We start from the raw sequence: 144,179 nt of genomic DNA, 5'->3' as shown, positions 1-144,179 counted from the left end.
TTATCAAAGATATTTCAAAATTCAGGCTGGTAAATAGAGTAGAATACTAAGTACAGATACTATAATTATTTTTAGGTTATCAAAATTGGTAATCAACAAACTTATGGGGTTTAAAAATATTTTTAGATCAAAATATTTTATTTATGTAAAGAATTTGTAGAAAATAAAGCTGTGTTTTCTGGTATACTAGCACTTTGCCACATGTGTCTACTTAAATTTAAACAAATTAAAATGAAATAAAATTAATAATTCAGTTCTCTGGTTGCAGTAGCCACATTTCAAGTGCCTGATAGTCACATGTTGCTAGTGGCTACAATGCAATATAATACTACAATACACAAATATAAAATATTTCCATCACCACAGAAAGTTCTGTTGGTGAGTGTTGGTGTAAAGTTCTAAATATGTCACAATCTAAGTTTAACCAATTTGTTGAGCACTGAATATGTGTTAGATATTGTGTTAGGCACTTTTCACTGTTCCCATGTGTTGTTTTACTTAATACTCAAAAAGGCTGTGGGAACGACATTGTTATATCTACATTGCAGATTTAAAAAAAAGAAAAGTGGTGGCTCATGGAGGTGAAATGATTTGATTAAAAGCATAAGCAAGGCTGGGCACGGCGGCTCACGCCTGTAATCCCAGCACTTTGGGAGGATGAGGTGGACGGACCACGAGGTCAGGAGTTTCAGACCAGCCTGACTAACATGGTGAAACCCCTATCTCTACTAAAAATACAAAAATGACCTGGGTGTGGTGGCATGTGCCTGTAATCCCAGCTACTCAGGAGGATGAGGCAGGAGAATTGCTTGAACCTAGGAGGCAGAGGTTGCAGTGAGCTGAGATCTCGCCATTGCACTCCAGCCTGGACGACAGTGAGACTCCATCTAAAAAAAAAAAAAAAAAAAAAAAAAATGTGTAAGCAATTAGCTATATCCTGTCCAAGCTCCTAGTAGCTTTACCTCTGGGTACTTGAGGCACTTGTTCTCATAGTGCATAGGCTGATGATTTCTGCTGTGAGAGCCTAAGGAAACCCAACCCCTTGCATTCCATACTGGGAATCAGATATGGAAAGCAACAGCTCTGTCTACTAGGTTCTTCATGGCCGTATCTTCTTAATTGATTTGACCTCTTGGAATGTGGCCCTCAGCTGCCCACCTGAAGCTTTAATATAAAGTCTCGGCTTTTCAACATTGCTCACAAAGCCCATCACACCCTTGCCTGAACCTAACTCTCCTGCATCATTTTTTCCCATTCTCTACTTCCCAATGTGTATGTCAGTCATGTCAGGTTATAATTCCCAAAAGAGACATTATGTTGCTCCCTACCTTCACATATGTTGCTCACTTGACCTGAAAGCCTTTTTTACTCTTTTCAGTCTATTAAACTTCTGATGATTTTTCATAGCTCAGGTCCTGCTTCCCCCAGGATGCTTTAATTTAACCATAGAGAGAATGATTAGAAGTCCCCCAGCATGTCCTTACAGTGTCCTGTTCTCATGTGCTCCGTAAAACATGCTTATCACGGAGTCATCATTGATTAGCTCATGTTTCTTCATGTTTTTTCTTGAGAGCTGGACCCATATCTTAATCTTGAATAATACCAAATACAGATATAAATGTTCTCATCAGTGGAGCACCTTTATTTTCCAGATAGGAGGTATCATATTACCTGAAGATTAGAAAGTAGAAGGAGAGAGAATCCTTTCTCAGGAAAAATAGACCTCAAAAGATCAGAGAATGTCCACCTTTTTTCCACATTCCATTTGTTCCTTTTCCCCAAAAACAGATGAGGACAGGCACCCATCTTTGATGGTCCTGACACTAAAATGATCTCTAGGAATACCTTGGCTTCCTGCTTCAGAACATGGAGAAAAAAGGGAAAAGCCCCACATAGAAGTGCCTGTAGCAACTTGAGAAGGTGGTGACAGAAGGTTTCTCTGATAATCTTGCTCCCCTCCAAGTCTACAGATGGACCCTGTTCCATGTGCTTGAGAGGAAGGCCTCTGTTTCTCTTGCATCCCAGCTCCCAGCCAGGCTTCCTGAATCTTTCAAGATGTTCTCCTATCCCTTCATTAACTCTCTTCTGTGCCAGAGGGAGCTGCTTGCAGTGACGCCTGCCATAGTATGTCACTAGCTGACATGCAGTCGCTTCGTGGAGGATACTGCTTGGTCACAGGACTCACATAAGACTGACACACTGCCTCTCCTTGATGGGAAAGAACAATTCTTCTACACTCTTAGGTAGAAAAAAATTGGTATAAAATGCTAAACTCCTGTAGCAATGTGATGTGAATAGGGACATTATAAATACAGGAATTGTTGTAACTGTCATTCACCTTTCTAGCCTTGGGATGCATGGCACATGGTTATGATAATAACTTGCCCTCGTCTCAAGCATATTGATTCATTTATCCATTTACTTATTCATTTATATATTCAGAAAATGTTGGGGGCAAAATCCAGGCACTTTCAGGAAGTGCTAAGGCACTGAGAGGTCAACAAAATATAGTCTCTGCCATTAATAACATCTAATTCAAGCAGGAGACACAGGCACATAACCATGATTATAATGCAGTGAGACAAGGGCCTGAAAGAGAGTCAGGCACAAAGCACTCTCAGGTGAACAGAATGGAAAGTGCCATTCATGATGCCTGAGGGAATCGGGGAAGGTTTCATGGGGAAATGAAATAGGAGCTGATATTTGCAGGACAATGGCATTTTCCTGGTCTGGGTAGGGAAGCAGTCAGTCTGGCAGGGGCAATAGCAGGTGCACAGAAGGTAAGTGTAAAGGATCATGGATTGCAGTGCTCTGGGTCTGGAGGTGAGATAAACAGGTAAGGGTCATAAGAGTTGGCACTGGACAGCACAGCAGGGAACACATTGTATGAGGCCATAAAAGCCCTAATAAGGAGTTTGAACTTTCTCATGTTGACATGGAAGGGTCATCAGTTATTTAGGTAGGATTGAGCATAATCAGTGATTTTAAGATGAATGCTCCCCAACTTAATGGAGTCAGAAGCAATAATATACTTTTGCACTTCTGTCTCTTCTCCTTGCTTATTTGTATCTTTCCCTGTTTTTAAAAAGGGTTAAAATCTCTTGAAACACACACACAAAAGGCCTGGTGGTTTATGCTTGTAGGTAGTGTGAAAAGAGGAGAGCTTGGCAGACTGACTCTTACTCTATTGGGTGCAGCAGGCCCTAGAAGTGTACTAGACAAAAAAAGGAAATCTGAGAATCTCGGGGTTTGTAGAGTGAGGAAAACAAGGGGCTCAAGGGGACCAGTATGGGACAGAGAAGGGTCAAGGGGCCTTGGAGCCTCACTGCCTGATCCCCTGTTGTAGTGAAGGCTGATCTGATGCCAAAAGATATGCAGGGGAAGGGTCTAGAGGACTCTCACACATATAAGGTAAAAGCCATGGATGAGATTAGAGAGACATGGGAACACTGCAAATGGCAGACTCATCAGTGCAGATAAAGGCCAATGCTTTGCTGATTGTGTATTTGCTTGGGCAAGGTATGTCCATTAAAATTTGTGTGTGTAGCTAGAGGCCCATGAGACGATATCAATAATAAAATGGCCACGTGGGTCTTTTTTTTTTAATGCCCTAAAGGAGATGATTAACCCTAAAACACTGTGATATTGTCTGAGATTATGCCAGGTAGCATGTGTGTTGGGTTTAGTCAGACCTAAGTTTGAATCCCAGTTCTACTGTTCACTATTTCTGTAATCCCTGGCAAATTGCTTACAGTCACCAACTCTCTGTCTCCTCCTTTATAAAACAGGCATGAAAATACTTACCTCTCAGCATAATTGAGAGGACTAACTGAAATAATGTGTGTAAAATGCTCAGCCTATTGCCAGGCATTCAAAGAATGGTAATTATTATCTTACATAGTTTGCATATTTTGTATGTAGCACAGTGTTGGGCATTCAAGAAACTTAGAAATACTCTTTGGTGTGACTTCTCCTGGCTTTCAAGTACACTCTGAGTTTAGATTAATCTTTTGCAAGTATAAGACACATTAAGAGTTATCACCAGTTGGTATTGAAGGAGATAGTCATTTGTCAGTAATATTGACCCAAGGAAAACCAGTCAGGTGTAAAAGGCATCATTTTGAAATGATGTGATAAATGAAGCTCCATCATTTGTATGAGGAGATAGAAATAGGGTCAGATCTTATGGGCCTGCTCTGTCATAGTTAAATAGTTGTTGCAATCCCAATAAGCAGGATTCCTTAGTCTTCACGTGGGCTAGGCATCGGAGGTACTGGTCCATGGAAAGAATGGAGATAAAATTTGTGTACCAAAAGTATCAAAACCTGAGACAGAATGACCATTTGAGAAAAAAAAAATAATTTCAAATTGCAGTAAATAGGCATCAATGTTCCCACAAAAATCAGCACATTTAAAAATATTTGAGAATGTATATCATTCATTTATTAGAATTATTCAGTGACAAGCCTTAAGTGCCCATGTCTGAAGGCCAGCAAATTTTATTAAAATTTAACCAAGAGCAGAGGAAATTTTGACATGCTGCTGTTATTCCTTCAGCATTCAGGTTTATGTTTAATTCAGTGTTTCATAATTTGCTATGAAATAAACTTCCTGCTATGAAAAATTTACAAAATGTGGAGCAATGGGAGTATATGTCAGGTACAGTATGATATTATTCTCTGCTTAAAGAATTGTTTATGTGCCATGAACTCACTCTGGTGTATTTAAAAGGAAGATAGAAGTTAATACTAGATGCTAAAGAAACAGAAAGGTTTATATTTAATATCCTGATCACATATACAAATTAGAGGTTCATCATCTGCCCTGCATTGTTCTGGACACTTCTGGTATGGCACAACCTCCAATCTGGTTTCCCTGCTTCTGGCCTCTCTGGCCTCTAATTTCTCCCCATTAATGTGAGAATTCCCTTTATAAAATGAATATGTATTCCAACCTTAACTTTATTTTTAGCAATACATAATTTTACCTATTTATGGGGTCCATGTGATATTTTGCTGTATGCATACAACCATCAACTCAGGGTATTTAGGATATTCATCACCTCAAATATTTATCATTTCTTTGTGTTAGGAACATTTCAAACCTTCTCTTCTGGTTATTTTGAAACACACAATAAATTTTTGTTGACTATACTCACCCTACTATGCTGTTGGACACTAGAATTTATTCCTTCTAACTCTATGTTTTTATGCATTAACCAGCCTGTCTTCATCCACCCTCCTCTACCCTTCCAGCCTTTTGGAACCATCATTCTACTCTTTCCCTCCATGAGATCAACTTTTTTCGCTCGCATATATGAGTGATAACATGCAATATTTAACTTTCTGTGCCTGGATCATTTCACTTAACATAATGGCCTCCAGTTTCATCCATGTTGCTGCAAATAACAGAATTTCATTATTTTTATGTCTGAATATTATTCCATTGTGCATATATACCACATTTTCTTTATACATTCATTTGTTGATGGATACTTAGGTTGATTTTATATTTTGGCTATTGTGAATAGTGTCATAATAAACATGGGGTGCAGGCATCCCTTCAATATACTGATTTCCTTTCCTTTGAATACATACTCAGTAGTGGGAATGCCAGATTATAGAACAGTTCTAGTTTTAGTTTTTTGAGAAACCCCACACTGTTTTCCATAATGGCTATACTAATTTACATTCTCATGGACAGTGTATAAGAGTTCCCTTCTCTCTGCATTCTCACCAGCATTTATTATTTTTCATCTTTGTGATTATACCCATTCTAACTGGGGCAAGATAATAACTTACTGTGGTTTTTATTTGCATTTCCCAGATGATTAGTGATGATGAGCATTTTTAAAATATACCTGTTGGCCACTCCCATTTTCTTTTGAGAAATGTCTATTTGGGTCCTTTGCTTACTTTTTAATGGGAGATATATATATAAATATACATATTTGCTGTTAAGTTGTTTGAGTTCTTGGCCCTATTTCTCACCATATAGAAAAATCAACTCAAAATAGATTGAAGACTTAAACATAATACCCCAAACTGTAAAACTACTAGAAAAAAACAGAGTGAAACAACTTCAGGATATTGGTCTAGGCAAAGATTTTATGGCTAAGACTACAAAAGCACAGGCCATGAAACAAAGGAAATGATCAGCAGAGTGAAGAGACACCATGTTGAATGGGAGAAAATATTTGCAAGCTACTCATCTGAAAAAAAAATAGTATTGAGAATATACAAGAGAATCAAACAACCCTAGTTTCTGAAGGTTTCTCTCTGTCTTCTCTCTCTCTCTCCTCTCGCCATCTTGTAGCATCAGGAAACTTCGATCTCCAGTGGCCTTTGTAGTTTCTAGAAAGAGTAGTAATGGGTCACAGGCAATGTCTGCTAGGATTTACAAGCCCCAGAGAAGTCAATAGTTCTAGGAGAAGCAGTTGCAATCATTGTAGTGGTCTCCACCACCACCATCAGTAATGAGTACTCACCTGGGTTTGTTAGTATCATTTCCTCTTTTTTGTCCCTACAATCCTAGGACCTTCCTGTAGTTTCCAATCTCTGTGTTACTCCACCTTTCCTTTATCTTCCTCAACACTTCAAACACTTTGACACAAATATCCTCTATCAAAGTACCTCTGTTTGAAATAAATAATGTGATTTCTATTTTCCTGATTGGTCCCTGATTGACTCAAAGTCCTGTCAGCGTGTGATTTCAGGTGGGGTCAGAGTAACAATAATGGTCCCAAATGTCTGCTTTTTGCCATTATCTGCTGTACAGATCTTAGGCACCTGTGACATTGTTCTCACTAAGCGTAACAGGGAGTCCGTAAGAAGATCTATGTGTCAGTTCAGCTGCGTAGAGTCACTGCAATGCCCAGGTTCTTGGGCATCTGTCATCTCCTATCATGTATTATACTCACAATCACTGCTCTGCTGCAATTTTTCTAGGCACTGCCTCTGGTGCCAAAGCATTGCACATGCTCCCTTCTATACTTCATCATCCCTTTTCACCTGGCACCCAAGCAATATTACTTGTGTCACTGGAAATCAGACCCTCATAAAAATACTCCTTTAACTCAGGTCTAAAAGCCCCATATTAGGTAGAATATGAGCTAGAATGATATAACAAAAAGATTCCAACACATTTTGGCTTCAGCATGATAAAAGTTTATTCCTGTCGATGTGTTTTCTAGAAGTGAGAAGCCTGGGGCTGATGCTAGTTGTTCTGTCTCACCCAGTTTAATGAATTAGCTCCTGCCATCCTCAAAATATGGCTTTTATCTTTGTATCCAAAATGGCTACCTTGTTACTATTTCCTAGACAGAGGAAAAAGGGAGTCTTTGCTTAAGGAGATGACTGGAAGCTACTATAGACTTCGCTTCCATACACATCCCTCTGCCTGTAACTAATTCACATAACCTCACCTATCTGGGACAGAGACTGGGAAATTTGTCTCGACTGGATAATCAGGTGCCAAGTTAAAACTCTGGGGTTCAGAGTACCATGTGCAGATGTGTTTTGGGATCTAAGCAAGAGCACCCTGCGGAGAGCCTAGGGGAGGTGACACCAAACCCATGCTCTGCTTACCAAGCTATGAGCCTCAGCCCATCATCTTTACACAAAACCTCATCTGCTTGTCAAGCCATGTGTCCACAGGGTTTTATCTCTGCCCCAAGGGGCACCTTTGTTTCACTTGTACATGGGGACTATTTAGACTAGTGGCAGTTCTGAAGACTCTTAATAAAATATATTAGCAGTCTGTGTCACAGATTGTCTGTACATAGGGTTCATGTCTAGTCCATGGGGCTGAGGAAAGTTGGGGAGAATTTAGAAACAGACACTATTCTATGGCCTCCAGTTTTCTCTCTCTTCTATATGAGCGTAATACAAAAATCTTGTTCTAACCAAAAATAGACTGATAAAAATTACACCTTGTAAATTAACTACCTCTCTAATCTTCCCTACTAATTCATTCGCCTCTTTTATTACCAATGGTCTGAATTAGCTATTATTATTCCTAAGTTACATGTAAGGAAACTGAGGCTCAGAGATATTGGGTAACTTGCTTAAGGTCACACAACTTGTAAGTGATTAGATATGATTTGAACCCAGGTCTGTGTGACTCCAAAGCCATTGCTGTTTTTGTTATACGACACTGCCTATTAAGATACAAGCATGAGTACCTTCTGATAAAAAATGGGCTACTTGTAATATGAACATTTTTAATAGAGAAGTTCCAAGAAACAGGACATCACCAGGGCCACAGTGTCATGTGGTATACACTTCCCATGAACTCTTTCCAATAAATATTTCATTTAAATTTAATAAAGCAGTTAATAAAGCCATAAAGGTTAATTACTAGTTAAGGGAAAAATATGACTTCACTTTGGTGAACATGTGAAAAATGAATCAACTTCTTTCTCAGTTAACCCAGGATTATACAGGCAATAAAGCATGATTATGGATTTAACATGTTAATTCCCAGTAGATTTAATAGCAGTGCTGTGAAATACATGACCAATCGCTAACCCATCTGACAAGCCTTCAGACAGCACGAATCAAGATTAAATCACTTGGCCCACATGTGGATGCAATATATCTTTCGAGACAAAATGACCATAATTTTTCATCATAGAGGTAGTATACATCCCTGGTGATAGGATGAGAAGCAGAGAAGAAAAAAGTGAGGAACACAATTTGTGACTTCAATCTGACACCTCACTTTAGAAGCTATTTTTGAAGAAAATGACCTTTACCTTATTTTCATAATTTTAAGATCTCCAGGGTTTATTGCTGGTGGAATGATTCATGCTTTACCTGTAACTTGGGGCATAAAGCAAAGCATCCACATCCTTAAAATATTTTGCCTTTCCAAAAATAGATCACTGGCAGAGTCAGCCCTTTCTAGCTCTGCTCTTCCATATTTCAGCAACTCTTCAGGTTTCATCACTGTGATTTCAACTTTTAAGAAACAGAATCCTAATTAACACCATATTTCCTTTCTCATGAATCGTACTGCCTGGTAACCATCAAAGAAAAGCGTTGTGCTCTTTTGATTACCTGAAGATTAGGAACAGGGGTCTGAGAACTATGGGCTTTGGGCCAAATCTGGCCACTACCTGTTTTGTAAATAAAGTTTGATTAGTATTCAGCCAAACCCTTTCACTTATGTATCATCTCTGGCCATTTTCATGCTACAACAGCAGAGGTGGCATGTTGTGACAGAGAGTATATTTTCCCAAAGCTTAAAATATTTATTATCTGGCCCCTTACATAACCTTTTTGCTGATTCCTGGTTAAAAGCTTCATTTTTTGTTAATTCAAATTCAACTGAAACATGGATTTTTCAGGGTCTTCTATTTCTCCCATTTATATAGCCCATTTTGTTTCCCAATTGTCTAAAGTCTCACATCAAAACTTCTTCTCACTTCACATTTTAGTGATTAGAATTAAATATGGGGGCTTGTTCTCTAATACACAATAGATCCTCAAAAACATGAATTCATTGCCTCTCCACCAACATTTTGTTGTTCTTGTTGTTTTACAAGGAAACAGTACAGTGTGATGGTAAAGAACAGGGAACTGGCTCTATGCTTGGGGTCAGAGCCCAGGAGATTAAACCAGCTAATATATTTAAAGGTTGATGTCACTGTTTCTGGCACATTGTCTATGTTAATTAATTGCTGGTTTCTTCTTCTTTTTTCCTTCCTCCATTATTACCCATGTTACCTAGGGTACACTTCTTAAGTCCTCTGTGCCTTGATATTTTTATCTATAAAATAGGAATTATGATAATAATAATATACCCACCTCATAGAGCTTTTGGTAGGATTAAAAAAGGTAACACATGAAATATGTTCAGAATAGTGCTGGGCACACAGTAAGCACTACACCAGTGTTGCTCACCATTATCACAATGGTCTTCCTCCTCATCTTCATCACCTTCATTTCATTAAAGAGGTTAGTCATGTTGGAAAGGATTAACCCATTACCCACTGGCTAACTGAAAAAAAAAAAGGGACTTACTTAGATAAGTGTGAGGTATAGGAGTGTAAAATCTAACCAGTCCTGTGTTTAAGTCAAGCTGTCACCTTTCATTTTTGGGGGTTGAGAGTCAAGCTCTTGCTCTGTCACCCAGCCTGGAGTGCAGTGGCATGCTCATGGCTCACTGCAGGCTTGACTTCCCAAGCTCAATCCTCCTCCCACCTCAGCCTCGATAGTAGCTGGGACTTACAGGCGTGTGCAACCACACCCAGCTAATTTTTGAAGTTTTTGTAGAGATGGGGTTTCCCCATGTTGCCCAGGCTAGTCTTGAACTCCTGGGCTCAAGTGATCCACCCACATGGGCTTCCCAAAGTCCTAGAATTACAGGCATGAGCCACTGTGCCCAGCCCACTGTTTTTTGTTCTCTAACATTTCATTTAGCTTCTGTGCACCTGAGTTTTCACATTTGTGATATGAAGTAAACAATACAGATCTCATAAGTGAGGTGAAGAGTAAACCATCGAATATGTTTAAAGCCTGATGTCACTGTTCCTGGCACATTGTATAGGCTCATAGTTGCTGGTTTCTTCCTCTTCCCTGTATCTGTGTCCTTGAAGGTAGCCTGACTCTCCTGAATGTCTTGCATTTACTGATTTTTCATGCTCTGAGCTCCAATCATGCTCATTACTTCACAATTTCACATTTGCCCTCTTTTCTCTGCCTCTTTGTGATGGTAAATTTTAGTGTCACCTTGAATGCTCTAAGGGGTACCCAGATGGCTGATTTCTGGGTATGTCTGGCAGGGGCAGTGTTTCCAAAAGAAGAGATTAACATTTGACTTGATAGACTGAGTAAAGAAGATCTACCTCACCAATGTAAGCAGGCATCATCCAATCTGTTGAGGCTGGAACACAACAAAAAGGCAGAGAAAGGGAAAATTCTCTTCCCGCCTTGGCCTGGGACATCCATCATCCCTTGCCCTTGGCCATGGGATGTCCTGGTTCTTTGGCCTTTGGACTCTGAGACTTGCACAAGCACCCACTCCCCGATTCTCAGGCTTTTGGTTTGGGACAGGGAGTTATACCATCATCTCCTCTGGTTGTCAGGCCTTTGAAGTTTCACTGAATTACACCACTGACTTTCCTGGGTTTCCCACTTGTAAATGGCATAATGTAGGACTTGTCAGCCTTCAAAATTATATGAGCTAATTCCCATAATAAATTTCCTCTTATATATCCATGTATATCCTACTGGTTTTTCTTATCTGGAGAATTCTGATTAATACACTCAATTAATACACTTAATTTGTGGCGGGTTAATTCTTGTGTTCAGACCAACCTGTGTTTTCTCATATGGTAAACCTTTCATAATGACAATAGTAATAATAGCTTGCTTATACTCCTTCTCACTGTCTCCTCTCCCCCACATATAAATGTATGTATGTGTGTGTGTGTGTGTATATATACCACTATGTGCCAGGCAGTGTTTTAAGACTTTTTAAAGAATTTTACACTTTATTGAACCCTCATAACCACCCTTTGGGTCAGACACTATTGTTATCTCCATTCTATAGATGAGGAAATTGAGCAATGGAGGTTCCAACACTTGACGAAGGTCATATAGTTAATAAGCACGAAGTAAGGATTTAACTCCAGGCAGTCTATCCCTGGAGTCTGTGCTTTTAGCCACTGTAGTATTCTGCTTCTCTAAATGCTTTACAAAATCTTAATGGACTTCATAAACATACTCTACCAATGCATTTCTGCCTTGGTATATGCATTCATGTGTGTTTCATGTATGGAATAGTCCATCTGTTTTTACACATATAATGTAAAAGTTATATGGTATATGTATATTTTTTCTAAAAAGAAACTCATTCCAGTAGTAATAAATAAGGAATAACTATTTAAATTTATTAATTAGATTCTATTTACACTGCTGTCAACCTCAAATTTTTGTTTGACCTGAAATCTTATTTATTATAGTCACCATTGTCGGCTACTACATGATAACAAACTTGTATTTAAAAATTTTGGTAGAATAATAATTTATGGCTGGCATTCAGTCCTAAAACTGTTATTTTAAGGAAGTGCTTCTCAAAATATTCTGCATATAAATCTCCAGGGGATAATATTACAATTCAATTTCTGGTTTGCATTGGGGCCCATGATTCTGAGTTTTTATCAAGTAGCAAGTATCTTTTGATACAGTACACAAAGATTTTCATGTTAACCTGTAAGTGATTATCTATCTAAGGGCATCCTTTAGAATCTCCTTGGGCTTTACTTTGCCTGAGCACAGTTGATTGACTTTTAGGTTGTAATACAGAAGAGTGATTGAAATGAATCACGTTCGATTTCATGGCAAGATTCCTTCTTGAGTCACTGTTTCCTCATGATGCCTCCTACAACCACTGATCCTATTCAATTCATATGTAAATTTTGTTCTGTATCCTTCATCATCCATTTTTCCAGTCAGCATTAACTAAGCACCTACTGTGCGCTAGGCTGGTCCTTTTCTTGAAGAAGTTCTCATTCTTATGGGAGGGATATGGCGAGAGTGAACTGAGACATGTAAGATAAAAATGGCAAAATAAGTATTTTTGGTTTTACAATAGAAGTTCGGGGGTACAGCCTGGGCATGGTGGCTCATGTCTGAAATCCCAACATTTTGGGAAGCCAAGGCAGGCAAATTGTTTGAGCCCAGGGGTTCAAGACCAGCCTGGCAACATGGCGAAGTCCTATCTTTACAAAAAACACAAAAATTAGCCAGGTGTGGTGGCACATTCCTGTAGTTCCAGCTACTTTAGAGGCTGAGACAGGAGAATCACTTGAGTCCAGGAAGTCAAGGCTGCAGTGAGCCGTACTTACATCACTGCACTCCAGCCTGGATGACAGAATGAGACCCTGTCTCAATTAAAAAAGAAAGAAAGAAAAGGAAGTTTGAGGGTACAAAGAAAGTGATACAAAGAAACTTCTAACAGCTTGACAGTTGGGAAAATATAAAGTAAAACTTCAAAAAGATTGTGTCCCTTAAATGGATTCTAGAAAGTTTCTCTAAACAACAGAGGAACAAAGACTTTGCAAGCTAAAAAGTTAGCATGAAGATGGGCAATGGCCTGACCTGATTGAGAAACTGACTTGCTACTGGTATTGTTGAATTTTAAATTAAAAAGAAAAAAAGCAAAGAATCTGCTACAGTAGAGACTGGGAAAGTATTGAAGGGTTAATCAGGGGAGTGGTTGATCACTGCCTTGCATTTATGCACCTATTCTTCTGAATTATAAGTATATATAAACAATAAGTATATATGCATAATCCTCATATCTCAAAATATGATTTTATGTAATATTTAATATACAAAATAATATTTATAACATGTTTGTTACGAAGCGTAATATAAAAATATATCTGTCAACCCACTATGCAGCTTTATACTTTGAACATTACTGAAACTGTTGAAGCTGTGTTCAGATACTTTCTAATTTATGTTAATAAACCATATGCCAATGAGACAAAACTGCACGTGACAGCATTTCTATACAATGTTTTAAAATTTTACATTGGAGCACTTAATAATGTGACAAAATTTCTTATCAGTCCTTAATTGTAAAATACTTCCAGTAGCTCAATAGTCACTTTGATGTGACTAACTTAATTAAATCAAAAATCAAAGATTTATAGCATATTCAAAATGGAAAGAAATCTAGAGATCCTCTAGCAGAGTGTTTCTAAGTCCAAATTGTATTACAGGCCAGTAAACCACTTAAAATCCACTATAGACCCCAATAATGTGACAAAAAAGTCCAGATGAGTATGAAAGATGAGCCCAGTCAAAGCCACTGGCATGGAGAATGGTGAGGAAAGCTCAGATGCAAGGCAGTAGCATTGTTTTACAGAACATCAGATCAGTGATTCAAAAAGGGACTGAACAAATTACATTTAACTGAGGTGATAACTGAATTGCAGAGAAGTTAGCTTATCCAATATCGTACAGTTCAATAATACCAAACCAATTAGAGAAAATATGTTTATTGAACAACAACATGGAGGACACTGGAGTAAGTGTTGTGATGGAGATGCATTTTGTCTAAGACAAGGAAGTTATAGTCTATTTTATTGGTAAGAAATGATGTGTGCAGATAACGGTGTGTTCCTGTACATGATATATATGTATGTATGTCTGTGTTTGTGTGTTTGTCTACCAGGAAAAATGGATGGAGGAACGGATTGAAGCTAAAGGATTCTCTGTGCAACAGGGAACCGGTGAAGAATTTTAGGCAGGCAAATTACATCAGTAAATGTGTAATACTAGAATGACAGAGCCAGGCGTGGTGGCTCACACCTGTAATCCCAGCACTTTGGGAGGCTGAGGCAGGCGGATCATGAGGTCTGGAGATCGAGACCATCCTGGCTAACACGGTGAAACCCCGTCTCTAATAAAAATACAAAAAAAATTAGCCAGGCGTGGTGGTGGGCTCCTGTAGTCCCAGCTACTTGGGAGGCTGCGGCAGGAGAATGGCGTGAACCTGGGAGGCGGAACTTGCAGTGAGCCGAGATTGCGCCACTGCACTCCAGCCTGGGTGACACAGCTAGACTCCATCTCAGAAAAAAAAAAAAAAAAAAAAAAAAAAAAAAAAAAAATATATATATATATATATATATATATATATATATATATAAAAAAATGACAGTAGCAGTGTGGATTATTACCTGGAGAAAGAGAGCCCAGAGTCAGGGAAAGAAGTTAGGAGGATACTGTAAGTGTTCCACTGTGCAAAGGTGGAAAGCCTTCTCTAAGATGTATCTGTGGGGATTGATAAATCCTCATTAGTTAAAAGATGCAAAATGGAAAGCTATAAGTATTAATAATTCATTCATTTTTATATTCATTCCTGACAATGACTTTCAAGTATCTTCAGACATCTCATTTCTCTTTACCTGCTTTTTATTAGACAGATAAAATATACCTCAAGGAGTATCACTCCAAAGAGCACTAGAGAGTCAAGGACAGAGATAAAAACTGGCCCTGGACCTCCAAGGTTTCAGCCGACTCACATGCCATAGAAGATATTGTGTGAACTGAGCCATGTGTATTGAAAATCAGTCACCTGCCTACTCCCAGCTGGCTGAGATGAACCCTTTGGCATCAAAAGGACAATTCAGGGTGAACTTGGGAAGGAGGAATTGGTTTTTATTCTTATAAATAAATAGAAGTGACCCTTTGGCACCTCATCCTGTATGATTATGTTAGTATTCTGGATTTTGAATGAAAAAGTGCTCTCAGTAGCAGAGAGGACTAGGTGTTTAAGGGTCGTAAGTATTTCTGAGTTAGATTTGAAAAACTCGGTCAACCAGAATAAGCTATAAAAACACAAAGCATGGGCAGTTAGAACTACAGTTTTACTCTCAGCTCTGTTGCTTGTTATGATATAATCTCTTTGAAATGCATTTTCCTTGTTGAGAAGATGAGCGTAATTAAACCAACCTTACTCACTTTTTGTAATAGTAAAACGACATAGTGTTTGTGAATGTGTCCACCAGAGGATGTGAAAGATAGATAAATACAAATGGCAACAACAATTAAAAAGTAGGTAGTACCAGGTTGTGGTTTAAGATCATTTACTCGAGTTGGGGCCATGTAGGTTTGAGTTCAGGCCACAACATTTACTAGCTTTCCTCATTGATAAAATGTGGATTAAAGTACTGCCTCATAGAATTTATGTGTGTGTGTGCATATCACAAATAGTAAACTTTCAATATTTGTTATTGTTACTGTGTTATCATTAAATACATATTCCCATCCATGAAATGCTGTTTCCATATTTAAGGGTATGACATTTTTGATTCATTAGAAAATTTATTTGACTCTTTAATGAGTCTTGACATCTTTGAGATAGACTGGAATTTAGAAAACATCCAGTCGAATTTTTCACATTATTGGAATCCAGCCAAGCATGAACACTTCTAAGGATGAGAATTCCTTTTCTCTATTGGCCTCTTTCCCACTTTTAAAGGAACCATATGACTAGTCTAATAGGAAAGGCTTTCTTTGATTAAGCAGAATCACCCTCCTGAAACTTTACCCTTAAAAGAAGCCAGATTTGCTCTCCAAATTATTTAGAAAAATATACTTTCCTAGAGAACAATCATTTGTGTATTTGAAGACATTGATATGTCTACTTTGCTTTTCTCTACCAAGAGAAATTCTCTATGTCTTGAATGCAGCCTAGCATTACTGGCTCATAAGTATACTTTTGACTACAATAACAGTTTTACTTTCTTTTTTATAAACTGCTGCTAAATTGTAGTGTTCTGAACTACTATAATTGATTTCCTGTTTTTTCTAATTTCAGGGCTTTGCATATATTTCCATGAGTCTCTACCATGAAGAGTTTAGCTAATGGTTGATAGTAGAAAACTCACCTAATTTGATAAGAGGTTACATACCAAAAAAAGGAAATATGGCAATGTTTACAACTAAATTTACTGGAACACATATATTTCTGTTACACGGGTTTTCTAAGATTTCTTTAGAAACATGTCTTTTTTCTTTTTCAAAAGTTAAGAAAGTAAATAAAATACTGTTTAAATATAACAAATTTGGATTTTGAGTTCTGTGCTAACTTTAGGTGCTTTGTGACTGCTGTAGACTCAGCCTGGTTTCATGCCTGTTTGCAACTTGGCATCAGCTTCCCTTCTCAGCATATCTCTCACCATTTTCCAGCTACATTAAAAGTGCAGTTCTAGAAAATTTCATTTTTCTTCCTTTTCTTCAAGTCTCTCCTTTTTCTTGATAGCCCTCGCCAATAAATTCACCTGGTAAACTCCTACTCACCCTTTAGGACCATACCCATATATGACTTCCAAAAAGTCTTCAGAAACTTCCCCAAGACAATTATTGCTACCTGTTCATTCTCTAACAGACTTCCATGGTGCCAATTCCCAGTGCCTTGCTTGATTGAAAGTGAATAAAAATCCTGATTAAATAAAGGAGGCGTACAGGAAATGTACTGACACAATACTTAGGGAGGGTTAAAATAATACAACCACATAAAAGATAGAATGACAGCTCGGGTTCTAGAAGACCCACATCCTACTTCCAAGACTATCTTTACCTGACTTGTCTCACTTTACTCTGTTAGCTTTCTCCTGTCTTACCTCAAACTGACTTTCTCATATTGAGAAATACAGCTCTTGATAGTATTAGGTTGATGCAAAAGTAATTTTTGTTATTACTTTCAATGGCAAAAACTGCAGTTACTTTTGCTCCAATTTAATATCTAAACTTTAAATTTCTCACCATGCGCTAACAGGGAAAAAGAATGACCCTTTTTCTCAGAACCATTTTGAGAAATACCAGGGAAATACTATATTGTGCGGCCAGAGGGGCGAAATACTGATTAGCTTGGCTTAAGTAGCCACCATCATTGAGCCATGGTACTATAGATGGAGAATCAGAGTTATTTAAAAGAAAAAAAAATGGCATCTAATGAAGGTATCTGGATGTCAGGGCATGTGGAGGTGCAGTTTTTGAGAGAGGGTGATCGTAAAAGGTGTGCCAAAAATTCCATAAATGCTCATTTTTACCTATTTATTTACATCTGTTTTGCTAACTAGGCTGTGAAATACTTTAAGGCAATGCCTATACCTTAAGACGGTGACCCTGCCTTTATATTCTAGGGACTAAACATGCATTAGGTCTAAAACTTAATAGACCTCAGTAGATATTAATATTTTTTAAATAACTGATATGGTCTGGCTCTGTGTCCCCATCCACATTTTATCTGGAATTGTAATCCAAATTGTAGTTCCCGCATGTTGGGGGAGGGACCTTGTGGGAGGTGAATAGATCATGGGGGCAGTGCCCCCATGCTGTTCTCATGATAGTGAGTGAGTTCTCATGAGATCTGATGGTTTTATAAGGGGCATTCCCCACCTTTGCTCTGCATTTCTCTCTCCTGCTGCCATGTTAAGAAGGATGTGTTTGCTTCCTCTTCCACCATGATTGTAAGTTTCCTGAGGCCTCCCCAGGCATGCTGAATTGTGAGTCAATTAAACCTCTTTCCTTGATAAATTATCCAGTCTCAGGCAGTTCTTTATAGCAGTGTGAGAACAAACTAATACAATAAGACATATGTTTAGTAACATATGAATAACTTGTGTTAGGAAACTTATGCTTTTATTGTTAGTATAATCTTCAGGGTGTTTGGAACTTTGAGCAGTCAATCTTTACAGTTAAATCTAGGAACAAAACATAAGTCAAATATTTTAATAATTGATTTCACAAGAAAAAAAGTAGGGAGAAATATTTACATAAATGACCAATTTAATGATTTGCATTTGTCTCCAAAGTCAACTTTGAATTTAATAACCAGGCTTTTACTTTCAGTTATAAAGCGATGTGATAAATCTTTTCAGTAATGTTTTTAGATTATATTCATATTCTTTGAATGTATGAATAACTAGCTTGGTGGCTAGTTTAGTAGACTGATTTGACTTTTAAAACAATTTGCACCTATGTTTCTGATAGTATGTCTCTTTTTTATTCTTTCTTGACCCAGTGAATATTCTGAAGATTCAAATGCTGTTTTTGGTGGATTTGCCTCCTGCAGGAGGGTGCACACTGAGACCACTCATTTGTCTTATATCATCCAGATTGCCCAGTTCATCACTGACATCCTCTGTGGTGTGTATGTCTGAATAATGGCATTTGGTTTTTCTGTGACTAACTGCTCTGGTTCTTCTAGCTCTAGGAAATGTAGTTTCTTGCTTTATCTCTTGTTTACTTGGGGATCTGTGTTTCTGGAGCTGTAGGCATGTGGGACTGTTACAGCGTCTTCCTGCTTGGGAAGTACCTTCACTTTTAGAAGGACACTTGGGTCTCTTCCCAGCAGTTGAAGAAAGCTTCACGTATTGGATTGTGGTTGAAGATGGCCTCCCATAGTCTGATTCATTGCCATGGGCATGCTTTTCTTTTGAGGGCTCACAGCATATATTCTGGGTGAAGTGTTCACTTCTGTGACTTCCTCTCAGAGAGAGATTACTCGATTCTCTGCTTACAGATTTCTTTCTAGATCCAACACACCAGGATTTGGATCTGTGAGTATTGGACCTTGATCTTCTTTGGATTCTTCTCCTGGAGTGTGAACCAATTTCTACAAATTGGGAGGGTTGTCTACACTTCATCCTCTTTTTTCTGAAAGAACTCAGTTTCCTGCCATCTCTCTTAGGAGAAAAGGCCTTTTTTGAAATGCAACTCCAAGAGGGGTCTCTCTCTCTGGATTTGCAACTTTTCAAGGATCTTTCTCTGGACAATCTTTGAAAGGTCTTTGATGAAGAATCTGAGTATTTGTTATTTTCTTCTTCTTTTTTCTGAAAGTTTATCTTCTGGCCAAGGCTCAAATCCTTTCTTTCTCTTAAACTATATTTCTGTGGTTGCACCTGATTAGAAATTGCTGGGGTACTGAAGGTGTGTGCAGTTGTGTCACTCTTTCCCAGATCGTGGACATGATCAGGAAACAACTTTATCCCTTCTGTCTTTTTCTCTTGAACTTTTTTTTTGCAATTCAGTAAGCCTGGGCACGTTTCCCTTGGAGTAGCCCACTTCTGGAGTATATTATTCATAGAAATGATGCTTTTGTGGTCACCTGATTCTGCTTTGTCTTTGATTCCACCATAGATTTTGCTTACTGTTTTATCACAGACTGGTGGGATTTCAGATTTCTTCAAGGAAGAGTTACCATTTGGAAACTGTTTCAAGCCTGACAGGGGCCTCTCCTCTTTATTCCATTGACCCTGGGTATTTTTAGACTGCTTTGTATTATGTTGACATATCAGTAGAGTGTGATCCTTAGGCAGAGGTGAAACAGGAGTTGAGACAAGGGGCTTCTTGTTTACACATGGTGAAGCAGCAGAGCATTGATAGATGGCTCACTGGTCATAGGTCTCCATGTTGTAAGGTGGATGAACAAAACTAATAAACTCATGTAGGAAATGGTGGGTGTGTTGTAAGAGATAAGGTTCCAGGAGGTGAATGAAGGACTCACTGTCCAAGTCATATACTGTCATGTGATGGAGGATGGTGGTTAGGATGTTCTTCACTGTGTAGCCATAATCTCCATAAACGGCTGTTAGTTCCCGTTTCAGCCAGGGAACCAGCCGGTGTAGGCAACCAGGGTTTCTTTTAAAATAATTAGCTGTAAAGTGCTTTTGAGGTTTGTAGCCTCGAATATGCATCACCCAAATTCCAGAATAATATAGAGCTCTTCTGAACTTCATAACCACCTGATCTCTAAAGTAGCTCAGGGACATGGAGTTTGGTTTGAACTTCCCACTTTTCCCAAACTCCCTCAGTAACTCGTGGATAGTCCACTCTCTCAATGGCTTGATTTTCCTTTTGATATCCTCAAGGCTCAAAATTAGATGATTGTTTTGAGAAGACCCCACATAGCTTTCCTCATCTGAGGGAAGAACTGCTGAGTCTTCTTTGTTACCACTCTCTGGCTTGGTGGGACAACACTGAGAAGGAAAGCACTGCATGCTAGAAGAAAGCATGGATTTCTTTCTTGATCTTGAAGGTAAAGAGCCATTACCACTCTCATTGGAACAGGGGTTCCAATCAGACTCATTCTGAGGACCCTCCAAACAATTAGGACACTCACAGTCAGATGAGAGATCTAATGACATTGCTGTTATATTGGACTATATTTCACAGTCAAATATGAGAAAAATTAGCTCAAATCAATTCCTCACTTGCCATGAAAAATGTCTTCTAAAAGCACTCCATTCATGTTTTCATAATACATTTTATCTCCATGGAATAAACGCTAGAATAAAGTTAAGAAACAAACTATTCCTCAAATTAATAATAATGTGCTCATAAAACCCAATGTAGATAAGGTAATGGGGATACAGGCATAGATTTTCTCTCTCAAATTAGTTGTTGCAAACTCTGAAAAGCAAATTAGAAATAAACATCAAAATTTAAGTAGTATATTATTTGACTTAGCAATTCTAATTCTATAAACTTAATCTAGCTGTTGGAACCATATATATATGCAACATATGTGTGTGTGTGTGTGTGTGTGTGTGTGTGTATGTTGACTTTGTTTTTGTAATAACAAGAAACTGAAAAAAAATATCCATCAGTAGGGGACTTGTTAAATAAATGATGTTTCATTGATAGTATTTGATATTATGCATCCATTCAAAACATGAGGCAAAGTACATGTTAATATAAGAAGATTGCTGAATACATTTTTTTCTTTTTTTTCTTTCTTTTTTTAAATTATACTTTAAGTTTTAGGGTACATGTGCACAATGTGCAGGTTTGTTACATATGTATACATGTGCCATGTTGGTGTGCTGCACCCATTAACTCGTCATTTAGCATTAGGTATATCTCCTAATGCTATTACATTTTTAAATGAAAAAGTTTATATAGAAGTATGAAAGACTGTTATAAACTCTTAAACAGTAAGCATTAATTTCTGTTAGTATTGTGAACTCAAAACCTGAAAATTTTTTCTATTAGGAATAACAAAATAATGCTAGCTGTAAAAATTATGTATATATATACACACACACATATATGTGAGTGTGTGTGTGAAAGTGTGCGTGTGTGCGTGCATGTATGTGTATGCTAAGTTGAGAGGAAATAAGCAAAATTGCCAGACATCAAAGAACCAGAGACAAATAGGAATCCAGAAAAGGAAGTGAGTTCTAATACCGCTAGTTACTCATATCTGGTGTTCTTGAGCTTTAATTCTGATAGAACTGATAGTTGTAGACAATCAGAGACAAAGAATGGACTCTGTTGAAGGTTAAATATTTAATAGGAAACCCCTCCATAAGTCTGTGTATCCAAATGTTTACAGCTTCACAAAAAGATGAATTTGAAAAAAAAAAATACCCCACAAAAGAGTCAACAAGAAATCTTAGAAGAGCTATAACTAGAAACAAGTAAGTGTGTTTGCAGACTAAATTTAAACAATCAGTTTTCTTAAAATCTCAAGAGGATAATTTATTTTGAGTTCCATACTGATCCCAGGCAACTGGTATAGGCAAACCCAAATTTTCTCAGGAGGAATGCAGCTTAAACCCAGGTCTCATGACACATTTCCCGTAAATTAGTTCACAATCAAAAATCACCACCAACAACAAAAAAATGGTCATCATATGCATAAGTCCACAGAAATAACAGAGAGCAAATTTGACACCTGAAAGAATTGCAAAATGATACATTGAATATGTTCAAACAAATAAAGGTGTTTTGAAAGTGTTATCAAAAAACAGTGTATAAAACATGACAAAAGGGATTTGAAACATAACCAGATAGGATTTCAAGAAATAAAAATATAAATATTGAAATTTTAAAATGAATGGATGAAATAAACACAAAATAGACATAGATGAAGGGAGTTATTAGTGCATTAAGATGGAGATCTGAAAGAATGCATAGAATGCATCACGGAGAGAAAAAGAGATGGAAATTTGGAAGATAAAGACAACTTTTAAGTGAGACTGTTTAAGATGTTTAGGAAATAACAGAGAAAATGAAGGAAAAGTGATATTCAAACAGATATATTTAACAACTTTCTGGAATGTGTAAAATATGTAAATCATCAGTTTTAGAATTATGATAAATTCCAAGTATAATAACTAAAAAGAAATCTCCTCTAAAAAAGATCAAAGTAAAACTGTTGTACACCAAAGATGAAGTGACTGCCCAGTTGTAATTACATAAATCAAACAAAAAAAGAATATATCTTTAAAGTACTGATTAAAGCAAACTTGTCATCCTGGAAATATATGTCCAGTGAAAGTGCCTTTCATGGATTAGGTCAAAATTTGAATTTTGAGAGAAAGACATTTGTAAGAAACTAAACCCATAAAAAGTTAAAGACCAACCAACTCTTTCTAAAAGAACATGTGAAAGATGTAGTTCAGAAGGAAAATTATACAAAAATGACTACAGAAGGAATTGATGAGATGAAATACAAAATGATAAACAAAAATGGTAAACATATGGATCAATCTAAGCAAGACATGTATAAAACAATATTATAAATGTCTATATTGTGGGATTAAGATGAAAATAAAGCTCTAATATTAAAAAAATAAAAGTTGGAAGGTGAGTAATTGAACTCAAAACATTTTAAAGTTTTTGTTTTATTATGAAGAAAGCTTAAGATATGTATTAAATTTAGACAGTTAAATATGTACATTAAAATGTCTACAATAATCACTAAAATAATAGAAATGGGCTATATTCAAACTTGTAATAAGGAGAGACAGTGGAATTAAAGAGGAAAACGTCAATGAAATTCAATATAAAAATAAAATAAGCAAATCAAATAATGAATAAAATAGAATTTCATATGTAAATTTTAAAATAATAAATATAAAATTTAAATGGACATTCTTATGGGGCAAAACTATTTGTAAAGAAAGCAATGGAATTGACGAACCCTGAAATGAAGATAGTGTTTCCTACCAGGTGTTAGAGAGGGAGATAAATGCCATCAAGAAGAGACATGCAGAGGTCTTCAAAGGTGGCAGATGTGTTCTATTCCTTAGCCAAGGGGGTGGGTATTATGCATTTACTTTATTGTTACTATTTAAAACTTATATATGTTACACATCTTTCGTATTATTTAATATTTAATTAAATTTTTAATTCAAGAAAGATATACACAGCAAAAGTTTGGATACACAAAGAAAATTTCTGGACAGCTATACAAAAGATGCCAGTATAGATATAGGTGGTTGAATTTGATGTAAGGACAGGAAAACAAAGCTTACAAGTAGTTTCCAATTTATACTCACAATGTAATCTTTTAAACCATTCACATGTATCTTTTCCTAATTAAAAAACTAGCTAAAAATAAAATCATATATCACATAAAATCATCTTGAAATCTTAGTCTACACATTTTGAGCATTTTGGGCTGGCATGTTTGATGAAAAATTGCTCACATTTTTAATAGTCAATATTTTTCATTTAGTCTGACTTCTCGTTATCTTTGACATTTTTCCATGACGGAATCTAGTTTTTTAATTTTAATTTTTATTTTTTGAGATGGAGTCTCACTCTTTCACCTAGGCTGGAGTGTGGTGGCACCATCTTGGCTCACTGCATCCTCCATCTCCCAGGTTCAAGCAATTCTCTTGCCTCCACCTCCTGAGTAGCTGGGGTTATAGGCACCTGCCACCATGCCCGGCTAATTTTTGTATTTTTAGTAGAGACAGGGTTTCACTATGTTGGCCAGGCTGGTCTCGAACTCCTGACCTCAAGTGATCTGCCTGCCTTAGCCTCCCAAAGTGCTGAGATTACAAGTGTGAGCCACCGCACCTGGAAAACTTCTAGTTTTTTAAACTCATAGAGTAGTAGAGTTGGAAAGAACTTCAGAGATCATATTGTGTAGTAGTTTTCAAGACTTTTGAAGGCAAAGAACTCTTGCAATAAAATCATACTGTGCAACACATTAAACATAATTCAGTCCTATCTCTACCTCCCAACTCCCTCAGCACTGCCCACCTCACCCCATGCATGGTTCTCCAATATAGCTCCACTAAATTATTAGGGTCACCGTGGAGTTTAGGTTTACAAAACTCTTGTCTACTTCACATTTAACTAGTGCAGAAATCTCTTATATAACCCCATGGCAGATTATTACCTGGTTTCTGTTCCAATTCTTCCTCACAATTTTAGATATTCTTAGATATGGTTCATTCTGTTTCACTGCAGCTTGGTCTAAGGATAAAGAAGTTTTTCCTTGCTGCTAGCTAAAATCTTTTGTTACATAACCCCAAATTATTAGCCCAAAATGTGTCCTGGTTCTAATTTCCCGTTCATCTCCCTAGCCACACTAATTCCTTCCACCAAACTATGACAGCCTCTCACATGTGAAGGCAGTTAGCTTATGGCCCCACACAATACAACCCTCTGACCCTAGCAGCTGGGGTCTCTGTCCTGGCCTCCACAGTTTGAAACTACCTTAGGACCTCTTCCATCTGTGCCCTTTCACAGAGGGGAGGAGCTCATGAAACCAAAAGTTTAGGCTATCTGTACTCCCTCTTCCCCATAGATGATCCTTCTGTTTTCTAGAACTCCTAAATTTCTTGCTTAAACACTCCTTCTAGGGCTTGTGCTAACCTCATTCCAGGTCCATTCTCAAGGGCAGACCACATGGTCAACGTACACAAACCTAGACTAGAGACGTGGACATGAGGTGAGTGGATGGAATTTGTGAATGGAGACTGGAGTGCAAAAGGCTACTTATGATGCTACATATAAAAGGGACAGGATGCAGATAATGAGGTTTTCCATTTGTACTTTTACCTCACCCCCCACAAATATTAAGAGCAAGCCTACTCTCAAAACTTTTAATTTTCCAATCTTTTCATTTCTACTGCCTTCAAGCTCATTTTTATGATAGCTAATCTAATTCCTGCTAATACTAAGTTGCCAGATTAAAAATAGCCTGTGTCTAGATCCCTCCAAGTTAAACAGTTTTAGTGAATTATTAACTTTTAAGCAAATATAGCCAAGCTGATTGCCTAACTTCCATCCCTTCTGTTGAGGTTTCAAGCCATCCTTTCCAGAGGTAATGCTTTCACCAAGTCTTCGTTCACCTTGAAAGTAAAAATGACAGAAATTACATTATTTAGCAAATTTACCTCATGGAGGATTTGGAGGTATCCACAGTCATTTGAGCCTTAGCTTGCTGGATTAGTTTGGTTGTAGTGGATCACCTCTGTTTCGTTTGCCTTAGAGACAGAACTTAGAACACAGGGCAAGTTCTGCTATTGGTCTAGGCAAAGAGAGCTCCAAGATTTCCATGAAGCTTGGCATATTTTGTTTCCCAGCACTGTCCCAAGTGCGTTTAAGACGCAGTCCTGAATAAAATGGGATTCAAATCCATGACTTAGAGGTTGCCAGAACTCTTTGTTTTAGTAGACCAATCAGAGCCAATGTTCTAACAAGCAGTCTGATTCAGAAGAGAGCAACAGTGCTTGGTGGAATATCACTTTTCTTGATGAATGAATTTTCCAAAGTAAAAGTTGCTGGTGTCCTATTAATATTTGGATTTAAATTATTTAATAAGAAAATTGTCACTTTCTATTTAAATGAAAGATATGAATAAACCTGTTAGCATGTATGCGAGGTGAGTTAATCAACATCTTGGTTGTTTGTGTACCAACATTTTGGACTCAAAATGGTACAAATTTGTTGATTATTTTTCAGGGCCTTTACTCATCCATGGCTAAATACCAGTTAATACAAAAAACACAATTGGAAGGTCACTCAAAATAGAACATTTTTCTTTCCTGTTGCTTTTATGACTGATAAACTCCCTTGAAGTTTAGTCATGCTTACCCAGGTTATTCAACCTCTCTCAGATCCAGAACAAAACCAATTTAGCTCACAGGATATTTGGAGGGATTATATGTGCTACTCTGTGTTAGTGCTTGGCATCTAACAACAGTTCAATAGAACAGACATTTTAATATTATTTTTAGTGTGCTTCATTGAGAATGCCCAAGACTGTACATCATCTTTTATAAAAATTGTGTTTTGTGTGATTTTTTTTAACCCAAAATTGATACCAATTCTGCTACCCCTGTAGCTTTTAGGCAAAACAGAACCACATATCTTCATACCTATGTCAGCAGTATGTAGAGGAAAGAACAGTACAGAAGTGAGTTTTTGTTCTAACAGTACCCCCAGCACATACACATATGCTCCCTGAACCTTAGCTTACTTATCTGTGAAATGAACCTTGTAGAAAGGTTCAGGCCAGGCGCGGTGGCTCACACCTGTAATCCCAGCACTTTGGGAGGCCGAGGCAGGTGGATCACGAGGTCAGGAGTTCGAGACCAGCCTGGCCAAGATAGTGAAACCCCGTCTCTACTTAAAAAAAAAAAGACCGCGTGTTGGCGGGCGCCTGTAGTTCTAGCTACTCAGGAGGCTGAGGCAGGGAATTGCTTGAACCCAGGAGGCAGAGGTTGCAGTGAACCAAGATCTCGCCACTGCACTCCAGCCTGGGCTACAGAGCAATACCCGTCTCAAAAAAGAAAAAAAAAAAAAAAAGAAAAGAAAGGTTTAAACAAGATAATAGGTGGTAAAAATACTCTGTAAAATACAATACTCATTAGTAATAAAGTGCACTCAGGAGATAGTCCCCTGTAGACAGTGCCTAGCACAGTAAAAAATACTCAGTAAATATCTGTCGAAGAAAGAAGGAGTGGGTAGAGCTGTAAGGAGAATGAGAGGGAAAAACAAAAGGAAAATCATAAGGGAGGGACATTAAAGTTTCTCTTTTTTATTCATACATAGTAATTAATACTTATTGGGTACTTGTCATATTTTAATACATGCATACTATCTGTAATGATCAAATTAGAGTATTTGGGATATTCATCATCTCAACTATTATTTCTTTGTGTTGGGAACATTTCAAATCTACTTATTTTGAAATATACAATATATTGTTGTAACTATAGTTATCCTACTGTGCTATTCAAATCCTAGAATTTATTCCTTCTAACTGCATGTTTGTAACTATTAACCAACCTCTCTTCACCAACCCCCCACCCACATTCTTCCAAGCCTCTAGTAATTATTATTCTACTCTCTGTCTTCATGAAACCAATTCTTTTAGCTTCCACATACGACTGAGGACATGTGATATTTTCTTTCTGTGCCTGGATTATTTAACTTAACATAATGATCTCTAGTTTCATCCATGTGGCTGTAAATGACAGGATTTTATTCCTTTTTTATGTCTGGGTAATATTCCATTTTGTGTACATATACCACATTTTCTCTATCCATTCATCTCTTGATTCCTTATCTTGTCTATTGTGAGTAGTGCCACAGTAAATTTGGGAGTGCAAACCTCTTTTTTTGGATACTGATTTCCTTTTCTTTGGATGGATACCCAGCAGTGGGATTGCTGGATCACGTGGTAGTTCTATTTTTAGTTTTTCGTAAAACCCCCATACTGATTTCCATAATGGCTGTACTAATTTGCATTCCTACCAATAATATATGAAAGTTCCCTTTTGTCTGTATCCTCACTAGCATTTGTTATTTTTTGACTTTTTGGTAATAGCCACTCTAACTAGGGTAAGATGATATCTCATTGTGGTTTTGATTTGCATTCCTTGAGGATTAGTGATGTTGAGAAGTTTTTCATACACCTGTTGGCCAAGTTTCTCTTTGAGATGCTTATATTTCAGTCTGTCTCTTCATTTTTTTTCCCTCCACCACTTTCTTCCTTTCCTTTTCTTATTTTTACTTCTTCAATTCCTAAGTTCCCCAAACTACGAACCAGCTTAGAAGGGAAAGGGTTGTTGGGAGAGGGATACACTGGCATCCAAAGTGAGATATTTCCAGTGGCTTAGGAAGATCTGAAGATAACAATGACAAGATGATGCTTAACAAGTAATCTAATCAGTGATAGCCAGAGATCAGATTCTTCATTATTCCATTTGAGTCCTTAGTTAGATACTTGGAAGTCTGGCTCTTCTGGGGTTTTTAAAGTCATGTGGCTTTAGAGCAGAGTTTCTCCACCCGAGCACTATTAAGGCCAGATAATTCTTTTCTATGTACAATAGATTGTTAAGTACCATCCCTATTCTCCACCCACTAGATGTCATTAGTACTTACTCTACCCCAGTATGACAACAAAAAATATCTTCAGAGATTGTCAAATGTCCTGGCAGGAAAGAATTGCCCCCCAGTTGAAATCTACTGTTCTAGAGCATAAAATTATTGTGTTTTGAGATAGTTTTCCCTACCGGAGCTGGAGCAGTTCTCCTACCACAAAGCTCTGGTATATGAATTCATGGGAATGATCAAGTGCAAAATAGTTGAAAGAGCATGAGCTTTGAAGCCAGAAAATCTAAGCTTGAATTTTGACATCTTTCATTTGTATTTGTTTTTCACAGGCAACTTAGTTAACTTCTCTGTATTTTATTTACTTCATCTATGTACTAGAATATGGAAGGTCCTTCATAGCACTTACCACCAACTATGTGTCTATTTTTTTCTCTGCCTTTATTAGAATACAAGCTTCATGAGGAAAGAAGGGTAGAGTCTTTGGTTTATATACCACTGTGTCCCCATTGCTTAGAATAAGTCAGGCATATAGGAAGGCCTCATATGTACGTGTTTAATAATTTTTCTGTAAGTAGCACAAAGTCTATGTCTAGTACATAGTAGGCATCAACAACTGTACTTTCAGTTGGTTCTTATTATTCATGGTAGTTATGTTCTATAATGTCATCACAAACACTGAATTAAGCAACTACTAAACCTCTGCTCCTAGGGGAAATATGAGGTTGGGTTCCCTTGGGCTTCTGGTAACATTTTCATCAATAGAATTATATATACATGGTTTTATCTGTGTCTGTTTGAAGAATTATGTCTTATATATGTTGTTGATACATTAACATTGAACTCACAGCCAGTAGCATTATAACTTATGCCTGAACTAACTTCATCAAACACATGTGTTTTCTCTGAAGGCACATTATGTATGATTTCTCTTGCACTTAGGAAAAACAGACAACATTTCAGAACTATATTTGGAGACCATTTGAAAGAGCAAAATCTTTAACAAAAAAGCATAAAAATGCAAAAAACATGGTACTAACTTGTTATGAGAAAAACATGGGACTCAACTTCCTCTCCTCCCCCCATGCTTGAAAGTTGCTGAGAGACCACGGAGTGAGTTGGATAAGTCCAGCTTGGTGAGTAGATGAGTTTAATAGGACTTACATACAGGGCACTCCTGGATGGTGGCAGGACAGCTCTAGAGATCTGTGGCACCACCCATCTCTAAACTGCTTTCAAGCTCATTTTCTGGCCCTTTGCCTGCTGTGTTTGAGTGAGGAGACTGTCTTTCTTGATAGGTTCTCAGATACTCTCTGGGATGTTGGGTTCTCAGAAACACCTGCTTCTTGGCTGGGCACCACGGTCTTGGCTCACTGTTCAGCCTTCAGGGATAAGACAGCAGACATACGCCTTTAAATGACCTGGTGGGGACCTGTCACACTGCATGAATACACCATGGACAGGACACTTATTTACAGTATGAGAGCTGAAACAAGAAGGCAGAATGTCACCTTGTTCTATTTCAGCTGCAAATACATACCCTGGTGAGTCAAATTTTTTGCCACTCTGCACATGTCCATAGATGACCATGAAAATGTCACAATCATTGATTTGGAGGTTACAAATAAATTCTGGGATGTGGACAAATTTGTAAATACAGAATCCACAAATAATAAGGATTAACTATATTTGTGGACAAAGTCAACTTCTGCAAAAGAATACAAGAAAATTCTTACTAACTTATTTCTCAGGGAGATTAATGAAACTTCAACCCAAACATGGTATTTTCCTCTTTTTATCTAACAACAGAATATGGCTTCTCTCACCAAGTTACCCCCTTTACCAACACACAAAAGAAAACAGGGACTACAACTTCCTGGGTGAATGCTTTGTTCCCGTTCTATGTTCCTTGTGATTTCTCATTTTCCACACATTTGGGGATTTTCCAGTTATCTTATTGTTATTGATTTCTAGTTCAATTGCACTGTGGTCTGAGAGCATACATTCTTTGATCTCTACACTTCTAGATTTGTTAAGGTGTGTTTTATGGGTCAGAGTGTGGTTTATCTTGTTGAATGTTCCATGTGAGCTTGAGAAGCATGTACAATCTGCTGTTGTTGGATGAAGCATCTATAAATATCAATTAGATCAAGTTGATTGATAGTGTGGCTTAGCTCAGCCATAACCTTACTGATTTCCTGCCTGCCTGATCTATCAATTACTGAAAGAAGAGTGGTATTGAAGTTTCCAACTATAATAGTGCATTTTTCTTTTTCTCCTTGCAGTTCTATGTGTTTTTACTTTATGTAGTTTGATGCTTTGTTGTTAAGTGCATGTCTTATTGAAGAATTTACCCCTTTATCATTATATAATATCCCTCTTTGTCTCTGATAATTTTTCTTGTTCTGCAATCTGCATTGTTTAAATTTCATATAGCTACTTCAGCCATCTTTTGATTAGTGTTAACATGATATATCATTCTCCATCCTTTTCCTTTTAATTTAAATCTTTATACTTAAAATGAGTTTCTTGTAGAATGTGGACTACTCTGATAGTCTCTGTCTTTTATTGGTGTTTTTAGACCCTTCACATTTAAAGTAATTATTGATATAGTTGGATTAATAGCTATCATATTTTTAACTGTTTTCTATTTATTGCATTTGTCTTTTCCTTATTTCATTTAATTAATTAACTTTTTTGGTACTTCATCAGAGTCTTGCAAACACTCCATGAGGGAAATATCTTGGATCGGTTCCCATTTAGAGATAAAGAAACCAATGTTATTAAAATAAAGTATGTAACCAAGGTTACATACAATAAAAATGACAGCAAGAATTTGAAACTTGTGAGTGTTCTTTACATGACAAAACATTATCTGTCATATACTCGGTAAACTCATCAATAAAACTCTGATAAAGCTTCCAAACCACATAAAACTGTGCCCTTAAAATTTCTAAAATCTACATGCCTCCCAAGGTTTTTTCTCTCCAAAACCAACCTAGGAACATGTTAAGAACCCAGAATGTTTGCTTTAGTTAAACCAAAACACCATAGATTAAATAAAAGCCAGTGAATAACAAATTCTAACATGGTTAGCATAAGAGCAAGAGCAAAATGGAAAAACAGAATTTTTGCTTCTTCACAGAGACTGGTATTATCCATGAAAATCAAGCATACAGTTTCAGGGTGCCAGGTTTCTTAAAGAGCAAGAAAAAAATGTAGCCCTACTCTCAGCCAGGCTGTTCAGTTTTATCTTCCCATAGACTGAGGTCATTTAAAATGAATTGTTACAACCTGGCTCCTGAATGACAATCTATTTCCCTATAAAAGTGCCTCTCCCTGCTTCCATGGGGAAGAGAGGAAAGATAAAACTGGCTTTAAGCCCAAACCATAATTTTAGTAATTACTAAACCAAGTGACTGCAGCCATAATTGAGTCATTCAAAGCCAAATGGTAACAGTAATTATTTTGTCAAATTTGAATAAAAAAGAGTTTTTTGGAGGGAACAAGTGGAGTTGAGCTAAGGAGACCTGAACTATCAGCCACAGAGCAGGAGACCTTTGCCAAGCAGAGAGGGTCTTCCTGGCACTGTGGTTCTCTTTTGTGAGTATGATAGACATTCCCTGTTACAGATTACGGCCTTGTCACACTTAAACTAATCTCTCTTTGTGTTTTCAGGCCCAGATCAATCCCCTGGGCAGCAGTCATCAATTTACATGGAGAGGCACCTAAGGAAACACAAAACCTATTTATCACACTTGCTCAGAGTGTACTAACAGCGACATCAAACCAAGCATGGATCCACATTTCAATCAGGCTACACCTCTGCAGCATCATAAATAGTGTCAAGATATATTGTTAAGAAAATAGATGGAAGATGTGAAATATGGGGGTCAGTGAACTCTACCCTCATATGACTACCTTGGTGTCCATATGAATTCGGTATAGCTTAGATAATATCCAAACATTTTAAAGTCACCTGCTTACTTGGGAATGGGCACTTCACCGCGACAGTTGATGAAACAGAAGCCATATTTGGTTAGAAATACAGAAACAAGAGAGGCAGGGGTTCATATCCTTGAATCTTCTTTCCTCTAACTAACCAACTATTGTCTGTGAATCCAGTTATTAGTTTCAATACAGACAATATTTCCTACTTGCCCTTCTTAGGTTCTATCTTCCATTCAGAATGGTCAGTACTATTTCTGCTCAAAGCTGAGTTTGCCCCACTTTTTTCTAAGGAATGTACTTTTTTCCCAATGTCATAAATTTTTCAGGCTTCACTAAAGATGCAAATGACATTGCTGGTATTCTTTCATGGTCAGGGAGTTAAGTGGGAAGCAAATCTTTCAATGTCAGTGGATTCAAAGTCCTAGAGTCCCATCAATTCAAAGGGAAATGAATTGAACAGAATCAGCACTCACTTATTTGGAATAATTTTGTGCCCTTCCCCTCCCTCAAATATTCTTTCATTTGTTAATATTCATGTCACTTGCATATATAATAATCTAGAACAAGGCTATTAAACTATGCCTTCGGGTCAAATCTTATTTCCCTATTATGGTAAATAATGTTATATTGGAACATAGCCACAACTGTTTGCTTATTTTCTATAGCTGCTTTCCTGCTACAAGGGCAGAGTTGAGTAGCTGCTACAGAGACCATATGGCTCACAAAGTTGAAAATATTCACAATTTGTCTCTTTGCAGAAAACACCTGCAGAACACTGATCTAGAATGTGATCAGAATTTATTTTGAATAACTTGCATGTTTTCCCTCAAAAAAATCTTATTTCATAGATACTCCTATCAATTTCATACAGCAAGCTAGAACATACTAAACACAATTTATTTTGAATAGTTTTGCATGCCCTTTTCCATGAAAGGTTCTTCTCCTTATGTTGATATGTTCTGTCACTTTCACAAAATCATTATTTGAGTTGATGTATTTTACTCTTCTTCCTACCAAGTTTCCATTAGAATGACCTAATATATATAAAACTGAACTGAATTTTAGTAATACAAAATAATATAAAATCTGCTCATGATGCCAATAAAAGATACAAAATGGAGAGTTGTGACTATATGTTTATGTCTCACTGCGGATACTACTCATCAAATTAATCACAATTAACTCTATATTAAAACTTAAAATTGTGGCCAACCTACACTGAAAGATAAGTAAATTACCTTACAAGCTTTAATTGCCAAATCAGAAAAAAAGTGAATTAAGAAATTAATATTTTTTAAATACAAGAATTTCAGAAAAGTGCACAACAAAAATACAGAAACAAAGGTGAAATAAAAGTAAAAGCAAATGATCCTGAAATAGGAACCAAAAAGATAGGTGAATTGATAAAACAGAGATGATATAAAACATAATTAATAAATGAGAAGACGCTGGGGTACTGGCTATGAAGACACATACTCTGGAGCCAAAAAGGCTTGGGTCTGAACCTCAGCTCCACCACTTAATGGATATGTGACCTCTGATGATCTATTTCCCTTCTCATAGAAGATGTGCAGATAATCAGGGGCTTCTCAATGGTAATGTGTGTAAAAACACAAGGTGTTAATGATAGTTACAGAGGAAAGGCAGGCAACAACCTTAAACGTTCAGGAAAGGACTTTCAAAGGAGCTAGAAATATATGCTTAAGAATGAAGAGTTGGCCAAACAAAGAACTGTGCCTGGCACCAAATAAATGTTATATTGTGGGGAAAGAAATAATAATTGCAAATGTATTTGTTTAATAATAACTGCAAATTGATTTGTTTATCTCCTACTTCAGATTGTGAGTTTTTTGACAATAGAATATGTCGTACCTTTGGTGAAAGAATGAACAAACCACCTTCATCTTTTTAACAAATTCACTGAGATAATTTACATGCCATAAAATTTACCCATTTGAAGTGTATAATTCAATACATTTTAGTAAATGGACCAAGTTGCGCAATGATGACCACAATTCACTTTTAGAGCATTTCTATCACTCCCATAAGCTTCCTTGTGTCCAGTTACAGTTAATCCTCATTCCTATCCCTGTTTTGTGATTGACAAAACGGACACCCAGAGAAATTATTTGACTTTCTTATGGCCATAGAAATGAGTGTGATAAACAGGTCTATAACTCAAGACTACTGACATCCTTTATGTCCAAAACCACTTGACTATACTGTACAACGCTCTCTGCCATGAAATCTAACAACAATTAAATCTGAGAATCAGGCATTACACTCTCTTTTTTTTAATCAATGACAACCATATTATCATTGTTATTTCTATTTTCATAATCATTGATGAGGATTATTTTATAAAATATAATATATAGCATTCATTGTTACCTACTTTAGGCATTATGCTGTATAGATTGTCTCCTTCAGAATAGAGGCTATCACACCATGTGGCAGCTCCAGCCATCTCTGAGTTTCAAATGTGCTCAAAGACTCTTCTGTCAGAGCCATTTTCAATTTTAATGATTATTTGCCTAGCAGCCAACTTGGCAAACTCAGTCCAGAATCTTACAATCTATCAGTAAAATGGGTGATAAAAGAAGGGACATGCATTAGAAATCCTAATCCCATGTGAGGCAGGGTTGTATGGTCAAACTTTTACCTAACACTGTCAACATCTTAAAATAGACAAATGGAAACAAAAGAAAAATCAGTAAGTCTGCAGTGTGGTCATAAGCAGCTTAGCTTCCTTTTCTCTATTAGACTTGATTTTTGATATGTGTAGCTTTTCTCTGCTAATCAAGAAACCATTAGATATCAAAGTTCCATGAATAGTGAAATTGTTTTAGTCCCAGAGTACTACCTTGATTTGCTGTGCTGTTGTCAGAGCGTGGCAAAAGTGGACTTCCCATAAATTCTCTGTGCACCAATGATGTTTTGGTTCATGCTTTGAGTAATGGACTAAATCAGCTCTCTTAACAGGCATCTGTTCATAACTCACTAATATAGCATGATTGTTTTGTGAAAACAAGCACTTTTCAAACACTTTTGCAGAGATCTACTTACGAAGAAGATAATGCTGGGAGATCAAAATGAGAATAAAAAGTGGATATGTAGTCCTTACATCAAGCTAATTAACAGCTTGGCAGTTCTACCATTGAAAGCATGCAATTATCATGGGCCAAAATACTGGCCATCAACATTTTTGTAATGCAGCTGGCACCAAAAGTATCATACAAATAACTTCCAGCAAAGGCTAATGGAGGCAGACACTAATGCCCCCGACCAGCTTGAAAATGGAGACTGGAACCCAAAGCAATTAGACATTTTATTATGGAAAAAGTAACAGTGGCCATTCAAGAATGACATGATTAAGATATCCAATTGCTTCTCGAAAATAAACTGCTACCATCTTTTATTCTGCTCCGTGTGAGTTTGAACCTTCATCTTGTCAACAATGTCTAAGTATATGTGTAACATTCCCACCAGCAGTTGAGTAAGAGATGCTCAGAATGCTCTATTCATGAGGGGGCATTGCTGAAAAAGATACTTTTCCTTTTATATACACCTGGGTACATTTTGTGCATGTACCCAGGGATCTTGTAGACTCTCTGAACTCCATCCCTGAGGGTTCCTAATGTAATGTCTTTAGTGGGTATAAAATATATAACAGGCAATATTAAAGGATTATTGTTCAGGGAGTTTGTTTTGATGGAAAAATAAACTGAACAAATACAGACTAATTAAAAATATATGTATTGTGTGTCTGATATGGGTTAAGTACTGTGGTAGGCACCCAGATACACAGGCAAATAAATAATCATCTTTGCCCTTGAGAGTTTCCCATTTTAGTGGGAAAGGCACATTTTTAAAGAAATAGATTCCATATAAAGTGTTAACTGTTCTGATGGCAAAATGTCCAGGATACAAAAAAGGACCAAAGTAGAACATTGAGATGAAAGCTGGGGGAGTGAGTTGGTGGGGAGTTGAGTGAAGGTCTCATGGGGATTACTCTAGATTTAATTTACTACAGCACATATGCATACATTTCTGGGGCTTATGATATTTCAGTTTCCCCATCAGATCCTGTCACTGAGAAAGATGAACCTGAATATCTGAGACAGGTCTCAGTTAATTTACAAAGTTTATTTTGTCAAGATTGAGATGTTGTAACCAAGCGAGTCATAGGGAAACGCCACACTTTGAGACTAACTCAGGAGTCCTTTATTAGCCAGTGACTGAGAGTTGGCTAGCGCTCAAAATTCTCTCGGCCCCAAAGAAGGGGCTAGGTTTTCTTTTATACTTTGGTTTGGAAAGGGGAGGGGGAATCGAGCTGAAGCAATCTCACAGAAGTAAAAACAGGCAAAACAAAAGTTAAAAAGACAAATGGTTACAGGAAAACAAACAGTTCCATGTGCAGGGGCTTTAAATTAATCACAAGGTTATAGGTGTGGGGGCTCTGGATGCTATCTACCCGACACAAACGTGGAGGGTTAGGGTACTATCACCCAGGCGAATTCCTGGGAACTGTGGACATAGCTTACCACAGTACCTTATCAGTTAATTGCGCTCTTTGATGTGCTGGGAGTCAGCTTGCACAAGTTAAGTCCTTGAGGAAGGGGGTGGGTAAGGAGCCCTTGATGTCTTGCAAATGAAGGAGCCAAATGGAGTCCGTCTGGCTTTCTTAGCTAAGGGAGTCTATTCATATTACAACAAAGTAAGGTATCACAGAAAACATGGACCCATGACACAGCCTCAGAAAGTTCTGGCAAAATGTGCCCCAAGGTGGCCGGGGCACAGCTTGGTTTTATATATTTCAGGAAGATATGAGACATCAATCAATATGTGTAAGATGTACATTGGTTCCTCTTGGAAAAGCAGGACAACTTAAGCAGGGAGGGGGCTCCAGGTCACAGGTAGGTGAGAGACGAATGGTTGCATTCTTTTGAGATTCTGATGAGCTTTCCCAAAGGAGGCAATTGGATATGCATTCATTTTGGTGAGCAGAGGCATGACTTTGAATAGAATGGGAGGCAGGTTTGTCCTAAGCAGTTCCCAGCTTGACTTCTTCCTTTAGCTTAGTGATTTTTGGGGCCCCAAGATTTATTTTCCTTTCACATTTCCTCACTTTTATTTTTAAAATATTTTGGAGAAATTCTGATTCTTACCTTCTCATAGAGACCACCATTCCTTTCATTTTTTTCTTCTAGGGGCTCATTCCTTTGTAGGAATTATGTATGCATAAAATGATGTATAAAGTAATATAAACATAATCTTATTGTATGCACATAAAAGCATAATTCTGAAAACGACTCTGTAGTCTTCATCAGACTGCTCAAAAAGAGTCCACGGAACAAATTAGCTAAAAAAAAAAAAATGATTGAGGCCGTGTTATCTTAACAACCTTGGCTCATTCACCATCCACGAAGGTATGGAAAGAGACCTGACTTCAAATTCTGGCTCAGAACTTCCCACATGATAACAAGCAAACTGCTTAATCCTGGTGAACTTTATATTTCTCATTTGTGAAATGAGAATAATAATAATAAATTGAGAGAGTTAAGGTAAAAGTATTAGAAGAATCATCATGTATACAAAGTAAGTACTCAATAAATGTTACTTTCCTTTCAATTTTGCTTTCTCTGTAACTATCTTATATAGCCTTTCCCAGGTGATAAGTAACCACATCTCTACCAATTTGTTTCTTTTTGGAAATACTGCATTTACAGTTATTTATTACTTGAAATTCTTGTCAGTCTAGGAAATTTCTGTCTCATTTTCTCTTTCAACAACAAAGACAATAATATATTAGCATGAAAAGTGCCCTGGACTAGAAAACCAGTGACTCTCTCCTCTTCCCCAGCTATGAGACCTGACCATTCAAACTTCTAGATTTCCAGCTTCTGAAAAGTTACTACACTATGTACATTTTCTCAACCTTTTTATTACCAAGAGCCTTTTCTCTTACTTTTTATATAAATCAATGTTTTGAAAATTTTTATTGCAATAGACACTGTGTTATAGAACAATCATTTCCTTAAAGTTTATTAATCAAATATAAATAAATTGATCTTTTAATTAGCATGAGCTAATCAGTAATACCACATAGAATTACTATAATTTCAGGCAAAATCAAAGAAAAGTGGAAATTTATTTTCATAGGTGAATGTATTACAACCTCGTTGGCGTTTTCTTGCTGGCTGCTCAGAAATAAACAATACCTGGAGACAGCAGGTGTTGCAGCAAAGAAAGAATTTAATAATTGCAAGGCAGGTGAGTGAGAATCATAGGAGATATTTCTCAAATCCACCTCCCCTAGAATTTGGAGACTTGGGTTCTTAAGAATTGTTTGGTGGGCAGAAGGCTAGGAAAGGGGTTCTACTGATTGGCAGGGCTGGTGATGAAATCACAGGGATGCCAAAACTGTCTTCATGCACTAAGTCAGTTCCTGGGTAGAAGTCGCCAGTCCCTGTGGAATCAGATGGTTCATCACAATGCAAAGTCTGAAAAATATTGTAATGACCAGTCTTAGGTTTCACAACTGGGGAAGTTAAAGCAAGCTATGAAACAATGACTGGTTACTATTTAACTATTCCTGTATCTTAACAGCATCCAGGCCAACTACTATAATTTTAACCTTGTGGGTTTTTATTTGTTTTACAGAGGCAGTTTCAGTCCCTAAATAAGGAGGGCATTACCTTTGGAAAATGACTATTATCCACCTTGGCTTACAGTTAAACTATAAACTAAATTCCTCAGATAAACTGTCAGTTAAATTCCTCCCATAGTTAACTTGGCCTATCACAGAAATGAGCAAAAATCATTAGCTTGTTGTTAGAAATGCAAAATGCTTGTTCCCCAGTGCCGCAAAGAAATGGCACTTGAACATGAATTTAATTTTCTCAGTGAGGCCATTTTTACTTTCTGCAGAAAGGGTACACTCAGAGCAGTCTTGCCATAAGAGTACACTGAACAAAGGAAAAACAAACATATTTATCCCTTATGCATCTGGGTCGTCCTTACTGCTGTGTTCTGCATCTATTGGCTGGAGCTGGACCTCACAGTCTAAACTGATACCCAATTTGCTAACAGCCTAAAACTTTCCTAAATAGGTAAGTGCAAGGGAGAACAAAGAAGAAGGGGAAGTTGCTTATGAAAAGTTTAAGGAAGCAATAACATTTCCAAATAAGGAAGGGGCATAAGCTATGAGCTAAGACTTGCCTGGGCCTGTCCAGATATGCCTGAGTAAGCCAAAGCAATTAACTGGGCTAAAGTGTAAGAACTAATAGTTGATAGGAGGCTTTAGAGTAAGAAGCTATTATTCCTAGTGTCTGATATTTTATTGTTAAACCAAGACGAGCTTTGAAGAGGAACTTTTCTACTTTCTACACTTGTGGAGTTAGAAGCAACATAAAGTAAGTTATGTTAGATTTATCTCACTGGTATAATTTTGCAAAGACAGTTTCAAGTGAAAAATTTCGTTCAGCTTTTTGGTTTGTTGCAAAAATTTAATAAACTGCTTCATTCTTCTCCCACCCTCATCTCCATTACTTACTTTTTAAATTCCTAAGTGTCAAGGCACACCATAGGACTAGATCATTTCTACATTTATTTCATCTCTAAATTCTATTAAAATTCACAAACAACCCCAGGGGCATTTTATCTAATCTACCTCTGCAATAATTTTAAATTACCCCTCAATATTCAATCATATTAGCAATGAGTGTTTTGTATTTTTCAAAGTCGTTCAGAAAAGTTAAAAACATTTTGGTTCCCATGTGTGAACCCAGAAAGTCTGAGAAAGGTCTCAGTTAATTTAGAAAGTTTATTTTGCCAAGGTTGAGGACATGCCCGGGACACAGCCTCAGGAAGTCCTGATAACATGTGCCCAAGGTGGTTGGGGCACAGCTTGGTTTTATACATTTTAGGGAAACATGAGACATCGAACAATATATGTAAGAAGTACATTGGTTTGGTCTGAAAAGGCGGGACAACCTGAAGCAAAGGCAGGAAGACTGGAAGTAGGGAGGGAGCTTCCAGGTCACAGATGGGTGAGACAAAAAGGGTTGTATTCTTTTGAGTTTCTGATTAGCCTTTCCAAAGGAGGCAATCAGATATGCCTGTATCTCAGTGAGCAGAGGGACAGCTTTGAATAGAATGGGGGGCAGGTTTGCCCTAAGAAGTTTCCAGATTGAATTTTCCTTAGTGATTTTGAGGGCCCAAGATATTTTCCTTTCAAACATGTATTTTGCTTTCATTGCATTTGCTTTGCCTTTAGACCTTTAAGCTGTTGTGCCAAACAGCCAATGACCTTAATTATTGTACTTTGCCTGACTGTTTAGAGACCTACATTATTAAGATTGTTAGTACTCACTGAGGAAATGATATGCTTTAAATCTGTGATTTTAAAAAAACTATGACTTTTTTCCAGGTTTTTTTTCCTAATGGCTGGGATAACTATAGATATATTTGATATCTCATTCCTCCCATCCAGTTTGCACTTGTGCTTAGAGAAAATCACTCTCTTAAAATGGGTATTTACTTTACTAGGCCATAATTTTAAAAAATATAAACAACATGTATTATTGTTTAGAAAAGTCCATAAACAATATGTAGTATTTTGTTTTTAAATTTTAAACAACTAGCATCATACTTCTGCTCTGTCCTTTTCAACGTGCTTTTTTATGCTCAGTGTTGAATTTTTGAGATGCATCCACGTTGATACATATTGTTTATTTTAACTGGAATTATAATCCATTGCTTGAATGTATTCCATTTTATTCATTCTCCTGACTGATTCCTGCACCCTAGCACCTTCTGGTCCCTATGCAAATAGACTCCTGGTGGGCTGCCCTATTAGTCTACTAAACAAAGCCGGACAGGCCTGGATTCTGATATGGACTGATATAAAGCTCAAACCAAGAACTTCACTGTTTCAAATATAAATTATCTTATTAGTTTTAGTCCTGTCTCAGCTCATAGAGGCAAGAAAGTAAAACGTTTCATATGCATATAACACCTAGAATGTTGCTAATATATTGAGTTTACTATATTCTGTTCTTTGTAAAAGATGGGTCTGGGCAAGCTTCATTAGCTGTCTATCAAAGGAAAATGGGAATGCAAGGGAATGAGAAGGAAGAGTGGCCAGATGCTTTTTGAAGTATAGGAATTTCTCCTGCGAGTTTTCATAGCTTGAATAAGCTATGATATTGATTATGTAATTAAGGAATCAAATTTGTTTTACTTGCATTATTCTGAAGCTACTGGCAATTATAATCCTGAAAACTTCTAGTTCTAAACTTTTCTTTTACTGAATCTTTTTTTATGTGATTTTTAATAATGGAAGCTTTCTTAAAAATGCCATTATTGGGCTGGGCGTGGTGGCTCATGCTTGTAATCCTAGCACTTTGGAGGTCGAGGCAGGTGGATCACCTAAGGTCAGAAGTTTGAGATCAGCCTGGCCAACATGGTGAAACCCTGTCTCTACAAAAAATACAAAATTAGCTGGATGTGGTGGCATGGGCCTGTAATCCCAGCTACTCTGGAGGCTGAGGTAGGAGAATCACTTGAACCCAGGAGACGGAGGTTGTAGTGAGCTGAGATTGTACCACTGCACTCCAGCCTGGGTAACAGAGCAAGACTCCATCTCCAAAAGAAAAAAAAAACAGCCATTATTGAATTATGGCATAGAGAAAGTATTCTAACTTTTTTTGAAATAAATACTATGAATCTTCTTTGAAAATACTTAATGATTTTGCCATTAAGAAAATGACTTTCTTCAAGTTGACAGCCAAATCAAGAACTCAATTCCATTTACAATAACCACAAAGAGTAAAATATCTAGGAATACAGTTAACCCAGGAGTCAAGATCTCTACAAGGACAACCTACAAAACACTGAAAAAAAAAAAATCACTGATAGCACAAAGAAATTGAAAAAATCCCATGCTCATAGATTTGAAAACTCAATATTGTGAAAATGACCATGCTGCTCAAAGCAATATACAATTCAATGAAATTCCTATTAAATTACCGATGTCAGTTTTCACAGAATTAGAAAAAACTTCCTAAAACTTTTATAGAACCAAAAAAAAGGGCCTGAATAGCCAAAGCAATCCTGAAGTAAAAAGAACAAAGCTGGAGTTATCACATTATTTGACTTCAAACTATACTACAAGGCTATAGTAACCAAAACAGCATGGTACTGGTAAAGAAATAGACACATAGATTAATGGAACAGAATAGAGACCAGAAATAAAGCCACATGCCTACAACCAACTGATCTTCAACAAGCTGACAAAAATATACCATGGAGGAAGGACACCCCTATTTAATAAAGGATGCTGGGAAAATTGGATAGCCATATGCAGAAGAATGAAGCTAGACCTCTATCTCCACCATATACAAAAATTAACTTGAGATTGAATAAAGGATTAAATGCAAGACCTGAAACTATAAAAGTCCTAAAAAGAAACCTAAGGAAAACTCTTCTGGACATTGGCCTAGGCAAAGAATTTATGACCAAGTCCTCAAAATCAAACACAATAAAAACAAAAATAGACAAATGGGACTTAATTGAACTAAAGAGCTTCAGTACAGCACAAGAAATAATCAAGAGTAAACACACAACCTACAAAATGAGAGAAATTATTTGTAAACTATGCAGCCAGCAAAGAAATAATATCCAGAATCTACAAGGAACTAAAACAACTCAATAAGAACAAAACAAATAATCCCATTAAAAAGTGGGCAAAAGACATGAACAGACACTTCTCAAAAGAAGACATACAAGCAGCCAACAAACATATAAAAAATATTCAACATCACTAATCATCAGAGATGCAAATTAAAACCACAATGAGATACCATCTCACACCGGTCAGAATGGCCACTATTAAAAAGTCAAGAAGTAACAGATGTTGGTGAGAATGAGGAGAAAAGGGAATGCTTATACATTGTTGGTGGGAATGTAAATTAGTACACCTAGATGGAAAACATTATGGAGATTTTTCAAATAACTAAAAGTAGATCTACCGTTTAATCTAGCAATTCTACTATGCTACTGGGGATCTACTCAAAGAAGTCATTATATCAAAAATACACTGCACTTATATGTCTATCACTACACTATTCACAATTGCGAAGCCACGGAATCAACCTAAGTGTCCATGAATATATGATCAGATAAAGAAAATGTGATATAGATAAACCACGGAATACTACACAGCCATGGAAACAATGAAATCATGTTTTTTGCAGCAACATGGATGGAACTAGAGGCCATTATCCAAAGTGAAATAACTCAGAACCAAAAAATCAAATACCACATGTTCTCATCTATAAGTGGCAGCTAAACAACGAGTACACATGGAAATACAGAAGGAAATAATAGACACTGGGGATTCCAAAAGTGAGGCGGGTAGGAGGGGCTGCTAAGCGTTGAAAAATTACCTTTTTGGTAGAATGAAGCCCAAACCTCACCATTACACAATAAATCCATGCAACAAACCTGGGGAAACAAACCCTTGAATCTACAAAAATAAAATAAATTATTAAAAAATGAAAATTTTCATATTTATTACCTCCATTTTTATTTTTCAAAATGATATCTAGTAATAGACTCTGATTATAGGAAAATTTAAATTCAGTATTAACTCTAAAATGTTGATAGCAATTAGCCAAGCAGAGGGAACTTCTGAACTAGTGGTACAGTTACTGGGGTTTGTGAACACTGTTTATTCTCTATTGCAAATTATCAAAACAAGAAAGCCAAACAAAACAATTTCTTAAAAGTTCTCATATTACATATTTTAATTGCAAGATTAATGATACAAATGTAAGATGACACAGATCCAAATTCCAACATAAAAGCAAGACAAAAACTGCAGTCTAAAATAACAATTACCAATGCAGTTGATATAAGTGCAAAATAAAAGAGGTATTTTCATTAATTTGTTTTGCATTTAATACAGTATGTGAGGTAACAATAACTTACTTTGTTCAATATAATTTACATTGTTTCTAAGCCCATGAAAGTGAGTTCTTAGTCTTAGTCTTTTTCCTGTGTACTTGCTTACAGTAGTGTTTTCCTTCATTCTGAACATTTACAAGTTGACTTTTAAAGAGATTTGCTTTCCTCCAGCATGTTCTGTAGAAGACATCAACCATTGTCCTAACTACTGATCTTCTCTGGCATAGCAGTCCTTTCTCATGTATACTTGTTATAATGGGGAGATGGCTTTAAATAATTTGGGGGAGGAAGAGTCATTTCCAGCTTGTAGCCAGAGCTGAAATGAAATCTCTCATCCTAAAGTATACCCAAGATTTGCTATGTAGCACCATTAAGTGTTACCTTTACATGAATCCCAGAGCAATAGTCTCAGAAGTATATCTACAAACATATCTTCCTGCTCAGTCCTAATGGAGCCATGCAGAACAGATTCCCAAACTTTCTGTGAGCTCTACTGGCTTACTCGAAGTCTCCAACTCTATTTCACCTTAGAGGACTGGGAGGCTTGAAAGAATGTTGTTTGTCTTTCTGTCTTTCCTATGACTCTACCTCCCAATGTCACCAGTACCTGTCAAAATGCCTCCAGCCTTTCACCTCCCTGCCACCACCATTAGATATATAAAATAATGATTAGGAGTGCATTGGGAAAGAGCTCCTTTTAATAATAAATACCAATCTAGATGTAATCACGTAAGGATTTGATGTCCAATTTTAATCTAAAAAATTATTTATAGTTAATAAATAATATTTATGTTTTAATATTTTAAAATATATACATTTTCTAATGTCAAAACCCAATGTTTATAGGTTTTCAATATGTAAATAGAAAAATGTTACCTAAAAGAAATCCTACACCTTGAATTTATGTCCCAAGGGCTTTCTTTACCATTAAGAGTGAATGTTGACAACAGGACAACATCCTTGCTTTATTATAAAATTCACAAATTATAAAAGGTTCTAGCCAGACATTCAACCATTTGTATAATAGTTCAACTCATCACTGAAAAACTTGCCTCATTGTAAAAATAGGGCAAAAAGGCAGGAAATGATTATTTTTACTTTTTCATAGCAAGAAAACATGGATGTTGGAAAAAATAGAAGTTAAAGAGTGGAGGGGAAAGCAAAAGGGGGAAAAGGGAATAGAGAGCCAAATATATAAAAAGAAAGTTCTATGTGGATGATAACATAAGAAAGTTTATTAATTTGATGTGAACCTAGAAGAGAGAATATCAGTGAGAAAGGGGTATATTATTTTGAAGAAGGCAGTGACACAATATATGTACATGTGACTATCAAAGCTAAACATACATATACCCTGTGACACAGAAATTCTACCCCTGGATAAATATCCAACACAATAAGGCTTGTACAAGAATGTTCATAACAGCTTTGTTTATAATAGGCAAAAACTGGAAACCATCCAAATATCCATCAACAATAGATAAATTGATTCGGGTGTACCCAGAGAGTGGACTATTACACAGCAATAAAAACGAATGAACTACTAATACATGCAATAACACTAATTAATCTCACAGATATGATAAGTGAATGAAGTCAGACGCCAAAGTTCTTTGGTGTATGGTTGCATTTATACAAAGTTCAAAAGCCAGAAAACTCATCTACAGTAATGGTCAGAGTAGTGGTTACCTTTAAGGGGTACTGACTGGGAGGGGCATGAGGATACTTCTGAGATACTGGAAATATTCAAAATCTTGATATGAATGGTGGTTATGTGGTTGTTTATATATGTAAAAATTAATATTGCTATATACCAAAGATTTTTACCCTTAACTGTAGGTTATATATCAATAAATCATTATAATATGAATATGCTACTTAAAAGCTAAATGATTCCAAACACAGAAGATGGTATTCAAAATACCTGCTTACCAGTATATCATGAACCTTGTCCCATCGAAGGCTCAACCAAACAAAATGTCTGCCGTGAGTCAACTGCTCTCCAGAACAGACAGAAAGTCCAGCCAGAAGAGACAGCAATCCTAGCTGTAGAAACTCTCCTTCACAAGGTTGCTTAGCTCATACCTCCACTGACAATTTCCTCAGAACTCTATATTTATTTATCCTAGTTGACATTTTCTTTAAAACTGAAAATGTCTGGGCTTTTGTTTTTATTTCAAACTCTGTAATTCCCTGTCACCATTGTTTCTTCAGGCTCTCACACAAACGCAGGCTTTCTCAGTATTCTCTAAAATTAAGAAATCATTTAGCATTGAAGAGCTCTGCTTAAACTCCACCTTATCTGTCACATTAAGTTAAATCATACCCCATGAGTATTTAAAGGAAAAACTTGGTTTCATTTCCAACTCCATCATGTACTAGTTTACCTTTCTAAGCATGTGTCCTCATCTTTACTTTTTTTTTCAATTTTTACTGTTATCAAATGCAAGTCTGGTGGCCATGACAAGTTCAGTTGAAGAGCTTCTTACAAAAAGTCATCTGTTACTCTCCTTTCTACCCTATTTTTCACTATCCTGGATGCAAGCTGTTTATATTATGTCTGCTTTTTATTTCTCCTGGTACCTATCTCAAAGCTTATCTGCTTATACTCTGTTTTTCTTTTGTTTTTTGTTGTTGTTGTTGTTGTTGTTTTTAATTTATCAACTTTTGGCCAGGCGTGGTGGCTCGCACTTGTAATCCCAGTACTTTGGGAGGCCGAGGCGGGTGGATCACCTGAGGTCAGGAGTTTGAGACCAGCCTGCCCAACATGGTGAAACCCTGTCTCCACTAAAAATACAAAAAATTAGCCAGGCGTGGTTGCGGGCACCTATAATCTCAGCTACTAAGGAGGCTGAGGCAGGAGAACTGCTTGAACCTGGGAGGTGGAGGTTGCAGTGAGCAGAGATTGATCGCACCACTGCACTCCAGCCTGGGCGACAAGAGCGAAACTCCGTCTCAAAAAAAAAAAAAAAATCAACTTTTGACTGCATTTTTTCAATTTTCTGATTGTGCAACACCTTAAGATACCCTTACTGTGTCTGGTGAACTTCCAGGCATAAGAATCGTACAAGATAAAAATAAGAAATCTCAGTCCCCCCAGCCTTTGCAGGCATGGGATGTGCTAGGGGACAAATACGTGACTTCATTTTATCCGGTCTGACTCAGCAGTATGAAAGCTTGATCTGGAAGGAAGTCACTTGAATAAATGGGCATCAGTTTTTCAGCTGTGTGGGTTGGCACAGCAGTAGAATGGAGTGGGGAGCTTTGAAGGCATCAGTAATGCTGGTTTTCCATAGTATTCAGTGAGGCAGTCACCACGATAGAAATTTCCTTATTAGATTAGTTTTGCTTTGTGGTATTAGACATTGTTCCTGGAATCCCAAACTCGGTTATATTACTATCTCCTCAGTTATTCCTGTATCCTAATACTCTTTTAACAAACTTCTTTTCTGCTAGTCAGCTATAGTTAGTTACTATAATTTGTATTAATATATAAATAACTCAACTGCCTCTTCAATATGAATGATGAGGTTTTAGGTCAATTATCCTATATCCATCCTCTACCTTCCTTCTCTCTGCTAGATAATCATGTTGTTATTTTAATTATTTTATTAATGATATATGTAATTGTTTCCATCAATTTTCATCAGTCTCCCTTGGTTTCTTGCTTTCTAATTGGAAGACATTAACATCCCTCCTCTTTCCTCTACTTACATCCAACCCAGACCTCTTCCAGCTATCACTTCTCAACTTACATCAGCTTCACTTTTATTTTTATATTGTCAGTTAATATTCATATTCTGTTTTGCAACCAGATCCTAGACTTCTTTGCTTTGTTTGTAGGTTGACTCTAAAAGTTAGAAGACATTGCCTGAGTTATTTTAAAATTGTGTGAGTATAATCAGGCCATGGAGTGTGTTAGCATTACTTTTCTTCTCTTTGAAACCAATATCATGACCTCTGTACTACATATGGGAGACTGTTACTAGCATCAGACCCAATGGATTACTATTTCTTACCTCCAAATAATTGCTTAAAATCTTATCAAATTTCAATTTGCTTAATATTTGAATGATGACTTTGTTTTATCTTTATATTATTTGTCTTTATAACATTCTTAATTACTTTCCATTTTTAGTCATACTTTTATTATATTAGGTTGTTTCTGTTTTGGGAGGTTTGTTTCTTGTTTTTTTTTTTTTTTCTTAACAGCACATCATCATTTTGTCACAGCCTAGATTATTTGTCTTCTAGGTCTGCCAATAAGCTGCAAATAGGGGATTTCTTTGCTTTGCTTTCCTATAATGAATTTACTCTTTCCTGGATTACCTAATCTTCCAATGTATTGATTTACTCTCTTCTTTTATAGAATTCAATCAAATAACCTTCTACAAAATGTTAATGATAGATAAAGTTTAAATTCCTTGTGTGCCTGAAAGTATTATTGGTTGAATAATAATAATAATAATATAATAACTTTCTAGGTGGAAAATAACTTTTCTTCAGAACTTTTAGACATCACTATTACATCATTCTCTAGTAGACATCCACTTTTGCTGATGCCAAACTGAAGCCACTGTTTCTTATCCCTTTATAAGTGACTTGTCATTTTTCTCTGGATGCTTTTAGAGTCATCTCTTTATCTTTGATAGCCTACAGTTTTAAAAAGTTAAGGCTATGTGTATATCTTTATTCATTTATTGGACTGAACACTTGATGGGCCTTTTCAGTCTTAAGACTCGTGTCCTCTAGTTCTGGGAAATTTTCTTCCATTGTGCTTTTGATAATTTCCTCCTCTTAGTTTTCCCTGTTTTCTCCTTATGATAATTCTATTAGTGGAATATGACATCATTACCTCTCTTTTCTGTAAATTATTTTGTTCCCTTAAAAACTTTTGTTTGTTTGTTTTTTCTCCTTAGTACTGCTCTCTTTCTCTCTCATATATGTTGGTGATTCTAGATTGTTCACTTTTATTTAAACAAAAGGATGGTATAGCTGATGTCCAACGGCTGGACCACTGTCAAAAAAAGAGGGTTATACATGATGCACAATTTTATTGATATGCCAAACTAATCTCTGGTGTGAGAAGTCAATGAAATTGTTTGCTTTTGGTGGTGTGGACACTGGGAAGCATGGGGAACTTCTAGGACATTATGTTTTCCATTTCTTGGTCTAGGTGCTGGTTACAGAGGTATAGGCCCTTTGAAGGAATTTATCAGCAGTGGTGTTACGATTTGTTCAATTTTATGTATATATTTGTACTTAAATAGGAAGGTTTATGGGGGAAAAAGCTGGTATAATGTATAAGGAACAAATGGAAACGAGAGAAAGCAAGAAAGCAGGAAGGAAAGAAGACAAAAATGCAAATATCACTTTCTTTTTTCTTCCTTTCTTCCTCCCTTTCCTCCCTTTACTCCCCTCCCCTCCCCTCCCTCCCTTCCTTCCTTCTCTCTGTCTTCTTGAGATGGAGTTCCCTCTGTCACCCAAGCTGGAGTACAGTGGCGCCAATCTTGGCTCACTGCAACCTCCGCCTCCTGGGTGCAATCAATTTCAAGTGATTCTCCTGCCTCAGACTCCTGAGTAGCTGGGATTACAGCTGCTCTCCAGCAAGCCCTGGCTAATTTTGTAGCAAATGTTATTTTCTACAGGGAGTCCTACTGAACTCTGCTTTCTGATTTGGAAGTCCTTCTTTCGTGTTACCATAGGATTTTTGCATATCTGAATCAGAAATTTTAGCCTTGATTACAATTATCCATTAAGGTGTCTCTCCTGTCCTCTAGAACATCACTGCCCAATAGAAATATAATATAAGCCATATGTAAAATTTACATTTTCTGGTAGCCATGTCAAAAAAAGTAAAAAAGAAACAGGTAAACTTAATTTTCATAATAAAATATAATAATTTTAATAATAAATTTTATTTAATCTAGCTTGTCCAAAATATTATTTAACCTGTTGTTAACATAATACATTATTGGAATTTTTTTTTAATAAAACAAAGTCTTTGAAACCAGTGTGCATTTTGCACTTAGAGCACATCTCAATTTGAGGTGGCCACTTTTCAAGTACTTGATAACCACATGTATCTACTGGTTATTATAATGGTCAATGCAGCTCCAAAATGAAGGACAATGACGGCAGTGACTATTTCTTCTCTTTACATCTTCAGTACTGTAACTAACATACAGGAAGTGCAGAATAAATATTCATACAGGAAGTGCTGAATAAATATTCCTTTTCACTGTCTCTGTAGATGTATAAAAAATGATTATAATACTTCATCTAAATCTGAATTCATTTATTGCATTTTGAGATTTACCATGAGCTAGGCCTTGTGCTAGATGCCATGGATAGCACACGGTATAAACTGGAAAATGGATCACAAAGTGATCTCAGGCTGGCCAATTATGGCTAAAGCTTTATAAACATTCTAGAGAAGAGAAAATTAAAGTTAATGTAAGACATGACTGCAATTATATTTATGATGTTTATTGCTAAACATTTTGTGATTCATATTAATTCTAGTAAAGTTGTTAAGAGCATAAACTTTGGCATCAGATAGACTTGGTTTTAATTCACTGCCAGCAATTTTTAGCGGAAATTAGGTTTACTTGCTTCTAAAACAGGAATAAAATTTATACTACATCTTTGAGTTCTCGAAAGGGTTAAAAGGCATAGCACATATAGAGCTTCACATAGTGCCTGGCATATAAAAAACACTTAATGAAATTTCACTTTTATCATTGTCGTGTCATAGAATAAGTCAATATTCTATTAGCCATTATGTTTTTATCATCATAAAAAGTCTGATTTAAAGAACACTTTTGGACTGGGCGTGGTGGCTCATGCTTGTAATCCTAGCACTTTGGGAGGCCAAGGTGGGTGGATCACCTGAGGTCAAGAGTTCAAGACTAGCCTGGCCAACATGGTGAAACCCTGTCTCTACTAAAAATACAAAAACTAGCCAAATGTGGTGGTGGGTACCTGTAATCCCATCTATTCGGGAGGCTGAGGCAGGAGATTCACTTGAACCTGAGAGGCAGAGGTTGCAGTGAGCCGAGATCACACCACTGCACTCCAGCCTGGGCGACAAGAGCAAAACTCCATCTAAAAAAAAAAAGAGAGAGAGATTTATCTGGCCTACAAACAAATTAGAATAATTGACACATTTCCAGGCACCATCTATATGCCCAGAAAGAAACTCTAGTAATCAACTCCCTTATACATCCTATATTTGTTTTCTATGGATTCTATGACAAAGTACCACAAACTGGGTGGCTTAGAACAACAGAAATGTATTGTCTCACATTTCTGGTGGCCAGAAGTTTGAAATCAAGATGTTCATTGGGCTATGATCCCTTTGAAAGCATTAGAGGAGAATCTGTTCTAAGTCTCTCTGCTGGTTTCTAGAAATTTCTTGGGTTGCAGCAGCAAAACTCCAGTCTTCATATGATATTCTCCCTGAGCCTTTGTCTCTAGTGTTCAAATGTACCCTTTTTATAAGAACACAATCATAATGGATTAGAGGTTCCTTCTATTTCAGTATGATCTCATCCTAACTAATCTGCATCAATCCAATTTCCAAATAAGGTCACATTCTTGGGTACTGGATCTTAGGGCTTTAACATGAATTTTGGGAAGACACACTTAAACCTGTACCATTCCCCTATAGAATGGAGCCCATTCTTTTTTGTGTGCTGTTCTCTCCTAAGAGTATTCTGAGTTAATTCATAAAGTATACTTGGGCTAGCACATATCAGATCAGCTGGGGTCCACTACAGAAAACTAAATGTAGTACCTGTAAGGAAAAGACCTCAAAGATCTGTCTACTCCTACAATAGCCATTTAGTAAGAGCAGAAAAAGGGAGGTTTAATAGGAGGGAATGAGCCAACAAACCTTTAGTACAGTCTCCTACAGAGATCAGATTGTGTCTGTTATTACAATCAATGACATTCACAGAAAAGAAATATCAATGGCATTCACAGAAAAGAAATATATGAACTTGTTTTATATACTTGCCTTATGAGTAAATATAGTCTGTTGTTGGATGATAAACTTCATGAACAAAATTGTGTGATTTTGTATATATTATTTCCAGGTGAAAATGACCCAAAAAATCCATCAGCTGTATTCTGTTGTGAAATTAAATTACTAGATTCTTACTATGTAGGATAAGGAGAAAAACACCAGTGAAAGAACAAGACAATTAACAGAAACAGGGCTGGATACTTTCTTTTCTTTTTCTGCATAAGGCAATGATGAGGCAGAAGTAAATGTTTACATTGTTACTTCCACAAAAGTTGTATTTTGTAGTGCAATTTGGAGTGAGAAACCCTAATTTCAAAATTTAGTATTTTTCTTAATAAATCAGCAACTTTAGCCATTAAACTTAGGCATTTTGTGCCTTAATACACTCATCTGAAAATAGAAATATGAGTATTTACTTCACAGTGCTAAACATATTAGTTATTATTCCTGTTAGAAAGAAATATAATCAATGAGGTAGAAAAAGTAACTGGAACTACAGCAAGAGAGTAGCATGGTGGATATCAGCCTGTAACTACAACGAATAGAATGTTGATGGGCAAATATTTCTTCTGGAAATATTTGTGGAAACAGGACTGCGGGAGTTGAGCAAGGAGGTTCTGAATATGCAGGTTGGGATCAGGACAGTAACTCTGAATTGTTATTTTGTATGACTGTTTATCTCTGCATGCTAGCAATTATTGCTTGCACTTGGCAAAAATGGTAATTAATGCTGTTTCTTCTCCACACACATTCCCTCCATACGTAGACTTGGTGATGGCAGCATATGGCTCTAGAAAAGCTTTCAGTAGTTATTATGCACTCTTGTAAGGTCGAAGTATTCATAGGAGCTTTGTCTCAACTTACAGAGATAAGAATCCATTTCATTCTCAGTAAGACATTGATAAAATATCGGCTGGACGCGGTGGCTCACGCCTGTTATCTCAGCACTTTAGGAGGCCGAGGTGGGCGGATCACGAGGTCAGGAGATCGAGACCATCCTGGCTAACACTGTGAAACCCCGTCTCTACTAAAAATACAAAAAACTAGCCAGGCGTGGTGGTGGGCGCCTGTAGTCCCAGCTACTCAAGAGGCTGAGGCAAGAGAATGGTGTGAACCCGGGAGGTGGAGCTTGCAGTGAGCGGAGATCACGCCACTGCACTCCAGCCTGGGCGACAGAGCGAGACTCCGTCTCAAAAAAATTAAAAAAAAAAAAAAGACATCCGTAACATATCTCACTACAGTCAGCTCTCGGTATCTGCAGGGTTCTACATTTGTGGATTCAACCAATTATGGATCAAAAATATTTGGAAAAACTCCAAACAATAAAAAATAACAATAGAATACACATTTTGAAAAAACAATATAACAACTATTTACATATCATTTACATTGTATTGGGAATTATAATTAACCTGGAGATGATTTAAAGTATATGAGAGGATATGCACAGGATATATGTAAATACTACACCATTTTATGTAAAGGATTTGAGCATATGAGGATTTTGGTTTTCGTGGGGGCCCTGGAACCAATCCCCCATGGATACCATGGTGCCACTGAATATATCAGGAAGGAATAATTATTTTCTAGAATTGCAAGATCCACCAGCTGCCAGCAGAGCTGAAAATGACAGCAACCCAGTTTCTAGTTGAGCTACAGTTTACTCATCTCTAAAACAGGATGAAAACATGCGCATACACATGAAGGCTCATACAAACATTAAATATTTTAATACCTCTGAAATGGTACATAGTAAACACAAGCAAAAGGAAATTGAGGGAATAAAAACAAAACGTACCCCCTGAATGGAAATTGTTCTATTTGTTTGAAATGATAAGGAGGTATTCAAGTATTCACGATGAGAGCATGGAAAAATAGCGGAAGCCTCACAGTTCTCATACACCGTTAGAAACCCATAATTTCAGCATTAAATTATAGTGCCCCAGAATGTCAGAACCATTAGCACCTTAGAAATCTTTCATCTCTAAGAGTTTTCTTTTTGGCAATTGATTGATGTCTCTTTGCTTATGGGTAGAATTTTTTCGCCTCAGATTGTCTTTTTTCCTTTATTTTCTTATAGAAGTCCTGTTTAATCTTTCAAGGATCAGATTCATGTCAACACCCCTCTAAATTCTTCTTTTAACACAAGAGCCACTAAATGTACGTGGTATCCCTCAGAATTAATAGACTGTTGTTTAAAATCCCATATTACCTTGCTTATCAATTCTATTAGGATGAAATTTTAACTCTTTACCTGGCTGGCCCCAGAGGCTCTCCTGATCCCATTTAGCCATTAATACCCATGCCCCCATGCAGTGGTTCAGCCCATGCACTTAACATTCTGATTTTCAGTTCTTCTTCTTTTCTGTTAACTAGCAACTCCTTCTTTCTTTTTGTTTTGAGCTCAGCAATTCATCTCTTTTAAAGTTATGTTTTATACAGCATTTTTAGATGTTACTAGCAAGTTTTTTTCATATTATCTGAGTCTACCATCTTGCCAGAGCTGCTACATTTGCTCAATGTATAACTCTTTGTTATTAAGTATCTGCTTTTCAACCACAGCAACAAAACACTTATTTCTCAAAGGTGGCATTAGACTACCTGAAAGAAACAAGTGTTCATAATCATACTTAATTCACTTCTTAACATGTCATTTATTAAAACCAAGTGCACCTAGGTTGCATCCAAAAGCTAACTCCGGTGATATGTCAATTCCAGTACCTCTTAACATCACCTCTCTTTCTGCCTCAAACCACAGATGATACTGTGCCCCTGTCCAAAATACGTGTGCACTTCGCATATATTCTCCAAGGTATTTACAATAATTAAAGAGCTGTATGTAATTAGCAGTAAAGGAACCCTAGTTTGCCCTGTTTATAGTGTATCTGGATCCTGATTCACGTGATAAAATTATTTGCTTTTGTTTGGAGACCCAGATAATGAGCGTGCCTTTCTGCTGCTGCTTAGTAGAATTAAGGTGCAGTCTTCCCCATTTGTGAAGGCAGGTTTACTACAAGTGATTAATAATGAATAAAAGACAGCAATTAAATGCAATAAGATTAATTACAACTTTTTGAAGAAATTGGATCTGGTGTTAATTTGTTGATCAATAATAGCACTTGGAATTCTATTTAGCTTTATAATTTAACTTTCCAGCTACCGTTCACAATTAAACCAATTTACGAGAGACAGTTGTTGCTATGTGAAAGATGTAGCTGTTCTAGAAATTATGAGTGTACTGTTTATCTTTTCAGATTCAACAAGCTCTTGATTATGTTCCATAAATAGCCACATTCAATTAATTTTTCTTTTATTCTCAGATTTAACCTGAAGGTCTCATACAAACTTAACCTAATAAAAATTACAATATGTACAAGAGAGAAAAAATAAAACATATTGTTGGGTGGGATGTTTACTCATGCTAAGATAGTATAGATGATATTCCATCAATATAAACTATTAGAACGAGTGAAATAGCATCCAATTTTCTTATTCTAGAATACTGAAAATAATTCTATTCACTCTCTCTGCAGTTTTTTTATCTTTCCTCCCCATTTTCCTTTTCTTATAATGTCCCTTTTACAAATAGAGGTTCAGATATCCTTGTGTACTTTATAAACTATGAATATTATTTGAAATATAATTTATCTGATATGAAGTAGTTTATGTTATATCTTAAATATAAAATAAAATGTAGATTCAAAAAGGAAGGTACACAAATTACAAGAAAGTATAAAAATGTTTGCCAATAAAATCTGTAGCAGTTATAATATGTATTATTATGTAGCAAATACATAATACATACTATAGACATGGAGTCTTGCTATGTTGCCCAGGCTAGTCTCAAACTCCTGGCTTCAAGTGATCCTCCTGCCTCAGCCTCCCAAGGTGCTGGGATTACAGGTGTGAGTCACTGTGACAGATCTAGACGTAGCATTTTTAAAATTTGTATTTTAGAGAAAATGAAGTAGAAAGAACATTAAGTAACTCGATCCCTCACTACTCAAGGTGGTGGCACGGGGTGGTAAGGATGGTGGAGTGATTAGAGAAAGTGTTGGACATCTCTGGGACCTAGTTTAGGGAGGGAACTGCCAGCCTTCCAGAAAAGCCCTGCATCCTATGTGGCAATTGATTCAATGTGGTAGGGGAATAATGATGGCACGTGCAGAGGGACATATTTAGATTGATGGCAAAGGTAGTATTTTCAGTTGCTCATAGGCTGTGAAGCATACAGAATATCCAAGAAGGAAATCCAGGGGACACTAGGGAGGTTCAAGGGTGCTGAGCAGCAGGTGAATCTGAGGAATCCTGTGGTTGAGATGACCATGCCCATATGCTAGGCACTACCAGTTTTACTATCCCCAAATGCTGTAGGAAAAGAGGCCAGTGCCAGAGATATAAAGGATGAACTAAATCAACTAGGAGCCCACACAGAAGAGACATCCACACCTCCATTGCATGAAGGAGTCAGAGTCCATTCTTGCTCAGATAGGAGAAGAGGGTATCCCTAGTAGGGAGTTTGCACTTTGAGCTGACTGATTATTTACTTTCTTCACCAATAAATAGACTGTTTAAATCTAAAATGCATGAGTGCTAATGGCACTGAGGTCTTCTCTTAGAGTCTTACCTCTCATTTGGTCCTACACTCCTGTCCTAAATTCATCAGATTGAACAATAGTTCTAGTTAGTGATTAGTTAAGTTATGGAAAACAACTAAAAATACATTCTTCAGCACATCTGAGCTGAAATGAGTAAATATCTACTCTTGTACATTATATCTTAATATCTTTCTCTCATCTATTTTTATGAGAGCCTCAGGTAGCACATAGGTGACACAGATTGAAAAAGAAATAATTTTACATGGTCACATTCCTTTGTGCAGGCAAATATCCACTCAGCACTCTTAGATGCTTTTCAGGAAGGACAGACTTCTCCTGCCAATGGTGGTCAAAGGCTGTCATTTGCACATCACATCATCAAAGCTTCTAGGGGAAAATGATGTCCTTCTCCATAAATTTCTCATGTTGCTACGTTTTTCTTTTGGTATAATTCTTTCTTCTTCACTGGGTCTTAGCATCCTTTCCTTAAAGACAATATCTACTTTTGGGGCAAATCTCAAAATCTATATATATTTTTAAAAAGGATACGGTACAGCAAGAAATAGCACTCTCTAACAGAGGTTATTTGTCTTGCTGAAAAATAATTTAGATCTACCAAACTTTAAACAAATGAATTTCTGAGTCATCAACCAAATATAAATAGTTTTTTATTTTTCAAATGAAATGAGAAAATGAGTTACAATTTGGTAACATTAAGTCACTACGTTTCATAAAGCTATGCTTCTCCATAATTGCCAAGATACGATTACATAGGAATTATTTCTCCTAATAAATTTTACTATTGAAAATAATTAATTATGTAGGAATTGTTTTGGTTATTAGGATTCAAGGTTTCATATAGACATGTGTGTATGTATGTGTGTGTGTGTGTGTGCACACATGTCCATAATAAATGTCCATTTATATGTGTGTGTTTGTATGTATCCAAGTGGAAAGCTTGTTTTCATTGTTTTTAGTGGCTTATATGTTTTTCTGAAATAGGGCTGTCTCTGTGATGAGAAATACAAGGATTCAAATTGGAGAGGGCAGGCTTTAGAGACAAGCAAACCTGGGTTGAAGCCTGGTTTCAGCTAGCTGTATAAGCTGAACAAGTTGTGCAGTTTCTTTGAGCCCTTCAATTTCTGGATCTCTAAACTACATGGCAAGGCGTGGCAATAAAAATGTTAGCACCATAGTGCTGTCATGAGGATTAAACATGGCGCTGTAATTAAAGTGCTTCACGCAGTGCCTGGCATAAAATAGATTCTTAATAAAAGTTACTCTCTTAGAGACTAAAGTTTCAGATTTCATGTACCATTAAAGTGATGAGCTTTTGTTTCACGATATATAAACTTGGTTTCCCATCATGTTTCATCTCTGCATTTTATCAACTATTTTTTCTCTTGTCCATCATTTGATCCTAAACATATTGTTTCTGGTACACCTTTCTATTACAGCCACTTTTTAGGGCTTTCTCTATTTAGGTAATTCATTCTGACTTAAGGTGGAGAGGTGCAACATCAGTTTATTAAGTTTTGGGTGTAAAAGTTATCCTTGTAAGCATTTTAGAATTAAAATCTGACTAATTATGATAATTGGTGAATGAATTTGTAGAAGAAATTGGGAAACCCTAAGCTACAACCTGGACAGGAAGTAAAACATTTAGTGTCATCTATGTTTTACTCATGGCTAATACTCATGTTTATTGAACAAGTGTCTTGGAAAGTTTTAAGATGTTCATGTTTCCATACTAGACGAAAGACAATTTTTTTTTCAAAAGCCAGTTATACTTACAAAAAAGTAAGCTGGCAAATATGATTCATAAGCAATGTTCCAAAAATAACAATGAGCACCAAAAAGAACTGGGATACCCTCTGGCTTGTACACTAACCTGTCTTGTGACCTCAGACAGCTTATGTACCATCCCAGGTCTCAGTTCAAAATTGTATAAAAGAGAACTTGTAATATCTAGAATTTTCTAATTTGTGCTCAGCTTCTACACATATATATCCTATATGAAGCAAATAACACATATTAACCACTACAACTAGCATAGTTTCGGCTGACACCCCCCTTGAAATGATCTTTAATGTTCTGTGGGCTTCAAGGTGTATGTAGGTAGATAGAGATTAAAGGAGAGCTCGAACAGGGCTAGTATTAGCCTTTCTGGTAAGAATTCTACCTACAGTATGTACAGGAGTCCAGTCCCTAGCTTCTATATGCTGTGAACACCGAGTTAGCAGGGATCAAATCTGCTAACTTATTGTTGATGTCCCCAAAACATTTTATAATGGTTACCATGAACTAGGTGATGAATAAATGTTTGTTGAATGAATGGTAAAACGTCTCCTCTGTGAATAGGGATATCTAGTTACAAGGAAGTTTCCACTGCAGTTTGTTGTGCATTATCTAAACAAAATGGAACACAATAATACAAAAATACATGCTGAACCTATTAGGAATGGACTGTGATTTTTCCTAGAGATACAAAATCCTAGCCCTGAAAAACTGGGTGGAACAAACATGTTGTAGATTATTTTTATGTGACATGGTAGAGTAGAAATAAGTAACAAAAACAACACTTAACCTAGCCTAGAAGGAGGTTCTGGCAAGGTGCTTGAGAGGATGTGATCTCTGGGAAGAGTCTTGAAGGACCAGCAGAATATAGACAGGTAAAGAAAGGGAGAAAGACATTCCAGGTTTAAGTAACACACCATGAATGAAGGCATGCAGTTATAAAACGGTGCTGGTCTCTTCTAGGATTTTTAATTACCAAAGACCATTTGGCAACTGGTAGCAACTTGGAAAATCTACTGTATGAGTTCTGAGCAAGATGGATGTTAAGTTATTTACCAATTAACTAGACTGTGGTGGTTAATTCCAGGGGGAATCCTAATTGAGAATCTATTTAACTGACTGCCTCTTAAGAAGGTGGAATATAGCACAGCCATGACAGCATTCAGACCAGGGCTTCTGTCAGATAAACATAATTGTTAATTTTGAATAGATCAGAATTGAGTATTTTTAAATTCCAGGACAAAAATCATAGTCAAGTAAAGCTGGACACAATATAGAAAGCTGATTTTTGTTGTTGTTGACTTCTATCTGCCATTGGCCCTATTAGTATACTGGTAACAATATAGGCATAGGAAGTACACATCGTAGGAGTATGTCTGAGGTTACAGGTACACTTCTGGAATGCATACTTTGTGCAAAATTTTCTGAGAATTACAATGTGAGATTTTTGGCATTTTTCCTGTCCTGATTTGACTCCTACTCCTTGGTTTTACTGTGATGCCAGAAATACAGGTTAATTTGAGGACATGTTACTGACAAAGGTTTGTGTAAACTTTAAGCTACTCATTCTGACATGGCCAAGTGAGACACCGACAAACATCCAGATGTTCTTAAACTTTATCTTCTCTGTACCCTGTATATAACATCCTATATTTAGTTCATTCATTTTTCTTATCACAATATTTATTCTTATTTCTCTTTGTATTCCACACTGGACTACATCCTCTTAGGCAAGAGAGACCATATCTGTCACTGCTACATTCCCTGTGACTAACCCAATCTTGGCACATCATAGATCCTCAGGAATGTTTCTATCAGCTAAAGAATGGCTGTTTTTGTACTCTCCATAACTGCATAGCAACACATGGCAGCAAATAGGAGAATATTCCAAGCAGGAAATAAACTACGCCACAACTTTGCGTCTCACAAGGCTGCTTTGTAAAAACATCTATTACTCTGCCATCTGCCATACAACCTTTCCTTTGTTCATTTCCCAATTGCCACTTTTTAAAATAATTTCTGCCAGCTGCATCATTGCCTCCTTTCCTGCTCTTCCTGTTGAGGTGGTGATATGGTTTGGCTTTGTGTCTCCACCCAAATCTCATCTTGAATTGTAATCCCATAATCCTCAGGTGTCATGGAAGGAACGTGGTGATAGGTAATTGAATCATAGGGGTGGTTTCCCCCATGCTGCTCTTGTGATAGTGAGTCAGTTCTCATGAGATCTGATGGTTTTCTAAGGGGCTTTTCCCCCTTTGCTCAGCACTTCTCCTTGCTGCTGCAATGTGAGGAAGAACGTGTTTTCTTCTCCTTCTGCCATGATTGCAAGTTTCCTGAGGCCTTCCCAGCCATGCTGAACTGTGAGTCAATTAAACCTCTTTCCTTTATAAATAACAGTCTCAGGTGTGTCATTATTATTAATAGCAGCATGAGAACCAGCTAATACAGATGGGCATTATATAGGACACCTAGCCTTCTTTGCTTTTCAGATATGATGCCTTTTCAAAGCAAGACAGTCCTAGGACAGAGCTTTTCTTTTCTAACATAGTTTCCTTAGATGATCCACCAAAAACCAAATTTCTCACTGTACTTGGTTTATCTCCACATTTCCTCTAGTGACTATTCCAAAACATTACCTTTCTCATATGCTGCATGCCCCTTCTCATTCACTTTGTATTGATCAGCAAAACAGAGCACACCTCCCTGCCTGCAAGGCCATCTATAGTTGCAAATATCATCACATTTTTCCCTCTAGTCTTAGAAATACCTTTCTTTCTCCTCACGGATAACTCCTTCCTTAGGCTCTTGACTCCATTCTCTTCTGTTTACCCAAGTTGTTTGCTCTACCAATTATAACACTTTCCTATAGCTTCGTTGTCATACTTCCACTAGATCACTTCCCTTAGAATATATATACCTCTCATTGCTGAAAAAGGCCTCCCTTGACTCCATATCCACCTCCAGACTCTAGGCAGTTTTCCCCATTTTCCTGCTCCATTTTCAACCATCATCACACTTTTATACTCACTCTAGTGCTCAATTAATTTGAACATTTGGCTTACACCCCTGCTACCCCACAGAAACTGCTGAGCCAAAGGTTACCTACTGGTAATCTTCATATTAACAAACCCAAAAAAAACTCTCTGCCCCAAATGATATAGTGGACCTTGATTCTTAAATATGTTAAAATTATTTGTTTTCATTATACTCTTTTCCCCCCCACCTCCTATTCTTCTCACCTTTTAAAACCACTGTTTCTTGGTCTTCTTATTGGTCTATTTCTCCCCGAACACATCTTAAATTATGATATATTTCTCCTGTACTGTATCCTCTCCAATTCACTTTCTACCCCTTGCTTTCTCTGGGTGACCTCATCAATTATCATGGTTTTACCTACCCCCTATACAATTGCTTCAATACAGTGTCACAACCTTTGATCCTTCCTCTTGGATTAAGGTAAACAACTATCTACCATTCCAACTGGCATCACCGCATAGATGTTTCAAGCAAATCAAATCCCACATTTCAAAGCTGATTTTGGGAGTTTACATAGTAACTCCAGAGTTTACATACTAACTCCAGATTTATTCCTCTCATGTATCCTCTGTTACAATGTATCCTACCATTATCTACCAAATGACTCCAAGAAGAAATTTAGTGGGTTGGTACACTTCTTCTCTCTATCATTCTCTGTATCTATTATCAGTCATGATTTAATCAGAAAAATAGAGCCACCAGAAATGACAGAAAATATAGATTTATAGAATTTGACTCTAAGGAATTGTGGAGACTGGTTAAATAATTGATGTATGACTGTTCCTTCTTCATCTGGTGCTGGGTCTGGCTCAGGAAAAGCTGAAGAAAAACCAGCAGGAACTAGAGAAGCTGTGGCACCAGCAGTTGCCCAAGCCAATTAGGTAAGCCAATATATCAACAACAGTGTGTATTAGCTGCAACTGTGCCCAGTGCCCTCAATGACATTCGCTGCATTAAATGTGTAGCTACTGTTTCACACCTACTTTCCAAATCTCACAAAAAATATTTTACAATGCCCATGTTAACCTGGAAAAAGGAAGTAAAGGGAATTCTGAGAAACATAATTCCAGCTTAGCCAGTTGACACCATACAAACTCATCAAACTATCCGATTAGTTAACAAATCCTGCCAGTCTCTAGAATCTGTCCCTTTGACTACATCATTGCTAGAACAAACTAGTTCAATTTGGAATAACTGCCTTCCTGGTGCAGTAGCCTCTTTACTGATTTTTTAATTTTTTATTTTATTTATTTTTTTTCTTTTTATGATTATGATTATTATTATTATTATTATACTTTAGGCCCTATGGTACATGTGCGCAACGTGCAGGTAAATTACATATGTATACATGTGCCATGCTGGTGCGCTGCACCCACCAACTCGTCATCTAGCATTAGGTATATCTTCCAGTGCTATCCCTCCCCCCTCCCCCCACCCCACAACAGTCCCCGAAGTGTGATGTTCCCCTTCCTGTGTCCATGTGTTCTCATTGTTCAATTCCCACCTATGAGTGAGAATATGCGGTGTTTGGTTTTTTGTTCTTGCGATAGTTTACTGAGAATGATGATTTCCAATTTCATCCATGTCCCTACAAAGGACATGAACTCATCATTTTTTATGGCTGCATAGTATTCCATGGTGTATATGTGCCACATTTTCTTAATCCAGTCTATCATTGTTGGACATTTGGGTTGGTTCCAAGTCTTTGCTATTGTGAATAATGCCGCAATAAACATACGTGTGCATGTGTCTTTATAGCAGCATGATTTATAGTCCTTTGGGTATATACCCAGTAATGGGATGGCTGGGTCAAATGGAATTTCTAGTTCTAGATCCCTGAGGAATCGCCACACTGACTTACACAAGGGTTGAACTAGTTTACAGTCCCACCAACAGTGTAAAAGTGTTCCTATTTCTCCACATCCTCTCCAGCACCTGTTGTTTCCTGACGTTTTAATGATTGCCATTCTAACTGGTGTGAGATGGTATCTCATTGTGGTTTTGATTTGCATTTCTCTGATGGCCAGTGATGGTGAGCATTTTTTCATGTGTTTTTTGGCTGCATAAATGTCTTCTTTTGAGAAGTGTCTGTTCATGTCCTTCGCCCACTTTTTGATGGGGTTGTTTGGTTTTTTCTTGTAAATTTGTTGGAGTTCATTTTAGATTCTGGATATTAGTCCTTTGTCAGATGAGTAGGTTGCGAAAATTTTCTCCCATTTTGTAGGTTGCCTGTTCTCTCTGATGGTAGTTTCCTTTGCTGTGCAGAAGCTCTTTAGTTTAATGAGATCCCATTTGTCAATTTTGGCTTTTGTTGCCATTGCTTTTGGTGTTTTAGACATGAAGTCCTTGCCCATGCGTATGTCCTGAATGGTAATGCCTAGGTTTTCTTCTAGGGTTTTTATGGTTTTAGGTCTAACATTTAAGTCTTTAATCCATCTTGAATTGATTTTTGTATAAGGTGTAAGGAAGGGATCCAGTTTCAGCTTTCTACATATGGCTAGCCAGTTTTCCCAGCACCATTTATTAAGTAGGGAATCCTTTCCCCATTTCTTGTTTTTGTCAGGTTTGTCAAAGATCAGATAGTTGTAGATATGTGGCATTATTTCTGATGGCTCTGTTCTGTTCCATTGATCTATATCTCTGTTTTGGTACCAGTGCCATGCTGTTTTGGTTACTGTAGCCTTGTAGTATAGTTTGAAGTCAGGTAGTGTGATGCCTCCAGCTTTGTTCTTTTGGCTTAGGATTGACTTGGCGATGCGGGCTCTTTTTTGGTTCCATATGAACTTTAAAGTAGTTTTTTCCAATTCTGTGAAGAAAGTCATTGGTAACTTGATGGGGATGGCATTGAATCTGTAAATTACCTTGGGAAGGATGGCCATTTTCATGATATTGATTCTTCCTACCCATGAGCAGGGAATGTTCTTCCATTTGTTTGTATCCTCTTTTATTTCCTTGAGCAGTGGTTTGTAGTTCTCCTTGAAGAGGTCCTTCACATCCCTTGTAAGTTGGATTCCTAGGTATTTTATTCTCTTTGAAGCAATTGTGAATGGGAGTTCACTCATGATTTGGCTCTCCGTTTGTCTGTTATTGATGTATAAGAATGCTTGTGACTTTTGTACATTGATTTTGTATCCTGAGACTTTGCTGAAGTTGCTTATCAGCTTAAGGAGATTTTGGGCTGAGACAATGGGGTTTTCTAGATATACTATCATGTCATCTGCAAACGGGGACAATTTGACTTCCTCTTTTCCTAATTGAATACCCTTGATTTCCTTCTCTTGCCTAATTGCCCTGGCCAGAACTTCCAACACTATGTTGAATAGAAGTGGTGAGAGAGGGCATCCCTGTCTTGTGCCAGTTTTCAAAGGGAATGCTTCCAGTTTTTGCCCATTCAGTATGATATTGGCTGTGGGTTTGTCATAAATAGCTCTTATTATTTTGAGATACGTCCCATCAATACCTAATTTATTGAGAGTTTTTAGCATGAAGGGTTGTTGAATTTTGTCAAAGGCCTTTTCTGCATCTATTGAGATAATCATGTGGTTTTTGTCTTTGGTTCTGTTTATATGCTGGATTATATTTATTGATTTGCGTATATTGAACCAGCCTTGCATCCCAGGGATGAAGCCCACTTGATCATGGTGGATAAGCTTTTTGATGTGCTGCTGGATTCTGTTTGCCAGTATTTTATTGAGGATTTTTGCATCAATGTTCATCAAGGATATTGGTCTAAAATTCTCTTTTTTTGTTGTGTCTCTGCCAGGCTTTGGTATCAGGATGATGCTGGCCTCATAAAATGAGTTAGGGAGGATTCCCTCTTTTTCTATTGATTGGAATAGTTTCAGAAGGAATGGTACCAGCTCCTCCTTGTACCTCTGGTAGAATTCGGCTGTGAATCCATCTGGTCCTGGACTGTTTTTGGTTGGTAAGCTATTGATTATTGCCACAATTTCAGCTCCTGTTATTGGTCTATTCAGAGATTCAGCTTCTTCCTGGTTTAGTCTTGGGAGGTGTATGTGTTGAGGAATTTATCCATTTCTTCTAGATTTTCTAGTTTATTTGCATAGAGGTGTTTATAGTATTCTCTGATGGTAGTTTGTATTTCTGTGGGATCGGTGGTGATATCCCCTTTATCATTTTTTATTGCATCTATTTGATTCTTCTCTCTTTTTTTCTTTATTAATCTTGCTAGCGGTCTATCAATTTTGTTGATCCTTTCAAAAAACCAGCTTCTGGATTCATTGATTTTTTTGAAGGGTTTTTTGTGTCTCTATTTCCTTCAGTTCTGCTCTGATTTTAGTTATTTCTTGCCTTCTGCTAGCTTTTGAATGTGTTTGCTCTTGCTTTTCTACTTCTTTTAATTGTGATGTTACGGTGTCAATTTTGGATCTTTCCTGCTTTCTCTTGTGGGCATTTAGTGCTATAAATTTCCCTCTACACACTGCTTTGAATGCATCCCAGAGATTCTGGTATGTTGTGTCTTGGTTCTCGTTGGTTTCAAAGAACATCTTTATTTCTGCCTTCATTTCGTTATGTACCCAGTAGTCATTCAGGAGCAGGTTGTTCAGTTTCCACGTAGTTGAGCGGTTTTGAGTGAGATTCTTAATCCTGAGTTCTAGCTTGATTGCACTGTGATCTGAGAGATAGTTTGTTATAATTTCTGTTCTTTTACATTTATTGAGGAGAGCTTTACTTCAAAGTATATGGTCAATTTTGGAATGGGTGTGGTGTGGTGCTGAAAAAAATGTATATTCTGTTGATTTGGGGTGGAGAGTTCTGTAGATGTCTATTAGGTCCGCTTGGTGCAGAGCTGAGTTCAATTCCTGGGTATCCTTGTTGACTTTCTGTCTCGTTGATCTGTCTAATGTTGACAGTGGGGTGTTAAAGTCTCCCATTACTAATGTGTGGGAGTCTAAGTCTCTTTGTAGGTCACTCAGGACTTGCTTTATGAATCTGGGTGCTCCTGTATTGGGTGCATATATATTTAGGATAGTTAGCTCTTCTTGTTGAATTAATCCCTTTACCATTATGTAATGGCCTTCTTTGTCTCTTTTGATCTTTGTTGGTTTAAAGTCTGTTTTATCAGAGACTAGGATTGCAACCCCTGCCTTTTTTTGTTTTCCATTTGCTTGGTAGATCTTCCTCCATCCTTTTATTCTGAGCCTATGTGTGTCTCTGCACGTGAGATGGGTTTCCTGAATACAGCACACTGATGGGTCTTGAGTCTTTATCCAATTTGCCAGTCTGTGTCTTTTAATTGGAGCATTTAGTCCATTTACATTTAAAGTTAATATTGTTATGTGTGAATGTGATCCTGTCATTATGATGTTAGCTGGTTATTTTGCTCATTAGTTGATGCAGTCTCTTCCTAGTCTCGATGGTCTTTACATTTCGGTATGATTTTGCAGTGGCTGGTACCGGTTGTGCCTTTCCATGTTTAGCGCTTCCTTCAGGAGCTCTTTTAGGGCAGGCCTGGTGGTGACAAAATCTCTCAGCATTTGCTTGTCTGTAAAGTATTTTATTTCTCCTTCACTTATGAAGCTTAGTTTGGCAGGATATGAAATTCTGGGTTGAAAATTCTTTTCTTTAAGAATGTTGAATATTGGCCCCCACTCTCTTCTGGCTTGTAGGGTTTCTGCCGAGAGATCAGCTGTTAGTCTGATGGGCTTCCCTTTGATGGTAACCCGACCTTTCTCCCTGGCTGCCCTTGACATTTTTTCCTTCATTTCAACTTTGGTGAATCTGACAATTATGTGTCTTGGAGTTGCTCTTCTCGAGGAGTATCTTTGTGGCATTCTCTGTATTTCCTGAATCTGAATGTTGGCCTGCCTTGCTAGATTGGGGAAGTTCTCCTGGATAATATCCTGCAGAGTGTTTTCCAACTTGTTTTCATTCTCCCCGTCACTTTCAGGTACACCAATCAGATGTAGATTTGGTCTTTTCACATAGTCCCACATTTCTTGGAGGCTTTGCTCGTTTCTTTTTATTCTTTTTTCTCTAAACTTCCCTTCTCGCTTCATTTCATTCATTTCATCTTCCAGGGCTGATACCCTTTCTTCCATTTGATCGCATCGGCTCCTGAGGCTTCTGCATTCTTCACGCAGTTCTCGAGCCTTGGTTTTCAGCTCCATCAGCTCCTTTAAGCACTTCTCTGTATTGGTTATTCTAGTTATACATTCTTCTAAATTTTTTTCAAAGTTTTCAACTTCTTTGCCTTTGGTTTGAATATCCTCCCGTAGCTCGGAGTAATTTGATCGTCTGAAGCCTTCTTCTCTCAGCTCGTCAAAGTCATTCTCCGTCCAGCTTTGTTCCATTGCTGGTGAGGAACTGCATTCCTTTGGAGGAGGAGAGGTACTCTGCTTTTTAGAGTTTCCAGTTTTTCTGCTCTGTTTTTTCCCCATCTTTGTGGTTTTATCTACTTTTGGTCTTTGATGATGGTGATGTACAGATGGGTTTTTGGTGTGGATGTCCTTTCTGTTAGTTTTCCTTCTAACAGACAGGACCCTCAGCTGCAGGTCTGTTGGAGTACCTGGCCGGCCGTGTGAGGTGTCAGTCTGCCCCTGCTGGGGGGTGCCTCCTAGTTAGGCTGCTTGGGGGTCAGGGGTCAGGGACCCACTTGAGGAGGCAGTCAGCCCGTTCTCAGATCTCCAGCTGCGTGCTGGGAGAACCACTGCTCTCCTCAAAGCTATCAGACAGGGACATTTAAGTCTGCAGAGGTTACTGCTGTCTTTTTGTTTGTCTGTGCCCTGCCCCCAGAGGTGGAGCCTACAGAGGCAGGCAGGCCTCCTTGAGCTGTGGTGGGCTCCACCCAGTTCAAGCTTCCAGGCTGCTTTGTTTACCTAAGCGAGCCTGGGCAATGGCGGGCGCCCCTCCCCCAGCCTCGCTGCCACCTTGCTGTTTGATCTCAGACTGCTGTGCTAGCAATCAGCGAGACTCCGTGGGCATAGAACCCTCTGAGCCAGGTGTGGGCTATACTCTCCTGGGGCACCGTTTCCTAAGCCCGTCGGAAAAGCACAGTATTCGGGTGGGAGTGGCCCGATTTTCCAGGTGCCGTCTGTCACCCCTGGAAAGGGAACTCCCTGACCCCTTGTGCTTCCCGAGTGAGGCAATGCCTCGCCCCTGCTTCGGCTGGCGCACGGTACACTCACCCACTGACCTGCGCCCACTGTCTGGCACTCCCTAGTGAGATGAACACGGTACCTCAGATGGAAATGCAGAAATCACCCGTCTTCTGCGTCGCTCACGCTGGGAGCTGTAGACCGGAGCTGTTCCTATTTGGCCATCTTCTAATTTTTTATTTTTAAGCTAGTCCACACTACACCCATTAATCTATCCTTCATAGCATCACCACACTGCTCTATCTATAAAAATGAAATCTGACAGTATTACTCAACCCACACATAGGTTCCATATCACCCAGAAAATTAAGTTCAAGTATTTTTCCTAATATAAAAACTTTTAAGATCTAGTCTCTACCTAATTATTGAAGCCTCATGTCGATTATTCTCCTTGCCTTAAACTTGAGCAATTCTGCAACATGTATAGTATCTCTGTCCCCAGCACATACATACATGTCCCCAATACATTTATGAATTTGCTTATGCGGTAACTTCTTTCTCAACAACTCCCCAACCCATCTTTCTCCATACACAGTTAACATGGCTAAATCTTTCTTGTCCACCTTACATGCAATTTTATTTGGAAAATCTTTCATTGATCTCCATCCATTCTTCCCTGAGGCCTTGCTTTAGCTCTCCTTCATTTGATCTCTGATAGCAACCATATTTTGGACATTTTACTTTCACAGTAAACACCATATTATTTTGAAATTCTCTATTTGTCCTTTCTACTCTTTGGAAATATGCTCCTTTAGGATAAGGACTGAAATTTTTTTTTTTTTCTTGCCAGAACTAAGATCAAGTCTGATGCATAAAAGATATTTGACTATGTTAGTTGAACCAAACTGATTTGACAATACCTTCATATCTTGCAGCAAATGTACCCCAGCACTGACCCTGTAATATCAAGGAGTGAGAAAAGAGAGAAAAATATACGACATTATCTTTTATATTCACAGAGAACTATTACCTTATCTCCTTCCAATGTATGCCTTCCAGTGCTTCTCTCTAAGAAGATTTTAATGAGATGAGAAAATCTCTCAGAAAATTATAAAGATTCTACTTTCTATGAGGAGATAATGGTCTCATGAAAAATTTGTATTTTACTAAAATTCTTACATTGAAATAGATTTGGTCACTCAAGAAAATTAGCTGAAAAATAAGATTTATAAGAATTTAATAAAGTCAGGTATGCAATAAATATATAAAATCTATAACTTTTTAATTTAATTTTATTTTATTTTGAGATGGAGTCTCCCTCTGTCACCCAGGCTGGAGTGCAGTGGCATGATCTTAGCTCACTGCAGCCTCCGCCTCCTGGGTTCAAGCAATTCTCCTGTCTCTGCCTCCTGAGTAGATGGGATTACAGGTGTGCGTCACCATGCCCAGCTAATTTTTGTATGTTTTACTAGAGACAGGATTTCACCATGTTGGCCAGGCTAGTCTCGAACTCCTGACCTCAAGTAATCTGCCTGCCTTAGCCTCCCAAAGTGCTGGGATTACAGGCATGAGCCACTGTGCCTGGCCTATAACTTTAACACTGGCATTGAATAGTTAAAAATATATTGAAACAAATAACCTTATTTCCAATCTTAATAGAGAATATCTAGAAATAAACCTAACAAGAAATATACAAGATTTTAATGAAGAAAATGATGAAGTGTCACTGACTTGCATAAAGGGAGTTTTGAATAAATGACTTTATGAAGTTCCTGTCTGAGAAGAGTGGCTCTTTGAAAGTGATGTTAATCGTTTTTATCGTGATTAATGGATTAAATGCAATTTGTTCAAAGTCCAAAGAAAACACTTAAAAACCTTAACAAAACCATTTAAATGCTCATTTGAAAGCATTAATGAACATGCATAGGTATGTAAATTTTGAAGAAGAAGAGTTATTAAAGGGACCCAAACCTCTCAGATATTTAAAAATGCATTATAAAGCCAAAATAACTAAAACATTGTAGAAATGAATGAAAGTTTAATGGAATAGAAAAATAGTTCTAAAGCATAAACTAATATGCATAAGAAATAAAAGATGAAGGCAGCATTTTAAATCAGTGAAGAAGGAAGCATTGTTTAATAATCTGGGCTGGGACAATGGCCTATATGTTCAGAAAGAAAATAAAATAAGCTTCTGTTTTTATTCTAAAAACCCAAATATATCCCAAATGAATGAAAGAACCACACGGTTTTTTAAAAAGACAAAAACGATCTAATTCAGTGATTCTCAACCAGGAGTGATTCTGAAGCTGATAAACATGCTATGACACACAGAGAATCCCCATGTAACAAAGAATTATTCAGTTTAAACTATCAGTAATGGCAATGAGGATCCCTGATCTAATAAAAAAGGCAAAGATCAATAGTGATTAACCATTTATAGTATTAGCATGAGTACCAATACAAGGAACAAAAAGTGGTGGCTTTTTTAAAGTCTAAGAAATAAGGCCTTTAGGGCAGTTTCAATTAGAATTAGTCCAGGTCCAATCAAGAAACAGAAACCATCCAGTGATTTGAACAGGAAACCTTTAATGTAAAACAATATTAACTATGATGGAGTTTGGAATAATGAGAGATTGGCCCATAAGAAGTAAAGAAAACTCTAAAAAATATAGAAATGATAGATATTAGGACCAGACGTTACTGCTAGAACTGAAATAGAGAATCCAAAAATGAGGTTCTGCCAAGTGCTGATGCAGACTCCTTGAAGAGGACATGGCTCACTGGATGGCAGAGAAGTGCTGCAGTGTTATGTCTGTGGAATACGCTAAAAATCTGTTCTCTAAATTTAAGTAGTTAGGGTCTATATATCAGCTAATCCTAAATTACAATGGTAGAGTTTTCTTCCTTAGTATTCCTTACCTGTCACAAAGACCAGATAGGAGCTATGACAGATTGCAATCCCTGATGGACTCCTCATAGCGACATTTAGAATCTAGTCTCCCCAGTTTCTGTTTCCAGACCCTTGTGATGATCAGGTGCATTTTTTGCTATTGAGTTGTGTGAAATTATGAAATACTTCTGTGTCCTTATGATCCATTCCCATTTTTGCTTAAGCAGAGAAAGAGGGAGAGAAAGAAACAATAAAAACAGGCAAATGACATAAATGAAAATGAAAGAAGAAATTCAAATGGCTAATAAACATGAAAAACCAATAAACATTTCCAATCTCTAATTCTTAACTGATAATACCTCTAAGTATTAAAGAAGGTTCTGAAAAGTTGTGCAGAGCTATAATGTTCTCTCTCACTCTTTTTAGTACCCCATTTTTTTTTAATCTCTTATAGATCATGATTGTGGTGGAGAATTGATATTAGATAAATTGCTCTCATATATGTAATTGTAAGTTCATTACACCATTCAGTGGTCTAGATGAAATAAAATGTAAGAGTAATGACAAGCATTTAACAATAGGAAGTCACCATGGAGCATAAAAATTGAAAAATGAAAAATAAATATCTTGTCTTCCTGACTTAATTGATCTAATCAAGAAGCATGTTGCTGTTGATGCCATGATTACTACGATGTACCCACAGGAGAAGCTAAAGCCTTTGTTTGCACTTGTGCTAAATGCTATCACAGGATTTATTATCATAGAACTGACACATTTTCAAAACACTGCATTAAAATGAACTAAAAACTGTAACCACAGAATTCAGAAATGCCAAGACCAAATATTCAGCATACCAAAGAGTTTTAATTACTTAAATATGAGAAACCCAGTATAATAAATAATGACAGCTAAGATTTTTTGAAGACTTACTAGATGCCAGATACAATAACTAGTATATTATCTCATTTCATCAGCTTTTGAGGTTGGTACTATCATTACCTCATTACAAAAGAGGGAAATAAGGCTAAAGAGAATAAGTAAGTGGTAGTACTTGGATTCAAATTCTGATCTATCTGACCACAAAACACATGCTTGTTTGATAAAATATTAATGTCCTTATGCCCATTAAATTTTATATACTTTTATTATGATTTTAAAAGTAAAACTTGTGCCTTTGGGCACAAGAAAAAAAACAAAATTAAAAAACAAACAGAAAAAGCATTAAAATTTTGTCATATTTCCTTCTAGCAGTTCACTGTTGTGGGAGAAAAAGTAAATGAGATGTACATACAACTGGAATCTGTGGTGATAGTTGAGCAATGCAAGAGAATATAATGGAAATTTAAATCAGAACTAGGTTCAAATTTACATGGCTCTGCCATTTTCTAGTAATGTGTCCTTGATCATGTTAAAGTTGTGGCACTAAGGATTTTTTCCTCTAAGAAAATAAAAATTAATAATGTCTATTTCTTAAGATTTGTATAGGGATCAAATGATATTTTGTATTTCTATGCTCCATACAATACATTCATTGTGATATTTAGTAAATACATATCTTCTCCATTCAGAAGAATGATTTAAATTTAAATTTACTGAAGATTTCCAGAGTTCGCCTGTATGCACTTCTAGTTAACCCATGCCAAATTACTTAAATAAAAAAATCTAGAGCCTGAAGCCAAGTTCATCGTGAGTTGTAAAATCAGACCTGAAGGATTATGAAAGGGGCCACTAAAAATAAGTCTGGAGATATTCAGTCAAGAAAGGTTTTGTGCAGAAGAATCAGTTACAGACAAGAATGAGATTTTACAGTAGGCAGAAGGGGGAAGCCAAAGAATGGTTTTTCTTGCAAGAAACAGAACTTTTCAGGCCTAGTTCTAAGAAAAAGACTGAAGGCTTCACTATATGAAAAAAGAAAAAAAGAAAAGAACCCAAGGTTTATATCAATCTGTTAGAATACCTGCAATATTAAATATAGTGATTTCGAAGATTTCACAGCAACATTTACATGAAAAGATTTGTATGATACATACAAAATTTTAAAAGCAGATCATAAAATTGTATATATACTATAGTTCCAACTATATAAACTGTTGATTTATAAGGATTAGGAGTAAACAGAACCAGGAAAAAAATGAAACAGTATGTTAAGATGGTGAGATTGTTTTCTTTTTTCTTGTTCAATTCTCTTTATGTTATAAAATTGTGCAGTAAATAAAAAGTTAAGAAATACTAGTCTATTGAGATGAAGGAGGGTTGAGCAAGATCACATCAGAAAAGATCAGAAAGGTGCAATCCTCACTAAGGGTGCTGAGTGGGGATAGAGTTTCCAGGAAATACGCACAAGGTTATTTATTGAGCTCACTGTCCCTTACTCCTGAGGTTATGCTGGGGCAGAGAAAGAGATGAGAACCTTGAGAAGTCCTGTGGTAGGTTGAGGGCGATGAGAGATTGTTGTTCAAGACAGACCGATGGTACTCTTCGGTAACAATTTTCTTAAACTCCAGTAGGAGGCCTGTTGTTGACCGAGATTTTGACCTTTGTTAAATTTATGGAGCTGTTGTTCAAATCTCTATTTCTCAGCTTCACACATTCCTGCAGCCAGGACTTAGAACTTATTTCATTACCAGCAGAAATAACCGTCAGCAACATAGATATTACTGAAGCTTCCACAGGGAAGGAAAAGAAGCATTTTCTATCACAGCCAGCAGCACACAACCCTCTTAAGTCATTTTTATAAGATCCTCTAGCTTTGCTAATGGCCAGGGAGCTTTCCATCTTCACTTTTTCTCTGCTCAGTATTTAATCTGTTTAGCTCTTCTTTTCCTTGTTTCCAGATCTTTTCCTCATCTCTGAATAATTTCTTGTTTTTAGTCACGAAAAGTCAGCCTGGTTACTGCTGCAACAAGCAAACTTGCATACCCACAGACATCACCTCACTCAGCAAATAGTATTCCAATTACCAGAAGCCACTCTTCTAGAAAGGTATTAGAGGATTGAGTAATTAACATGTTTTTTCTTTTCTCATTGGCATTGGATAATCTTCACATGTGCTCTAATTAAGCAATATGATTTTTTTTTTGTTTTAAACCTTGAGGTGTGTTAGAGGCAGACAAAATTAAAAACCAATGCATTTAATAATTATCATTATTTTGAAAATGAAAATGTGTAAGGACCTTGAAGTTAAAAAGTTTGATATTTTTTAAATGCCTCTGCTATTTCCATATTCATATGCTTTGTCTAGCAATGTGCATAATGGTCAAAACAAGAAGTGACATTAATCAAGAAGGGCACCTTAGTAAATTAAAGGAAAATATTAAGCAGAGAAAACCATCATTTGCAAATTTCTAATAAATGTGGGCATTGTACAAATAAAACATTGGTAGTTCTAGCATTTGATTTCTAACAAATGAATTCTGTACCCTGGTGGAAATAGTTATTGCTTTTGAGTATGCTGCAATTTATTTTTCATTGCCCAAAATTCTGTAGCCTAAAATGAGAAGGAAAGTACATCTTTCCCCATGAGGGATTGTGACAATTTCTTAATTATAATTGAGGAGCTTTCTGAAAATGAATAAGTGGTATATAAATTATATAAATCTATATTCACCTTCCAGGTAAGGAGAAAGTGGAGCTTATTCACCTTCAGGGAAAGGAGAAAGTGTTATTTTTAGACAAAGGATAAACTAATTCTAAAACAAACAACCTCAAAATTTCAGAGACTTAATTACATTAAGTTGTACTAAATATTTCTTTTTTTACATCACAGTTTAGTACAGATCATTTAGGAGCCCAGGCTAATGGGTTTTCTCTCTAGGTTCTGTCTTCTAGGACCTTGGCATTCTTTAATGGGTTCTGTATATCTGGCCAAGAAACAAAAAAAGTGAAAGAGAGAGAAAGAGAGTACGAGAGCACACACAAAGAGCTCGAGAAGTTTGGAGGCCTGGCCTGGAAGGGGCACCCCATATTTGTTCATCTGCACTTCCTTAGCCAGAATCCCGTCCCAAAGCCCTGTGAGTGCCTGGGGAGTGAGAAAGATATTCTATCAGCATGTCCAAAAGCACAAGTAAAGGTGAGCACCAACCTTCTATGCCACATTGTATTTAATATGAAGTATTTCTATGCCACATTGTATTTAAAATGAAACATGAAAGGCTCCCCTCAACATTTCCCTGGATGGTTGACATGCTAAAGCCACAGAAAAAAAGAGATGCATAGGGGTTCTGTAGTCATTTCATTTACTGCTGCTACTCTCCAGTTTTAGATACCAGGAAAAAGAAGAAATACAAGGATATTGAGGTTAAAAAGCTAGTTAGTGGTAGAGTTGCAACAGTAACTCGAGTCTCTTGATTCGTAGTTCAGTGTTCTTTCTACCATACCACACGCCTTCAAACAACTGAAGTATTAACATGTGGTATAAAGATTTGACTGAACATAGTGTAACCCTGGAAGGCAAAATGAGATACAGTGAAAGAGAAATGCTTTGTGTTAAATGTGTAATATATAGTTGATCCAAGAGAGAATGGGCTACTTAGCAAAATAATAAATTTACCAAAGGAGTATTAACTGAAAGCTCCATGGTCAGTTCTCAGGATGTTGCTGAGGTAAGGATTTATGTCAGGTAAACTCAGGGGTTCAGCTATCAAAAACGATAATGAAAATGTCTCTTTTCATATTTTTTTGGTCAGAAATTTAAATATTTTGTGGTTGACTCTATAGAAAAAAAAGTTATTCCTAATAAAAATATAAACCTTTTATGAAAAATGCCCTTATCTTTGATTTTTAAGAAGTTCTTGGCCAATTCAAATAATTTACACACACACACACAAAATTTACAATTTTATCTAAAGTAACAAAAATCAAAGTAAAAACAAGGCCCGCATGAGTCAAGATGCAGAGAAGAAAAATGACTAAAGCGCCAGACTTGGGCTGTGTCAGTCCTGACCAAAGCCAGATATTTCAGTAGATATTTGGTTGCCATAAGCCTCAGCAACAATGAGGCACTGAGAGGAAAGAATTAACAGGAGTTCTAATTCTCCCTGTCTTTCCTCTGTGGCATCAAAGACATTATTTCCCTCACCGAATATTCTCAGAGACACTGTGATGGGATCCATTTACAAGAAGATTAAGTTTTTGTGAAAGATGGTTTTGCAGAATATATCTGATCTCTCTGGATAACTTATTTTAATTAAACCTAGAATTTTATGAATTTGTAGGATGCAGCTGGATACAAAAGCTCTTACCAGCCTACTAGAATACCCAAACTGAGAAACCTCATACTGGAATGGCCTCTACTGTGCCAAACTGTACCACATACAGTTTGTGATCCTCACATCTTGGTGTGAGAAAAAGAACTTCAAAGAGGCTTGTTTGATAGACTCAGGACCTCACAGAAACTCATGGAGCTCGTGGCTGTCTTGTGCTAATATTCTTTGCTAACATTTAGTAAATTTTGTTGCACGCATGACCTATGATTTGTGTGAATCTGCTTTGACAGTTTGATCTTTTTTAAAAATTTAATTGACAAATAAAAATTGCACATATTTATCCTGTACAACATATTGTTTTGAAATATGTTTACATTGTGGAAGAGCTAAATTGAATGAATTAACATATGAATTATCGTACATTTTTTGTGATGAGAACACTTAAAATCTACTCTCTTAGCAACTTTCAAGAATACAATGCATTGTTATTAACTATAGTTGCCATGTTGTAAAAAAGATCTCATGAATTTATTCTTCCTACCTCAACTGAAATTTTGTGTCCTTTGACCAACAACTCCCCAACAATTACCCACAACCTTGCCCCGGTAACCACCATTCCACTCTTCCCTTCTAAGTTCAAAGTTTTTAGATTTCACATACAACAGATCATGTGATATTTGTATTTCTGTGCCTGGCTTATTTTACCTCATGTCCTTCAGGTTCATCCGTGTTGTCACAAATAATGGGATCTCTTTCTTTTTTTAAAAGATAAATAGTATTCTATTGTATCTACATACCACATTTAAAAAAACTATTCATTTGCTGATAAGCATTTAGGTTGATTCCATATTTGGGCTATTGTCAATAATTATGCAAAAAACATGAGACTGAATTATAATAAGTTGTATTAAGTATCACATTTAGGGCAATTTAATCTTAGAAGTATGACCCCAATAAAATTACTTAGCCTCTTTGTGACTCCTTCTCTTCATCTGCAAAAATGTAAGAATTAAATAAGATGCCTGTAAAACATTTAAAATATTGTCTGGCACTCAATATATATGTTAGCTGTTAACATATAGTTACAGAAAATAAAATGTAATAATATTAAAGCACATTTGAAAAAAAGGGATGGGACAACCAAGAGAATGAGAGAAAATATTTGCAAACCATCTATCTAATAAAAAGTTAATATCCAAAATATAAAATAGACTCAAAAAGCTCAACAGCAAGAAAACAAATAACCCAGCTGAAAAATGGGCAAAGGATCTGAAGAGACATTTCTCAAAAGAAAACACACAAACAGACAATAAGTATATAAAAAAGGTCAATATCACTAATTGTCAGAAAATATGCAAATTAAAAGTACAAAAAGATAGCACCTCACACTTGTTAGAATGGCTACTATAAAAAAGACAAAAGAGGATGGCCGAACAGGAACAGCCCCAGTCTACAGCTCCCAGCATGAGCGACACAGAAGACCAGTGATTTCTGCATTTCCAACTGAGGTACTGGGTTCATCTCACTGGGGCTTCTCGGACATGGGGGGCAGGACAGTGAGTGCAACCCACCGAGCGTGAGCCAAAGCAGGGCGAGGCATCGCCTCACCCGGGAAGCACAAGGGGTCAGGGAATTCCCTTTCCTAGCCAAGGGAAGCTGTAACAGAAAGCACCTGGAAAATCAGGTCACTCTCACCCTAATACTGCGCTTTTCCAACAGTCTTAGCAAACAGAACACCAGGAGACAATATCCTGTGCCTGGATTGGAGGGTCCCACGCCCACAGAGCCTTGCTCATTGCTAGCACAGCAGTCTGAGATCGAACTGCAAGGTGGCAGCGAGGCTCGGGCAGGGGCACCCACCATTGCTGAGGCTTGAATAGGTAAACAAAGCAGGCTGGAAGTTCGAACTGGGTGGAGCCCACCGCAGCTCAAGGAGGCCTGCCTGCCTCTGTAGACTCCACCTCTGGGGGCAGGGCATAGCCCAACAAAAGGCAGCAAAAACCTCTGCAGACTTAAATGTCCCTGTCTGACAGCTTTGAAGAGAGTAGTAGTTCTCCCAGCATGGAGATTGAGATCTGAGAACGGACAGACTGCCTCCTCAAGTGGGTCCCTGACCCCTGAGTAGCCTAACTGGGAGGCACCCCACAGTAGGGGCAGACTGACACCTCACATGGCCAGGTACCCCTTTGAGATGAAGTTTCCAGAGGAAAGATCAGGCAGCAACATTTGCTGTTCAGCAATATTCACTGTTCTGCAGCCTCCACTGCTGATACCCAGGCAAACAGGGTCTGGAGTGGACCTCCAGCAAACTCCAACAGATCTGCAGCTGAGGGTCCTGACTGTTAGAAGGAAAACTAACAAACAGAAAGGACATCCACACCAAAACCCCATCTGTATGTCACCATCATCAAAGACCAAAGGTAGAGAAAACCACAAAGATGGGGAAAAAACAGAGCAGAAAAGCTGAAAATTCTAAAAATCAGAGCGCCTCTCCCCCTCCAAAGGAACACAGCTCCTTGCCAGCAATGGAACAAAGCTGGACAGAGAATGACTTTGATGAGTTGAGAGAAGAAGGCTTCAGACGATCAAACTTCTCTGAGCTAAAGGAGGAAGTTCAAATCCATCGCAAAGAAGCTAAAAACCTTGAAAAAAGATTAGAAAAATGGCTAACTAGGATAACCAGTGTAGAGAAGAACTTAAATGACCGATGGAGCTGAAAACCATGGCATGAGAACTACATGACGAATGCACAAGCTTCAGTAGCTGATTCGATCAACTAGAAGAAAGGGTATCAGTGATTGAAGATCAAATGAATGAAATGAAGCAAGAAGAGAAGTTTAGAGAAAAAAGAATAAAAAGAAACAAACAAAGCCTCCAAGACATATTAGACTATGTGAAAAGACCAAATCTACATCTGATTGGTGTACCTGAAAGTGACGGGGAGAATGGAACCAAGTTGGAAAACCCTCTGCAGGATATTATCCGGAGAACTTCCCCAATCTAGCAAGGCAGGACAACATTCAAATTCAGGAAATACAGAGAATGCCACAAAGATACTCCTCGAGAAGAGCAACTCCAAGACACATAATTGTCAGATTCACTAAAGTTGAAATGAAGGAAAAAATGTTAAGGGCAGCCAGGGAGAAAGGTCAGGTTAACCACAAAGGGAAACCCATCAGACTAACAGTGGATCTCTCGGCAAAAATTCTATGAGCCAGAAGAGAGCGGGGACCAATATTCAACATTCTTAAAGGAAAGAATTTTCAACCCAGAATTTCATATCCAGCCAAACTATGCTTCATAAGCGAAGGAGAAATCAAATCCTATACAGACAAGCAAACACTGAGAGATTTTGTCACCACCAGGCCGGCCCTACAAGAGCTCCTGAAGGAAGCACTAAACATGGAAAGGAACAACCAGTACCAGCCACTGAAAAAACATGCCAAATTGTAAAGACCATTGAGGCTAGGAAGAAACTGCATCAACTAACGAGCAAAATAACCAGCTAACATCATAATGATGGGATCAAATTCACACATAACAATATTAACCTTAAATGTAAATGGGCTAAATGCTCCAAATAAAAGACACAGACTGCAAAATTGGATAAAGAGTCAAGACCCATCAGTGTGCTGTATTCAAGAAACCCATCTCACATGCAGAGACACACATAGGCTCAAAATAAAGGGATGGAGAAAGATCTACCAAGCAAACGGAAAACAAAAAAAGGCAGGGGTTGCAATCCTAGTCTCTGATAAAACAGACTTTAAACCAACAAAGATCGAAAGAGACAAAGAAGGCCATTACATAATGGTTAACGGATCAATTCAATAAGAAGAGCTAACTATCCTAAATATATATGCACCCAATACAGGAGCACCCAGATTCATAAAGCAAGTCCTTAGAGACCTATGAAGAGACTTAGACTCCCACACAATAATAATGGGAGACTTTAACATGCCACTGTCAACATTAGACAGATCAACGAGACAAAAAGTTAACAAGGATATCCAGGAATTGAACTCAGCTCTGCACCAAGCAGACCTAATAGACATCTACAGAACTCTTCACACCAAATCAACAGAATATACATTCTTTTCAGCACTACATCACACTTATTCCAAAATTGACCACATAGTTGGAAGTAAAGCACTCCTCAGCAAATGTAAAAGAACAGAAATTATAACAAACTGTCTCTCAGACCACAGTGTAATCAAACTAGAACTCAGGATTAAGAAACTCACTCAAAAACGCTCAACTGCATGGAAACTGAACAACCTGCTCCTGAATGACTACTGGGTACAAAACGAAGGGAAGGCAGAAATAAAGATGTTCTTTGAAACCAATGAGAACAAAGACACAACATACCAGAATCTCTGGGACACATTTAAAGCAGTGTGTAGAGGGAAATTTATAGCACTGAATGCCCACAAGAGAAAGCAGGAAAGATCTAAAATTGACACCCTAACATCACAATCAAAAGAACTAGAGAAGCAAAAGCAAACACATTCAAAAGCTAGCAGAAGGTAAGAAATAACTAAGATCAGAGCAGAACTGAAGGAGATAGAGACACAAAAAACCCTTCAAAAAATCAAAGAATCCAGAAGCTGGTTTTTGGAAAAGATCAACAAAATTGATAGACCACTAGCAAGACTAATAAAGAAGAAAAGAGAGAAGAATCAAATAGATGCAATAAAAAATGATAAAGGGGATATCACCACTGGTCCCACAGAAATACAAACTACCATCAGAGAATACTATAACACCTCTATGCAAATAAACTAGAAAGTCTAGAAGAAATGGATAAATTCCTGGACACATACACCCTCCCAAGACTAAACCAAGAAGAAGTTGAATCCCTGAATAGACCAATAACGGGCTCTGAAATTGATGCAATAATTAATAGCCTACCAACCAAAAAAAGTCCAGGACCAGATGGATTCACAGCTGAATTTTACCAGAGGTACAAGGAGGAGCTAGTACCATTCCTTCTGAAACTATTCCAATCAATAGAAAAAGAGGGAATCCTCCCTAACTCATTTTATGAGGCCAGCATCATCCTGATACCAAAGCCTGGCAGAGACACAACAAAAAAGGAGAATTTTAGACCAATATCCCTGATGAACATAGATGCAAAAATCCTCAATAAAATACTGGCAAACCAAATCCAGCAGCACATCAAAAAGCTTATCCACCATGATCAAGTGGGCTTCATCCCTGGGATGCAGGCTGGTTCAACATACGCAAATCAATAAATGTAATCCAGCATATAAACAGAACCAAAGACAAAAACCACATCGTTATCTCAATAGATGCAGAAAAGGCCTTTGACAAAACTCAACAGCCCTTCATGTAAAAACTCTCAATAAATTAGGTATTGATGGGACGTATCTCAAAATAATAAGAGCTATCTATGACAAACCCCCAGCCAATATCGTACTGAATGGGCAAAAACTGGAAGCATTCCCTTTGAAAAGTGGCATAAGACAGGGATGCCCTCTCTCACCACTCCTATTCAACATAGTGTTGGAAGTTCTGGCCAGGCCAATCAGGCAGGAGAAAGAAAGAAAGGGTATTCAATTAGGAAAAGAGGAAGTCAAATTGTCCCTGTTTGCAGTTGACATGACTGTATATTTAGAAAACCCCATCTTCTCAGCCCAAAATCTCCTTAAGCTGATAAGCAACTTCAGCAAAGTCTCAGGATACAAAATCAATGTACAAAAATCACAAGCATTCTTATGCACCAATAATAGACAAACAGAGAGCCAAATCATGAGTGAACTCCCATTCACAATTGCTTCAAAGAGAATAAAATACCTAGGAATCCAACTTATAAGGGATGTGAAGGACCTCTTCAAGGAGAACTAGAAACCACTGCTCAGTGAAATAAAAGGGGATACAAACAAATGGAAGAACATTCCATGCTCATGGATAGGAAGAATCAATATCGTGAAAATGGCCATACTGCCCAAGGTAATTTATAGATTCAATGCCATCCCCATCAAGCTACCAATGACTTTCTTCACAGAATTGGAAAAAACTACTTTAAAGTTCATATGGGACCAAAAAAGAGCCCACATTGCCAAGACAATCCTAAGCCAAAAGAACAAAGCTGGAGGCATCACGCTACCTGACTTCAAACTATACTACAAGGCTACAGTAACCAAAACAGCATGGTACTAGTACAAAAACAGAGATATAGACCAATGCAACAGAACAGGGCCCTCAGAAATAATACCACACATCTACAACCATCTGATCTTTGACAAACCTGACAAAAACAAGAAATGGAAAAAGCATTCCCTATTTAATAAATGGTACTGGGAAAACTGGCTAGCCACGTGTAGGAAGCTGAAACTGGATCCCTTCGTTACTCCTTATACAAAAATTAATTCAAGATGGATCAGAGACTTAAATGTTAGACCTAAAACCATAAAAACCCTAGAAGAAAACCTAAGCAATACTATTCAGGACATAGGCATGGTCAAGGACTTCATGTCTAAAACACCAAAAGCAGTGGCAATGAAAGCCAAAATTGACAAATGGGATCTAATTAAACTAAGAAGCTTCCGCACAGCAAAAGAAACTATCATCAGAGTGAACAGGAAACCTACAGAATGGGAGAAAATTTTTGCAATCTACTCATCTGACAAAGGGCTAATATCCAGAATCTACAAAGAACTCAAACAAATTTACAAGAAAAAGACAACCCCATCAAAAAGTGGGTGAAGGATATAAACAGACACTTCTCAAAAGAAGACATTTATGCAGCCAACAGACACATGAAAAAATGCTCACCATCACTGGCCATCAGAGAAATGCAAATCAAAACCACAATGAGATACTATCTCACACCACTTGGAATGGTGATCATTAAAAAGTCAGGAAACAACAGGTGCTGGAGAGGATGTGGACAAATAGGAACACTTTTACACTGTTGGTGGGACTGTAAACTAGTTCAACCATTGTGGAAGACAGTGTGGCGATTCCTCAAGGATCTAGAACTAGAAATACCATTTGATCCAGCCATCCCATTACTGGATATATACCCAAAGGATTATAAATCATGCTACTATAAAGACACATGCACACATATGTTTATTGTGGCACTATTCACAATAGCAAAGACTTGGAACCAACCTAAATGTCCATCAATGATAGACTGGATTAAGAAAACGTGGCACATATACACCATGGAATACTATGCAGCCATAAAAAGGATGAGTTCATGTCCTTTGTAGGGACACAGATGAAGCTGGAAACCATCATTCTCAGCAAACTATCGCAAGGGCAAAAAACCAAACACCTCATGTTCTCACTCATAGGTGGGAATTGAACAATGAGAACACTTGGACACAGGAAGGGAAACATCACACACCAGGGCCTGTTGTGGGGTGCGGGAAGTGGGGAAGGATAGCATTAGGAGATATACCTAATGTAAATGACGAGGTAATGGGTGCAGCACACCAACATGCCACATGTATACATAAGTAAAAAACCTGCACGTTGTGCACATGTACCCTTGAACTTAAAGTATAATAAAAAACAAAAAACAAAAAAGACAAAAAATAGCAAGTTCTGGCAAGGATGTGAAGAAAAGGAGACACTTACGCATTCCTTGGCGGTAATGTCAATTAGGAGAGACATTATTAAAAATAGTCTGAAGGCTTTTCAAAAAACTGAAAATAGAACTATACATGATCCAGGACTCCCACTGCTGGACCTATAGTCATACCCGTTCAGTATGTTGAAGAGATGTCTGCACTCCCTTGTTCATTGTAGCATTATTCACAATACCCAAGATATGGGATCAATCGAAGCATCCATTAATGGATGAATGGATAAAGAAAAGGTGATGTATGTGTATGTGTGTGTATAATGTGATATATATTGCATTATAGAAATAGAATACTATTCAGCCTTTGAAAAGAAGAAAATCCTATTATTTGCAACAATATGGATGGATCTTGATGATATTATTATTATTTGTTTGTTTTTGAGACAGGGTCTCATTCTGTCACCCAGGCTGGAGTGCAGTGGTGTGATCTTGGCTCACTGCAACCTCTGCCTCTCACATTCAAGGATTCTTGTGCCTCAGCCTCCTGAGTAGCTGGGATTACAGGCACACACCACCAGGCCCGGCTAATGTTTGTATTTTTAGTAGAGATGGGGTTTTGCTATGGTGGCCAGGGTGGTCTTGAACTCCTGGCCTCATGTGATCCACCTGCCTTAGCCTCCAAAGTGCTGGGATTACAGGTGTGAGCTACCACACCCAGCCTGGATTATATTATTTTAAGTGAAATAAGCCAAGTACAGAAAGATAAATATCACATGATCTCGCTTACATATGAGATCTAAAAAAGTCAACCTCATAGAAGCAGAGAGTAAAGTAATGGTTACCAGGAACTGGGATGGGGAAGTACTGTGAAAACATTTGTTGAATGATACAAAATTTCAGTTAGACATGAATAATAAGTTCAAGAAATTTACAATTGTACAACATGGTGAATATAGTTAATAACAATGCATACTTGAAAATCACGAAAAGAGTGGATTTTAAGTTTTCTCACCACAAAAAATAATAAGAAGGTGAGGTAATAAATATATTAATTAGCTCAATTCAGCCATTGTAAAATGCATGCATTTTTCAACACACCATGTTATATAGCATGGATATATATAATTTTTGTCAGTTAAAAAATAATTAAAGAAAGATAAAAAAGATTTAAAAAGAAGAAAGCCTTGTCAATTGTGACACAAAGATGAATCTAGAAGACTTTATTCTTAGCTCATTATGCCAGGTACAGAAAAATATTCTGTGTGATCTCACTTGTATGTGGAATCTAGACAAGCAGAGAGTAGAATAGTGGTTGCTCGGGGCGCTGGAATGGGGGTGAGAATGGGGAGAAGTTGGTCAAAAGGTACAAAATTTCAGTTCCACAGGATAAATAAGTTTTGATAATCTATTGTACCGTGTGGTGATTGTGTTAACTATAATGTATTATATATTTTAAAATTTCTAAGAGAATCTATCTTAAATCCTCACCTCAAAAAAAATGATAAGTATGTGAGATGATGGATATGTTAATTAGTTTGAATCATTTCACCATGTATATCAAAACATTATGTTGTACACCATAAATACATATAATTTTTATTTGTCAATTATACCTCAATAAAACTGGGGGAAAAAGGGAAAAGGTATGGTGAAATCACTCATCATTACATCTTCCTGATATGGTCTGGCTGTGTCCCCACCAAAATCTCATCTCGAACTGTAGCTGCCATAATTCCCACCTGTTTTGGGAGGGACTCAGTGGGAGGTAATTGAATCATGGGGTTGGATCATTCCCATGCTGTTCTTGTGGCTGTGAATAAGTCTCACAAGATCTGATTGTTTTATAAAGGGGAGTTCCCCTTCACATGCTGTCTTTTGCCTGCTGCCATGTAAGATGTGACTTTGCTCCTCATTCACCTTCCTCCATGATTGTGAGGCCTCCCCAGCCATGTAGAACTGTGAGTCAATTAAACCTCTTTCCTTTATAAATTACCCAGTCTTTTTTAGGAACATGAGAACAGACTAATACACTTCCTAAACAATTTTGTGGCTTTCTTTCAATCTTTGTCTGTGTATATTCCATTGTTTATATCATGCTAATTGGAGTGTGTTTAGGAACCATTTTGTAAAGAAAAACTAAAAAACTTGAGCTTATGACACAATCTCTGCATTTAAAACCTTGAAAATATACATACTTATTTCCAAGGAAAGGAAACAGGTAAACCACTTGATTTACCGAGCTGCTGGGAGTGTGATGCTTTTCTTCTCTTTTGATTTGACTTAATGTTGTTAATGCAATAAGAGGAGGGAAATGTTAATTCTTAAAGTTGAAACTGCTAGGAAAGCATTGAATCTTGAAGGATTCTGAAGGACAAAACATGATTTTTATCTATGTTTTCTACTATCTTATTACTTATGTACTTGTGAATATTCTTATTTGATAGTATATTTCATGTCAGACTTTCAGAATAGGAGAACTACTGTAATTGAACAACAATAAATTTGAAAAGTAATTTCAAGAAGACCACTCACTAGAACAAGGACATGTTTTCCCATAATATTCTAATCTGCCATCATGATTGTTCCTTTCATCAAAAACAAATTAATAAATATCTTAATCTACCTGGTAGCCATATGTTACATCAATAAAATGACCTCTATTACAAGTGTAGCTAAAGTGACAAGGCCTTCTTCATGAATAATGGCAGATGTGTATAATGACAGATATTGATTTTAGCTTTTTAAATCAATTTCCATAGCTCATTATAGCTATCTTTTTATGATTTAACTTAGCAGGTATATTTATTATTAAGTCTGTGCTTTCTAAATAAAAAAGGAAATATCCTATAGTGGCATGCACTGTTTAAGTGCATTATATTTATTATATTAAATATATTGAGCTTTAACAATACCCTTTTGGATTGAGCTTTAACAATACCCTTTTGGATAATTATTTTCCTTTTATACATGAAGACATGAAGGTTAAGCTTACAGAGACAGTAAGTAATATAGATGGGATATTAGTCCAGGTAATGGCTGACACCAGAGATTCATTATTTTTTCACTACAACATAAACATCAATTAGCAAAATTGCTTGGGAAATTGGATTATTACATCTTCAGGTTCAAATTTCATAGTAAAAATAAAATTAATCTACATCTTTTAGGTTCATGTAAAATAATGGCAGCCATGTCAATCTGAATTTCCTAATGTGTTCTACAAAAACACATTTGTACAGATCAACAAGAAGAATGAATAAAACTACACATGCTGTACATATACAGCCTAACTAAGAGACAATGCTATTATGATTTTGAGGGTGTCCCTCAAAGTTCATCTGTTGGAAACTTAATCCCTGATGCAACAATGTAGAGAGGTGGGACCTTTAAGAGGTAATTAGGTCATGAGGGCTCTGTCCTTTCTTGCTCTCTTTCTTGTGCTCTTACCATATTATTCTTTCTGCCATGGTATGACACAGCAAGAAGATGCTTGCCAGATGCAGTTCCCTTGACCTTGGGCTTTACAGCCTCCAGAACTGTAAGAAATAAATCTGTTCTTTATAAATTACTCCATGTCAGGTATTTTGTTATAGTAGCACAAAATGGAGTAAGAGAATACCATAAAATACAATTTATAAGTATGTAAATATGCATTTTAAATGCATATAAGATATAACTGTTCCCCCAGGAGTCTGGCATCCCCAGTAAGACACAATTATATTTCAGAATATAATAAACCTCATAACATTGTATAACAGGAAATGCATGCCTAAAATAATATATAGGCATGTTATTTTAATAGGAAGTGGTGGGATAGGTAGACATTCTGTCCTTAAAAAGTTGTTTGCTAATACTTTTGAAGAGAATTGGGCTCCATATATGACCTGCTCAGAGCAATTTACTTTGTTTAAGAAAAATTATTATACAGATTACATATCCCTATCCCAAATGCTTGGGACTACCAGAAGTGTTCTGGATTTCAGAGGTTTTTGGTTTTTGCTACATTTGCATAAATATAAGATTATCTTGGGGATGGGACTCAAGTCTAAACATGAAATTCATTTACACACAGAGCCTGAAGGTAATTTTATACTATGTTTTAAATAATCTTTTGCACGAAACAAAGTTTTGACTGCATTTTGACTCTGACTTGTCACATGAGGTCAGGTGTGGCAATTTCTTCTTGTGGCATCATGTTGGTGCTCAAAAAGTTTCAGATTTAGGAGCATTCAGGATTTTGGATTTTTGGATTAGAAATGTTCAACCTGTTATATACATGAAACAATCTTAAATATTTTATGGTTTCACAAAGGACTGTCAGAAGAACAGCAGAATTTTAATCACTGTATTGGCATGTTCTACCAGGACAAAGGAACTCTAAGCAAGTTCATATTTGCAAGAGCACAAAGCTATTTCTTAAGTGTACAGTACTTAAAGCTACCTTGAAGGTTTAGATAACTAAAGAAAAACAACATAAACAAATTTAGATGTATTTATTTCCTACTAATGGCATCTTAGTCTGTTTTCTCCTTGCTTATAATAGAATACCTAAAACTGGGTAATTTATTTTGAAAAAGGAATTTAAATCTTATAAAGGCTGAGAAGTCCAAGGTTGAGGGGGCCACATCTGGTATGGATCTTCTTGCCGGTGGGGACTCTCTACAGAGTCGCTAGGTGGCTCAGGGCATCAAATGGAAGGGAGACTTAGTGTGCTAACTCAGGTCTCTCTTCCTCTTCTTATAAAATTACCAGCCCCACTCCTTGTGATAATACATTAATCCATTAACTTATTGATCCTTTAATCCGTGAATAGATTAGTTCATTCATGAGGGCAGAGTCGTCACAACCCAATCACCTCTTAAAGGCCCTGTCAATACTGCCACATTGGGGATTAAATTTTAACATGAGTTTTTTGGAAAAAAAAAAAATTCAAACCACAGCAAGTGGCATACTTCAACTTTATAGAATGCTGAAGGCCCCAGGGTCTTCTAGAAATTATTGAAAAATACACTTCTTAGACTACTACCTCTGTATATTCTCTGGGAACCCCTAACACTTGCCTTTATATCACACACTACATTAGGAAGCTACAAATTGCATCATTGAAAAGCTCTGATGCTTGTTCGAATCAGTGAATTTTAGTGCTTACATTAGGATGTCCTAAAGGGCTTTTCAAAGTGCATTGTAATGGCTTGTTAGCAAGTATATGTTTTTCTCTTAACCGTTGCATATTCTTTTTTTGTTTAGTAAAATGGCTAGCAAAGTAGAAGCCCCTTAAATATTTGTTGATTGTGAAATGGGTAAATTAGCCTCAGAACTTAGACATAAAATTATACTCTGCAAGAGTTAACTAAGAATCAACACCAGATTGGACAAAAGTATAGGTAGGAACAGAAATGACCGAGCCTGAGAGTAGATTTATGTATGTGTTGCCAAGGGAGTCTTGGGAAAGACTCAAATGCAATGACAAAAATGAGGATGTTTGCTTAGATTTGGAATATAATAAACTGAAGCCTAGGTAAAAGATTGTCTTCATGCTTCTGTGCCAAAACTGAGGCCTGAATGTCTCCAGCAGCCATCCTTCCTCCCACGGGTCCTGCTAAAGCTGTGTCCCTTTAGGTCAATACTAGCTTGCTATCACAAGCTGCAGTCGAGTCTGGCAGAGTAATTACCTAGAGAAACCAGAAGTCAATCGAGCCTAAAGGGTACAAGTTATCATGTTTAAGGACAAAAAAAAAAAAAAAAAAACAGTCTCAGCTATTAGGTCCATGATTAAATATCGGGCTGAATACACAAAGAGAAGTAGGCAGCCTTGAGCTGTAAATGCACAGGGCAGAAAGTGGAATTAAAGAATTGAAGGAGGAATTGAAAAAGGCACATGAAGATGGTTCATAACATTACCTATGTTAGGAGTGTTTCCCAGAGCATTATCTTCCTGGGTGTGGGGTCTACTGTGCGTCCTGAGTGAAATGTTTAGATGTGAGGTGGACAGCAAGAGAGAGATTACCCTAGCCATCCTACACAAGTTGTAATTTGTATTAGACAAATACTGCATGATCTCTCTTATACGTGGAATATAAAAAAACAGAATTCATAGAAACAGAGAGTAGACTGATGATTGCCGGAAGCTGGGACTAGGGAAATGGGAAAATGTTCGTCAAAGGGTACAAACTTTAAGTTATAAGATGAATAAATTCTGGAGACCTAGTGTACCAGAATGGTAACTATGGTTAATAATAATATATTGTACACAGATATTCCTTGACTTACAGTGGGTTACATCCTAATAAACCCATCATAAAATCAAAACATCGTAGGTCAAACCATAGTAAGTTGAGGACTATCTGTACTTGAAATTTGCTAAGAGAGGCTGGGCACGGTGGCTCACGCCTGTAATCCTAGCACTTTGAGAGGCTGAGGCAGGTGGATCACGAGGTCAGGGGTTCGAGACCAACCTGGCCAACATAGTGAAACCCCATCTCTATTAAAAATGCAAAAAATTAGCCGGGTGTGATGGCGGGCACCTGTAATCTCAGCTACTCGGGAGGCTAAGACAGGAGAATTGCTTGAACCCAGAAGGTGGAGGTTGCAGTGAGCCAAGATCAAGCCATTGCACTCCAGCCAGGGTGACAGTGTGAGACTGTCTCAAAAAATAAATAAATAAATAAATAAAATAACATAAAATAAAATAAAACTAAATAAAACAAAAAATAAATTTGCTAAGAGAGTAGATCTTAAGTATTCTCACCACACATCACCCTAAATGGTAACTATGTGAGGTGATGGATATGTTAATTAGCTTGATTCTGGTAATCATTTCACAATGTATATGTGTATCAAAACAGTACTTTGTACACCTTAAATATATACAATTTTTATTTGCCAACCATATTTCAATAAATCTAGAAAAACAATAAAAGTAAACAGCTGTATTTTACCTTCACTTACTACCTTTTTGATACTATTCCTTTCTTTGTGAAGATCTGTATTTCTGACCTATATTGACCTTTTCTCTAAAGAACTGCTTTTAACACTTCTTGCAAGAAAGATCTACTTACAACAAGTTATCTCAATTTGTCCAAAAAAAAACTTCTTTGTTTCTCTTTCACCTTTGAAGGACAATTTTACAGAGTGCAGAACTTTAGGCTGGTGGGGTTTTTTTTCCTCACAATACTTTAAATATTTTATTCCACTCTCTTCTTGCTTGCATGGTTTCTAAGAAAAAATCAGATGTAATCCTTATATCTATTCTAGAGGTAAGGTGGGGTTTTTTTTTTTTTTCCTTCTGGCTTAAGGACATTTTCTTTATATTTGATATTCTGTAATTTAAAAATGATATGCCCAGATGTGGTTTTTTGGGGCATTTATCTTGAGGGTGTTCCCTGAACTTTCTGGATCTATGGCTTTGTGTCTGATATTACTTTGAGAAAATTCTCAGTCATTACTATCTCAAATATTTCCTCGGTTCCTTTCCTCTCCTTCTGATATTTCTATTACTGGAACACCTGGAGTTGTTCTACAGTTCTTAGATATTCTGTTCTATGCCGTTCAGTCTCTGTTCTCTTTGCCTTTCAGTCTTGGAGGTTTCTATTATATATATATAGATAGATAGATAGATAGATAGATAGATAGATAGATAGATAGATAGATATACACATATGTGTGTATATATAGATAGATAGATATGTGTGTATATATAGAGAGAGAGATTAGCTATTCTTTTCTCAGCTGTGTCCAATCTACTAATAGCCCATCAAAGGCATTCTTCATTTCTGTTACAAAGTTTTTGATCTCCAGCATTTCTTTTTGGTTCTTTCTTAGGATTTCCAATTCTCTGTTAACATTGTCTGTCTGTTCTTGCATGCTGTCTATTTTATCCATTGGAGCCCTTAACATATAATCATTGTTGTTTTAAATTCCCAGTCTGATTGTTACCAGTGGTGAATCCGATGGGTCTGCAGCAAACTTTATCCTTGTCCCCTTGGAGGAAAGAATTCAGCTGAGAGGTATAAGACAGAGTGAGAGACCGAGGCAAGCTTTGGAGCAGCGATGAAAGTTTATTAAAAGGTTTTACAGAAAGAACGAAAGGAAGCAAAGTACACTTGGAAGAGGGCCAAGTGGATGACTTGAGAGATCCAAGTGCCCCATCTGGCCCTCGATTTGGGGTTTTATACCATAGTTCCAGGGTTTCCATTTCTCCTGCCTTGATTTTTTCCTTGGGGTAGGCTGTCTGCATGCACGGTGGCCTGCCAGCACTTGGGAGGGGCCGCATGCCCAGTGTGTTTACTGCAGTTGTGTCCATGCTCACTTGAGGCGTTTTTCCCTTACCAGTCGAGCCTTCCTAGAGGAAGGTCACCTACCAGTTAAACGCCACTATTTTGCCTCTTAGTTTGCATGCTTAAGCCCACTCACCCAACTCCTGAGATTTTATTGGGAAGCTGCTGATCACTAGCTTCAGATGTTTTCTGTCTTTTGGGAGACTGCCCTTCCTGGGCACTGGCTGTGACCAATTATTATTTTAGAGGGATGGTTAAACAACCACCTGATGATCACCTGAGGGTCACCTGACATTCCTGGTGGGGGGGCCCCCCTCCTGCTCTGCTCATGTGTGCCTAACTACCTACTCTAATGTAATCATTCCAACATCTCTATGATGTTTAGTTCTAAGGCTTGCTCTGCCTTTTCACATTTTATTTTTTGCCTTTAGTATGCTTTTTTTCTCTTGATAGCTGGACATAATGTATTGAGTAAAATGAATGGTTGTAAATGAGCCTTAGTAATGCAGTGATAATGTGTGGGGGAAGAGGAAGTGTTCTCTGGCCCTATCATTAGGTCTCAGTCTTTTATTTTTAGCAAGCCTATGCCTCTGGACTGTGATCTCCACAAGTGCTGCTCAGTTCCTTCCCATTTAGGTGGGACAGGATAGCTGAGTTGGGTGGAATTGGGCATTTCTCTTCCCCAGGTAAGTTAGGGTCCGATAAAACCCCAGTAGGTTAAGCTCTGGTTAAATACTTTCTCCTGAGAGCAGACGTTGTTAAGAGCTGAGTGCTTTGGTGTATTTCAAAATGGTTGCTTTTCCCCTCCCTCTGCTGGAAGCACAGAGGGATTTTCCCCTAATATTTACTGTGAGAGCCCTGATAGGGCTCCTGGAGATAAAACCAAAGTATGGGGAGACCCCTATGACTAGGTCCCCTTGGAGTTTTATGACTAGGTCCCCTTGGAGTTTTTAACTCTGACTTGTTCACAATGAGCCCCCAGCAATTTGCCAATTACAGTTCAGGTTCTCCTACCCTAGCACTGGTTCCTGTGGCGGTTTCCACTCTCGAGTTTCTTCTCTGGTAAGTCATGACTCTATATTTGCCTGTCTGTCCCTCTCCAATCTTGGGGGCAGTGATTTACACTGTGTTCTCACCTTTCTTATGGATCCAAGAGGAGTTGTTGATTTTTTCAGTCTGTTCAGCTTTTTATTTGTTAGCAGAAATTGATGACTTCCAAGTTCCTTACATGAGGAACGGCTAACTTCTTAAAACTAAATTGTTTTTTGTTTTAACAATATATAATTTTTGGAAGTTATTTTTTTGAAGATGCTGATTTAAATATTTAGTTCTGCATTATCCAAATATCTTGAATATACCTACTTTGCATTTATCTTAAGAAGTTCACTAATGGGCATAGACATGGGAATACCTGAGAGGTGCAGGCAGGCTAGCTCTTGAAGAACCAGGCTATGAGGGCAGAAAAGAATCTTAGAGATCATCAATTTAAACTATTTTCATGTTAAAAAGAAAACAAAAACAACGACCAAAAACAAAAACAAAACACAAAAAAACCCTCAGAGGCCTAGGTAAGGCTGACTCTCTTCCTTCAACAACCAGTACTCGTCTCATCTCTTTGAATACCCTCTCCCCACTGTCAGAACCTCATCTAGCACAGCTGACACACTTGCGTCTCCCCAGTGAATGGTTTAGAAATTCAGATCTACAGACACTGGAGGCATGCTCTTCTATGCTGCACACCGAGTGCATCTCTACCATCCAGTGTTGGAGACACGTAGAACATTCCCATATTCTCAGACATATCAGTCCTTGTCTGACTCTTTCCTTCACTGAAAGTCGGTAGCACTGACATTGTAGGGACTTTCAGACCAGCACTGTGAAAGATGTTGAACGCTCTCACAAATTCAGCAGACACACTGGTACCTTCCTGCCTCCACTGCTATAAACATTCAGATTATTTTCATTAAGTTCTTTAAAACATCCCACCCCAGGATATCTACAGTACTTGATGAAAAAAGTCTGGAAGAGTGCTGTCTGTGATGATGGAAATATCCTATAATTCTGAGTTTGTCCAATACAGTGACCACTAACCACAGGAAGCTGCTGTGCACCTGATACATGAACACAAAGTCTTTTGAGTGTTAGATTATTGAAATTTGGTGATGGTGGGGAAATGTTAAACTGTAAACTATCTCTTGGCAAATTATAAAATGCTTCTCATAGCCCATCCAACTCCTTAAAGCTCCATACCACCACCACACAAAACTTTCTATTGTTATTCTCTAAGACTTGTCAGTTATTCTTGACCCTAAAATCCCTAGATCTTCCAATAAATGTGGAAATTTGCCTTAATACCAAGATTTCTGCAATACTTGTTGAATGTCAGAAAATTTCTTCTGGCAGGAAATTAGATAAGTCTGGGGCGAGGTCCTGCTATGCTGTTAGACTTAAGAAGTTTTAGTTTACTTGCACTACAAAGTGAATGAGTGTGTGGTGGAGGGTGGTGGTCAGTGGTAGACAGTTCCAAGCTTTATGCATTTGATGTTTCTTTCTGCTTTAACTAATCCTTTAACTAATTCAATCATCCCTTCATTCTACAAATATCTATTGAGTAACTAGCTGCTGGCAAGATAGACATAAACATGAGAGAAAACTCCCTGCCTTCACAAGGCTTCTATTGTAGTAGCAGAGTTCAACAAACAAACAAGCAACTACAGTATTTAGAAAAAATAAAACTGCATGAAATAATGTCGTGTACTAATATAGGTTACAATAAAAATTAAGCAAGGTACAGGTGAGTAGGAGACTGCACAGGTATTTTAGATAGGGAGGTCTCAGGGGCCTCTCTGAGGAGGTGACATTTGGGCACAGACTGGCATGAAGTGAGAGAACAAGCCATTCAGTGATACAGAGCAAAACTATCAAGGGAGAATCCAGAGTGAAGGCAAAGTCACAGAGGCTGAAACATGTTTCCTATATCTAGGAGCAACTTGAGAAGATCCCATGCCGGGACAGGTGTGGCTACAACAGAATGAGAGCAAGAGAGAGTGAAAGTAGATGAAGTCTGAGAATTAGCCAACAGATACCAGGTAAGTTCCTGGGAAACAAAGTTCTAGGCCAGACCAGAACTCACAGCAAGAGATGAATAGGTGAAGCATCCCTTTTATTGTGTCCCGATTAAAGTTGTTCTAGTGGCTCTAGATCAGTGCTTTTCACAGGTTAATATGTATATGAATTATCTGAGGATCTTATGAAATGCCACTTCTGATTATCTAGGTCTGGGGTGGGTTGTGATCACAGAACAAGCTTCTATACTGTTGTTTCTGGTCTACTTTGAGATGCAAGGCTCCAGAGTATAGATCATCATCAGACTGAAATCCACACTCCTTTGGTTTATAAAAGCTTTGTTTCTAATTATGTCTTCAACTTCATTTTTGCTGCTCACTCTCCCCACCTCCATCTCCCTTCCCTAATTTATATGCTCCAGGTGTATCTCTTTCTTTCTTGAACACATCAGGAGCTCTCTCATTCTCTGGCCTTCACAAAGTTAGTGTGTCTCTTCCTAGAGCAAACATCTCTCCGTCTTCACCAGTCTTAGTCCTCTATTAGTTCCTAGCTTAGTTTTTACTCTCCTAGTGTAGGGTTTTGCTGCCCTCTCACGTGCCACTAATGCTCTGTATCCACCTTCTTAACAGTCACCTGTCATTTAGCCTAGTTCTTAGAGGAAGACCCAGGTTCCTGTGCCGGTTGTTGCAGTCCTAGAGCATAGCACAGTGTTTACAACAGAAGTCCCCACTAAATATTTGATGTGTAAAAAGCATGATTGAAGGAGTTAAACCACAGGACACACTGCTGTAACAATCTACAGAAAATGAGCATTTGGTTACAATGTAGCAGAGTCTAGTGGCTTTGTAGGCTAAAAGTATAATGAATAATTCTTAACACCATGACAGTATTTTGCTGATAACCTACATTAATTAACCTTTTTAATTGAATGATGTATTATAAATTGTTTTTGGAGTTTCCATAAAATATGATGAATAACGAGGAGTGATGCTTCAATTAAGGTTCTAAAACTAGTTAAGTGTGTTTTCTTTGTACACAAACAAATCACTGCCACATAGATATGGTCGATGAATTTTATAGATTTATGACCTTTTAACTTTTCTGAAATGCTTCAAACATGGGTTTATCAACAGATTGTCTATTAACTAATCAGCACATTGACATTTGTCTCTTCTGCCTCCCTTTCTCTGAATTTTTTAGTGTGCGTATTTTGACAGGCATCAAATCCAATAATTAATGTGACATACACAGAGACATAGGCTATCTTGGGACAGCATACCATTAGTTCTAAGTGGGTTGCATCATTATGTGTCTTCATACAATTAATTAGAACAAAGATGGCTGGAGGTCCATATAGATTGTCTTGACTGGGTCAAAATAGGAAGTCTGAATATAGGGTCAAAGTCAATGTCATACAGAAGACACTGGGAAATAATGTTATAAAAGTTCCATGCTGTATCAGTCAGAATTCTCTAGAGAAACAGAACCAACAGAACTAATTGTACATTGTATATACTTATTTATAAACTCTATATATTAAAATTATATACATAAAATTATATTAACATATAAAGCATTTTATTTTATGAAATTGGCTCATGCAATTGGCTGACAAGTACAAAAGGGGCATGTCAGGCAGAAACTCTGAAATCTGTAGGGCAGGTTGCCAGGCTGGAAATTGTGTGAGATGACACTGCAGTCTTAAGGCAGCACTTCTTCAGAAAATCTCAATTTTCATTCTTAAGATCTTCAACTGATTACATGATGGCCACATCATTAAGGACAGTCTCCTTTACTTAAAGGTAGCTGATTGCATATGTTAATGACATCTACAAGAGACATTCACAGCAGCACCTAGATTTGTGTTTGAGTAAACTGTGTCTGGAATTGGTGGGTTCTTGGTCTCACTGACTTCAAGAATGAAGTTGCAGACCTTCGCAGTGAGTGTTACAGTTCTTAAAGATAGTGTGTCCAGAGTTTTTTCCTTCTGATGTTCGGATGTGTTGGGAATTTCTTCCTTCTGGTGGGTTCGTGGTCTCACTGGCTTCAGGAGTGAAGCTGCGGACCTTCGCGGTGAGTGTTACAGCTCTTAAGGCAACGCATCTGGAGTTGTTCGTTCCTCCCGTCCGGATTTGTTCATTCCTCTCGGTGGGTTCATGGTCTTGCTGGCCTCAGGAGTGAAGCTGCAGACCTTCGCGGTTAGTGTTACAGCTCATAAAGGCAGTGCGGACCCAAAGAATGAGCAGCAGCAAGATTTATTGCAAAGAGCAAAAGAACAAAGCTTCCACAGTGTGGAAGGGGACCCAAGCAGGTTGCCACTGCTGGCTCGCACAGCCTGCTTTTACTCCCTTATCTGGCCCCACCCACATCCTGTTGATTGGTCCATTTTACAGAGAGCTGATTGGTCTGTTTTACAGAGAGCTGATTGGTCTGTTTTACAGAGAGCTGATTGGTCTGCTTACAATCCCTGAGCTAGACAAAAAAGTTCTCCAAGTCCTCACTAGATTAGCTAGACACAGAGCACTGATTGGTGCATTTACAAACCTTGAGCTAAATGCAGGGTGCTTATTGGTGTGTTTACAAACCTTGATCTAGACACAGAGTGCTGGTTGGTGTATTTACAATCCTTTAGCTAGACATAAAGTTTCTCCTAGTCCCCGCTAGATTAGCTAGATATAGAGTGCTGATTGGTGCATTTACAAACCTTAAGCTAGACACCGAATGCTGATGGGTGTATTTACAATCCTTTAGCTAGACATAAAGGTTCTCCAAGGCCCCACTAGATTAGCTAGACGCAGAGCACTGATTGGTGTATTTATAAATCTTGAGCTAGACACAGAATGCTGATTGGTGTATTTACAATCCCTTAGCTAGACATAAAGGTTCTCCAAGTCCCCACTAGACTCAGGAGCCCAGCTGGCTTCACCTGGTGGATCCCGCACTGGGGCCGCAGGCGGAGCTGCCCGCCAGTCCCGTGCAGTACACCTGCACTCCTCAGCTCTTGGGCGGTCGATGGGACTGGGGGCCATGGAGCAGGGGGCGGTGCTCCTGGGGGAGGCTTGGGCTGTGCAGGAGCCCACTCAGGCGGGGAGGCTCGGGCATGGTGCCTAGCCCTGCCCCATGGGGAGGCAGCTGAGGCCCCCCGAGAATTAGAGTGCAGCACCAGTGAGCCAGCACTGCTGGGGGACCCAGTGCACCTTCCACAGCTGCTGGCCTGGGTGCTAAGCCCCTAACTGCCTGGGGCTGGTGGTGCCAGCTGGCCACTCCAAATGCAGGGCCCGCCGAGCCCACGCCCACCTGGAACTCGCGCTGGCCCATGAGCGCCAAGTGCAGCCCCGGTTCCCGCCCATGCCTCTCCCTTCACACCTCCCCGCAAGCAGAGGGAGCTGGATCCAGCCTCGGCCAGCCCAGAGAGGGGCTCCCACAGTGCAGCGGCAGGCTGAAGGGCTCAAGCGCGGCCAGAATGGGCGCGGAGGCCAAGGAGGCGCCAAGAGCGAGCAATGGCTGCCAGCATGCTGTCACCTCTCAAAATAACTGTATCTTCTAGCCCCGCCAAATTGACACATAAACTTAACCCTTACACATAACCTCAAATGTTATCTATCTAAGAACAAATGAAGCAAATGATTAATCATGATCTAAGGTGCAGGCCATTAGCCAACTGTGAGTGTTGAACTAGCAACAGAAAGATCTGGGTTTAGGGTAGAACATCTAAGAATTGAGTGTAAGGAAAGAAATCTAGCCCTAATAGGAATTGGGGACTGTGGCAGGCACTAAGTCCCTGCAGCACAGGGAGAATGAGGAGAGGTGATATTACTAGGTAATTGCTATGGAAGAGGATGCAAGATGTGAAATGAGCAGATTTAAAGTCAGAGAAATCTGAGTTTAAATTCCAGCCCTGCACTTATTGAGCAAGCTATTTAGTCCGTGTAAGTCTAAAACTTTTACCGCCGGCATGGAGGTTATGATGCCAAACAGGAATGTGGTGAAAATGAAATAACATAAAATTTGTGTTTGACATAGTGCTTGTAACAATAGATGCTCCTGTTTAAAAACTTTTCCTTTTCTCATTTGTAGAGAAATAAAGATGAGATCTGGAAAATTCAAGGTATCCAGACCTGAGCAGAATCAGCAATAAGCAGTCTGAACTCAGAGCTGTAAATATTAGGCCAATCTCACCCAGCTTCCCTTTTCCATTTCCCAAAATTCTGCAGCTATTACAATTTCAGGGAGAGAGTGGTCCTGATTCTAGGATATTTCCAGAAATTGAAAATTTCCTACATTTTATGTAATTTGTTATGTAAAATTTCTTACAGTTTAATTCATTGTATTAAGTTTTTTAGTTTGTCATCTTTAAGTTCCATATGTCTCACAGCCAGGAGGTTCCAGGTCATTATTCAGCACTTACTGTGTAATCAGGTAATTCTCATAACATCATCCCACGATCACAGGCGGTGAGCGAGCGAGCTAACAATCTGACTATAGGACTCATTTGATGGATGAACACCATTGGGGTTGCTTAAGGGTTATCTGCAATAATTAATTCCTTCAACTTGTGCTCCAGCCTGTCCATGTGGTCTCAGAGTCTCTGGGAGGATCCTCCCAGGGCAAATGCTACAGGGTCAATTCACACAACTAATATCTTCAGCACCTGGAGATCAAATTATAGCTGATTCATTAAACTATTAGCATCACATGCAAAAAGAAATCTCTGGCAAATCAAAGATGATAAAATGGTTTTGACACTTGGATGCAGGTACTTGACAGAGATTTAGGGTGGTAGAAAAAACAAAGAGATGGAAAATGAAAAAGTTTTTTTCTCCACAACTCTCTAAATCTTAACCAGTTCCTGAAAAGGATACGCAACTATTTTCATGAAACAAGCCATTGGCCAATTAGAAATGATAGAATAAGTAAAGTGCTATTACAGTACTACACATTAATAGAGGAAGGACAAATATTCTGAATTGGTCAAGCAAGAAATAAACAAAAGATATATGGAACAACTGAACAAGAAAGCAATTCACAAAACTTGGTGGGTGAGGTCTTTGCTGCCTTTTTGCCAGAGATATGCAGGAACATACTTTCTTTTAAAACTTTAGAAAAAAATTAAAGAAGTATTAAGGAGAAAATAACCATAATTACCCTCCATAAATAATCTATTAGCCTTGTTTTACCATCTAGTGTCTGCCTTAATACATCATATTTTAGAGTTGTAATCAACATGTCATTTTATACTCTGATAATTTAATGACTGTGTTAACATAACAAATTTTCCATGTAAATAGTTTTTAAAATTATTATTTTCCTCTTCTTAATACCCTTACTTTTTAAAATTTTATAGCTCTCCAGAGGGTAGGAGATAATTCTACAAAGATTCAATGCTTGCTACATCTGTCAAATTTTTAGGAGTCCAGTTGTTAGGGACACTGTGGAACATCCCCTCTAAAAGTAAAAACAAGTTATTGCACAGTGCATCTTCCACCAAAAAGGAGGAAACACAGTGCTTGGAAATCCTCTTTGAGTAACGAAGGTAGCAGATTTTATACCTACTCCAGAATACTACTCAGGCTCAAATACTGTAAGTGTAAAATGACAGCAACAAACAACCATCTTTGAGTGGGACTCAGATAGGAATGTCTCTGAAACAGAGCTAGGCCATGGTTCAAGCAGCCCTGCAATGAGGGCAATAGAATCTGGCAGACTCTATGGTGTTGTAAGTGTCTACAGGGGGAGAAGATGTTGTATGGAGTGCGTGATAAATTCCAGTGGGAAGATCACAGCGATGGTACCTTGAAAGCAAAACCATTAAGATTAAGAAAGTTAATTAATTATAATGAATACTTCATCACTTTCAATTTGTATGACTCATAATTATTTTCTGATAGCTTTTAATATAAAATTTGCCATAAGATTTTTTAAAGCCCCAATAATTATTTTATTGGTATCCTGATCTACATGTCTACTTATTCGTGACTCCTAGTTATTATTCAGATCTAAGCCAAAATGATATTTTATCGTACACTTTCCTGCCTCTCTCCATTTAAATTATCCTATTCCTCAGAGTATCCACTGTTAAATCAGTTTTTTCACTACCACATTCTCAGTGCCTAGCATAGTGCGTGGCCGTAAATAAATGTTGGAGGAATAAATGAGTAAGTTTTGTTAAAGTAGACTAAACGTGGCCTGAGAAAGACTCTGTACTTCTACATTTGAGTCCTTGTGGACAAACTGCAACTGAGCTTAATAGGTAGACAAGATTGAAAACCTAACTTAGGAGTATGCCCATGTAACAATAGCTGAATCTTGGCCAATTGCAGTGGCAGTACTTCAACTATTTATACACTGCTGAGTGTCCAAACTGTGTTCAAATAAGGCAAATGCCAACCTGTAACCAATCCAGCTGTTCTGTACCTTACTTTCCATTTCTGTATATCATTTCTCTTTTATTTGTCTATAAATCTTCTTCTACCACGTGGCTATGCTGGAGTGTCTTTGAATCTGCTGTGATTCTGGGGGCTGCCCAATTCATAAATCGTTCATTGCACAATTAAACTCCTTTAATTTTAATTCGGCTGAAGTTTTTCTTTTTACAGTGTTCATAGATCTTTTTCTTATCTCCTTTGGATGAAACTATCTGGTAAATAAATAGGATAAAGTCCACCAATTTAAATAGAAATGGAAGATGAATTTGTTAGAATTCTGGCTCTCCTGAAGCTTTCATTGTAGTCATAGAGCTAGAAAATAAATATGTAATGAATAAATGAGATAATTTTCAATAATAAATGAATATAAACTAAAAGTAATATGAATATAAACCAAAGCTATGGAATGTGATAAAGAATAACTGGAAACAGAAGGAACTTTTGATGGGATAATTAGAGAAAGGCTCTTTGAGAATATGATATCTAAGCTCTAAGATAGAGGCCTCTCACAAAAGGAGGAGTAGAGGAAGAAAACATTTTCTGTGCAAAAATGGTGAATGCAAAGGTCTATGGTGAAATTAGTCTTGGAAAACATAATGAACGGGTGTCCAGTGGGTCTACAGAGCCTAGTAAAGGCAATAATTCAAAAAGATGAGGCTGAGAAGGTAGGCAGAAACAAGATCATATTCGACCTTGTGAGCTTTGGTAAAAATCACTTATTTTACTATACATGAAGCAGAAAATCATCAGTGGTTTTCAGCAGAGCAACAGTATCTAATTTGTATTATTGAAATGTGATAGATGGGGATGTAGGTGGATGGAAAGACTGGAAAAAAGGAGAATTCATCAATTAGGATAATTTTGTTTTAGTGTAGGGGAAGTAGGATTGCTTGCACAAAAATAATAGTTGGAAGGCAGACAGGCAAGAGAGAACTTAGTATATATCTTCAATCCCAACATGAACTGAAGGTGGGCTTGTGGTAAGATAATGAGGAAAAGAAAATAAAGATAAGTCTTATGTTTTTTGGCTCAGTAAAGTGGATGGAAGGTTATACCCCAAGGTCAGAGTCAGAAATCCAAAGTTTTCTTTGGGACATTTTAAGTTTGAAATACTTATCAGAAATCTAGCTAGGGATGCCAAATAGACAGACAGCTGAATTTAGAAATAGGGAGAGATCAGAGCTGTGAGTGTGTATATAGACACCATCAGTATATAGTTGAGATCAAGGGAGTGTGACAAAAGAGAAAAGAGAAAAATAGGGAAAGGGGTCAAGCTTAGTTTCTGCAGCCCACTAACATTTACAGATTAATTGGATGACGAGATGCCAACAGACGAGACGCCAACAGAGGAGACTGATAAAGGAAAGTGAGAAAGGAAGGGTCAATGTTGTGTCAAAGAAGCAAAGCAAAGAATTTCAGGAAGGAAAGCGCAATCTAGTCTACCAAACACTGTTAAACAGTACAGTAAGGACCACTGGATCTGACAAAATTGATGACGAGGGAAAAAGTAATTTTAGTAGACTAGAAATAATGGAAGTTTAATTAGAGTATTTTGAAGGGTGAATAATATTATTGGCACTACTAAGTGATAATATTATCACTACTCCACCATACTAACCTATTCGGCAGATTAAACATTTAGTTGGTAATTCCACAATTCATTTATTTAGTAATTTAACACTTCTCTACTAGCTAGAAGATGAGATTTCAAGGGGATTAAGAGATGGTCCCACTCTTTGAAGATAATATTTTTTAGATATCTCAGTGTGTCGGGAATTGGTTTCTTCTGGTGGGTTCTTGTTCTTGCTGACTTCAAGAATGAAGCCACGGACTGTCACGGTGAGTGTTACAGTTCTTAAAGATGGTGTGTCCAGAGTTTATTCCTTCAGATGTTCACATGTGTCTGCAGTTTATTCCTTCTGGCGGGTTCGTGGTCTCGCTGACTTCAGGAATAAAGCTACAGACCCTTGTGGTGAGTGTTACAGCTCATAAAGGTAGTGTGGACCCAAAGAGTGAGCAGCAGCAAGGTTTATTATGAAGAGTGAAAGAACAAAACTTCCACAGTGTAGAAGTGGACCCAAGGAGGTTCCTACCGCGGGCTTGGGTAGCCAGCTTTTATTCCCTTATTTGGCCCCACCCACATCCTGCTGATTGGTCCATTTTACAGAGTGCTGACTGGTCCGTTTTTACAGAGTGCTGATTGGTGCATTTACAAACCTTTAGCTAGACACAGAGTGCTGATTGGTGTGTTTTTACAGAGTGCTGATTAGTGCATTTACAAACCTTTAGATAGACACAGTGCTGATTGGTGCGTTTTTACAGAGTGCTGATTCGTGCATTTACAAACCTTTAGCTAGACACAGAATGCTGATTGGTGTGTTTACAATTCTTTAGCTAGACAGAAAAGTTCTCCAAGTCCCCACCCGACCCAGAAGCCCAGCCAGCTTCACCTCTCATCAGAACTCTCATTTAGTTCTTGAAATTTTTCTCTTGCCACTGTTTAATTTTGTCTCTACCAAAAGATGATTGAAAATCATATACCTCCTCAGAAAGGTTGAGGCAAAGGATTTAGTCTTATACTTTTTCAAATTCTTCACCCCAGAGGAGTATTTTCATTTATTTTATAAGGTCTTTCCATGTTCAATAGGTTAAGAAATCCTTTTCTGGGTTTAAATAAAATAGAAAATGGTTGTTTATACTTGTAACTTCTTTTTAAAAATTATCTTCATTTGCTCTATATCCTTAAATGCCTTGGCAGTTTAGAATCAACAACTGATATGAATAGATACTATTATTAAATTCACTAGTTCTTCAATAACACTAGAGAATTCATTACAATGAATGAGTTTCTTAGTGCAGTAGTTAGAGAGCTTGATATTGATTTCCTACACTGCAATAATTGCCGGCATTTCTGTGACAAAAATAACCATTATATTTAGAAAATCTTTTTAATACTGAATAGAAATGTAAGCTTGAGACATAGACACGTCCATTATTATACCAGAAGTAGTTAACATTTTTTCCTTTACCACAATCCAAAAATGTAGGACTGTTCTTTTTTACCTTATGGACTTCAATGCAGGTTAGAATGCCTTTTCCTTCTATTTTACTTTCAAAATGAAAGGTATTTTTTATTATCACGGATACAGGGTTAGGGTTCAACTGTTGATCATACAGAAATTTAAAGAGTAAAGACAACACTTGATCTCATCATCCAGAGACAATTACTGTTAATGTTTATGTATATAATCCCTTGCAAACATTTATCTATGGTTGTGTTTTTAAATTTAATGCCTAAGAGTAGATCTGGCTGCTATGATAGCATTTACTCATGCTTTTCAGGGACTATTTTTCGTTAAAGTAATTTTTCTGTTTTCAAATAAAATATTGGTTTTTGTAGAAAATTCAAGTGCCACAGGAGACAAAAATCCCTTTTCAATATCATCACTACAACCACCGATCTCATTATTCAGGCATAAAAAGAGCCACTGTCAACATCTGGGTGGTTATTCCTCCAGGATGCATTCTACATCTTTAGCCATATCTTTTAATGGCAATGAATGAAGAGCACATTTTTACATGGTTGTTGCTCGTTATTTAATCAATCACTTATTAATGAGCACTTAAATTCTTTTTAGTTATTTTTACTATTTCAAGTTTTCATGAACGTTCTTATACCTTCGCATTTGCTCTTTTATCAGTTTATCTCCTTTTCTACCCTTACTTAATTTCAAAGTAGCAGTCTCTTAAAATGATTCAGATGTTCTTACAACTTAGATGATATGGCATAAATACTTAACAATGCTTGAATACTTAGTCCCTGTTGGGGTTCTAGGTCCTTTTCTCCTTGGTTTTCTTTCATGAGGAAGTCAGCAGGGTCAGATGAGGTCATAAAACATCATCTAATGAGTAAGAGGGGAAACTAGGGCATTGCAACCCTGTGCTGTCAAACAAATGAGTATGTACTGAATATTTCCATTTAAATAAAGTTCTAGAAAATGCAAACAAATCTATAGAGATAGAAAGTAATTTATCAGTTGCCTGGTGATGATTGTGGGATGGGGAGGAGCACGCTAAGGATTAGGAAGGAGATGAAACTTTTGGAGGTGATGAATATGTTCCTCATCTTGACTGTAATTATGGTTTCATAGGCATCTACACATGCTAAAACTTAACAAACTGTACACTTTAAACATGTGCAGTGTATTGTATGTGAGTTATAACTTGCTAAATATGTTTAAAACAAGACAAAAAGAAACCTTAATGATGGTCACTGGGCAGCTTTCAGATTCAAAGAGCTGCTTATCTATTACCTAATATTATATTTACATTTTGCTTTGCAGTTTTATAAAGTACTTTCATTACATTTTCCCTTTTGATCCTTACAACAGCTTTCTGATATGTTGAGAAGGCATCATTGTCCCATTACATAGATTAGAAAATTGAGATTCAGAAAAGTTAACTTCCCCAAGATTAAAGAGCTACAAAGAATTGGACCTAGACTTTTACCTGTGCCGCAATGACTACATTCTGTACACATTTCTATGACACTGCACTGTCACCAGAAACACTTTTGACCCTTCATTTTCATGATTTCTAATTTGATACCATGCATTAGGCAGTATAAAAATGTGAATTTATCAGTAAAGATCAATATAAAACATAAGAGACTTTTATCCAAAATAATTGAAAGCAGTATCTCTGAGATACTTGTACACCCGTGTTCATAACAATATTATTCACAATATCCAAAAGGTAGAATCAACCCTAGCATCTGTCTATAAATGAAAGGATAAACAAATTGTGGTACACACAGTGGAATTATTCAACCTTAAAAAGGAAGAGGATTCTGAAACACGCTACAACATGGATGAACCTTGAAAACATTATGTTAGGTAAAATAAGCCAAATACTGTAATGATTCTACCTTCATATAAGATATTTAGGGTAGCCAAAATAATAGAGAGAGAAAGTGTAATGTTGGTTGCCAGGAGCTGGGGGAAGAGAGAATGGGGAATTATTGTAAAATAGGTACAAAGTTTTGGTCTTGTAAGATGAAGACAGTTTTGAAAATGGATGGTAGTAATGGTTCACAACAATGTGAATGTAATCACTGAACTGTATGCTTACAAATGGTCGATGGTAAATTTTATGTTATGTGCATTTTATTACAATTTCCTAAAATTAAAAATACGAGTTTTTTTATATAAATGCCTTATATTTATATGGAAACATGGAGACCTGGGACTCATATGTGATCTTATTGCAAATGAACAAAGCTTCAATTATTTATTTTGTCACAGTTCTCAAAAATGTGCTCCTGAGCCATTTTTAGAGGGTACAACCCTCTAGTAAACTTGGTGAACCTAACTGCAAACAGAGGTGGAATGAAATACAGCTGGCTAATACTCTCTGCCTGAGGCTGAGAATTCCATAATTTGAAGCCTTGCTGAGTTGGAAAAGCCGACTGTAAGTTGAATGAGAAGTCCATATTGCTGAGTTGGAAAAGTTAACTGCTGTGGTTCATCAACTCTAACACAATTTTTAACTGCAAAGTGTACCTCAAATTCATACCTTTCTCTTCATCTCTATTTGCATCATTCTAATCTAGTTTTTCATCATTTTTTGGTTGAATATGATCACCCTTTCTGTTTTTCCCTCTTGCCTGCTTCTAGTTCATTTTCTACATAGCAGCCAAAAATCTTCTTTAAAAATACATTATGTTGTATCAATTCACTGCTTGGTGGCTTTTCATTTCATGTAAGATATGATTGAAACATCTTACTGTGGTGTACAAGGTGCTGCACCATCTGGTCCCCGAGCAACAGCTGCCACATTCTGCCTCTCTCAGCACCTCTTAGACTATGGACTTTCTTTCATTTTTTTGAACATGCCAAGCTCCTGCTATGGCACATCTGCATATGCCACACCATGCTTTAAAGCTTCTCTCCTCCCCTTTTCAGAAGGGTGCGTCTTTGTTCTTTGGATCTCAAATACCAGTTCTCCTGAACACTATCTAATGTGGATTCTCCCATTATCTCGATTTCCTCTTTGTTTACTTTGTTGCATTGAACAAAAGTTGTAATGTTGATTTACTTCTTTTTTTTCTATTTCCCATATTTGAATCTGAGCTCTTGGAGATCTGAGCACCTAGTGGAGATTTGGCGTATAAAAAGAAATCAATAAAAACCATGGAATTGTTGGATGAATAAAAACAAAAAGTTGGCTGGGCGAAGTGGCTCACGCCTGTAATCCCAGCACTTTGGGAGGTCGAGGCAAGCAGATCACCTGAGGTCAGGAGTTCAAGACCAGCCTGGCCAAAATGGTGAGACCCCGTCTCTACTAAAAATACAAAAATTAGCTGGGTGTGGTGGTGGGCACCTGTAATCCCAGCTACTCAGGAGGCTGAGGCAGGAGAATCGGTTGAACACGGGAGGTAGAGGTTTCAGTGAGCCGAGATTGCGCCACTGCACTCCAGCCTGGGTGACAGGAGCAAGACTCCATCTCAAGAAAAAAAAAAAATACAACCTAAACATTTATATCAATAGAGAAATAGATTTTTTTTATAATACCATCCAATTGTTTAAAAGAATAAGAAAGATTTCTATGTGCTATACTTAAATGAAAAAAGCAGGTTGCATAACCATTAATTACAGTGATATCTTATAAAATGTGTATATGCATGTGTGAGTATAATATATACATACATATGCATATATGCACATATACATATATACGTGTGTGGTTTTGAAGGCATATAGAGCAAATTATTAAGGGTTACAGCCAGAGAAGAAAATAATATTATAGAAGTTGGGAATTGAATAATGAGAGATTTTAGCTTTTTATTTTATTTTATTTACTTCTTTTAGAAAATGAATTTTTACTCCTGCAAGCATATCCAGATTTTTTGTATAATTTAAAATACATGTATTCATTTGTTTGATGCCTTTATTTACTATGCTACAAATTAATGTGGAAATTGAATAATCAAATAGGTGTGAAAGGTTACCAGAATCAATATATGGTACAAATAAGGATATTATATGATGAGATTAAGTAATTAATATTAAGTCTTATATGAAGACCTTAAACTGACATTGCTAGATAAGAATAAATTTTCAATGTTGGAAATACTAAGGGAAAAAAATCACATATTTTTGCTTCTTCAAAGAGATAAGTTGCTTGCTATTGTCATGAGTTTTCAGACCTGAAATATTTATTTTTTTAACCCAATAAAGAATAAATATGTTTGAGACTTTTACATTTTATTCAATAGTGCTGCGATTGATAATGAACACAGATATAAGACATCAGAAAATTTTACAACCAAGCACAGTTGTAAGCATTACATTTCTACATTTGATCAGCTCTGTCACACTTACTCAACTTTGCAAAACAAGGAAACAAAAAATTTTGTCTCTTTTTTATGGGCTGCTGGATCAATATGGCAAGAATGTGTATGTCCTGTATGTAACTGCAAATTCAAACAGAAAAGATGATTGCAGAAATTCAGTTAAGTGTTTTCCTGAAAGAATGTTGAAAGATTATTACAAAATATAGGCCAGAGGGAAACTCAAGAATTCCAGCCCACTTACGGTATTTAAAAATGTGTGCTTTCTTACCTACGGAAGATACAAGTGCAAGACAGCTTTAGGTTTTTAAAGAAGAGCATCAGACAGCCCTGTGGACTTTGGCAATATTGAGCTTGAAGCCACTTCTTTTTCTAAGTTCTGCTTTCATCTTTGTTTCAGGTGATAGTCTCTTCCTGTATCACTGTCATCTTTAATTGTTGCCAACACTTGAGCTACTTCTCCTAGCCCGCTGCAGAGTGCAACACAGACTTGTTAGAAACTGCTTACCTCGATATTCTGAAAAGAGTGTAGCCTTTGTGCTCTGGGCATGAAGTAGCTCAGGAACAATGCCTCAGAGTCACAGGTAAATCAAGAGATGGCATATAAGTAGGATTATGGTACACAATTATAGTATAAAATGTTAAGTATCAGTGCCAAATAGGCAATTTTCAGCACAATCTAGGTAGTTGTCATCTCACTGATGTATAGGTTCATGAACGTAGATTTCCAAAAAGCACTTACATATTGAGATAATATGCAAATTAAGTCTTTTTTTCCCCCCACCTCAGTTCCTGATTGCAGGAGGAACAATTCCCTCCCTCACACCATGGGCATCTGACTATAAAATAGGAACTGCTAGTCTCTTGAAAGTATTAAGAGAAAATATTCTGCCCTCTCTCCTGTCACCCACAGAAGGAAGGCCTTATCTGAATGAATGAAGGTCACCAGGGGGAGGATCACTGGCTCTAAGAATCTATCTGCCCTACAGATTGCACACATTCTTTCCTTTTTTCTCTCCTGGAATATCTGGATTGTTGAGATGCTCTATACCTGACTAGATAGGTAAATTCAGTATGGGGGAGAAGCAGCATAAAGCACATTCAGACCTAGCACCCAGGCAGTGGGCATTTTTTTCCACCAAAAATAAACTTGACTGACCAACATAGAATACAGTCACTTCTCCCTATTCCTCTCACTAATTATTCTGAAAACTTCTGGACCTTATGTGTAAAACAAATGTAAGAAGACACTGAAAAGGTAAGAGATAAAGACAGAGCTGCAGGGACCTTTGGACCCAAAGAATAAGATGGCAGTAAGTTTCCTGGTTTTCTTTTTGCCACATTTATCTCAGACTTAGAGATGGAGAGGTTGGCAACCTGGAAATATCAATGGGAGCAGACAAAGAGAAAAAACTAATTCTGTCTAGCTGAAGTACCAGGACAGAGGCAACCTAATAAGACAGAAAACTTTTAGGTAGTATCACCTTATCCCAAACAACATGGAAAAGTGGCAGCCCTACAAAAACCTCCATTTTCAAAGTCCAGGTAGGAGCCTAGACTATACTTAATAAGATTATAATGAAGCAACCCTTGCCTCCCAATCCAGCCCAGTTGGTGTCAAAAAATACAAGGTAGGAAACTGATAATTTTATCACAGCCCAGGAGTTATGACCCCCAGCACCCTATGGTATCACTGAAGGCCATGTGGAGATCCTGAACTTCCACCTCCTACCCAGTGGCAACAAAGCAGCTCTCGCCTTTCAGAGCAGCTCTCGCTTGTATCAGAGCAGGACAAGTCAGAAGCCTGACCCTTCACCACCATTCAGTGGGTAACAAGGCTTTTCTCTTCTCTCCTCCTATTCTGTGAGTAGAGGCCACATGGAGACCAGAAACAAGGTGTCCCTCTCCTTCCCAGCAAGTGTGGTATCAGTGGAGGTCTAATAGGGATCCTGAAATCCCACTGCCACTCAACAGTAATAAAACATTCCTACCCCTGCCCTGGAGTGTCAAAGAAGGCCAAGTGTTTAACCTGAACTTTCACCCCAACCTGGTAGTAGCACTGTGGTGCCCCTCTCTTCCCTTGTTGTAGTACAAGAGCAGACCTGATAAGTAGAAAATATCAGTAAGATCCATTATCTCATAACATAATACCCAAATGCCCAGGTTTCAATAAAACATTATACTAACAACTGGGAATATTTCATCTTGAACAAGACAAGACTATCAATAAGTGCCAACACCAAGATGATACAGATATTGTAACTACCTCAACTAGGATGTTAAGGCAGCTTTAATGAGTAATTACAAATGTTTTAAACATGTGAAATAATGAAAAGTCTCTGCAAAGTAATAGAAATAATAAAGATGAACCAAATGGAAACTTTAGAACCGAAAAACAGAATAACTGAAATGAAGGCTCCCTGGATGGGTTCAAGAGAAGAGTGACAAAGATATAGGAAAGAATCAGAATTTGGAGATAGAACAATAGAAATTAACCAATCTGAACAACAGAGAAAAAATAGACTAGAACAACAAAAACCAAAACAGAACCTCTGGGACTTGTAGGACTATAACAAAAGATCTGACATTAGAGTTCCAGAAAGAGAAGAGAAAGAGGATAAGGCTGAAAAAGTATTCAAATTTGGCAAAAGATATAAAGATACAGGCCTAAGAAGCTGAGCATAGCCCAAAAAGGATAAGCCCATAGAAATCCATGCCAGGATGCATCATAATCAAACTTTTGAAAAGTAAAGACAAAGAAAACCTTGAAAGCAGCAAGAAAGAAATGATACATATGGTGGATAAACAGTTTGAATGACAGCTGATTTATCATCAAAAATCAAGGATGCCAGAAGGAAATGGCATAGCCTTTTTCAAGTGTGTAAATAAGAGAAAAAACAATCTACTCTGAATTTTATATCTGGTAAAATAATCCCTCAGAAATGAAAGGGAAAGAAAGACTTTATCAGACATATAAAAAGCAAAACAACCTGCTGCTAACAGACCTACTTCTCAAGAATACCTAAAGGAAATTCTCTAAACCTTTGGAAATAAAAAAGAAGCAATCTTGAAACATCAGAAAGGTAAGAAGCAAAAATATGAGTAAATACATTAGGCTTTCCTTCTCTTGAGCATTCTAAATTATTTTGGATAGTTGAATCAAAACATACAGCGTTGGAAAAAGAGACAATATATATTCAATTTTGTTCACTAGAATACTCTCTCGAGGCCTTCAGCCACCATGAAAATAGTCTGATTGCTCTATAGTCACCAGGCTTGAGGGAGCCCAAACAAAGACCCTGGACTACATGGAGAAAGAGATGCCTGGCCATCCCTCAGCTGCTCCAGCCACCATCAAACTGCAAATACATGAGAGACCCCAAGTCAGTGCTGCCCAACTGAGCCATTCCTGAAATCTTGATCTCCAGAATCTGAGAGACAGTAAAATGATTAGTGTCTAAGCTTCTAACTTTTAAGATGATTTGTTATACAGCAGTAGATAAGTAAGACAACACATATGACATTAGTCATTATGGAAAAGCAAATTAAAACCACAATGATACATGTACATACATATGCACATCCTGCATGTATACACATCCATTCAAGGAAAAATAAAACCACAGTGAGATACCAGTAGATACCCACTAGGATGATTACAATGGAACAGAGTGACAATACCAAACGTTAATGAGGATGTGGAACAATTAAAACTTTCATAAATTGACATAACCACTGTGAAAACCTGTTTAGTGGAGGTAAAGCGTAATATATGCATACCTTTGAGCCAGCAAATCCATTCCCAACAGAAATATACAGATTTATATGCAAAAATACTCATAGTGGTATTAATAAAAGCCCCCACATGCAAGAATCCAAATGTCCATCAAAGGTAGAATGAATGAATACAGTTAATATAAAGAACTGCTACATGCAACAACTCAAGTGAATCTCATGATCATAAATAAATAAAAGTTTACCTTAAAAGGTAAAGCAGATTATTTACTTAAAAGCTGATATTTTGATCCTTGATTTCAGATTCTATTTCTCAATTGGCCCAGATGTGGGAAAAAGGTCTTCCACTCAAATGTTCATTGCCTTTTTGGCTTAAGTCATAGATCGATGGATATTTGCCTTTGATCCACAAATCAGAGTAACTTAGGTGGCTAGATACAAAGAAATACATTTAATTAATTACAATTTTATGAACTTAGCACAAGAAAGACACCACCAAACAAGGCTGAAAAAATGAATAAAGTGAAAAATAGTTAAGATTTAGTTAATGTAAGCTATGTGCTAGGTGCACACTATTGATCACATTCCTCATCAGTCAAGATCCTGCAAGAAACAAAATTTACTCAGATGGTTTTAACTCAAGGGCCATTAACGAAGGGACTATTTATAGAGAACTGGGCAAAGATAAGAAAACCAACAATAGATATTGAAGTTCCCAGGAGCTACAAAGGAGTGAAAGCCATTAGTTCTGACACGTAAGCCTGAAGGACAAGAGGCAGAATAGTGATTCTGCGGCCCAGTGAAAACTGGCGTTGTGGAGTAAAGGCCATGAGACGGAAAAAAAGAGGGTTGAATCTAATGCCATAAAGTGGGTAGGGATCAGTCTTGAGGCACAGAGTAGTTTGAAGAAGGACAAAGAATGAATGGGACAGAGTCAGGAGGGGAGATGGCAAATGAAAGCAACCAAAACAGATGCATTAAAAGATTTATCTCAATTTTCAAAAACTATCCGGTGAGACAGAGTTCTTCTCATTTTAAAGGTGGAAGAAGTGAGAGTTACATATGGTAAATAATTTGTTCAATTCTTAAGTCTATAGGCTTAATGATTACACTATTCCTGATGCTGAGTATATGCCCCCAAATATTTGTTTCAATAATTAATTGAGGGTAGGCTATATTTGATGTAATTAGGGATGCGTTATCTTTATAACATAAGCTAATTAACTGTAGTAATTATCAGTACAAAAGAGATGACTTTTCTCCCCTGAGATACCAAAACGCCACTTAATTAGGATTAGGAAACAGGCCATGTTCAGGATTAGAGCAGAGGAGACAGATTCACTAGAAATGAAGAACTTGAAAAGGCAGGTTTTTATCAGGGAGCCAGCAGAGAATAAGTCCTACCTGAATTGTTACAAATACTACTTCTCCTCCCGCTTGCCCTATCGTTCACATGTACTGTCAGTTTAGTATTCTGAACATGACAATTCAAGCCTCTGAATCCATGCTGTTTCACATGCTGCTGCCTGGCCCGAAGTGTCTTTCCTCTCTTTCCTTTTCTAATCTAACTATCCCACTTGTTCTTCAAAGCCAACTTCAAAGCCATTTCTTCCATAAAGTCCTCCTGAAAGCAGAGAATATGTCTTATACTTCTATGTAACCCCTCATGCCTCACATATAGCCTGAAATATATAAGGTACTCTATTAGCATGTTTAAATGAATTAAATTGAAAATAAATGAGAACTGATTTCTAAAGATTACAAACTTTTGCAGAAGCAACGTAGAGGGAAAGAGGACTGAAATATGATAGGTATTAGAGGCAGATCAAAAAAATACAGACTGGAGATTGGCCAATATGGCACAGCCCAGAGCTGGGCTCCATTCCCCTTGCAGTTGCCCTCAGTGCCACGTGAAGGCCTGCTCAGACGACACCACCCAAGTCTCCCTGTATAGCGTTCTGATTCTCTTGGAAGAAGTATGCACGTGTGTTTTTTGACCTGTCTCATTTTTATATTTTATTCTTCCTTTTATAATTTATAGCTAAAATGAACTTGAATTAGTTTTATTATGAATAAACATGCACTACTCTTTCCATAACAGAATGATTACATTTTATTAGAATCCTTTCATGAGTCATTATTCCTCTCAAATTTGAGTAGTCTTAAAATTTGTATTAAAAGGTTTATTTACTTCCAACTCCCCTTCTTCTCAACCCACCTCCAGATTTAAATAAAGTAGATTGTTACGGTGTTAGTTAAGGCATTGTATAAAACATAGCAGAGGCTATTCATAAATGAATAATAGGTGGTTTCTGACACCAGGAAGTTTAGACCGTTGCAAGAAAGCTAAGAAAGATATATAATAATTAAGAGGTAGAATTTTCGAGGTCTAAAAGTAATTGCTAGGTGGTTGAAGAGATGGGAGAACTCACTTCTGATTAAGGAGAACAAGAAGGGCTTCATGAAGAAAATAATGTATTTTCATTTTTATTCAGTGCTGAGCCCTTGTGTCTATGAATCGAGGAACAGATTGAAGGAGACTGATGGATTTTTTTGTATTTCTTTTAAAGGAATAAGGAAAATAGTACATTCTCTAGGTGGCACTGAAGGAAACAGACATGCCATCACGAGGTGATGTATAAAATTATCCAATTCAAGAGAAGCTGGAAACTTACAGATCCCCTGTTCCATCCAGGGCCACCGTGTTGCACAACATCATGAGACACTATACACACCCTAGTTTATGTAAATGTAAAACAGTAAGGAGCCTTAAGGAGCCTTTTTAGATTTTTTTCTGATCATTTTCCCATGAAATTTTAATACTACATATATATTGTATGTCTGTTTTATGTAATGTATGTAATCTGCGCTACACATAAAAGTAAAATTTTTGTTTCCTTCCCTCATGTGCAAATTGTCATCCTCTTGTGGGTCCTACCACCTGTGTTGAGAATGCACGTTGTAAAAGAAATGCCCATTTGTGTTACAGTAAACATCTTTCTTATGACAATGTGGATGATTCTCCTGGAATGGAAGAACCCTGTTCCCCAATGCCACTTTGAAACTCAAGAGAGAGTCAACAATAATTTAGGAATTCTATACCCCACATGTTTGATTTTGGATAAGTTATTATTTCAATCTCAAATGTTAGGTTAATTTAGCTGACGTCTAAGTTACAGCACTAATAATAACAAAAACTATTACCAGATACTGAAAAGAATTTTCACATTTTTACAAGGCCAATGGAATTTGACTGAAAGGCCCTAAATCCTCAGTGACACAAGGGATTTGCCTGTGTTGCAGGCCTTAAAGAAGGGCTAAGGTTCTCATTTTGAGATTTTCCCCTTCAAATGATCCCCTTCACTTAATCATGCACAGTAGTTAGCCCTTCTTGTTTCTGCATCTCCAGCACCCACATATCCAAAGATTCATTAGCGTCTCAGTTCAAACACAAGACTGAAGAACTGGCAAAGACTTTGAAATATTATTTCTATTAAATTTTTTCATAGAAGAGGTCAGCAGAGATTTGCTTTCACACTGATATAAACTACCTCCCAAATGCACTAAGGTCTTAGAAAGTGGAAGTGGTTATTCTTTATCATTGTTTTAAATAACATTTTTCCCCTATCGTGAGTCATATATCTTACAGGTATTTTAGTTTAAAATTGCAAAGACTTTGAGGTTGCTATCCAGACTTTTTTTTTTTCCCATTTCTCAAGTATTGTTCTTCATAATGGTAAACAACAGCAAAATACTTTCCCTTCTTTTAATGGAACAATCTGTCTTGAGACTAAATTGGATGCTCAAGGGCTTATTCAAGCACAAGACTCAATGACCACTTTCAAGTTTATTAAATGTTAAGAAAATTCTCATACAAAAAAACAAGTTTAGACCTTGAATCCCACAAGGTCCCATCTAACTCTTAAGATTCCAAAAAGATTATTTTGTTTTGAATATACCAAGAACCTCAAAAGATGTCAGTGATCAGGTTCAGGTGACAAGGTAGAACCCTGATAAATATTTTCACTCCAGCTATTTTTCCCCTCAGTAGTAGAGACCTGGCCTATTCCATACCCATAAATCTTTTTTTTTTGTTAGATTGTTACAATATTTGACTCCTATGGGATGGGAGATTTTACACGTAAAGTTTAAAGGATCTCTCCACATTGTAAAAGGAGCACAAAAGTATCTAAGAAGCTCTCTTTCTTAGAATATCAAGTATTTCCTGCAGGATAATTCCTTTCTCATCCCCAGAAGGCAGAGTTGATCCTATCACACCAGGCCTTCAGTAACTTCAAGTTGCCTTCAGCAAAAAGTCAAAATTCCTTAGCGTGACATACAAAGTTGTCTCTAGTCTGACCCTATATATGTTTATAACTTCATTTTAAGCTAACCTTTCTTTTACTTCTCCTATGTTCTTGGGCTTTTCTAAATGTAACATTTTCTTTAATTTTTCTGCCTCTTTACATGTCACTTCCTCTGTCTAGAAGTTATTTATTTTCTCTTCCCAACGATTATCACTTCCTTAACGAGTTCTTTCTATAACTAGTCACTTTCTTCTCTAATATCATCATATTTCACACATATTTCTATAGCACTTCTCCCACTGATTTGCCCCCTTATTTGTACGTAGGCTTGCCCTGATCATAGGCGGTCTTTTTCTGAGAGCAAGGAGGGTGTTAGGTCATAAAGTTAGCATTACATTATGCATTTATTTATTAGGCTGAACTACATGAAACTGCTGATATTTTATCATTTTTGACCTATAAAAATGTCTACTTATTTATACTCTACCTCATTATACAAATACTTCTCAAAACCCTATTAAAAGCACACTGAGACAGAGACCGCATACTCACCAAGTATTCCATTTGAATACTTAGACTTTCTGACTCCATTGCTATTATGTGGGGCTTAGTCTGGTCAATGAATTATGGAAAAAGTAAACAGAAGTATGCCACTTTCTAGCTGAAACAGTGAAAATAGCATGTGTATCTTTCCAAGCTCTCTGCTCTTGCTACAATGACCAAAGAAACTGTATGTTCTAGACAGTGCAGCTACAGATGGTACAACTTTAACTTAAATCACCGAGTGACATATGGAATAGAGCCCTACACCAACCCATAATGTACACAAGCAAGAAATAAACCATTATTGCATTAAGCTACTAAGATTTCAGCTTTAATGTCTGGCAATCGTACATATAACGAGTTAAAATAGACAAAGAAATGAGGTAAAGGGAAATAAAAATAGGTAAATACAGGATAGGATTAAATCCAAAGTGCAAGCCATTATGTCCTCTGTGTACTAAAGGTACATATTTGATTCTGAGCTTCCTTGTGGTCAAGTAAAAAGGAAAACCCTCATCTGTTGCAAAGTGCAAAGACTCCATAAAATAAAAAAATAACTTATAACAATGCTTTAAATGCTCAATATATATTGATTGAATAAAATTTTGTATCATTGTGTGTGTATCATATTTTAGGAAAATAGAGCATAGAAAGATTACCTCTAGAACGATTAAAGAATCATGAAAATGGGTCAGAGAAACTTCTTACCTATGTTTGGCTTAGGGTAACTCTACATCAATTACTTTTCTATATCCAGAGATGTTAGTCTCAAATTTCAAAATAGTAGGTGATTCTGAACAAGAGGATACTGATGAGGTAAACCATTCACTTTGAGCATGCGTCTTTTGTAAGCTCTTTTTAAAAATATTGTTTAACTGCATATCAACACACCCATGACAAAGGATTTTACATTAATAAATTCTTAACTGAGAGGTGAGAATAATACCTCTACTAATTTTGTAAGAATCTTAAGGCATAGAGACTAACAGGTGTTAATAACTTTATTCTCCAAACTTTTAGTGTAACAAAGTAATTACCTGAGCTGTTAGCTCTCTATTACATATTTCCATATTAACATGTAAAATTGTTATGCATAAATATAAGCATAGAAGCTTGTGAGATTATGGATCTTTTTATCTATACTTTGCTTTTTGCAAAATATTCAGTAACAAACTACATTATTTTTATAATCTGAGAAATGCACTTTTGAAATATAAAGATTCAAACATTTAGACATTTTTATTCAGTCTGTTTGCCATATTACTTATCCACCCTCACTTTATCTCATTGATAGCCTTGAACTGCTTATAAATATAATGGTCATTTGGAATTTCTTTGAAAAAAGAGATAGCGTCATATCATTTATTACCCTTTTACTACCTCTATAGTATAAAGTTTGTTTGAGGACAGAGATTGTCACAATAAGCCAGATCCATACATGAAATACAAGAACCTCAGCATTCCCACTGGCAAAATTCAAAGAGAAGCCCACTCCTAGTTTTCTTCTAGATACTCCTGCTGCAACTAGCATCTCAGCCCTGATCCTGGAATGTCCTTGTTTATTTTTTTATTTATTTTATTTATTTATTTATTATTATTATACTTTAGGTATATCTCCCAATGCTATCCCTCCCCCCTTCCCCCACCCCACAACAGTCCCCAGAGTGTGATGTTCCCCTTCCTGTGTCCATGTGTTCTCATTGTTCACTTCCCACCTATGAGTGAGAATATGCGGTGTTTGGTTTTTTGTTCTTGCGATAGTTTACTGGATGATTTCCAATTTCATCCATGTCCCTACAAAGGACATGAACTCATCATTTTTTATGGCTGCATAGTATTCCATGGTGTATATGTGCCACGTTTTCTTAATCCAGTCTATCATTGTTGGACATTTGGGTTGGTTCCAAGTCTTTGCTATTGTGAATAATGCCGCAATAAACATATGTGTGCATGTGTCTTTATAGCAGCATGATTTACAGTCCTTTGGGTATATACCCAGTAATGGGGTGGCTGGGTCAAATGGTATTTCTAGTTCTAGATCCCTGAGGAATTGCCACACTGACTTCCACAGTGGTTGAACTAGTTTACAGTCCCACCAACAGTGTAAAAGTGTTCCTATTTCTCCACATCCTCTCCAGCACCTGTTGTTTCCTGACTTTTTAATGATTGCCATTCTAACTGGTGTGAGATGGTATCTCATTGTGGTTTTGATTTGCATTTCTCTGATGGCCAGTGATGGTGAGCATTTTTTCATGTGTTTTTTGGCTGCATAAATGTCTCCTTTTGAGAAGTGTCTGTTCATGTCCTTTGCCCACTTTTTGATGGGGTTGTTTGTTTTTTTCTTGTAAATTTGTTGGAGTTCATTGTAGATTCTGGATATTAGCCCTTGTCAGATGAGTAGGTTGCGAAAATTTTCTCCCATTTTGTAGGTTGCCTGTTCAGTCTGATGGTAGTTTCTTTTGCTGTGCAGAAGCTCTTGAGTTTAATTAGATCCCATTTGTCAATTTTGGCTTTTGTTGCCATTGTTTTTGGTGTTTTAGACATGAAGTCCTTGCCCATGCCTATGTCCTGAATGGTAATGCCTAGGTTTTATTCTAGGGTTTTTATGGTTTTAGGTCTAACATTTAAGTCTTTAATCCATCTTGAATTGATTTTTGTATAAGGTGTAAGGAAGGGATCCAGTTTCAGCTTTCTACATATGGCTAGCCAGTTTTCCCAGCACCATTTATTAAATAGGGAATCCTTTCCCCATTGCTTGTTTTTCTCAGGTTTGTCAAAGATCAGATAGTTGTAGATATGCAGCGTTATTTCTGAGGGCTCTGTTCTGTTCCATTGATCTATATCTCTGTTTTGGTACCAATACCATGCTGTTTTGGTTACTGTAGCCTTGAAGTATAATTTGAAGTCAGGTAGTGTGATGCCTCCAGCTTTGTTCTTTTGGCTTAGGATTGACTTGGCGATGCGGGCTCTTTTTTGGTTCCATATGAACTTTAAAGTAGTTTTTTTCCAATTCTGTGAAGAAAGTCATCGGTAGCTTGATGGGGATAGCATTGAATCTGTAAATTACCTTGGGCAGTATGGCCATTTTCACGATATTGACTCTTCCTACCCATGAGCATGGAATGTTCTTCCATTTGTTTGTATCCTCTTTTATTTCCTTGAGCAGTGGTTTGTAGTTCTCCTTGAAGAGGTCCTTCACATCCCTTTAAGTTGGATTCCTAGTTTATTTAATACGATCTTGGGTCTGTTATGTTGTCTCTTTTCTCACAGTCAAAATTTTCAAACATGTTTTCTGTGGTTTTTATTCATTACCAAAGCTACACTACTCATTTCCAGAAAGGTACCTCTACTTCTAAAAATTTATCTTTAATAATAAGGGATGCCAGTAATGTTTGCATAAAATGGTATTTATTATAGAATTATTTATATTCTAAACTGCTAGCAGCTTTGATTTCAAAGTAATGTTTATCATGCCTTTTATTTTATTCTTGATAGTTGTTTATATATTTAAATCTTTTATACCTTTTTTCTGTAATCAGACATAAGCATTCCAATTTCTGATGTGAGTATCCACGGGCAATCAGCAGGACTGGTACTTTGCTCATTTTTTAACGAGGTTATTTGGGTTTATATTTTGCTATGGAGTTATGTGGGTTCCTTATATATTTTGTATATTAACTCCATATCAAATATAGGGCTTGCAAATATTTACTCCCATTCCAGAAGTTGATTTTCTATGTTGTTCCTTCTTTTGATGTGCAGAAGTTTTTTGGTTTGATGTAATCCCACTTATTTATTTTTGCTTTTTGTTGCTTGTGCTTTTGATGTCATACCTGAAAAATGTGCTGAGACTAATATTAAGGAACTTTTTCTCCTATGGTTTCTTCTAGAAATTTTATAGTTTTTGATCTTACATTTAAGTGTTTAATCCATTTTGAGTTAATTTTTGTATATGGTGTAAGACAAGGGTCCAATTACACACTTATGTGGATATCCAGTTTTCCCAGCACCATTTATTGAAGAAACTATCTTTTCTACATTGTAAGCTCTTGGCACATTTATCAAAAATCAGTTGACTGGCTGGGCACCATGGCTTACACCTGTAATCCCAACACTCTGGGAGGCTGAGGCAGGTGGATCACTTGAGGTCAGGAGTTAAAGACCAACCTGGCCAAAGTGAAACCCCATCTCTACTAAAAATACAAAAATGAGCCGGGCATGGTAGCTTGTGCCTGTAGTCCCAGCTACTTGGGAGGCTGAGGCACAAGAATCGCTTGAACCCAGGAGGCAGAGATTACAGTGAGCTGAGATCGCACCACTGCACTCCAGCCTGGGCCATAGAGTGAGACTGTGTCTCAAAAAAAAAAAAAAATCAATTGGCCATAAATGCATGACTTTATTTTGGTACTCTTTATTCCATTGGTCTATGTGTCTGTGTTTATACCAGTGCCAGACTGTTTTGATTACTTCAGCTTTGTAATATAATTTGAAATCAGGTAGTATGATGTCTTCAGCTTATTTTCAATATTGCTTTGGTTATTTAAGGTATTTTGTGGTTCCATATAAATTTTAGGATTTTTTTTTATTTCTGTGAAAAATGCCATTGGAATTTTAATAGAGATTGCATTGAATCTGTAGAAATTTTTCCAAAGAAGACGTACAAATGGCCAACAGGTATATGTAAAGGTGCTCAACATCATTAATCATAAGGAAATGCAAGTTAAAACCACAATGATATATCACCTTACACCTGTTAGGATGGGGCTATTATCAAAAAGACAAGCAATTTGCAAGTGTTTGCAAGGATATGGAGAAGAAGGAACCCTTTTAAGCTGTTGATGGGAGTGTAAATTGGCACAGCTATTATGGAAAATGCTATAGAGGTTTCTCAAAATATTAAAAATAGAACTACCATACAATCCAGCAATCCCACTTTGGTGTATATATCAAAAGTAAATAAAATCAGTATCTCAAAGAGATAATTGTACTCCCATTTTCATTGCAGCATTATCCACAATAGCCAAGATATAGAAACAACCTAAGTGTCCATCAATAGATGAATGGTAAAGGAAGTGTGTGTGTGTGTGTGTGTGTGTGTGTGTGATGTGTGTCTTCCACACATCACATATATATGACAGAATAGTATTTAGCCATAAAAAGGAAATCCTGGCATTTGTGACAACATGGATGAACCTGAAGGACATTGTGCTAAGTGAAATAAACTGGATGTATTTAAAAAAAACATAAAAACTATATGGTCTCACTTAAATGTGAGATCTAAAAGAGTTGAACTCATAGAAGCAGAAAGCTGAATGGTGGTTGCTAAGGACTAGAGAATTGGGGAAATGGTGAGATGCTAGTCAAAGGAGGCAAACTTTCAGTTATAAGATGAATAGATTCTGGCATTATAATGTATACCATGGTGACTGTAGTTAATAATTCTTTGTTGTTTACTTGGAATATGATAAGAGAGCAGATTGTGAGGGTCTTCACCACACACACAGACACACACAAACACACAAAAGGTAACTATACATTATGATGAATGTGTTAATTTGACTGTGGTAATCAGTACACAATGTATATGTACAACAAATCATTACATTGCACACCTTGAATATATACAGTTTTTATTTGCCAATTAAATATTTTTAAAAATTGAGATGATAAACCCAAATAAGCTCACCTTTCTTCTAAGACGTTTTTCCTCCAAAGTCAGAAGAGTGTTGTCAAAGCCAACATGCATTTAAGAAGTGTCCATGTTAATCCAAAGGAGGGCCATAAGCAGGTTTTTTAAAAGTCACTTCACATTTGAACTATCTGAAGCAAGTTCTGCTAAAGTCCCCATTTAGCCATTTAGTTTAGTAATCCATATTTTCTTTCTTATACAGTTATAAATCATCAGCCTCCTGATTTAGTTTTAATTACTGAAAATGGTTCAATAATCATGCAAATACAAAGTATCATTTCATGTATTAATGTTCCTAGGAATAGCCCTTGGTCAAAGGTGGTAGCTGACACCTAGTGGCTGAATAATGCCGGGTAATAAATGCTCAAAACCCTTTCCTCAGTTTATAAAAGTCTCTGAGTCAATATTTCAACTCTAGAGTTCCCTATGAAACTGACTGTGGCAGCAGTGTGCTGGAGCCAGGTTATACCTACTCACAAAACCTAACTTTTAAATATTCAGGAAGGGTACACTGGACTTAGTTATCAAAAGATATGGGGGCATGAATCTGACTTAGAAATTAGCTTACCCTCTTGAGCAAAGTTATTTAATCTCTCAGAGCCTCAGTTTGTCATTCAAAAATAGAATAATTCCTACCTCACAAGAAAATTGTAAGGATTAAGTAACAAAGTTCTTGGCCTGAAATTAATATTTGTTAAAGCAATATGCTAGCAAAACCAGTAACTGACAACAGGGTAAATGTTTCAGCATGTTCAGTGAGCCTTGGCTATCTCTCTTTAAAACACCCCTTTTTCTATTTCCTTTGACATTTCCTTGGCTGGTAAGGTCATGTTCTGGAAAAGAATATTGCTTAGAATAAAGACTTAAGTTTCAATCCAAGCTTTGAACCTATGATTTGGAATAACCTTTTATGGGTTATAATGACCTTAACTGCACAAGGTGGGCTATTTAATTTAAGGTTCCTTCAAGTTAAAAAATTCCATGATCATATATCCTTTCAATATTTTCCCTAAACACATCCATTGTGAATCTAGCTTGAACCTGTCTACTTCTCCCTTTTCCCACAAAACAGTTTCTTCCCAAGGAATCTAATGCAGTCTTTAAATATTCCAGTCACAGCTCATCAGTGAGCCTGTGTAATAAAGGTTTAGAGAGAGATCTCTGAGAATGTTGTGATGCAAATTTCAACTTAAATTGCTTCCAATGAAGCCATTGGCAAACAGATCTTTCTCTTCCTCAGTTTCACAATCATGCATTGGGAACTAATTGGGTCTGATTTACTACATGTCGAAACTGACCTTCCAGCTCTCTGCTAAGCTATGAGGTTTGTCTTGAAGTCAGTAAACCTTGGGTCCCTCTGGTACTCAATCTGGGCCTTAGGCATCATACAAGCATCATTCACCTTGATTGTCTCAGTCAGTGACCTTTCCTTTTAACTCACTAGAGCTTCTGGGATGTTTTCTTTTTATCCCCTACAATGAAATAGCTTTCACTATTGAGACTTCAGAGCCTCAGATAAGAAACCAGTTAAGGTGCTTTAGGCCATTTTTTTATACTTCAAAAAAGATATTATTGCTGTAATATATTGTTTTCTTTCAACAGAATTTCCCCTGTGAGAAAAGAGGAAATTTTCCTCTTTTCTGTGTACCTCTTGATGCCTCTGATTATTCCTGATTTTGAATAGAAGCATTCTAAATTTAATACAATAGCTATATACTGAAAGTCCAGGCCAGAGTCCAAGTGGCTTTGGAGACCATATTTGTAAATTTAACTGGTACGTAAAATGTATTAAATGTAGCTTTTTGGTTATGACACCAATATTTTATTTTTTATATTTATTTCACAGCAGTGAAAATCCTATAGTTCACTTAGGGGACAACATGGGAAGGAGGAAACAGCCTATTTTTAGTTATAGGTTGGATCCTGGACCTATGGGTTCTAGAAAGAGATTCTGAGGCCCCATCAAAGAAACTCCATGTGAGCCATTAATAGCCTGAAGCTCCTCATTGGTGGTAAAGCTTTGATATATGTATATTAAGAGGAAAAAATTCAAAGACAGCTATAGAATAGAACTACCATTTGAGGAACAGGTACCTAAGAGCATCATAAGGCATAGCTTATGCTACACATGTAAGTGCTGTCCAGCCATTCTTTTTGAGGCAAAGAATGTCACTAGCTAACAAGCTCTTTATGAATTCCAGAGTGCCCAGTCGACTGGTAGCGTCTGGAAAGCAGCTGAAGGTATAGCACGATTAGAACAAACTTGGTATTATCTAAAGTCTATAGCAACAGAGGTTTACACGCAGGCCCTCATGGCAGAAGCCCTATGTTTTTGTTGAGTGATGTCTAACAGACAAGGAGTCTGTGAAATAATGAAGGTGGTCCTGATGTCTAGTGGCACAGAGCTAGGGGCTTACCCAATCCCTCCTTGTGGCCTCTGTAGTACTAGCCAAAGGTCACACCTTTGTGTTGTATTGATGTAAACCAATGTAAAGCAATCCAAAATAGAATAATTCTTGCTTCTTTTGGTCTTTGTTGAATAGAAGTGAGTTCCAGTTCTGGTGCTAATATTCATCAGCAATATGATTTAGGGCAAGTTCCTTCAACTTTCTAGGCCTTGCTTTCTTCATCAACAGATAGAGGTTGAGCATACCTCATCCCAGAATGCTTGGGATCAGAAGTATTTTGGATTTTGGATTTTTTCAAATTTTTGCATATACATAATGAGATATTTTGGAGATGGGACCCAAATGTAAACACAGAATTTATTTATATTTAATAAATACATTAGATGCATAACCTGAAGGTAATTTTATACAACCTTCTAAATAATTTTGTTCATGACTGCGACCTGTCACATAAGATCAGGCATGGAATTTTCTACTTGTAGTATCATGTCAGCACTCAAAAAGTTTTGGATTTTGGAGCCTTTTAGAGTTTGGATCTTTAGATTGGGGTGCTCAACCTGTATCTATACCTTATGGGATCATTGTAGGGATTAAATTGAATTAAAGTACTTGAAATATAATGTGTGTTTAATAAATGGCAACTGTCATTACTATTAGGATAATGATGAAAATGATGATAATGGAGATATTGACTTTTGAACAAATACTTATTACAGAGTTTGGTACATAGTAAAAACTTAATATTCATTTCCTTTCCTTTCCATTTTGAGATTACTTCATGTCCAATATTTACAGTGCAGTTTACATATAGGTTTTCTCCCTGAAGCCTCAAAGAAAAATGTCCTGCATTTTTCTCTTTAAGAGTTATCAAACACCTTCTCTTCACAAGGTACTCCATTGTGCTGTGTCAAGAAGTCGGAGAAAAAAATGGCCTTTGGATTCAGAATAGCTGGATTTTTTTCTCTCACTACTCTCCAACTATTAATAAACATCTGTGTTAGTCATTTTTCTCTTATATTCAAAGACCATTAATTGCCCCAAAGTTCTTGAATCTTATTCCATTCCAAAGTATTATATAATGAGAGTAGCTACCATTTGAGAACATTTACAGTGTTTCTGTACTATCTCATTTAAAGCTCACAATTTTATGATGTGATTATTACTTTCATTCTCATTTAACACATGAAAAAATTGGCTAATAAAAGTAAAATAAAACTAGATTACATAGCCAATATGTAACAAGAGTTGGGATTTAAACTTGTGTCTGGCCCTAAAGCCTTTGCTTTCATCAGTTATGCTGTTCAACCTCCTTACCAAAGACAGAATCTCTAGGAAAGTTGAGTATCTTAGTGAACCAAGTGTCAACTTCTTCATTAAAGTAGGAAGTATACACAATATAAAAATGATAAATCAGTTGAATTTTTTTTTACAACCTCAGTGTTCCATGAGAAAACCAAACTCATCAATCTTCTTCCCAACTAATCTTTTCAACATTAATCATTCTCTACAGTAAATTAGAAACTAGGAATTAATTTAATGAGTTTTTCTTCCTAATGACATAAACCTCATATCATTGTGGTTTCCAAATCAAATCGCCATCTAAGTAATGAAAGGACGTGTACTGCAGCCCTCTCTGATACTCAGTTAAATATGCAATTGAATAATTAAAATTTCTCACTGAAGTGGATACTTTTCATTCTTGGAAAATAATATGTTTTAACATAGCCAGAGGTCTCATTTCCTTAGCAATGTAAGGATGTTTGTTTCTTGTCATATGTTACCTGATCCCCAAAACACGTGCTGCCAATATAACATGTGGCTTGTATACATTTTTAAATATGCAATTATAATTTTCATGAGCCGTGTACAAGAGATGTACTGATTCATGTCATTTGCATAAAATGTCAGTCATATTGGCAGCTAGTTTATCCTTTTGCTGTCCTTGAAGCAGAGCACAGAATGCTAAATCCCACAGTGTCATCAGTAACACCAATCAGAATAACAATCAGTCACTCACTTTTAAGTAAAAGGATGAAAAATTGACTTACCCCTGATTTGTCAAATTATTTCACAGAGTAATGATACCATTACTAAATCATATTAGTCCTACAAAGGGACCAGAATTCCCACCATAACATTTACAGGCAAGTCATTATATTTGAGGAGATAGAAAATTAAATCAAAAGGTGTGAATACTTTAAGTAAATTAACATTTGAAAAGAATTGAATAACTTTGAGTATTCTTTCCAGTCAATGTACATCATTTTGTTTATTTGTTTTAATATACACTCTGGACACGATCCCTTTTTCATAAAGGGAATGTCAGAACAGTTAAAAAAATTGAGTTGTGGCTATGCTAAAGGACGTGTAATTTACAAGTTTACAGAAGAGCTTGAATTATGATGATGAGAGGTTGAAACATATGAGGAATGTTGAGAAAATTGGATTTATTTAGCCTCATGAAAATTCAGCAGAGGACATGCTAGATGCTTTAATTTATTTGAAACTGTCATATGGAAATAGATTAATAAACCAAACAAAGGTAAATGGGTAGAAGACACAGGAAGTAGATTTCAGCTGATCTTAAGAGAAGGTTTTGTAAACATTAGAGCTGTGTATTACTATCTAATCTGTGTATCATTGGAAATATTCAAACACAGTTATGAATACCATAGAGGATACAAAGTATTTCATATTATAAGAAGAAAACTAGGTAAATGGCCAGCGATGTGTCTTTCAATCCTTAATGTATCTATTATAGAGAATAAGAAAACAAAGACATGAAATTACCCAAAAATAATTTTGAAAGAAAATAACAGACTAACAAATATGAAATAGAAAAATTCAAATTGAGTAGAAAATATTGTTATAGGCTGGGTTCCTCCAGAAGGCGATTCTAACACTGAGTTTAGTTTGCTACGTGTTTACTAAAGAGCTCCCTTAGGGACAGTCCCTGTAAAAGGGACAGAAAGGAAATAGGTTTGAGTAGAGAGAAGTTGAGTTGTGTGGCAGGACCAATGACAGCATCAGCCTATGCCAAAAGTTGCTCTGGAGTTAAAATACTTCAGAGTTGTCCTGACTCGGGTCAAGATAGCCAAGTGTTTACACACTTGTATAAATCATCCACTCTATATGAGCAACCCCAAGAAGGAATGCAACCCTGGGCAAAGTGAGCCTCTGCAGCTGAAGCAGAACCTAGAATAGTTGACAGCTAAAACACTAGTGAACCAATCTCATGACTTTTCCTCTTCTGTCAGCTAGTCATCTGGTGTGATTTGATGGAGAGGCACTATGCAAGAGTGGGAGATTATGTGTGGGTCTTCAGCTAGCTAACAGAGGACTCGTACTTGATTCTTTTTTGTTGTTGAGACAGAGTAAACTCCATCACTCAGGCTACAGTGCAGTGGCACCATCACAGCTGACTACAGCCTTGAAATCCCAGGCTCAAGTAGTCCTCCCACCTCAGCCTCCTGAGTAGCTGGGTACTACAGGTATGTGCCACCATGGCCAATTTTTAATTTTTTTTGTAGAGCTGGGTTTCATTGTATTGCCCAGGCTAGTCTTAAACTCCTGGGCTCAAGCAATCCTGTCTCAGCCTCCCAAAGTGCTGGCATTACAAGCATGAGCCACCATGGCTGGCCTCAATTCTTGTTTTAACACTTGCATTTTAAAATGGATAGTTGCTGGACCCACCTGGCTTTGTAACTTGGTGAGTCTGATAAGAGAACCTAAGTAATGATGGGCAGTTGGGGCTGTAAGGTCACTTGGTACCCTATGGTTAGGTGCTCTAGCTCTACATGGGCTCAGCAGCACACATGGAGCTGCTTGGTAAAAGATATTGAGGTCTCTACTATAGATAGCGTTGGCCTTGCCCTAGAAGTCTGAATTGTGAATATCTCTTTGAGGCTTCCATAAATTCCACATGGTATCTTTCCCACACTGATACTTATAATACCATAGGGTGAGCCTGGTCATCGGTTCCAAGTGGCAAGGCTGCTTTCATCGTAGCCTGGCCTGGCTACAGAGCCCTTTCCTGTTTGGGGCCCCACTTGAAGCTTCCATATCTCTCGGTATATGGGTCAACACAGTATTCCCAGTTGTTGAATATGCTGCCGTCAGAACCTGAAGAGACCTACCAAGCCGTGTGCTTCTGTTTTTGTGTTGGAAGGTACAAGATGCAATAGTTTGTTTTTTACTTTATATGGGATGTTCTGGAATGCCCATGACCACTGGACCACTAAAATTTTTTACTGATGTGAAATATCCCTGAGCCTTTCTGGGATTTATCTTCCATCCTCTGAAGCATATGTGTCTTAACAAGGCCTCTAATATTCTAGCCACTTCTTGTTCATCTTGACCAATTACCATGATATCATTGATACAGTGGATCAACATGGTTTTCTGCAAGAGGTTTAGAGTGTCCAAACCTCTTCATAGTATATTATGATAGCAAATGGGAAAATTGATTTAATCCTGGAACTAAACTGTAAATAGTGTTGTCTGAATTCAAACTATTTCGGATCCCTTGCTCTGATAGTAATGAAAAAGAATACATTTGATAATTCAATGGCTATATTCCCACTATCTGGGGCTATTTTAATCTGCTCAACCAAAGATATTTCATCTAGCATAGTGGCTGTGGCTACAATCAGGATTAATCCTTGGTTAAGTCTGACATAATCTAATCCCATTTTCCAAGATTCTTTCATCTCGTTCAGGGGCCAGAGTGTTGAATTAAGTCAAGAAATGGCAGGGACCAACAACTCTACACTCTGTTATATTGACTCTAATTTCTGCCATCCTCATGGGATATGGTGTTTTTTTTTTTTTATTTTTATTTTTTTGCTCGCTTGGATGGGAGTTTTGCAGTATCAGAGGCTTCCACCTAGAATTTCACACTATGACAGATTTCACTCCACAGATCCAATGTAAGTGTTGTGCTGTTACTCAGCTTGTCATACCTGGGATCAGAGAAATGACCACTAGGTAGGCCCATGCACCCCGTGGACTCATTTGAGCTTTAATTTATTACCAAGCCTTTATATACTCTCATTTTAACAAGTCATGATGACATTTTAGGCCTCCTTGTATCAGTACAACTCAGACTATGTTCATAATTTCGTACAATATTTGGCTTTTTACCTTCCCTAGTGCACAGTTAACCTAGCATATAGTTGGATCTTGTTAATCTAATCTGAAAGACTGTCTTTTTTTTTTTTTAAATTGATGTGTTCAGACCATTTTCATTTAATGTAATGATATCCTTGGATTTTGGTCTACCATTTTCTTGTTTGTTTTCTCTTCATCCTTTTGTCTTTCATCTTTCTGTTTCCTCTTTCCTGATTTGCTGTGGATTACTTGAATATGTTTCAGTATTCTATTTTACTTTATGTGGCTTTTTGACTTTATGTCTTCCTTTAGTTTATGTTAGTGATTGCTATAGGGATTTCTCTCTCTCTCTGTATATATATTTGTTCTTCAGTCTACTTAAAGTTAATATTTTATCCCTTCCAGTGAAATATAGAATCTTCATAGCCATGTAGGTCTCTTTACCCTACCTTCTTTATTTTGTAGTTATCATATATTATGTATGACAGAGTGGGGAGGAGGAAGAGAAAAACAGGAAAGAGGAAAGAACATGAATAAAAAAGTAAGAAACTAAAGAAGAAAGACTAAGGAAAAATGAACAGTGAAAAAAGTACCTACCTCTTTAATATTTATAAGTTGCTCTAACAGAAGAACAAATTCAATTTTTAGTTTGTTTTAACATACTGAGGTTTTAAATAAAATTTAAAGCTCTTGTTTCCATTTCTTATATCAAATGTAACAATATTTCCACTAAACATGTTTTTTTATTTCATTCATCCATATTTCTCCTTTGTAATGTTGGCCATAGAGGCTGACAAGATAACGGGTGTGCTTTGGAGAACATATATATATAGTTAAGATCAGGAAAACCCATTGAAATTGTCTGAAACCCATCAGATAATTTTATAATTTTTTTATTTCCACGGTCATATATATTTTAAAGAACTAAAGCAAAAAGGGTATTTCATGTACATAATTATTTACTATTTCTGTTCTTCATTCTGAAATTCCAAGTTTCCTTTTGATATCCTTCTGCCCACACAACTTCCTTCTTTCAGAGAAGGTTTGCTGGAGACAAATTCTCTTCATTTTATTTCATCCTAGAATGTCCTATTTCTCCTGCGTTTCTGAAGGCTGTTTTCTTTAAATAGAGAATCTGGGTAGTCTTGTTTGTTTCTCCCAGCCCTTTATATTTCCACTGTTTTTTGCCCCCATGATTTCTGATGAACAGTCTGAGGTCATTCAAATTGGTATTCCCCTATATGTACTGTGATGCTTTCTTCTGTCTGATTTCAATATTTTTTCTCATATTTAGTTTTCATTACTTTGATTATAATGTATCAGCATGTATTTTTCTTTGAATTTATCATGTTTAGCTTTTGCCAGATTCCTTATATCTTTTTAATTATGTCTTTCATACGGTTTTGGAAACTTAAGCCATTATTTTTCACAATAACTTTTCTGCATTGATCTGTCTCTTCTTTCTCTAGAACTTCACTAACATGAATATTAACTTTATAGTATTCTTTCAAATTGGAAAATTTCAGTTGGTCTGTCTTCGAGTTGATTTTTTCCTCTCTTATATCCATTTGGCAAGTGAGCCATTTAAGAGATTTTGAAAATTTTCCATTATTGTATTTTTTAGTTCTATGATTTTCATTTGTTACTTTTTAATAGTTTCTACATCTTTATTGAGAATGTCTATCTTCTCATTGGTTTCAAGAGTATTTGCCCTTATTTCACAAAACATGGTTATAATTCCTGTTTTAAAACGTGATAATTCCAGCATCTGGGTCATCTCAGGGTTCGCATCTGTGAATTTTATAGGATACTTGAGTTTTGCTGAGATTGATCTTTTTTTAGTATGTCATGTAATTTTTAATTGTACTTAACTTTATGAATATTATAAAGGTTTTGTCATATTCCTGAGAATGTTGGCATTTTGTTTTAGCAATAACCAATCTCATTAAGGTTAGGTGCAAGTCTTAATCTATGTTCTGTGAGCTATAGTTTAGATAACAGTTTAGCTGTCGAAACTTTGCAGTGCTAGTTGTGCCATCTAGGATCTGGTCTGTGATTTAAACTTTAGTATACCTCAACTCAGTGCCATGCATGTGCAAATCAGGGAGTGATCCTGGGAACTTATATATAAATGTAGAAATCTTTTACTATAGAACCTTCTTCTCTGTGACATTCCTCATACATTCTATATCCAAGAAATATTTTTGCCTGATCCTCTGGCTACTAAACTAAAATTTTAGTGTCCCATGCTTCCAAACACTTCTCATGACTGGGTCTACATCAGCAGCAAAGTGGTAAGAGAAAAAAAGAGAGAGATAATCAAAATTTCCTCCATATTCTTTGGACCATAGGAACATCTTTTCCAAGTTTTTTTTGGTCAAAGAGAAGGATTTTATCTCACAGTTTTAGGTGGCTGTTTAATCACTACTACTATTGCTATGCAAATACAGTTTCATGACTGGAGCTTGCATGGATCTTGGACTGCTATAATTTTTTTTTAACTGGAATTTTCTCCACAACTATTCTAGGGCTCCTTTTTCTCTCCGTTTAGCTGGAAAAGAAGAGAGAATTTCTTGGACTTTTTTTTTCAATCCACACCCACTGATTTGGGATACACTAAAACCTAAAGTAGGAGACATAGAAAAAAAAACAAACAAACAGGAAGATGTGTTGGTAATTCTTTTAGTTTTTATTTCCCTCTCAAGTATGCTTCAGAATTCTCAGTTAGTGACTTTATGCACTTTGTCCAGGGCTTTTGGTTATAATAAGTGGGAGAGAGAAGGTGAAGTGTGTTTTCTCCAATTTAATTGGAACTTCAATCCCAAAAATTGAAGTTTGAAAAATATAAGAATAAGTATTTGTAAAACTTACAAAAAATATTGGGTATTACTAAATCATTATTATTCTAATAAATTAGATTCATGGTGTTTAAGAAAACTAAAAAATAAGAGCAAGAAACATTCAATAGTTTTTTCTTATTTGACTATTTTTACTTGGTTGGTTTTGAATTATCCTGTAGTTTCAGCTCTTTTCATGCATTAAATGATTTTACCAATTTTGTTTTTTTTTTACATAACAAGGATTTTAAGTGTTCTGGTTTGACAAATTATTCACTTTACCTATTTATGAACAAATACAGTTGTTTGGCATTTCTACTGCAAACTGTAAAGATATCAATTTTTCTATATTATTTTTCATCCTAAGTGAAATGACTTCTTAAATGTTAAGTATCTTAGTCTTGTTTGAGAATAAATTGCTTCTCAGCAAAAATGATTTTAACACCTATATTTCATAATAAATTACACAATAGCATCTATATGCTCTATACACAACTTACAAAATTTTAAGTGCATTATAATCAGGAACACTGACCCTAATACTATCCCTGATGATGCATTAAATTGGTCTTCATAATTCTTACCTTTTCAGATTCCCTTGAATATCTTCATCTTGATACTGAAATTTAATTTTTAAAAACATTCTCTATTCTGCCTCTGTCATTCTGAGCAAATTGTTTCAACTGTCTATGCTTCAGCTTCTCTGCTGTAAAATTGGAAAAGCCCCCACCATTTTACATGACTGTTGCTAAGACTGAGGATAAAATATCTGTAAAATTGACAGGCACAGTAATGTGTAGTTATTAGTGCTTGAAATATATTATCATTTCTCCACATTACCATATCTTCTCATTATTAAATCCATCCACTGTCAATAGATGACATTTGTGGCTACTCTTTGTATCCAGGGCTTGGCCAAATATGACCCATGTGGTCCTATCATCTATGTGCTCTTAGTATAATCCTCCAATGTTCTCTCTTTAAAATGTATGGGTGAACAATGTTACCCACTGTGTCAGTTTCTAGTGATCGGTTCAGTATAGTAGAAAGGCTGTAATGACAAGCTTGTATTGATGACATTACAAGGCTAAAATGAATCAAAGGGATAAGTAATGTACTTTTCAGGGATGCAAAGAGAATTCACGCATTCAATATATATTTCCTGAGATCCAACTGTATACCAAGAACTGGGTTAAGATCTGGAAATCAAAAGGGAGAAAAAAACATATCCCCAGATTTGTGGAGAAATCAGAAATCCCTGAACTAGATTGTAAGTTATTTCAAGATAGCTATTTCATTTTACTTATCTTACTGTTATCTGCATTTAGCAGATTTTCTGACATTAGGTAGTAAGTAATTCTTGTTCAATGAATGCATGAACCATCAATTGGAATACAGTTCTAATAGTGCTATGATGGAAGTATGCCTTTTAATTACAAATCACCAGGCAAACTGTTGCCTATCAATCATACCACATTCCCATATAATCTTTTCAGGAAAAGAGCCCCACCTTCCAGCTCTTGCAGCCTTTTTTATAGTCATTCAAATATCTATTGAAAAAATATGCATTGGATAATTACTACATTGTATTATAAGTATTTTATTATGTGTCTGTTCTACTTTTTCCCAATAAATGTCCTTCTACTACGTCACCTTCCCAACCTCCACCATCAGGGCTAGGACCGAGTCTCAGTCCTCTCACACACACTCTCTCTCTCGGCTAAGAAAATAACAGGTACTTTACAGAAAGTACATGGATGTTGAATTAAAGTTTTCAGTTAGCTTTCATGGCTACATTTTGTTTTTAGGTAACATCTTTAGGACATACTGGACCTACTTCTAATCTAAACCGAGAGGCCCGAGTCCCTGTACATTCTCATCTAAATTTCTGATTTCCTAACTGAAATCTCTTCTTTCTCATTTCCATGTCCTTCTTGCCACCCTAAGATAGGAGATAAATAGATACACATTAAGTAGGGCTTAATACTACTATACCAACCTATTTTAAAGATGTGTTTTAATTTTTAAAATTTATTTAAATATTTTTTAGGGTCATATTTTCTACAAAAAATCTATAATCCAATAGGAAAGAGTAAAACATCTCTGCTATACCCATGGACAGGAACTCAGAACCACATGGCTGCTCTCAGCCCCATGGCAGTATGTCTATGAAACCCTACGGAACACAATTTGAAAACCATCACTCTAAAGAAATACTACTGCTTGTCATCAGCTGTGAAGAATGTCCCGTGGAACAGTACCTGGGCAATTATATTTTCTTCCGTGCCTCCTGTTTTCTCTTATGTAAAAATCTCATCAGAACAGGATGCTATCATTAAACCCAACAAAAAAACCCAATTTTGTTCTTTGTTACATTTTGATCAAAATAGTGAGAGTCAAAGGCCTGATATACAAAAAGAAAATAATTAATGATCCTATCTGGCTTGAAAGCAGCTGTACTTCTAGCAATTCCTACAAAGTCTCGTGGATTTCAGGGAGGGGCACACTTCTGTAAAAAATCTGCTTCAGCCTCTGTGCTTGATAATGGTTTCTGTAAATATAGTTGAGTGAGATATTATAAATCCCAGTCATGTCTATTCTCCTTCCAATTCCTTGTTTCAATCCACATAGCTCAGAGTTCTCTCCTTTAAGTGCTCTACAGAAATACATAAATACAGAGTAGAGACACGTTAAGCCCTGTTGTCTAAGGTGGTGGTAGAAAATAAGTGAGATTAAAATTAAAATGTGAATAAAAATATTACATATTTAGAAGTGTTTTAATCTTTTTAATATCTCTGACCACGACTGGTTATAGGACCAGTGAAAAGTTAGAGAAAGATTGTTTTTTGATGTCCTCTGTAATTCAGAATTCAATTTCAACCACTTTTTCCCTTCCTACTCACTCCTTTCTTGACTACATATTGGCCAAGTTCCTAGGATTGAGTTTCCTTCTTACTTACTACTCCTGTTTTGATTTCCTGGGAATGGAGCTATGTAAATACAACCTCAAGTCAGCTCCCAAGGACTACCTCCCTTGCCAGTCTTTTTCCATGCCTAACCTCTCCTATACACACATTCTGGCTCTGGCCATTTAGTTAGATGTATTTACTAATTCATTAAGTTGTGAATTCTTATGCTGTATGCACTTTTCTTTTTTTCTTTTTTGAAACAGATTCTCACTCTGTCACCAGGCTGGAGTGCAGTGGTATAATCTCGGCTTACTGCAACCTCCGCCTCCCAGGTTCAAGTGATTCTTTTGCCTCAGCCTCCCAAGTAGCTGGGACTGCAGGCACACACCACCACGCCTAGCTAATTTTTGTATTTTTAGTAGAGAAAGGGTTTCACCAGGTTGGCCAGGAATGCACTTTTCTTTAATATGTTATACTTAACAAGATGTTTATTAAAGTATTATAAACAAACAAAAACATAAAACAAAAAGCACCAAAAAGAAAACCATCCAAGAACACCAAACATTTGGAAAAAGTGTTTATATTAATATATCTTACAGGGAAAGAGATTTGGGAAGAGAAAGTCTGTGTAGCTGAGGATACTGATAAGAGCCACACAGAGTGGTTGAATAGATTGTGTCCTGCTTTGGCATGAAATTGTATGTGTGTATTTGCAGGGGTGGGTAGCAAAAAAAGGCAGACAGCTAGAAAAGTATTCAGAGATGATGATTTGACCTTTATGTTAAACCCAGCAACTTTTTTTTTTTTTTAATAAAGGCTACCCAGTACTTTCCTGATGAGACAATTCCATATTACTCTACAATCCTAGGCATTCCATCATGCCTGGATTTCTCTTACTGTGTTCATAATTACCTAACTGGCTTCTCTAGGCAAGAGAATGAGGATGATTCCACTCCAGTGCCTTCTCAAGAATTAGCCTGTTAGTTTTTCTGGGCTCTGCTCCTCATGGCCCCACTTCCTGTGCCCTCCTGAACACCTGTCTTGTACTGACCCCAACATGAGTAACTCAGCAGCCTCCTATAACCATGTCAAAAGTTTTTACCCACAATATAAATGTTTCTGTTCTCCAGTGTTGAGGCAGGCCATAAAACATATTCAGCATTGTTATTTAAAGTTCATCTTGCCCAATTCCTTGGTAAGAGTGGGGCAAGAAAATTCAGAGCATGAAAAGGTTACTGGCAATTTTTATAGATTAGGAAAGCTCATTTATATAATAAACCTGGAGGAAAAGTGTAAAACTCATCCATAGAATAAGTTACATCATGACAAGACAATGCACTGAATAACCCTAGTCTACATAAACTCTGCTATCCTAGATAATAATATAGTTTTTTTCTATTAGGATAGAAGTTATTATGAGCCATAATGTCCTAAATATTATTTGTGTGTGTGGACTTATCCACAAAAGAGGAATACTTGAGCCAAAAGAAAGTGCAACATTATATGTCATTCTAATATAAATCTTGTCTTAGACTGAAGCCGATTTGCCATGTCTAGCTTGTGAGAAGTCGACTACACAGCAAGGAATGGGTCTATTACAATATAAAGGATGCAAATAAGTAGTAGAATGCATGATGGAATTTCTGCTCGAAGACAATTAAATAGGAAGGTCTCTTCCATAATCTCTTTGCTCAAAAATAAATGTACTCAAATAACTTTATGGTACTGACACAATGGAAAGATGTAATTGGTAATATTAATTAGGAAAGACTAAAATAGAAATGGTTTAAAAGGATTACTCTGGAAATAGAAACCTGAGTGGAGAATGGGAGAGACAATTTTTTTTACAGGTATAAAATATAAATTTTGAATTTTTTTTCCATGCCCACGCACATATAACAGAATTTAAAAATATTTATAATAATGATAATGATGTAATTGAAGGCTTGAAAAGAAAAAGAATGCCCTGGTTTAATTCTAAAATTCTAGCAGTAAAATTTACTGTGATATTTAACATATTTTCAGTATTGGAAAGATCTTAAAGGCAGAATTATACATTTGCTACTAAATTTATAAATGCTTTGAAAAATAGTCATTTAACAAATACTTATTAGATACCTACCATGTAACAGACATTGAAAAAACACAGCAATATATAAGGATGTATGCAAAGAGTAACAATAGCAATGTTCATTGCAAAGTTATTTACAGCTACAAAATCTGGAAACAGTCAAAAGACCAAAAACAATTAGATGTTTACAAAGACCTATTTTTCTGTTTTACACACATATACATAGTATACATGTATTTATAAATTCTTTTTTAAAAACACGTATGACCTTGGGAGGCCGAGGCGGTGGATCACCTGAGGTCAGGAATTCGATACCAACCCGGCCTACGTGGCAAAACCCCGTCTCTACTGAAAAAATAAAAAAAGAAAAAAGAATACACAAATTAGCCAGGAATGGTGCCACGTGTCTATGGTCCCAGCGCCTCGGGAGGCTGAGGTGGGAGAATTGCTTAAACCTAGGAGGTGGAGGTTGCGGTGAGCCAAGATCACACCACTGCAATGCAATCCGGGCAGCAGAGTGAATCTTTGTCTCAAAAAAAATAAAATAAAAATAAAATATATATGTAACTTTTGCATAGTTTCTTTTACAAAATATGAACAAATTCCATAATTATTTCTATCACTTAAATATAAATGCATTCTATCACAGTTATAGCATATACATATACATGTAACATGTACTTATGGAGAGTATATACATTCTGTGATAGAATGCATTAAATTATACACATAATTAAAAATTATGTAATATAAGAATATTTAGAAATATGCAAATTGTTCGAACGTTAAAAATGTAAAGAAATGCTCCTTTTAAATTAAGAAAGTATGTATTATGTATGTAATAGAAATACAAAAAGTTAATACATGATAATGTGCAGTGGTTATAACTACATAATGACATTGTGAGTGATTTTTATTGTCTTCTATGTATTTTCAATAGTGAACCACATATTTTTTTAAAGAGAAAAAAAGTTGTTTAAAAAGGACACAGTCAAACCTTGTCCATCCTTTTTTGGAATTGCAAAGGCCAATAAAAACATGCATCAAACTATTCTATGATTTATGTATTCAAGAGGGAAAGTGGGTGCATTTGCCTATGTTTGAATTGGTGACTGTACATCTTATGTTACAATAAATCTTGTGAACTTGGGAAACTTATTGATATTTGAATCTTAGCTCTGTGTACATTGTTCCTACATTTCTGAACGTTACTTTAGCTTTAGACCAGAGTGGTTTATGCCAGACTAAGTTTGGATTTCCCCATGTTTTTGGAATAGAATTCCTCATCCAAAGTTCAGATTCACAAGGCACCAGTATGAGCAATGTACACTCAGCGTTTAAATGCACACATGGAGTTAATTTAGCCTGTGAAGTTGACTTTTTCTTCAACAGTATGTCAGTAAATTGGTAGCTAAATTGTTTCTAATTCCATTTTAATGCTTCTAATAAAATTTGGAGTGCAATAAATTTAAGGTAGCATAATCATAATAAACTATGATTATAAATAAATTTTATTTTGCATGAAATACAGATTTGTGGTCGCCTATTAATTAGAATGTTGACTTCGAATGGAAATGTGGTAAACATTACTGTGCTGTATAGCTTCTTTTGTTTTATAGAGCTCAGTTGTGCATTGTAACTATAACCTATTTGAATTCATTACAGATAGTTTGTCAAGTAAATTTTTAAATCAGAAACAATGAAAAGCATTTAAATTTGGCATCACTGGGATAAAATTTGGACTATATATAATTTTAAGTGGAAACTTGCTTTGGAATTCATTCACTGTGTAGTATTACAAATATGACATATAGTTGATTATTGTAGATTTTTTCTTATGTGTTTAAAGGTGGAATATGGTATATGGTTCTCTGTAATTATTTGTGTGAACAATTACCATGGCTTTTAAAATTGGAGAAACAGATGTACCCTTTGGATAATTTATACAGTAAATATCATACATTTAAAAAAAGAGGTCACATTCAGTGTGCTAAATCTAAGCATAGTCTACTATGAGATGAAGATAAAAAGGTTTCTTCCTAACTAAAGTGTTTGGTAAAACCAGTCACTGAAAATGGACACCAGTGGGAAGTGATGTAATATAAACAGGGAAATTCTAGGCTTTGGGATGGCATAGGCCTGTACTAAAATGTCAGTTCTATCATTTATTATCTGTGTGTCCTTGGGCAAATTACTTAACTAATCTGATTCTCATTGTCCCTATCTGCACAAGAGGCCTGATAATACCCACCTTTCGAGAATGCTGTAAGAATTAACTAAGTAAAACCTTTTAAAGTGTCTACTAGAGGCCAGGCACATTGGCTCATGCCTGTAATCCCAGCACTTTGGGAGGCCGAGTCAGGTGGATCACCTGAGGTCAGGAGTTCAAGACCAGCCTTGGCAACATGATGAAACCCCGTCTCTACCAAAAATATAAAAAATTAGCTGGGCATGGTGGCGGGCGTCTGTAATGCCAGCTACTCATGAGGCTGAAGCAGGAGAATCGCTTGAACTCAGGAGGTGGAGGTTGCAGTGAGCTGAGATCATCGCCATTGTACTACAGCCTGGGTAACAAAAGCTAAACTCCATCTCAAAAAGAAAAAAAAGTGTCTACTTGAGAATGCTGCACAAATGTGAGCTACAAATTGTTAGCTACCCACTTTATTCCATTTCACATGGACAAATAGGACATTAGTACTTTATTACTGTATATCTATGGAAGCAGTATGAAAGCCTCTCTCCCTGCAACATCCAAACAACATTCCAAAAAGTGATCCCTTAATGAAAGTATGTGACATTTTGGCACATCTCAAAGATTGGTTCTGCCCATTATGCTGCATTTGTTGGCCAGGTACATCTCAAAATCTACTGATTGCTTTCTTTCAATCATTAATATTTACATTTTTTTGTAATCTTTAAAAGTTTTAACAATGTTGATTTCAGTGGTCACCATTAAACTTTTTAAACTGCAACTCCCCTAATTCATTCTATTATTTTGACGTATCCCTTAAGTAGCTGGACTATTGCTTGGAGTTATTTTGGGGTTTGTTTTTCCATGGAGACAACGTGGATGATACCTTTTTTGAAACTTTGCGTAACTGAGAATGACATTCTGTTGCATTTTCACATTATTAACAATTTGGCTGAATATAGAATTTATGACTTTTTCTCATGCAGATTCTATTCAAATATCTTCTGCTATATAATATTTTGAAGGAGATATCAGAGACCAATCAGAACTTTTGTCTTCTGTAAGGCATTTTTGCCAAACATCTTATGAGATTCTTTATTTATACGTTAAATAAAGTCTGTGTATAAACTAATTTGTATATGTATTTATATATATACATATATATATACACATATACATATATACATATGTATACATATATTTAAAGGGTTTATCTATATGATTTTTCTCTCCATCAAGCCTTAAAAACCCTCAGAAAGACCTTTGGAAGTCAAGCCTTTCTTCAACTTAGGAAAATATTCTTTCCTTACATCTTTGTTTTTATCTGGTCCCTTTGTTCTTGACTATTGTTCAAGAACTAATTATTGTGTATTAGGTATCTTTTAGCTGAACTCTAGGTTAGAGGTATTTTTAACTTTTATTAATTTTTAGTTTTTTTCTTTTCTGTAACTGAAATAGTACTTTACGATTGTTTTTCACAATATTGATTTGATTTTTTAGACTGAACTTAACTGCTTCTAATGTAAATTTTAATTCTACCTGCTTTTTACTATTATGATGAATTTTCTTATGCAGTTTCCTTTACATTTGTCTGCCCTATCACTATTTTACTTCAGGCTATTGTTTGGTTTAATTGTATCTTTCTCTTTCACAAAGTTTATTTTGTTTCATAAACATTAAGAAAAAGGAAAAGCCTAATCTTGATTTTTATGTATTTATTATATTAACAGATGTAAATATATTAATCTCTGCATTTTAAGTACTTCATTCTATTTTATATGCAGAATAACTTAATATACAATATTCTATTAAGTGCTTTTTTTGATTAGTTTGTCTAACAGAGGTTTCTGAAAGCCCCATGTTTAGCCATATATGGGTGGTTATTGATTTTTAGATGTCCTCACTCTCCAGTCTTATTACTGTTAGACTCTTCCTCTCTTATCTTCAGATGGATGGCTAATAAACTGACATAAATGTGTCTGTTCAGTTCAGACTAGGCTGACGTGGAAATATGACAGAGACAGGTAGTTCAAGTAGAGAAATGTCCTATACTCACTAGATTTCTTTTGAGTTGAATCAACTTTTTCACCAAATGTCCTTTGCGCCCCAGCATCTCATTCAAATACAAACTTTGGTTGTTCCTAAACTTCTTAACAAGTTATGCTTATAAACATTATTTTTTAAAAAACAAAATATACTACTATAACAATAACATGACTGAATTATTTGAATATAAAAAACACTCAATAGCCACTATTCTATAAGTGATTTCGCATTTTTGCATACTGTCTTCAAACCTTTTATGTAACCTTTTAAAACTCCACATGGTAAAACAAATAAATATATGTAGTATTTTCCTAAAAGCAATCATGAATAATGAGACATGCAGGTTTGTGCTTCACCAAGAAAATCTTTGTAAGACAGCTGGGACCAAGAGAGTTTGTTTCCCCCTCAGAATATAATTTTCTTTCTGACAGAGGGGAGTGAGATAGGCGAGTGGACCATGCCAAAATTGATTTAACATTGTCTAAACAGAGTCCCATCAACTTTTCAAACTA

The 144,179-nt window shown here is 36.9% G+C and overlaps 1 protein-coding gene and 1 long non-coding RNA gene across 3 annotated transcripts; one reads left to right on the top strand and one right to left on the bottom strand.

Annotated features, from left to right (window-relative positions):
- Positions 1-9,416: 9,416 nt before the first annotated feature.
- On the bottom strand, positions 9,417-25,759 carry LOC129043747 (E3 ubiquitin-protein ligase Topors-like). Of its 2 annotated transcripts, XR_008504513.1 has the most exons (4): positions 25,667-25,757; positions 14,696-14,789; positions 9,906-10,002; positions 9,417-9,771 (listed from the first exon to the last, which is right to left on the bottom strand). XR_008504513.1 is itself a non-coding variant. In XM_054500668.1 (2 exons), the coding sequence occupies exon 2, from the start codon at positions 20,669-20,671 to the stop codon at positions 19,916-19,918; it is 756 nt and encodes a 251-aa protein (XP_054356643.1). In that variant the 5' UTR covers positions 20,672-20,936; positions 25,667-25,759; the 3' UTR covers positions 18,303-19,915. The 2 variants fall into 2 exon arrangements, 1 of the variants encoding a protein (XP_054356643.1); XM_054500668.1 differs by lacking the exons at positions 9,417-9,771; positions 9,906-10,002; positions 14,696-14,789 and adding an exon at positions 18,303-20,936 and having other exon boundaries at positions 25,667-25,759.
- A 14,118-nt stretch (positions 25,760-39,877) lies between these two features.
- Positions 39,878-136,806, top strand: LOC129043746 (uncharacterized). Its single transcript, XR_008504512.1, has 3 exons — positions 39,878-39,976; positions 95,964-96,069; positions 136,501-136,806. It is a non-coding gene; the product is annotated as an uncharacterized LOC129043746 (long non-coding RNA).
- The last annotated feature ends 7,373 nt before the right edge of the window (positions 136,807-144,179 follow it).

The sequence above is a fragment of the Pongo pygmaeus genome, chromosome 13 (assembly GCF_028885625.2).
Source record: "Pongo pygmaeus isolate AG05252 chromosome 13, NHGRI_mPonPyg2-v2.0_pri, whole genome shotgun sequence".
NCBI lineage: Eukaryota > Metazoa > Chordata > Mammalia > Primates > Hominidae > Pongo > Pongo pygmaeus.
The sequence above is the reverse complement of the archived record's forward strand: the minus strand, read 5'-3'. Positions and strand labels throughout refer to the sequence as shown.

Bases quoted from the DNA above. Each gene is read 5' to 3' on its own strand.
- LOC129043747 (XM_054500668.1), bottom strand. From the start codon at position 20,671: ATGTCATTAGATCTCTCATCTGACTGTGAGTGTCCTAATTGTTTGGAG.